The 144,179-nt window shown below is 42.9% G+C and overlaps 2 protein-coding genes across 3 annotated transcripts in view; one reads left to right on the plus strand and one right to left on the minus strand.

Annotated features, from left to right (window-relative positions):
• Positions 1-17,424: 17,424 nt before the first annotated feature.
• stt3b (STT3 oligosaccharyltransferase complex catalytic subunit B) lies at positions 17,425-78,734 on the plus strand. The gene is made up of 16 exons (XM_035382169.1): positions 17,425-17,922; positions 56,664-56,772; positions 58,803-59,090; positions 63,667-63,732; positions 65,375-65,474; positions 69,922-70,020; positions 70,237-70,383; positions 71,349-71,397; positions 71,623-71,777; positions 73,503-73,714; positions 74,561-74,748; positions 74,857-75,028; positions 76,056-76,229; positions 76,362-76,475; positions 77,961-78,173; positions 78,572-78,734. The coding sequence occupies exons 1-16, from the start codon at positions 17,663-17,665 to the stop codon at positions 78,650-78,652; spliced, it is 2,427 nt and encodes an 808-aa protein (XP_035238060.1). The 5' UTR covers positions 17,425-17,662; the 3' UTR covers positions 78,653-78,734.
• An 8,499-nt stretch (positions 78,735-87,233) lies between these two features.
• osbpl10b (oxysterol binding protein-like 10b) overlaps positions 87,234-144,179 on the minus strand; it is a 69,644-nt gene continuing 12,698 nt past the window's right edge. For both annotated transcript variants that reach the window (XM_035389419.1, XM_035389410.1), the window contains 11 exons: positions 141,975-142,150; positions 138,377-138,456; positions 132,846-133,055; positions 124,492-124,711; positions 122,027-122,184; positions 108,842-108,988; positions 101,587-102,073; positions 95,146-95,332; positions 94,221-94,403; positions 92,913-93,066; positions 87,234-92,073 (listed from right to left, as the gene is read on the minus strand). In XM_035389419.1, coding sequence (XP_035245310.1) covers positions 92,029-92,073; positions 92,913-93,066; positions 94,221-94,403; positions 95,146-95,332; positions 101,587-102,073; positions 108,842-108,988; positions 122,027-122,184; positions 124,492-124,711; positions 132,846-133,055; positions 138,377-138,456; positions 141,975-142,150 — 2,047 coding nt within the window. In that variant the 3' untranslated portion in view covers positions 87,234-92,028. The remainder of the gene's footprint in view (positions 92,074-92,912; positions 93,067-94,220; positions 94,404-95,145; positions 95,333-101,586; positions 102,074-108,841; positions 108,989-122,026; positions 122,185-124,491; positions 124,712-132,845; positions 133,056-138,376; positions 138,457-141,974; positions 142,151-144,179) is intronic.

Here is a 144,179-nt window from a genome sequence, read left to right on the forward strand (position 1 = left end):
GTTAATTTTTTTAATACAATAGTTACGTTATATATTCCAATTTAAATACTTCATAAGTTTTTAAATTGTTAAAGTTTTGATTCAGGATTTTTTCCTCGTAGAAATTAGCCTACTAAATTATAACTTGTTCTTACCTTCCTCAGCACAGCACAATCAAAATTATAAGATTTCACCCAGCACGTAACCAACAGCAACCAACACCTTAACAACGTTAACGGTAAATGTAAACAAACAAAAAAAAATTGACCACCACATGAATTATAAGAAAAAGCAGACCATTTACTGATGATATTGATTTGTCAGGTTAAGCATTTTTCAGGCTGCAGAATGTGTAAAAGACCGAAATACGCAAGCTTCAGTTAGTAAAAAACGGTCACTAGTCGATTTCGTGCCGTGGGTAGCCTACATAGGTTATGAGAGGCAAAATGCGCTTGTTTTGAAAAAAACAAAACAAAATTAATGGCATTTGAGCGTCATTCATGTAGTCCAGTTACCGTAAATTACTTTTTCTATTGTCTGACCATATTTCACGTGTTCAGCTCCTTAGAGGGCTCAAGTAAGCGGCTTAGTTGCATTATTTATCGTCATGTTCCAAACTTGCAAGCAGCAGAAATGCAAGAGAGAGCGCGGAAAGGCTGCGCTTCAGAGGTCAGTTACACAACATGTCCTGTACTGCTATATTAGCAGAATTTCTGCTCACGTCCCCACCCAAGTACTCCTGCTCACATTTTTTTTTCTTTTTTTTGGGGGGGGGGGGGTGATTAAAAGCCTGTCCTGATTCTTCTGTTCAGGGTGACATACTTCTGAAACTCCAGGGCATAGCTTGCACTTTGTTGCAAAAACCTGCCCTCCTTGGGAGTTGGGCTTCTGTGCTCTGGCCTCTCAGAGACTAGAAGGTCACTGGTTCTATTCTTGGTTTAGGCGTTCGATGCCAGTCCAAAAAATCATGCAACACCATGACTGAACTATAATATGGCAAATGACACTGACCTAGAAATTAAGTAAAGGTTATTCTTTGGTCAACTCTTCAGGCTGCACCTCTCCCCATCCCTCCCTACCTCCCTGTAAATGACTGTAAGCTTAGGGTTGTAACTAGGTAGCTGTTTTTTAGGTGACTTAGTTAATGTACCTGTCTTAACTACTGCTTGTATTTTTGCATAGACTGCGTTGTTGCTGTTCTCGTTTGTGTTAGTGTTAAACAAGTTGAACTATGCGGTTGTTCCCTGCACTTGGACCGGTACTTCTCTCTAGGGTTTTGTCATACTTGTTCCTGGTTATGGTTATACACTTTGTTATACGTCGCTCTGGATAAGAGCATCTGCCAAATGCCTGTAATGTAATTTATAGCTGCTTTAATTGTCCAACAGTTCTGTTTCATGCAAGACAGATAAATGTGCAGCAAACTATTATTACTTGTGAGTCATTCACATAAAATGGCAAAACAAATAATCTTGATTAAACTGAATAGGACAAGTTTCTGGTATTTCATGTGTTTGTATGTGTCACAGACTGTTGCCTAGTTTCTAACAGTGTATTATATATCTCACCCTTCTTGGGTATAAGTGAGCCCTGTGAAAAGTCAAAAGCATTGTTTAAAAGAGAACGTACCTGCATAATTAAGCTGAGGAATGTGCAGAATGAAATGTAGAGCATAGAGCGTAAAGACTTTAAGATATATTTCATTGCTTTGCAGATGAGCTGGAGTTATATTACTTGAAATGGCCGTCTCTAATAGATTAACTAATTTTGCATAGTTAGGAACCATTTCTTTAACCTTCACATACGTCTCTGTAATATCCGTTTTAATAACTCTAGAAAGATTTTGTTTTATTGCTCACATTGAAATGCATTTTCTCACAAAGCTGAGAATTTCAAGCTAGTGAGTTGTCAGTGACAGCGGTAGAGAGAAAGGTCATTTCACATTGCCTAAAACTGAACATGAATTATGTTTACTGTGTTAATGTTACATAAGCAAATGAGGATGATTTTGAGGATTATTTATAATTTGCTATTGTGGGTCAGCAGTGCTTGACTGGATCATTGGCTAACTTGCTAAACAAGTGTTTTATCGTTATTCAGCCTAGAAGTGGCTGTATTGCAGGTAGACTTTAGAGGGTTATTTTGGTGCAGAAAATAACAAATATCACCCCTTATATATTTTTGTTTGATTGTGGTATTTATGTACATTTACAAGAATGACTCTATTTATGCCAGTCACTGTGAAATATTTTGTAGGCTAAAAAAGGGAAATTAACTACAAACTCTTCATGCAAGCAATCTAGCCAGTGTGCCATCATGTAGCTTCCTTGATTGCTGCTCATTGTACCGTAAACACAAAAGTTAGCCACAATAACTTTATGTTGACCATTCCTTATGCTGAGCAAACTAGCTGACAATTTCCCCAAAGCCTGTTCCCCTGTCTTATGACAAGCCGTGTGGAAGACAAAGTTGGGAGTTTTTTGCTATACCCGCAGCATTACATTACATTACAGGCATTTAGCAGACGCTCTTATCCAGAGCGACGTACAACAAGTGCATTAGTTCAAGGTGCAGAGGTGCAAAAGAAACACACATCCTGTGAAACAGCAGTTTTTCCTTGTTTATTTAAATGCTCCAAAGAGGTCACATTCCCTATATGAATGAAACCTTTTCGAATCCCAGGTCTTTTTGTGACACTGAGCGATGTTTAGTGAATACATTACTTTATGGCATTATGGCAGCACCATCAGAGAATGTTCTGGTGTTCTCAAATACACCTACTCCTCAGGGTGACTTATCTACACAAACTGTGTATGCGCCTGAGTGCTTTAAAGTTTTTCCACATCATTGTCAATCACAGCTAATCCCACCCACAATTCTGTGCTACTGTGCCACAAAATATTTGAACATTGAAAACTGCCTGAAAATGAGTAGGTCATTGTGAGGTGGGAGATCTGTCTGTCAGAACACCAGCTTTAAATACCCCCATGATGTTGGCAGCCCATGCAATCACAAAGTAAAAATATTCTCAGTTGCGCCATTATGGTTTTTGAGATATTAAGCCTATTTTATGAGCTGTGATGTCACTTTTCACCTGAAATAACACTGAATAGCTTCAATGGTCATTGTGCCGGGTTTGTGCATGCTAATTTGTTAAAAGAAACCTTTGTTCTATTTTAATTTTTTATATGTAAAAGAAAACTTTTTTTATGAGTACCAACATTCTCCTCCCCAACATTGTCAAAATCTGGTCTTGTTTGTTTGTGCTTTATTTGTTGTTGTGATTGTTAGCATAAAGTGTTTTTTAGATAAAGTGTTTTGTTGGGAGTGATGTCATCATCCATGTGAAAAAACTGTAGTTTGTGTTGCTATGGTTTTGTGATAGTGAACATTATATTTTATGAGCTGTGATGTCACTTTCCACTGCAAGTAACTACATATTTCTTCAAAGCAGTCTCTGTAACCCAACCCTTATAAAAATGTAGCCTTACATATGTTCACACATGAATTAAACTGTTTCATGACAAATGACAACAGTATATTGTAAGTACTTCAGTGCATGTTGCCAAAGGTTTCTGTGTTGCATTTGCATGTTTATGCAAAGTTTGTAATTCCTGGATGTGGAACAGTTTGGGGACCACTATTCATGCCATAGCTCTGCTTCTGTATAAATGTAAGAAAATAGTTCTGAGTGAAACGTCGCTGAAGGGCTCAGTGTGCCTGAGTACAAATGATTTCCACATGGATCAGCTCTCTGAGTAACAGCCTTGGCTTAAATGTATTCCTGTCACAAAGTGATATGGGTTTGATTTCATGAGCTGGAGCCTGAAATCTGCTGTCTAGTGCTGGGTTTAGAGACATCTCCCTGAGAATGAGTAGCAGTACTACTGATGATGAGCTGTATGCGTTCTTCAGTGATTATAGAAATGTGCTCCTGGTCAATATAGTGTTTTGAGCCATGGCAACTGGAGAGAGAGTATTCCTGTTTCTGCCATTTAGTTTTCTGACAGACTCTAGTGCCAGGGGATGTCCTGAACTTCATTCTGTCAATTGGCCTATGCCCAATATGAATGCATGGGTCATAGATCCTGTTCAAACTTCTTGCTGGAATGACATGAGCAGGTGATGCCAGCGCACGTAAAAGACGGATTGAGACTTAAGCTAAAGCAGTCAAGCTCCACAAAGACACCCTGTGGTCGAGAGTACCATTACAGTTCAAATGCAGTGCAATTTGCCCTCCAAGAGCCAAACCTCTCAGCTTTGATTTAATTCCTATAAGTGGTTGATTCTTCAAAGTAGTGGGTCTGGTTTGTTTTATATTTTGACTTTTATAAATGAGTTAATGTTATATCTGATCATTTGAAATAATGTGCATTAATTTGCGTTAATTGCATGATGATTTTGCACTACACTGAACATGAAACTTAAATAATATACATGTTTTATCGTTATGCACTTTTATATAGGCTATCTCTTTCATGGATACCAAAAGCCCTAACCGCTGAGAAGGCAACTATACTAAACCTTTGGATGCATTGTGTAGCAACCACACTTGAATAATACAGAGCTGCAATTTTGCACCACACTCATTACACATCAGGAGTATGTGAAACAGGCAGGTTGTCACAAAAAGTTTAGTAAAGTTGGCTGATGGGAGGTGTTGTTCAGTGCTCATCAAACACGCTTCAAGCTTTGGACATCTCCATCATGCTCTCTAAAAAATGTTTTGTGATGCTCTGCCTTTGAGTGTTTTTTACCCCAGCTGAGGTGGAAGGGTGGTTTGTTTAGCAGTTGTACTGCAGGCGTTTTGAGCCCCACATTTATAAAGCCAGACAGAAAGCCAGGAGGAACTTTGCCTTCTTCTGGCCTACTGACAACAGCTGGTAGTGTCATTGTATATAACGACCTCCATGTTTTTAAGTCATTTTTGATAAGAACATCTGAAAGGTGACTGTAATGTAATGTTTCAGTTCAGTTTATAAATATCTTCAAAACATAGGCTACTCATGTTCACAGTGCAGCCACAGTTTTATTTTTATATATGAGACACATATGTCACTATACTAGCATTTTCAACAATGAAACAGTGTAATGATGCCACTATTCTTGACTTCTGATATCAAAATGTTTGCGTGAGGGTCCTCTCAAAATTGTGATCTTACAGTGCAATCAGGTCATGTGAAACTACACTATTTTTGTGAAGCTCTGTTGAATTCATGTGCGCTGATCCTCTCCGCATGTGTTTACTGTTGGAGGTCCAGGCCTTTACTGCTGTTTTTTTGTCTGAAATTCTTTCCTGCTTGTACAAAAAATATTTTTATTGTCTCATTGATTCCTTTGGATTTTCAGCTGTCCCAAGGGGCATTTCTTGAAGGCAGATGCCAATATGAAGTTGATTTAATTGGGGGTCTTTGCCCTTGTCTAGCAATATAGTAAATACCTGTCTAAGCTTTCCCCTAATAAGCATATTTGAATAATTGCTTCCATGAACAATACCTCCCTGTTGTTCAACAGAAAAAATGACAGCATTAGTCTTATCTATTAATACATTCCTATAAATTATTGCAGCCCTCACAAAATCACTTTGATGAAAATACAGCCATCTTTAATGGAAATTGAATACCAGCAGTGATCTATTCATTTCAGTCCATATCATTTCTGTATAATTGCCTTTTGAAATGAACCTTTTCACAAATGATATCACACTTGAGAGTAACACCTGGGACGAAAGTGGTCTTGTATGGAATTGTTTAAAAGCATAAAAAAATCATACCACAGTAGCGTTTCTCCTTTTTCCTTTTCTTTTGGGAATGGCCTGCTCTTCACTGTCTTTTCCACTGCTTCACAGCTCCACAAGAAGCTGTTTAACTGAGCCTATGCGGTCCTCCAATACTCAGTGACTGTCATGCACACAGCAACCCACACAGTTTACTGTAGGAGAGCTCGTGTAGATTGGAGAAGAGGTATAAACTGAAAAGCTGCTGAAACTGCCCCTGGTCCCAGCAACATGGAGAACTTTGCACCCAACACACTGCTCCCGGCTGTCTCATATCCGCCTCGCCACTGCCCTGAAACAAAAAGCTATTATTTATGTTTGTCACAGTGTTTCTATTGAGCTAATTAATTATTATTTTACTGTCGTTTGGAGCATTGTGGATTCAGTAGGGCAGAGAGGAGGAGAGTGGAGGAAAGTGGAGGAGACAGTACACAAGTTATTTCAATTATAAAAGATCAGAACTGAAAGTCCAGAATTGTAACGGGCTTCAAAATTACTTTTTATGCCTAATGAGAAGTTCTGCATATAGGCAATATTCTTGGCAGGATTGCTTTGTGAAATATCCTTCAACTATTTTAACTTGTGTAGTGCCTTCTCTAGTCCAAACCACACATTTTTGATTGGGTTTAAATTTAGATGGCCATTAAAAAATTGTCCTTTTCTGATAGGTAAACCATTTCTTGGCCAAATTTGAGGTGTACTGGGAACAATTGTTGTGTAGAAAGAGATCCATTTCTGGCAGGGGAATACCAGATTATTGTCTGAAGTGTCTTGGTACTTGCTGGGGTGTATGAGTCCATTGTCTTTAACAAGAGCTCCTGGACCAGTTGATGCAAAACAACCTTATAACATAAAAGATTCACCACCAAATATCACTGCTGCTACAGTGTCTTTAGCAACATAAACATCCTTCTTTCGACACCAAATGCACCACTGTTTTGTATTGTTAAAGGGCATATCTGTGGTCTCATCTGGCCAAAATAACAGTTCCAGTGCTGAGACGTGTGAATAATTTTGGAGGGCACAGGCTTTTGACTGGTGTTCTGTAAAGCATTTCTCACTCTCCGGCCACAGGCTTCAGAGTGCGACAGCCCCTACCATCGGAATTCTACCCTTTCTCTGCAATTTGCCATCATTACATTAATATAAATGGGAGCCAGAATGAAGGCTGTATTTCACCAGAACTTTACTTTCAACAATGCTGCCATAGTTTTGCAGTATTTGTCCTTGTAATGAAAGTGCAGAGTTGTAGAAAGGGAGCTTCAAAATTCTGAGCAGAGATGGAACTAGATTTTCTTCGTTTTTGGACATAGTGTGGTTTATGCTCACATTAACAATAGAATTTCTTCACAGCTCATGATATCCTTTTCTTAAGTGGTTAACATCAATTCAGCATTTTAAAATTCTGTAAATGCATGAAAAGGTACCTCAAACTCAGTTTCTAAACAGACACATATGGCAATTAACACCAAGTGATACTTTACCATTAAGGCTGATGATAACTCATTTGTTAAGCGTATCAAGGACATGAAGATTAGCCGCGGAGGGGGAAACCACCCCAAGGCTTGACAGTTCTCACTTCTCCACCTACATTACAAGACCAACTAGGAGATCCATCCCAGTGGTGTTCAAATTGAGACTCCCCCATCTACCCACCATCAATGAAACAGCCCCCTGAAGTCATGAATTAGGCTCAGAATATGTTTGGGTTGAGATAAGCCAGTGAAGTGTTTGGAATATCAGGGAATCAGCAATTCAATAGAGACCAGCAAGTTTTCAAGTTTTAAGGAACTGCAACTTGTTTCTAATGGGAATTACTGAATACATGAGCAGAGCCCAATCACAGTATGGATGTGTTTGATGGGCCGGAACCTGACTGAGACAATAGAAAGGACCTGGTAATGTGAGCACAGTGCGGTCCACTGCTCACATGCCTCCCATGTGAGCCAGAACAGCCCAGAATGTCAAAGACATGGAGAGTGCATCAATATCTATGGTAAAGGTGGAGAGCCCTGGTCCTGGAGCACTCTTATATGTTGCAGGACTTCATGCTGACTAATGCTCTTATTTATTTAACTAGGCCGGTCATTTGCATGATCTGACATTTCGGTTAGATCTGTTGGAAAGCTCTTCAATGCTGAATACTGTTCTTGCCTGACTATATGAAATATTTTACTGTGGTCTATGCAGTATGAGCGAACCCAGAGGACAAGAGTTTGAAAGGAATATGGCCTGTGATTTGGAAAGCAAAGCAGAAACACATATGAATTGATGATTGATGGGATTGATATAAATGAGTATGACAGGAAGTGGAGTTTGATCCTTCATCATTATGATATGTTTTCTTCCTCCAGTATAAATCCTGTTACAAATAGCTTCTTCAAATATTTGTAACATGATAATTCCAATAAAGTGATAATGATGACAAACTTATGTTTCATTAGTTCTAAACATAGTAAGAAACACAACAACGTGTAGAGATGAGCACAAGTCTAGTTAAGGTTGCCAGTGTAGATAGGATATAAGCCTGTAAGATAAATTGATAGAAACATTTCTATGGATATTCTGTCCACAGTTGTAAAGAGTGACTTGATCAATACAGGCACATACACATAAATGATAGCATTTTTATTTACAACAATATTAAAACTAAAGTTACATTTTCAGTTTAAACCCCTTCTCTTGTGTATGATTCACATGTGAATAGCCTACGTATTTCTTTGATCTTTTAATTTACACCTGTGCACTCTTGTTCTGTGAAGCAGAGCTGTAGTGTACAGCTTTAACTGGGCAAAAAAAGACCAGCCTTCAAGGACCAGGGTCCCTCCACCCCAGATTCATCAGTCCCCTTTCTCTGGGGAAGCATACATTTTACATATAATCCATTTACACATGGACACTTTTTTCCCTATATTCATTTTATATCACCTTTACGTCACCTTTGGCCTGCTTTGTGGCAGTTTAGCCCAGGTATACTGTGATGAATATTGACACAAATTCTTTGTAGAGAATATAAATAGAATTTGATTTTATCTGAGGATGTATATGCCTAATAGATGGGACCAATTAGAGACAGGGCTGTGAGATGGGAGTGAGTGAAGACAGGATTGACAGATAGGACAAAGAGAAGGGGCTGTGAGGATATCCTGAGGACAAATAGTCCTGTAACTCACTGCTGTGATGGAAACAATTTCTGTCAGCATCTCAGTGACCATAATTGCAGAGGTAATAAAAATGTTTCTTTTTATTTTCCATTCAATTGCCTTTGTGTCCCAAAACTATACCATAAACATTAGTAGCCTTGCAAATTTAGCACATCATGTTTGGAGTAGTAGTGTACATATTTTTGGAGATTTTTCGTACATCTTTCTGGAGATTTTTCAAGCAGATCTTACCATTCTATTTCCTTTGCTGGCTGCAAATTGGGTTTCACTTCATTTCATCTGTGAAGAAAGAATGAGGTCAGCAGAGTTTTACCTGTCTCTAGGCTAAATCGGGCAAAGTGCGGTTTTGAAAAGAAAATGAACTTAAACATCTTGCTGACTGTTTCAGAATTAAATTTCCTTGCAGTAATCTCAGTCACTCAATATTGCCTAGTATTTACAGATGGATAAGACCTTATCCTCCCTCAAACATATCTCTGTCATCGTAAATGTTTATGCAGCTCATGTGCTTGCAGAAAAGGCTGCACTCACAGCGTGAGAGGGGGAATGCATTAAACAGCCACAGTTTGACTCCAATTTTAAAGCACTCTGCCCATGACAAGTTCCTAGTCAGAATATTGAATAATTTCTCTCCACAGTTTGTTCAACAGCAGTGGAATTAGAAAACCCAAAACTAGGCATCTCTTTACCACAGATTGATGCACACAGCTCTGAAATGTTTCTGTGAAAATCAGTCTCTTTTTCCTGCTGCTGCAGACAGTGTGATATACCAGGGATATAGCAGGGTGTAAACTGAGAGGACCTGACAGCCCCTCCACTGAGCATTGCCGCTGGGTACTGAGAGAGAGAGAGATGTAGTCTGTGTTTGCATTTATATCTTCTTTGCTCATTGTTATTTATGATACAGAGGTATCATGTTTTGTTTGCTACCAATTATGTACTTCAAGACAGTTTGAGCATGTTTTTGTTCAGAAAGTGAAAAGTATGATTACACAAGTTCTTTTTTATTTATTTTTTTGGGGGGGGGGGATGTTGGTGGAGGTGATATTAATTTCATCTATGTCATCTATTTGGAAAGGTAATCACCAGGTCAAATAAATGATTATTATAGTGCTTTATTCAAAAAGCTGTCAGGGAACTACCTTAGACATGGCAAGTTCACTGAACATTGATGATTACAGCAGTTATATGGGAAGATTATTAGCAGTGGAAATGACAGAATACTGACCTTCAGTCGAGGAGAAAAGAAAGAAAATCCTTATCAAACGCAGTCAGATTCTCCTCTTGCAAAAACACACCCTGAGCTGATAAAAGCCCTGTCTGTTAGCAGCAGGAAATTGACATATTAAGATTATACTGTCCTTTGTATAGCAGGACTTTAGGACTTATTGTACTTTTAAACCATTACAATGAAAACACTCAATTTCATCTTCCACTGTATGATAATTCTTTTGCATCATGGTTTTGCAGATCATTTGAATTTGAATTCAAGAAGCAAAAATATGTGTTAAAGAAATATAAATATGCTAGTGGCAAGCAAATTCAACATGAACTTAGCAAGAAGTGGAGAGAGACATAGGGTTGCTTTTCATATTTTTTCTAGTATTTTTAGTTAGTTAGTTAAAGTTTATTGTCATTCCTTCTCCTTACAGGTTATGCAAAAAGCAGAACGTAATACAGTGTATATAATATATTCAATTCAACAAGGACTTCCTATGAGAGATGTCAGTTTTCTGGTGGAGAATGTTTTGAATCTCTTCTTCATTGCACTTAAACAAACTGGCCTCCCTTGAATGGGTCATACAATCACAAATTCCTTGAAGAGAATTTTTCTAACAAAATTATGTCATAAATCAGAAATTGTCACTGTTGTTTATACAGGCTATCAATTTTCAACTTTTGTTGCTTTAGATTTCTCTTTAGACTCCTTTACTTCTTGTTAGATAGAATTCTGGCCTTTGGTGTTGATTGTCTGGGTGGTGACTTTAAATGACATCCCACTTTTGGTGAATTAATGTCTATTTTTTTAACTTAGAGTTCCTCTGCTATATCACTTAAAAAGCTTTCAGGTGGGTTCTGACCCACAACAGCTTTAAGAACATTCTTTGCCTACATTTTTACATTCTCCACCTCTTCCTCAGTTCTTCTTTCCTTTTTCTCAGCAAGGACTTGATATTGTCCTTTCATTGTAACATTTCATCAGTGTAGAATGCATATCTACTAACTGTAAGATGTACCATTTAGAAATGCTACAGTTCCTGTGTATGTATTGCATCATTGTGAAAGCATGTTTGGATTGTTTAGTCTCTCCCTGTATCATCTTGTCCTGTTAGCTCCAGACATTATCCTCCCTGTCAGTTCTAGTCTCAAATGAATATAAAAAAAGACAATATCCAAAAGTCATCAAATAATTTCTGAAATTATCATGTTATTTTTTTATATATATATTTTAATTTTTAAACAGCATTAATGTAAAAATGTTAATAAATCACTAAAGGCTAATGAAATGATTGTTGAATAACGCAAGAACAAGCAGTGAAACTTTAAACCATTTATACATGAATAATGCCTCTGGGAGTGACATTTTTGTCCTCTATTGTAACACAATTAGCCTGTCACATGAGAGGACAGAGTTGTCACACCAGGAGGCATTATTCGTTTGAAGTCTGGTCATTTTGGAACCTGCTGTACATTTTCTCAGCCTGCTATTAGGATTATTGTGTTCAGATTAGGATGCTTTATCATAACATTTTATGTTAACAACATTATTTTTATATATGCTTTTTATGGGCATCAATCTAAAGAACAACAAAATGACGCCACTTTTTGGTTAAGTGAAAATTTGAACAATTTAAAGATTATAACTTACCAGCTCTGCATGCCATGTGGCCCTAGACAGTTTTCAATACTTCCAGGTTTAATGGAATCCAAAGTCGTGTCCAAATAACAGCCCATCTTTAATAATATTTGCATCATACCAGAGCACGTGTATTTTGTAGACAAAATATTCTTAAATGACACTTTTTCAAAAAGACATGAATTCACAACTAATCCAATGAATTGAATATGTAAATATCACATCACCTATCCATTGTATGGCAGAAATCCAGCTGTGCATGTATGCATGCATATGCAGCTTTTGTCGACATGGCAAGTTTAAAAACTATTGATCCAAACCTTGGGAGAAGAGGCTGTTTGGGATGTGTGGAATTTACTTTATTTCACTTCAATCTCTGTAGGAGGAACATTATGGGTTTGGTTTTGACTTAAATGATTTTCAACCTACAGCTATCATTTTACTTTCTTCTCAATCACAGTTTGACTATGCATACTAGTATTGCAAGGGAATAATAAGGATTTCACCACAGGGTGTAGTCTTTTGCTCTGTAAAGGTAGAATGTGGATGTGAAAGCTATTCATGTCTACTCAATACTTTACACAAGTCTTCGTATAGTGGCTATCGGCTGTCAGCAGCATCCGTTTTGAATGTGTAGCTGAGTTTTCCTGCCCTGTGGAGGCTGTGAAACAGTGACATTTGAAGGCTCAGGTTTTATATCACAACACACTCAAAGAGGGTACATTCACTAAGCTTTCCTAAAAGGGTCAGATCTAGGGTATTACAGTGGGATCAGATTTATTTCCTGGTGAGGTTTAGATGTGCATTTGGGCTTTAATCTCTGATCTTCGTGTGCCCAGATATACTTACTTGAAAATAGTTTTAAAGATTATTTTTTTAAGTATCATCTATTTTATTTTATAATATAAGGACATAAAAAATAGTAATATTTTGTCAATTATGTTAAATATTTTAGATATGATTAAAAATATTGCTGACGTGCAAACGGTCTTAGTATAGTGTATGGCAATGCATTAGTGTATATAGGTAAGTATATACAGACGGTTGACAAATTAAGTGTCATAGTAAGGTTTTGGGCCACCACGAGCCACCAGAACAACTACAGTGCACCTTGGCATAAATTCTGCAAGTCTCTGGAACTCTACTGGAGAGATGAAACACCTTTCTTCCTAAAGATATTCCCTCATTTGTTGTTTTGATGATGGTGGTGGAGAGCACTGTCTAACACATTGGTCCAAAATCTCTCATAGGTGTTCAATTAGGTTGAGATCTGGTGACTGAAGGCCACAGCATATGATTCACATCATTTTCATACTCATCAAACCATTCAGTGACCCATCGTGCTGTGGATGGGGACATCCATCATCCTGCAAGAGTCAACTCCCATCAGGATAGAAATGTTTCATCATAGGATAAATGATCACTCAGAATAACTTTATATTCATTTGCAGTGACCCTTCCCTCTAAGGGGACAAGTGGACCCAAACCATGCCAGGAAAATGCACCCCCACAGCATAACAGCGACCGGGCCCCCTCACTGTAGGGGCCAAGCATTCAGGCCTGTATCGTTCTCTTGGTGTACGCCACACATGCACTCACCCACTTGTCGAGAATATGATGAAGGATGACTGATATTACCGTATCACTTTTTTCACGTCTCTGTAGACCAGTGCCTATGGTTTTTGCACCACTGAACTCTCAAATGTGCATTCATCTTTGTAATGAGGGGTATATGCACTGCAACCATACTATAATATCCCTCTCTATGTAGTTGTTGACAAACTGTTCTTGCAGACACAGTGTGATCACATCCTGCATTGACATTTTCAGTCACCTGAGGAAGAGTTGCTCTTCTGTTTTTCCTTACGTATCACACTAATGCACAATCATCACGGTCATTGAATGTGTGCTTTCGACCACAATTTCCAACCCTATTTACTGATGTGTTTCCCATAGATCTAAATGTGGATGTCACTTTAGTCACTGTTCCTATTGAAACACTAGCCAGTTGAGCAGTCTTTTTGACTGAAGCTCCTGCCATCCGTGCCCCAATAATGAACCCTCTTTCAAAGTTACTTAGATCTCCCCCCTTGCCATCTTGATCCAAAATCGAGGTCAGCTGGGTCTGCTCAGCATTTTTATACATGCCACAGAGCATGATAGGATCTTTTTTTTTTTAATCCTTGCTTGGGCAAATGGACAAGCACACCAGATTTTTCCAGGGAACTAGATTTTTATTCTGGATCTAAGGAAATAATGCCTGGCCCAACAATAAGTTTGTTTTAGTAGTCTACCTTGCCAATGAATGGTGTTCTAACCCGCAGTCAAGCACTTGGACACATTTCTCATTTATGTACCAAGCACAATGTCACAAGTGCTCCCTCTGTCTCTCTTTGTCCTTATTTATAGAAACAGGAAATCAGGCAACAGTTTTAGACTGAGCTGCAAGAGAGGAGGACACTGATGTAGACTTGCAGAAAGAACTGCTGAAAGCAGACCAGGAAGATCTAAAAAAATATTTTGGGGGAGATGTTACTTTGATTTCATAAAAGTGTTCATACTTAATAGCCTGAGAGATTTGTTATAAGTGGAGGTTTAGGCTGAAGATAGGGAAACTGTCCATCATACCATCCACAATTTTTGTCAAAGAATACAAAGGAAACTCAAAAGCAAGCATAATCCTGTGAACACTGACCCTCCTGTATTCCTTGCCAGATTCTTGGTTTGAGGCTGATCCCTCAGATCCCTGCAGGAGAATGATATAGATCACATGCAGTTTAGTCTCATCTTCCCTTGATCAGAACACTGAGGACCAACTGGGATAATCCTTTGTGTTACAACACAATGCTATATAAATGCTCAAAAGGTTGCCTACTTTTGTTAAACTTTCTGACGATGGATTTTCTGTTTCTCTTCCTAAATGGGTAATGGGGTGAATGTCTCTGAAAATGCAGATGGACACAGCAAAATGACCTCTTATATCAGAACTGTACTTGATCAAATATCAAGGAGAAGATACTTGAGGTTTGTCTGAGATGTATGCACTGTCTGTAGCTTCTGCAGCTCACATCTGCATTTTCTGTAATGTCACAGAATGGCAAATGCATGCATAACAAATGCATGAATAAGAAAGATGGCAAAGAAGTGGGAGGCCCAAGGCACTCTTAATGGTAAAGTTAAAAGCCTTTATTTAAACATGGCAAGGAAGAATAAAAATGTGCTGGACCTACGTACTGTGGCCTCAGATGGCCTTCATCAGGGTTCCAAAAGCATAAGGAGCACAATGTTAAATATTCACTACCATCAAATGTGGTTCACAAATTAGCTGATGGAATAATGGGATAAAAAAAACATGTTTTTTCCCCACTTGTCACTTCCATTTTTATCCCATTGTTCCATCAGCTAATTTGTGAACCACACTTGACGGCAGTGAATATTTAACATTGTGCTCCTTATGCTTTTGGAACCTTGATGAAGGCCATGTGAGGCCGCAGCATGTAGGTCTAACACGTTTTTATTCTTCCTTGCCATGTTTAAATAAAGGCTTTTAACTTTACCATTAAGAGTGCCTTGGGCCTCCCACTTCTTTGCCATCTTTACCTTTTCACAATTTTGACTGGCAATCTAAATCTGTTTTGATACACTGGTATTTCCTCCTCTTTCCACACCTTTTTGGCTACTATTTTTGTCCTTGCAGCGCATCTTCTCTAGCTTTTGCATTTTTTTTACAAAAGAATATCAGGCCATTTTAGGCATGTCCCTTGATTTGAGGAGGTATATTTTAATCAACTGCCATGATTAATCCCTCTTCTGTTCCTTTGCACTGATTTTTTTAACATTATGTGACTACTGCTCCAGTCATTTATCCTGCGCATGTCATCCTCCCCATTCTTTTAATCACTCTTTCTTACCTACAACCTACTCTATCTGCTCTTTTAAATGCTCATCCCTGCTCTCTATACATTTTATATTTTACTCCCGTTCCCTTCAACAGAAAAAGAAAAATGGTAAAACTCACTAGCAATTTGGTGAGAATGACATTTTCATTAGTGGAAGGAAGCAAAGTTGATGTTGCTTCACCAGCGTGGAGAATGAGTTTCATGCCCTGACTTACCTTTCTACTACTGCTCAATCTGCATGGTGTTGGTGGAAGCAAAATGTATCCTTGGCCAAAACTATTAGCTGAAGCAATTTTGAGATTTAGCTCCAACATTAAAGTTGTACAAGGCCTGACTTTGGTGTGGCTTGAAAGTGCTTTTTATTCCATATCAGCTGTTACTGACTTACTGACAGACGGGTTATTTAACATGACATTAAAACATAAACATTCCTACCTCTAATCAGCCCCCACATCCCTCCACATTATCCTTTTGAAAATGTGGTGAGAACAGTCCTGGACTGACCAAATTTAAGAGCTGGTTTGTTAGGTGCCGTCCTTGAAGACTTCATTGCCAGGACAAACAAAAACCCTGCTCTTAGGAGGTGGCACACTGGACACCTAAATCAAGGCTAGTGTGAACATACGGAAAAAGTGAGGTTTTCTTTAAACACCCTGAACAGTGAGCTGTCAGAGATTAACTGGGTGTAAATTTGGGTGTGCACTGTTCTTCCTCCAATCCTCATGGTATAAGATGACAAGACACAATGACTGTAATCAGTCATTACAGTCATTGTGTAAAGGCAATCACAAAACCCAAGATCTTAGGCCACAAAAGCTTTTAGAAGACACATTGTGCCATCGGTTTCCTCCCACAGTCCAGAGATACATAGGCTCCACAACTCACTTGCAAAAGAGATGTCAATCTCAATGTGACTACCTTGGTTAAATAAAAACAGAAATTGTTGCACTGTAGATAGATTGCTAAAAAAAATGTCATAACTTTAGTCTTTAGTTCAAAGAGGTAATGCAACCATCCTACTTAATAAACTGACTGATGTGAATCCCCTCTATTATTTGTTGGCTAGTAGGCTACTGACTGACATAACTTCAGTATTTAAAGACTGCGTTTAATCAATGACTATGGCCAGGACTTACTCACAATTTGATGCATTTTAATTATATGTGTTCTTCTGTTCAATAATCAGAGTAAGTTTAGGTACGGTTGTATTTGGCTCTTTGGCAAAAAGTACACCAGCAGACCTGCTGCTGGCTCTGGCTACAAATTGTTTTTGGGGAAGAAATCATATTATGCATATGTACTAATGTTTCAAGGTACGTACTTAGGTGATTTGATTTAATATTTTAAAATCTAAATAATTTACATCTTAAATGAGAAAACCATGACCTACCTGGTCGTTCTTATCTGTCTCAGTTAACTTGTCCATTCCCCTTTCGGTCACAACCCCTTTGCAGTTGTTACGCCTTTTACTTGAATCGTTGGCCTACTGCAGTTCTTGACGCGGGATAGGCTGACATACAGTTCCCGTTTTCTTAAGAAAATATGATTGGTGGGTTTCGCATGCCTCTTTTCCGTCCGTTTCCTCCCATAACTTTTGTATTAGTCCATTGGTAAACTAAGTCCCCAGTCACAGCCGCGCTTTTCTTCGATTGGTTGGGATTAACAAGCGGTTTCCGCCCTCCCTGTTGTACCTGTCGCGTTGTGACAGGCTGAAAGCGCTTCCTGTTATCTCGCAGTTCCCCCTCACCTCTTTCCTTCCTAGCGATCACTCAGCTGCGTGCTGGAGTGCCTGCAACTGGCACTTATGCCACTCTACATGTGAACTAGTTTAAAGTAACTACCGGTGTAGTTATCAAGAGACTATAGAAGGAACAGAGCTGTTTTAAAGAAAGACTGACGAATTGCGGATTAGAGACTGAGAGAGAGCGTGGCCGGGGGGGTGGAGGGCTCTCTTTCCTGTCCAGATAAACCGCGGTTCACGCAGAATATGGCGGAGCAACATATAGTTAGCGACAGCAAGCTCAAAGCTTCCTCGAATACCGGGGGCTCGCTCTCTGGAAACAGCCGGTCGAGCTCCGCGAGTGGAGGAGGCGGAGGTGGAGGCCTTTCTGGTGGACTGACGCAGCCGGCAGGGTGGCAGTCCCTGCTGTCTTTCACAATACTCTTTCTGGCCTGGCTGGCAGGGTTTAGTTCGAGACTCTTCGCAGTTATTCGTTTCGAGAGCATCATCCACGAGTTTGACCCTTGGTAAGTAGCTAAATAATATTTCCTATTACCTTACCGTTGCATGGACGATCAGGAGCACATCACTTCGTTAGCTGTTCATTTTAGCGTACGAATGTCTTCCATTAACATAGCTAACGTTGGGTCGCTAAACTTGTGCTGTACGCCATTCAGTCAGTCTGAACTTTTATTCTACTAGGTAACTTTGTACACCCCCCTCCCGGCATGATATATTTCAGTAGTAATCTCCACAGCGACCTGCACACCATATTATTTAGGTGAAGCTAGTCTGGGAGTACAGCAGCTGTGCAGATGAAACGGGGGCAGTGCGGACTCATTCATTGATAAAGGACAACGGTGCATGTGGCACAGCGGTGCCTTTTGTGCTGCATTGATGCAACTGGAATTTTGGTTGCTAATGTTGGTATCTGGCCAGACAGCGCTAACCTAGAAAACACTGAGTCTGATTCCTATCCCCTTTTCAATACCTATTTTGTATCGGCTATTAAGTTAGCTGTAGCCTAAATGTATTTTTATTCATCTGTGAACTTCTGAACGCGAGGGCCGGTAAACTAGAAGATCTAATATAAAGAAGACCATTGTTTGGGATATATAGTTGACCCATTCATGTTAAATACCACGAACGTGTTGGAATTGTACCGGATCTTGCTCCAGTGATGTTTTAATCGCGACTAGAGGGATTCTTGTCCCCTCACTCAGCTTGCTGTGTAATCATATTCCGTGGGTTCATTCATCGGAGCTGTTACTCTCCTCTTTACTCTGTGTGCGGCTTTGCAAATGAGCATTGTACACTATACAGTTCTCCAGTTTCTCCAGTGCATTAGTATTCGCTTTCATCAGCTTCGTTATATAAACGGTAGCCTAATACTCAAGGAGGTCGGCTAAGGGAGGTTGATTAAATGAGGTTACACGGCTGCCATCACGATATAGGTGAGCGTGATGGTTGGCACAGTTGCTAATATTATTAGCCTTATGGTAGTAATGTCTCGTACTGTATTGCCCATGGTTACAATTTTTTCTTCAGTCAAACCAGAATGATTCAGGCTGTAGGTAATTCGTGTTATGTTTTTGGTAGCGTCAGAAACTCCAGCTGACGTCAGCCATTATAAAGGTATGAATTAGAAGGTTTAATTAAATATTCGACGAGGATTTATCTTATTCTCGTGATGCCATGAGGAATTTTCATTCACTGAACCTAAATTCCGTTGTATGTTTGGCCGATGTGCTGAACAATATTTTTCTTTAAAGGGTCCCATGGGAAAGCATACTTTACAGTGAAACTCGTAACAGTTTTTTTCCTTAGACCCCTGTGGAAGTAGCCTAGCTGTTCATGCATTCTGTTAGTCCACGCAATATTTAAGTATTCACAATGACATTACTATTAACCTTCAGGATGCACATTCTTAGAGGTGTGCGCATGTAAGAAAGAAAGAAAGAAAGAGACCGAGTTGGAATTCTCAGAGGTAACCAGTTTGTTTCTCCTCCCTCAAGTGCTGTTTATGAAAATACAATAATTGTCAGGTTGCAACCGAGTATCCAAGAAGGTGATTGAATAGCAGGGTAGAGTTGTGATTTCTTAAACATGCTAACAAGGAGGAAGCCTCATCAGTAAAAATGAGCTGCAACAGGCGGGTCGGATAAGGTCAGGGCCAGGCTGCCCTCTTATGTCGGTGTTATTTGTTTTTTCCTCTTGTCTGTATTTTTCCATCTCTCCAAAGTGATGTGTGGTGATAAGCAAGAGACCATATTGAAACTCCTGTGTTAGACTACAGATATTGTAGGAATGGTGGTGAATATGAATAGTGGCCGCATTTCAAAAGCAGGCCAGTGTTTGAAGACTTTTTGTAGTTTTTGTATTACCTTTTTGGCGCAGGTGATGAAGTCCAGCAGTGGAAATGTCATGCTTGCTTTCAGGGTGGACAACATCTTGTTTGGTATTTTCAGCTTCTTCAGTGATTGGGACCAAATTAGTACGTTCGGCACAGTTTACATCAGAAACACCTGCACTATGAATGCGAGTCAGGGACACCCACACTGCGCCTGTATGTCTTTTCAGAAACACCTGCTGTGTGCCTGTACTTCAGCAGTACCTGTGCTATCGCACGTTATGACAATGTTGACCTTTCTCAGAAGTGGCTTCCACCTAGCCACTCTCACAGAGACCAAATCTGATGTCCTGAGGAGATTGTTGATCTCAGGAAAATTTCTCCCACTTCACTTAATGAGCTCTGCAACTATTGGTGTTGTAGCTGGCCTCTTGATCAGCGATCTGGCAATTTACCTTCTTGTCCGATGCCTCGGCATGGTCAGACAAACTGATCCTGGTAGTGATGGGGTTGTGCCATTTTACCCCCTTTTTGTTACAATGGACAACACAATGCCTTGCCAACCTTTTTAGAACCTTCTCCAGCTGAGGTGCCTCTGCATTTATATCCAAGTTCAGTGGGCAGTTCCTTGGTCTTAATGCTAGTGTGACTGATGATTTGCTGCTGTTTCAGTTGAGGCTTCACAAAGTCACAGATATTTATTCCGTAATAATGCAATCAAATAAAAATGTATATAGACGGGTGACAAATTAAAGGAAAAACCTGAATGAGAAACATAAATACTGACACTTCCATGATACAGGTGCACTACTTGAACCGGAGCAATTATAATTTTTCTGGCTCTGTAGCATGTAGGCCTATAAATATTCTGAGCAGGCCCAGTTGACCTCAATTCTGGATCAAGATGGCAAGAGGAAGAAAATGTAAGTGTCTTTGAGAGAGTGTTCATTATTGGGGCATGGATGGCAGGAGCTTCAGTCACATAGGCTGCTCAACTGGCTGGTGTTTCAATCATCAGTAAATAGGGCCGGAAATTGTGGTCAAAAGCGGACATTCGATGACCGTGATGCTCGTGCATTTGTGCGATATATGTGAGGAAAAACAGAAGGGCAACTCTTCCTCAGGTTACTGAGAATGTTAATGCAGGACATGTCTGCAGCTCTTTTGGCATAGGCCTATATAGCGTTGTCAAGCAAAACTCCAGTTGGTAGTTCTGTTTGCATTGTTGTTAAGCAAAAACCTCTCGTTAATTCTTTGATTCTATGAAAACAATGGGCCTTATTCACAAAACTTTTCTTAAATTGTTCTTACTTTTGTTCTTAATGTTCTTTCGAAAAAACAATATGTGATTCATGACACAAGTGCAGACGTGTACTGTATGCATGTGTGTGTGTCTGCGTATGTGTGTGTTTTTGTGTGTGTATACTGTATATAATATATAAAATGTACCATATTTAAAGTATATAAAATAAAGAAGCAACAAAACATGTCAGTTAATTCTTCCATTCTTTCTTCTCCCCGTGTGCTCCAGTCAGAGATTGATTAGATTTTTGCATTCTGTTTTTGTTTTGCTCCAGGGCATAGTTCAGGTGTCCTTACTACTTACATTGATTTAAAATCTCTGCACAAACGTGTTTTCCTCTAATTGAGGCACAGTGATGTTTTATGAGGATGGATCAGTTTTTGTATTCACTTCGTGTGAGTTCTCCTCACTGCCTTCTAATTGAAATTGTACGGTGTCGCAAAGGTGCTGGATCACAGGTTACTATTGCTTCACGGTGCAACCAATTGAAACACTGGTAAAAAAATCTCATCTTAGTTTCTCTTGTTAATTTTGTATCCAATACAGCTTATTGTTCCAGGGTCTTACACAGACATACAAAATGGTTCTGTTTGGAACAAAGTACGGATCTATGTAGATTGACGTTTAAGGATTTCAGGAAGAAAGAATGTTTAACTGTAGTCAATAGACACTTTTCCTGTTAATTTGTATGGCTTTTGTTCCCTTGCTCTGATTCGTGGAACGATGTCACAAGTGTGCAAACTCCCAGTTGGTGTGGGCTCACAGTGCCAGGCTGCTCGGTGGCCGGATATGCCCTCTGAGGTCAGAGCCTCTGGCTCTGGACGTCTGGGGTCACATTATTATCTATTTGCCCAGCATCCTAGTGTAAAGTCTACACAGCATACGGCCTGTGTTTGGTCGCTCGTGACCACGTGGGCCAAAAGCTCATTCCACTTCTCCCCATGCGGTTAAAGCTGGAGTTACAGGGTGTCTTTTGGGACAAAGGAGGCGAGCTGAATTACCCTCAGATTTTACAGACTCAATAGTACATTACCTGTGTATGGAAGAGCACAGGTGGATTACAATGGCTGATGCAGAAATATCTTAAATTTAATATGTGGCGTGTAATTAAATACAGAAGAAAATTTGGTGCATATAATAAAATAAAGCCCAGAGCCCATGTCCTTCTTTAATTCTGAGCATGGCAGATAGTCAGTATTTACAACCCATGTGCCTTAAAAATGTAGCCTACATCAAAGCATCAGGTGTGGAATTGAAAAAAATTAATCTATATTTTCATGAGTTTGAATAAACATACACTACATTTTTTTGTATGATTGCCTAATTTGGTGTTGTTGATTCATTCATTAAAAAATTTTGTCACAAAAGTGCTCATTCATGTCTCATGCTCTTACTGTCAGATGCTGGGTAGATAAAACTGATGCTTAGCAAATCCCTTTTAATTTTAGCAGCTGCCATTGTTTTTACCGGCTTCTCTTTGCATTCAATGTATAGCCATCTCTTCAGCTAAGTAAATGTATGCGTAGGGGCTGAAACTACTGAATTTCCGTCCTGAAACCGTTAATGTAGCTGATGCCTGAAGCAGCTGCTGCTGGAAAAGAAGAGTTGTGTGGAATCTGAGGCTGGATTAGATGTATGATTAGCTCCACTGGAGTCCTCCCAGGTGCCCAAAGAGGCTTCGAGCCAACACCCTGCAAGTCCAGGGAGTCACGGGAGAAGTTCTGTATGAATTTCATGCACAGTTGTCTGAGCTGCAACAAAACCACACTCCCTGCCCGCTCGCACCCCTATATGAGTGCTTTGCTCGGTTTCTAGCTCAGTAAATAATGGATGTAAATCCTGCGGGGAGGCAGCGTAGTTGTTACCCTGCTTGTCACATTTTTAGGACCCCAGGACGGAGCTCCCTCTACTCCTGAATTGGCGATTGGTGGCGAATCCTCTCTCTGCCTCTCTCTCCTGTTTGTTTGAGGATTAATTATCCATATTTCAATGCGGACTACAGCAGTAGCCTAACGAGCATCCCCCTTAGGGGGTCTGGGGGGGAGGGGCTCACAGCGTGGTGATGCTGGGTGATGGAATCGAGAGACTTTTTATTAAAGTGATAAATTACATCACTGCCACTGCTATCCTCTCAGGGTTTAAATATCACCAACTGCAACTGAGACCAGGCCTTGGGGACGCAGGGTTTAGCACTGATTTACCTTTCAGAATTGAAGAGCAGGGGGTGGTTTTGGGTGTTTGAAGCCAGGAATGGGCCTCCTATGTAAATGTGTCTGCAAACACAACCGCAGACAGGAGAAGGATCCTGTTGGGAGGTGATTGGATTTAATAGCTGTTATTTTTTCTTTTCTGTCCCTCTGAAGATGGGGGGGGGGGGGGGGGGGGGGTGTGAATGAATGAGTTGTGCAAATAAAACAAAATCAGGAAGAAGAAAGCAAATGGTGTTTCAATTCAATTCAAAAAAATTCAGAAATGAACTTTGATCTCTAAAGTTCACACCACTTAACTCTCAGCTGGTGTGGTACAGAGAGGGATGTCTGGGCACCACACTCTTTAATCATGATGAATGCTCCTGTCGCTTGCATAACCGTTTAGCCTTGGGAGAAAAAAGGCATGGCCACGTCCATTTAAATTTCTCACCTGGCACTTGTTTGTACTGGTAGTATTAGATCACATTAGGACGTGACTACTTTTTGTTGTGAGGTCCGAAGAGAGAATGTTGTTGGAATGGAATGTTGTGATCTACTGCAATTGGTGTTGGTTTTTTGTAACTTTAACCTGAATTTCTCTTTTTGTGTATATGATGCTTGGCACCAAGGTGCTGTACAATGGCTTTATGTGTCTAATGAATGCTTCTGTTCACACACTGCGCCAGTCCACTGTGCTGAATGAGAAGCTTCCTTCCCAGCATTTGATTGAACAGCTGTGTGGTGGGGGGCATGGTATTCACTATAGCCATCTATGTTTGCAGTGGTAGTGTGGTGTGGTCACTACGGTGGGGAAGGAACTGGGCTTGTAAACAGATGTAGGGTTGATTCTCAGTGCGGTGTTGTTACAGTATCCATCAATAAGGCATGGAGAGTGTGCGTGTCCAGTTTGTAGTAGAACATGGGTCTGTAGACTGTGGTTCTGTGAATTATAGGCAAATTTGGAAACCACGTTTTTCCTTGGAGATTCCAGGGCCTGGACATCTGGTGTTGCATGTTCATGATAATGCATTATTTGCATTCTGCAGGGGAATGACTTTGTGACTTTCTGTCTGCCATGCATATAGGAACTTGTGCTGTAATGACACAGATAGGCTAAAAATTCAGGGTCGATAAGATTAGTCTGTCGTACCACCCTAGCACTGGCCACACTTCTCAAACACATAACCATGAGACTTGAGCTATTCACATACCATAAAGCATGTTTTGCCAGAAAAGCAGGTAGGATGACTTGGCTAGATGACTGTGGAGAATGTCAGCTGATCATTTAGTAGCCAGGCAAGAATAAAGGTGTTGCTGTGACTTGTAGTCAGGGATGCTATGAAAAACTGCAAACTTGTGCAGCGATCTGAATATTGAAATATTGCTATTATCAGAATCATCTGAATATTGGTGGTGCAGAACATTATTGTGTTTTATTGAAACAAATGAGTGGGTGGCACATTCTGTCACTCTGCCCTGCTGTAGATAATCAACTGTCAGTGTGTCGGAGGGCACAGGGGACACAGTGACTGAAATTATTCAGATGTAGTCTAAATAATGAGCAGCACATGCATCTTAAAAATTCTCTGCAAAATCCAGTACAGGCCATTTAACATTCACGTATGCATTTGTGTGTTGATAATTCTCTTGGTCTATGCTTTCATTCAGGAGTTAAGTATGAAAAGTAAAATGCATGCAATTAAAAGGAAGATTCATTTGATTTCATGTGACAAATTTCATGCTTTGAATAGGCAGTTAAGTTGATGATTTAGTTTGGTTAGTTTGGTTTAGCACTGGTGTTGGGGAAGTGAGGGTCAAGTAAAATATGTTTAATTTCTGAATCCAGTGGTTTTAACAGCTAACACACTTGTTGAATGTCCAGCACTCTGAATGCAGAACATAAGTGCAAAGATATCAATTATCAACCTCAAAAAATATCAATATCAGTTAAATTGCTGAATTTGTTGATATGCAGAGCAACCTGTAGGATCAACCTTTATCAAAATGTACAACTCACAGTTAGATTAAAATGAAAAGATTTATTAAGTTGCAACAAATACTGAATGTCTAATCTAAAGATGAAGATTAAGCTACATTAAAAAAACAATGTTACAGTCACAAAGGAAATTAATGAAATAAAATACCATATTTCATTAAACGGAAGTTTACTTCTGCCTTTAACAACAGAGGTGATATTTGTGTCAAGATCAGATCAAATAACAGTTAAATCCAGCCAGTAGTAATCTCCACCTTCAGGAGAAATATTTTCCATGTTTCAAAACCAAATTGCACCACATTGGTTTCTGCTGGACTCTGGACCTGCACCAAAAATGTAGATTTCAACTATCAGCCCTCAACAACCCTTATGTGTAGAGGTAAGGGTGAGCTTAGGTAAACAGTGTCCTTGTTTTGTGTTCATACAGTTCAGCTTCCATCACTTGACCATGTCAGTCACTACCTTACTGACCAATCAGAAGAGAACAATACAGAACTTGGTAAATGTAACCTACCTGGTAAATGTGTTCATGCCTTTAGTCTGCTATGAGCGGTAGGACTGATTCATATTTCTAATTCTACATGCACATCACAAACACAGCGTTTTGTTATGCTGACAAAACACTGCTGCTGAAATATTTAAAGGTGCAATGTGTAAGTTTGTTAGAACACTTTTGTTCATATTTGGTTCAATTTCCTTCACATCCTGACAGATATCAATAAATTAAAACTCTGAGAAAAAAATCAGATCTCTCTGACTTTCCCAGGCTTTGAAATCAGCCGCTCCGAATTTCACAGCACCATAACAACTAGCCTAATCAGGACAGCCCTCTGCATGGAGGCTTCCCTATTTACCTGTCAATCATCTTGCATTTAAAACCTTTAAATATATTTTTACTCTGAATTTGATATCAAGACATACAGATAATGAAAGCAAAGACATTTTTTGAGTAAAATCAGATGAAATCCAATACATTAGCTTATAGCCTAGTCATGAAATAAACTGATGTGACTGGTGGCAAGCTGGCTAGACTCTAAATGACGCCAACCTCCAGTGCTACCCTAAAACTATATTTTTATTCTGAATTTGGCATTAAAATTTACAGATTATGAAAGCCAAGTTATCAGTCTACTAAAATAAGATGAAACCCTTAAACAGCCAAAAATGAACATAAATGAAATATTTGACGTGATCATTGTTTTATATAAAATTCGCTTCCCTGGTAAATGTGCTATGCCAGCCCAGTACACTTCCTGGTAAATGTGTTATGTCTTTACGTTCCCTAATAAATATATGCCCCCCTTGCTTAATGTGCACTGGCCTTTCAGTCCTCTGACTGATGGACCACAATAATTTTTTTCTGTATGCCTCTCCCCTGCTTTATCACAGTAAATGAGATGGGAATTTAATGCACACATAAGGAAAATTCATGCACAGTGGGTTGTGTGGGTTAAAGTAAAGGTAGTTGAAATGAGAAAAACATTGCTCTCAACAGTTAAACCACCGAAAAGAACATGTTGTGTTCAGTGTATCAAGCTCAAGTTGTCAAACTGGTTGCAGCTGAGCAGGTTGTCACGGAAATAAACACAGATTTTAAGAGAAGCAACAAGCAGCCTGTTTTACTGGGTCTGTATGAAATAAAAATAAAAAGCAAAATAAAACTGGGCTTTTCAAGGAATCTCAACAGTTTGGATGAATCCCATTGTGTCTGCCACTCTAGATTTGGAGATTGAGGGGGAAGGATATTTTAGTGTCTGTGTGGGTTAGAAATTCCGGCAAGCTCTAATTTGCCGGAATAAATTGTGGACCTCTTATTCTCCTCTTTAGAATGTGAGCCTGCGTTGGAGGCTTAAACCTGTCTTGCAGAGAAGAGGCTGAAAGTGGCCTTCTTCCAAAGTGGAAGTGAGATGTCGATGGTGTGAGGGGTGCAGGTGCTCTTCCCTAAACGAACTGCACCTCCATTGGTCAGCTTGTCTTGTTTGCTGAGCTTCTGCAAAAAGTGTGGAGATTGAATTGCATCTGCACTCCTCTGAGGGAACATCTGAAACCCAGTGGGTTTGTGTTGGACATCACCCTTGTGGTTTTAGAAATCTTCTTTGTATTTGGCCTCAGCCCCACTGAGGAATCAAGGCTGCAAGCCCAGTTATGGTCACTTTGTTTCCTTTCCTTTTGTCAACTAAGGGGGTTTGTCAGCCAGAAGGTTTTGTGACACATCAGAGTCTCCAGAAGGATAGGTTTCTAAATCATTTAAACTTTTTGTAATGAAATTCAGAATATGAATTAGGCAAAGTCCACTGAAAGCCTGAACCTTTGAAGCAAAAGACCCCCCCCCCCCCCCATTTTACATTGAGGTACACAATCTTGACCACCTTTCACTGGCAACACATTTCTGGACACACTGTATCCTTCCTTGGTACTGTGACCCTTTGTTACTTGATTTATTGGAGTATGTGTGTGCTTGTGTGTACATGGATTCTGGTGTGTGCAGTGTGCATGTATGTGCTCTGAGCCTGAGGAATAGCCTATGTGTTCCTGTCCTTCACTTTAAGCACTTTAACCCCCCCCCCCCACCATAGTACAGCAGTGTGTTTCAGAGGCATGTTCTTCAGTGCAGGAGCAGAGCGCCATGTGACTATCCCAGTTGCTTCCAACTGTCAAATTAAACTGCTAGTTTCTCCCCAACAGCGCAGTGAAATCCATGTAATTCGAGCTTCTGCGTTTGTTCGCTTTTTTGTTTTATTGCCGTGGTCATGCTTCACTTGCTGTGTGATTGACACCCTTAAGACTATGCCTTACCATCTGCTGGAGAACATCCTGTGTGAACCGGGGAGGGGAGGCGAGGGCCGGTAATGATTGACAGCGCTACATGTGTGTTTGGACGTAGCAGCTCAGTGTATAGAGTCCTGGGTTCCACCATGCTTGCTGTAGCAGCACAACTTCACACTGGCCCTGATCATTGATAGTGATGCTGTTCTGTACTAGTTTGTTTAAATCCGGGGTCACTTTCTATGCGTAGTTTTTACATAATTCATACAGAGATTGTTTAGCTGGAGACACTGGGGTAAAATATTATTCTCAAGGGCGAAGAGAGAAAAACACTGCAAGCCCTCCGATCCTGAAGTAAATATAACCACAGACCTGAGAGACTTGTGGTGTGTGTGTATACACAGACGCACACTCACTGGAAGTGCAGTTCGCCTTCAGTGGAGGGGCCTGTGTTGGGCAACTCCTGACCTTTATTCAGTGTTAACCTTGACTGGGTGATGTGAAGAGAAGCCAGGCCACTAGTCGTTCTGCACCAGAGCTCGCATCATATTGCCTCTCAAATGCCAACAGCTGTTTGTATTCCTTTGTGTTTTTAAGTTCATTGGTTGATGCTCTCCTCAAAGGCCGCAGCTGAGCTTTAAAGTGTTTTTTATTTGTTCTGATGAATAGTTAATGTATTATTATTATTATTATGATTTTACTTCATGCTCTGAACTGTAATTGGATAGGACTTCTTAACCAGATTGGGTGTTTAGTTGGTCAGCAATAAGAGGGATTGTGCTGATTGGGTGCTTAAGTGGTTAGTAATAGGAGGGATTGTGCTGATTGTGTGGTTAGGTGCTTTGTCTGTGCTTGGCCTGGATGCTAATTTTCCTACATCCTGGCCATTTTCACCTACCTAATGCTTTATGCCCCTGAGTCTTGGGCGGGGAGTTCTCTCTCCGGAGCTGGGTCTGCTTCTTAATTCTGGTTCTGGGGCTACTTTTGCGTGTGGTCACACAGGAGAGTACAGCAGAGCCCAGAGCTGTTGGGTTGCGAGAGGTTGCACATATTGCCAGGTGGACCATGACTGTCTCTTCAGAGACCAACATTATGTACTAGCCTAAATGTAATCGTTTCTTTCAGCCGTTAATGGTTTCCTCTCCTGGGCAGATGCTGGACACGGAGGTTGGACATGCAAATAGTCTTCCAACATTCCCAGTGCAGCCATTGCAGATTTGCTTTGTACTCAAATATTGTTTGGTATCTCTGAGAAGATCTAGCCATTTAGCAATGTGCCCATTAAACCTCTCAGCTAAAAAACTTTGACTTTATGTGACGATATGAAGCACAACATTAGGCCTTGACTTGAGCACCCTGGTCCTTTAGACTTCAAAGACACTTATTTTGCACAATAAGTCATACAGAACATTCCACCGATCAGAATGATATTTGAATGTAATTTTCCAGATCATTTACATACCATGACCTTGCAGTACATTTTATTAGAACTAATTAACATTTATAGCCAGTTTTGGTTTGCTTCAGTTCTACATTGTGTGCCCAAAGTGAAATGACTTTTTTGGTTGTCTGCCTCAGGGTTTCGGGTTTAATTGAGATTAGTCATGGTGCCCCTGCTTGTCCCCTGTGGAGATCAGGGCTCCATTGGCCAGAGCCCCTCCAGCTCTCGGCTCTGTCGCATGGCAGGTTCACATTTTTTTTCTTTATCTTCGTCACCGTTTTCAGACTTCCTCTTATTTCCTCTGCTGCTGACGGCTCATTAGCCCCTTGTTTCTCTAAAGCACCAGATCCGTTTTGTGCTGCCCAACTCACCCTCTCACGTTCTGTCCCCCATCGCTGCTCCGTTTCCTGTTGCCGCTCTGTCCCCTGTTGCTTCTCTGTACCCCTGCTCTGTTCCCCCGCCACTGCTCTGTCCCCTGTTGCTGCTGTGTAGACGCACGCTCACTGTTGTGCTGGCATTGTGAGCCAGAGCCATAGACCCATAGCGGGGTTTGTGGAGCTTGTTTGTGGGGTTTATTGGTGTTGGGTTATAACAGCAGCGCAGCGTTAGTTATCCGCTCCGGCTGGGTCAGGCTTCTGGAGGGGGTCAGAGTAGCACCCGCCTCACTGGCGTATGGTGATGTGTACTGGCTCCCTTCAGCCAGACTTGCCTCATTAGACCCTGCATTTCCTTCTGCTTTCCTGTTCTACGGCTGCTTTGCTTCTTAATTATTCTACTTGCCCAAACCAAAAGCATCCATGAGGATATCCAGTGAACAAGCTGAAGTTGAAAGTTGGCCACAGTGGCCTCTGACATGGACATGGTGTTATTTTTGTAGGTAGTTTTAGCACTTTATTTTGCATTGATTTTCCAGGCTGATGCAGTGAATGTGATTGGACAGCAGGGTCTATTGCTCTCTTAAGGCTGTTTTGTCAGCTGTTGTAATTAGGGGCTGATTATTTTCAGTGCATCTTGTTGTAGCGGTTGCCATACAAGGTGTTATGTTCATGATGATGGCCATCATTATCTTCACCTAGGGAATGACAAGACAGGATTGTTAAAATGCATGAAATAATAGCAATCTAAAATTGGGAAATATGTTGAGCGCATCAGCAACATCACACTTTTTGAAGTGCATTTAATGAAATTTTTAAACTTGTTAAATGTCAAGTAGGCCAATTAGCTTCCAAAGAAGAGATGCTGCTTATTTGTGCCTTTGTAGGCCTTTGTGTGTCAGAGTTCTGCAATTAACCTCCGGGTTAGATATGCAATGTGGCTTTAAGTAATTGGCTGTGGAACTGACATTTATCTGAGGAGATGGTTTTCTGTATTGTTATTGTGCCGGGTATTGTTCTTTATCCTTTTTAAGGTTGAAGAGAGCTCAGATACGCTTCGCTTTCCTCTGCCCCTGAAGTCCAGGTTTCGCTTGATCATGTAGCCTGTGCTAAGGCTAGGTTCAGGTACCATGGCATCTAAATAATTAAATGATGCCTGCAGGCCTTTTGCTTCCCTGTTCTTATTAATACGCTACAAAAGAGTAATGGAAACAAGAGTGCTGTCACTACAGTATATCCGTTAACTGTTTTTTAATTTCTCCACACTTAGCCTATTCAGTAAAAAAGTTTAGGCTATATAGAGCAATGCAATTGATTTTCAGGCTAACTTCTTTTAACAACCTCCATTAGGCCAAATGTCATTACTGCTAGCTGCACTGGCATTAGAATGCAACCACTAACTCCACTCTTATGAGACCATTGCAACCACGAACTCCACTCAGATGAGACCACTGAAACCACTAACTCCATACATATGAGACCACTGAAACCACTATCTCCATGGGTGTGAGCTCTACTACTCCCATTTTACTAGACAACTACCTGTGAGGTCTGGTTTACACTTGTCTCTTTCTACAACATGAAGTGCCTTCTGAAGGTTTTCAACTCCATTGATTTTTTCTAATTTCCTGTGTTGCAAAGTCACAATGAAATGTATTTAAATGTAACTTTCTCTGCTCCTACATAACCAACTCTCTATGATGTCAAAATTAAATAAGGCATTGAGATATCTTCAGAATTATATTAAGAAAATGGCCAGAATATAAAATGGGTAGTATTCAATTATTGATAGTATTCGAGTATTCATAGCCCCTTTGTATTAGCAGTCTAAATTGGGCCAGGTGTATTAAATTTTCTTGAGATCATCCTATGTATGTTAATCAGGTCCATCTATGTTGATTTCAAATCCACCTGTGTTGAAATGAGCGATTGCAGAGTAAATTTAACTAAACCTGTGATGTCTCACTACTGAAACTGCAGATCAATTCAGGTAAGTTGTCATGAAAACCAAGAAACTGCCTGTGGAACTTCAAGATGAAATTTTTAAGAGGCAAGAAGCTTTAGAAGGTTATAAAAAGACTAGCAAAGCTTTGATCCCATATTCGATATATCAAAATCAGATTTGTCTTTTGAAGGCACCTGCATCAGATCAAAGTGTAAACAGGGCCTCTCCACTCCACTTGTATTAAAGCTGCTGCTAACTCTGAAAATATTATGGCACTACTGCTGATCAACACCAGTGACGCTAACTGTTGCCTGTGTGCCCATGCAAACATGATGCAGAGTGCCCCCCCTACACACACACACACACACACACATGTGCACTCAAAGACATGCATGTTAGGTGCACTCCTGCAGGTGCCCTTGACCAAGGCACTGGCCTCAGAACTGGAGTTGGTCCCCGAGCGCTGCACTGTGGCTGCCCACTGCTCCTAAGTAACTAGGATGGGTCAAAATGCAGAGGACAAATTACCCCACGGGGTTCAATAAAGTATATCTTTATCTTTATCTTATCTTCACGATTACACTCAAATGCTAACACACAGGCTAACAGTTAGGATGGGTTTATTTTCAGGACACACATCGGCTTTACTTCCTTGGATGAAGGTTTTCAGAATGCAGCAGCTCACAGAGAAGGCAATAAAGAGACTGTGTTTTTCGAAAGGGTATCAGCTCTTTAACGTTACCATGGTAATGTAACCCCTATGAATGGCGTTAGCGTGCGTGAGGTTCGCTGTGCCAGCTCGTCTCACTGGCTTTGCACCGAGCTGGTTTTGTTCTCTGGGAGGGTGCTGAGGAGAGGAGAGCACTGCACCTCTGCAGCTATGTACATCTCTCTCTCTTTCTTAGTTCTCTCTTTCTCTCTCCTGCTGTATTTATCCTTCTTCCCCTCATCCTCTTCCCCTTCATGCCATCCTCCTTATCTTCCTCATCTCTCCCCTTTTTCCCGCTTGCAACTTATTTTATCCCTCCCTCTTCCACTCCCATATTCTTCTCTTCCTCCCTCTACCCCTCTGTCTTTTTACAGCTGCTGTACTTTGTGTTCTGATTAGAGTGACATGGACGGGGTTTGGTGTACTGGAGCAGACCAGACCAGACCCCGCACTGCCCTCCTCTCCAGTCTGGTAGACAGTGTGAGCACCAGCCACCCATGGGAAGGGAACTGCTGGAGTTTATCGGGGAGTGGGGGGGAGGAGGAGAGAGAAAAGAGGGATGGCAGTGTGGAGCTATAGCCAGGAGGCAAGCTTGTGTTTAACTTCTTTTGTGTCTGTTGCGGATTTTCTGTTTTATTTTAAATCTGCTTCTGAGCTAAGTGAGGTTTATAAGTTGTCAATGCATTAATTCACTTGCAGCCACTGAGGATCTGTCAAGATCACAAGCTGCTTTTGTTTGTTTGTGTGCAGAAGTGTGGGTATCTAAGCACAGACATGTACTGTGGGAAATTTGGGCAATGCAGGGTTTGCTGCAGGAAAATACCGTGGGAGTGATGGGGTGGGGTTGATTGGTTTGGCTGCAACTGAGAGGGGCGGGGCCAGTTTTCATGTACGTGACAAAGTACAGCTAACTGCCAGAATAAAGGAAACGTGAGGAAATGAGGGATTCAAAGCGTACTGAAAGCAGGTGGTTTGTAGGTCTTGTTTCTGCGTTCATTAAGAAATTAACAGACCATCATGCTCAGGGTCATGTACAAAAATGCCAGGCAGGCTCAGCTGCCAATTATTTTGGGTACCATGGCTAGAAGAGCCCTCAGTAACTGTGAAAGAGGGCTGGGTGTTAGGGCACATTTGACCGGAGCTTCAGTGATGAAGACTGCTCAACGTTCTGATGTTACGCAAGGAACAGTGTCTAAGGTGATTTTGGCATGGGAGTGTGAGGGAAAGACGTCACCTAGGGACAACAGTCCATGCAACCATGCTTTTGTTTGAGATGCCAGGCAAAAAGTGACTCAATCTATTGACTGCAAACCTCAAGGTACGGTGTGAACAGGCATCAAGGCTCATTAAGAACAGCCCGTTGAGCACTTCAGTGATAGTCTTGAGATTATTATAGGCTACTGCGGCTGGTTAGTCATTCCACTACATTACAGGTATTTAGCAGACTCTTTTATCCAGAGCAACTTACACAACTTTTACATTGCATCCATTTATACAGCTGGATATATACTGAAGCAATACAGGTGATCCTACCCAGAAATCAAACCGGTGACCTTTAGGTTACAAGACCAGTTCCTTACCCATTATACTACGCTGCCACCCTGTATTCTACACCGTGGTTAATGTTGTAATAAATCTCCTTGAACAATCGTCCCCATGGCAGATCTAGGATCAGCATCTCTCACATATCCTCCACATTTATGTAATGCTGATTCTAGGTGTAGATGACTCTTAGGAACACTTGCTCCTCAGACTCGACCATCAGTTTCAATGTTGTTTTTTCTTGTGATCATTAAATCAGATTTGAGCATTTATTATTATCACACCTGTTTTCCTGCTCTGCCCCACTGTGCCTTAATTGGCACAGTCTGGAAAAAACCTGTGAAGCTTGAATGTGGATTTCGTACTGTGTGAGAAGCTTATTCCCTCCTTTTTTATTTCCTTTGCCATTATGAAGCCTGTTGTAACAGGAGTTGGTCAAGCCTCACCTTCCCCAAGCTGATTAGAATGCTGAGGGCAATCTTTTGTGTGGTTTCTTGCTCATCTAAGGAAATGTGAGATGATGGTAGTTTGCTTCATGTTGGATAGAGACGTGGTTGGTTATTATAATCATCTCACGCTTTTTTCTGTAAGTATCGCTTTAATCTTTCCATCTTGAAGGACGTCCGTAGGACACAACATCAGACACGTGCAGGCAGAGCAAAGATTGTGTAGTGAGCAACTGTGAAGGAGAACCACACTCGTTTCACAGGGCTCCGTTGTCTCGGTGACAGAGTGTGAATTCAAGTGTGAACCTCCTCCTTTGTTATAATGTTTTGAGTATCCACGCACATTACCTGAAGTAAACAAACCAGGCTGTGAGGCAGGCGAAGACAGAAAATCTAATGGCAATGTGGTGGCAGCCTGCTAGATCATCCAACACCCTCATTTAAATGTTAATGTCAGTTTCCAAGATTGTGATTGACAGACTGGTAAAGTGGAAACTTTTACATGAGTGAAATGTGTTAAAGGTACGTCCATACTTGCATTCCTGATGGAAAAACGTAGATACCGTAAAGCATTTATACTTTTTTCTAGTCCCAGATGGGGCAGATATGCAAGCAGTGCACTAATTCATCTCGTGTTCTCTTACTGTGCTGTGAGGGCCTACAATCTGGCTAATTATTTTAGGTTCTTTATTTCAAATTTATTTCTGTCCAGTGTTCATGTTATGGCAATTTTCACTGTTTTGTTGAATGAACTCATTTTTGCATTTTCACATTTTGAAATTGCGTCAGCTGCCATGCTTTTTTTCATTTTTACCGGTTTACCAGTTGGCTCTCAGGCAGCATTGTTATTTAGAGCGCTGAGTTTCATTGATGTGTTATTGGGTCTGGCACACCAGATGTTCATTACAATGTGGATCACTGAGGCTTCAACAGTAAGGTATCAATTCCTCTGATATGGAAACAAATACAGATTGGCTGAGGTTAGATTGCTGACTTGAAAATACACCCAACCAATCAGAAAAGCCCAATAGAATAGTTTTGCTACAGACTCTACACAGACCTGGTGCACTATTTGTGAAAACGGTGCGTCCTGAGCACCCCTGTTGTTGCATCACAAATGAGATGGATTTTTGGCTGTCCAATCCACCCCTTTAAGCCATCTGTTCAGCTGCAGTGTGCCCAGTGCCCCCTGGTGGTGATTGACAGCGGTGCTCTGCCCCCCTACTGGCAGTGGCCTGTAGTTTCTGGCCCTTACTGTACCCCATTAACCCTGTGTGGCCCTGAGACCCAGGATGCGGTGCTTTAACCAGTACTCAGCGCACTGAGAAAGAGACATGAGGAAACAAGGGTCATGAAAGTCTTCCTTTTAAAATGTATATCATTGAACAGACAAGAATTTTCTCATCAAAAAGTTGAACACATTTGCATAAAAGTCTCCTTCCCCCATCTTTCTGTGACAGTTGAACCTCTTAATATATCAACCAACAACACATAGCACTGCTCTGATAAATATTTAACTAGATTTTTTGTTGTCTTTCAATAATTACTGAAAAGCCTGCCTACTTGTTGTTCGTTACACAGTAAGATTCACTGAGCCCTATCCATAATAAACTTGAATACACTCAGTCTGAAAATACATAGCCAGCAGTACTCTGTTTGCATATCTGCTTAGTATTCATAGTGAAATTTAATCCGTCTGCCAATTAAAATGCTCAAAGTTGGTGAGGGAAGAGTCACTTTGATATGGTAGTTCCAGGAGAGAGAAGAACCCTCAGTCTTGTTGGGAGAACTCAATTTCTCAATGAGCCATTTTATTTTAGGTTAATTTTCTGTGGGATTAAATTGCTTTGGAATCCTCGGACAACATCAGATGGCAGACACAGCGTTCATTGTGCTTTCCCTTGTTGCCGTTGGGCTGAAGAGACCCAAGTGAAGATTAACGGGATTGATTTTCACTAAAAAGGTTCAAGTCATTTTAGTAGGAGGTAGAACATGGCAATACCCACATGAACTGTCCCAAGGGAGCAATCGAATAAATTTAATCTCTTCCCAGTCAATTAAAATAGTGCCACTGAGGTGCTAAATCCTGTGTTGCAGTCTACGATACTGCAGGGGTTCGTATGTGACCACTGGACACTGGCTGCACATTGTCAAAGAAATGTCTTCCAATAAATAATTGTTTTAATGGGTTGCCAAACTGAAATGCAGGCTTTCAATAGAAATATGAGCCTACCTGCTTTTATGATGCAGGTAGTACGCGGGATGTGCATTTGGCTCATATTTGCTTGTTTGTTAGTGGGGCCAGTTGTTAATGGTTGATTGTTAAAATAATGGTACTTGATCATTAAATTTGGTCCGTATGCAATTAAGGCATTTTGAATAATGCAACAGAGAGTGTCACAGAGGATGTATGAGCGGCCCTAATGTAGCCTAATGGCCCGTTAGCTTTGCTATCTGAAAAAATATTCTAAAAATAACCATGCTGAAAAATGTCATTTTTATTCCTTATTTAAAACCAGGGAATTCAGGTGTATTTTTAAAGTTACATTTTCCGAAAATTAATGAAATTAATGAAAACTGGCTAATTTTTCTACTTCTTGCCTGCCTTGTCATTTGAATTTGTGAGCGTGTGGAACCTGTGAAGACGGAGCCACCTTTAGCTCATTGCTCCTTTCTTGTGTGCACTTTGCTTTTATGTGAGTGGGCATAGCTCCATGCTGCCTTATGAAAATGGCTGCTCAACATGAAAATACTGCATTTACATTTTGCTTGTTTTTTTCATAAAGGGTCCAGATGGGACTTATTTAAATCCTGGCAAGACTTTCCTTTATATCGCAGCAGCCCTGTGGCCCAGTTCCTCCCCACACAACAAGCTGCCGGGACCATAAGAGCCATAGCACGCAATTTCCTCTTTATTTATTTAATGATAAAGACGCTGACAGACAGTCCCCGCGGCGCTCGAGCTGCAGTGCCAGGCTTTGGCCAGCCTTTGAGCTCAGCTGTGGAAAATCGCGCTTCTCCACGCGCAGCGTCACGCAGCCCTCCGCTTGGCTGTCGCCTCTCCGGCAGCGCCGTGTTCAGTTGCCTCGTTGTTGCATCACGGCAAGACCGACCGAAATGAAGCGCTTGGATTATGCTGCTGTTTGCGGAGCCCGGGGGAGCCGTGTCCCGTCCTGCTCCCTTATCCTAAATGATTAATTCGGCTTTATGTGGGCGCCGTTCAGCAGGTGAAACCGGAGAGGCGGACTGACACCGGATCACGCTGTGTTTACAGCGCTGTGTCGTTCAGCTGTCCTGCTGGGTCTTTGTTTTCATCATTTCCCGGCCTGTGGTTTTCAGGTACGGCTTTTGCTGAAAACGTTGAGGACGGTTTGGGAGCTGGCACAGTGATGGCTCTGGGAGCAGAAGGCATGTGGCAGAGCTTCCTGGCAGCGTATTTATAACTGAATCCTGCGGTCTGCTGTCCATCAGGAACCGCTATATTGATTTGCACAAGAACACCCAATTCCATAAGTACACACAACCTCCCAGTTGAGCAAGCAGTACAGACGGGGTCAGGTGCTGCAGACCTGCCTCACAGGCTGAGCAGCTCCACTCTTCTATTCCACTAAATCTTCTGAGTGGGTCCCGTCCAGTAATATGTGAATATGCTGGAAAATAGCCTTGAGTGATCAGAACTGTTGCAGTAATTCTGTTCCTGTGATTAATATGCGCAAGCTTTCCCCTTGAGTGGAGTGTTATATCATTGCATAGCTTGGTCGTCATAGTATTACGTTAATCCCCCACAATGATTTAAGAGAATTGTAAGCCTTCGCTGCAGTGTTATTACTTGCTGTGAAGAAATTATTCTGTAACAATTAAAACGTGTCTCAGTAAATTGTTCTGTTCTCTCCTACAGTCTTAAGGTCTCTTGTGCTCATTGATCTGATATGTTGGGTTCCCTGAGCATTGGCTTAGCACCGGGCAACCGTCTCCATGGCAGATGGTAGCCATCAATCTCGTTCTCTTGATTTGAGTGAAGCCATATTTCCCCCTTTGTATGTGATTGGCTGCAAGGCACTGCATTTGTGAATTGACCTGAGCCTGTCATCCTGTTGTTCTTAGGAATCTATAAGAACCAATTAGATCAATTTGAGTGCAGGAAGTAGATCTCTGCTGACTGCTAATTGCTGAGAATCACTGTGCAAGTTTGTCCACGGTTAATGATTCCCAGTTTGGGAGGGGGTTTCGTTGATGAAGAAATTCTTTCAAGTAACAATGTTTTCATGGAACCAGTCTGAATGCAAAAATGACAAACAACACACATCTGAAGCTTCAGACAGGCTCAGTCAAGTGCTCAGAGTATTTTGAAGGGATTTCCATAGCATTTAGACAGGTTTAAATCTAACAAATAATTAAATGTATAGCTTCATAGAGAAAGGCTGTGCTTAGCTCTGTGTGTTCTCTGTGAGAAACCGCATCATAAAGCATCACCACTTTTGTAATGCTTGTTACTGTAAAATCCATTGAATTACACAAAAATCATTTTTTTAAATAAACTGGTAGTGTGGCTTTATCAGATGTTATCATTGTATATCCAGCGGATTTACTGCACGGTCAATGAGACCTGTTTGTGCCGCTCACGGACGCTCACAGTAACATTTTACTGAAATAGTCATAAATATATTTGTTACTATTGTTGACTGCACTACTTTGAAGAAATTGAGTTCTTGAATGCAATGCAACATTGTATTTCCCTACAGCATGGTTTGCAAGCAGCAGTTCTAAGATGTGCAAGATGTGATTTGCATCCCTGGAAATATGAAGTTAATTCCAGTCATCTTTTTAAAAAATCCAGGATGTTGCATTTGGTTTAGGCTGTGTCCGTCAATCTGTTTGCTTCAAAGGGGTCAGTTAACAGTGTTTTTCTTTACAGGAAGAAATTGAATCAACAGTATTCTGATTGCAGCTGAATTGTTTGGTTTTGTTTTTTGTGGTATATCCTGATCCTGATCCTGAGTTCGGATTTGATGTTTAGGCTTGTGCTAAGATGACTATGTTATTTTTGGAACCTTTTTAAAAGCTTTGTTTTCTTTGTCCGTAGATCCTTGGTTGACATACTACCTCAGAAAATATTACCTAATGTCATGTCTGTATAGGCCTCTATACCACATCTATTCTTCACAAGTGATTAATGCTGTCTTCCTCCCTTTTTTCAATATCTCCAGTACCTTGCAAGCTTTCTTTCGCTTTAAACGTCAGTTACTGGAGCAGTTGTAGACATATTATGGATTTAGTCAGTCTGGGCTTTCCTTTCCCATCCTGAATGCAGTCACTGGGCGAGGGAGGTAGCCTAATTCTGTTTAACATTCATCAGAATACAGAAATGATGTCCACATTTGGGCCTTTTTAATTGGAGAGATTAGAAGACAAATGATTGGTTGAATTATAGCAAAATGGTTTGATGAAAATTAAATTGAACATGTGATGTAGACTGATTTATTATATTTATTTATTTATTTATATATTTATTTTATATAATATTTAAAATGTAAAATAGGCAGCCATTTGGCAGGAATAGGCATCATGCTGTGTATATCATACTTTGGGTAAATTAAAGCATTTGAAGTGTCTGCGTATGGCACTCTGGCTGGACGCAGGTGTGACGGATGTTGACCAGCGTGACTTTAAATCGTATTCGAAGTCTGACTGTCCTGGGCCAAAAACAGTGCTTCAGCTAATTTGCCATGATCTATATTCTGAGTCAGGCTTTTTGTTTTTTTGTGGATACAGCAGCACTCATAGTTCATTTTCTATCCCAGTTTTTACACTGTTGTTCATTAATATTTCTTATTGCTGCTTTATCCAATTCAATGTGCAAATACGGCAATGTGCTCATGCAGCATTTTTGTTTCTTACTATTGGGGATCTTTCAGGCTTTTCCAGTCCCAATAGTCACCTGGCCCATATTTGAACCTACATGAGTTGTAGGCTATATGATCAGAAATGAGCTGCAACCATTACCATCTTGTCTTTATGTATGCTTATGTTTTTCTTGTTGGGACCTGATGCTTAGACTCCGTAATTGCTGCTTGCAGCAATCTTTTTTTAATTCTTATTTGACCTCTTTTGGTCACTGTACCCAAATTTGGAAGTGAGGACAAGCATTCTCTCCTCTAAAACACATAATTTCAGGTGCCATCTTCTTTTCAGTCTACTGGTTATACTTGCACAGACATTGAGTCATAGGAAGACACCTCCTGAGTAGATTATACAGGCGATGTAGAGAGGGTCGACGGTGTGCGATTAGATAAAGACATCCTGCTGACTGAAATCTCCCCATCCCTGGTGATGAAACAGCCAATTATATGGCGCCCTGTGGGGTTGCCAACCCCAGCTGACTTTGAAATGGTTTTTGGATTAGACACTAAATCCTGGGGCCTATCCAGACACTAGAACAGTGCCCTAGCAGGATGGCCTACCCATCAGCCCCCAGACCAGATTTCTTCAAACTAAAAGCAGCCTTCACATTTTAATAGTTATTCCACTGTCCTACTTTCTGAATGGATATGGATCTTGGGATGGAATAGGTGATGTGGGAGGTTCGATAGATCTTCAGGAAGCATACTTACCAAAACAATGCACTCCTAAATCCTAATGCCTCCACAGCTGTTATGGAAAAGACAGGAATGCTCTTTCCTGCTTTGTGCCACCGGCTGTCATGCCTCCTGGAGCGAAAGCAGAATTTTAGAATTTGCGTGTGTGCGTTTGTGCATGTTGGGGGTCATTATGTCTATATGACGAAATTTGCTAACTGAAGGGCTGGGACGAAATGAAGGAACAAGAGCAAGAGCTTTGTGCTCCATTCCTACTTTCCTTAAGGCCAGCTGTGCACCCCTCCCTGTGGCACCATTCTATTCCCCCTCCCCATGCACACACACTCCAACACCCCCCCACTGTACTGCACCACACTGAAAGAAGTGGTTATGGCGATGTAGGGTGAAGGGACTCCACCTCAGCCCCAGCCCCTGATCAGGGTCTGTTCAGACCAGAGGCCCAGGATTGGTCTCCTAGCGCGTGCCAGCGGAAATAACGATTTTTGGGCTTCTCGGCACAAATAACGACGTCATAAACCTGTTACCTCGAAGGACTGCGCTGTAATGTTTGAAGAAGAAACTCTGATGGAGTTTTGCTGTATGGAAACTGGGGAACTATCATCCACACTGCATATTATTTCTAGTTATTTTGAGAATATGAGGAATAATTTCATACATCAAAATGCCTAGGATGATTCTTGAATCGTGATGATTTTGCATTCTCACCTTGATGCTGTAATCTAACTAATTCTGCAGTGCAACTTTTACAAAGATTACATCTTCTGCATCATGAACTGGAGACTTCTGTCCAATCTTGCATTTTCCCTGTATCCATTGCACGAGAGGCCGATCAGGAAGTGATACGATTGGCCTCCAATCTCGCCCATTGAAAATAGCAGCGTCCCATCGTCCATTTATATACTGTCAATGGCCCACCCACACCCATTGTCTTTTCCTGTGCACGTAGCGCACCTCACTTTTCCTACAACATGCTAATACAGGCTGTGTTCTTGGTTCTCAGACTGCGGAAATCGGGTGACTCATTTCCCCTCGTTCTCAGGAAGGCGTCTCAGGAGACAGAACGACGCGTTTGTTTCCTCAATCCAGACGTCACGTTGGGTCAGAACAGCGTAGCTGGGAGGGTCCAATCCACGTACTTTATGCTCTTCCATCTGTTCAGCTGAACACTGCATGAAAGCCAAGAAATGCACGGAGATCCATTCAGCATCTTAGAGCATTATTTAATGTCCCAATGCCTGTCTTCACAAGGCGAGATAAAACAACTTGTCTTTAGATTTGATACTTGTCTCTGTAACGGGCGATCAGGAGCATTATTGGTACTGTCGATGCCGTTTCTCTGTCGTGGTGAGTTTATGGTTAATCCCTTAAACGACTGCAGTCACGTGTCTTCATTTGCCTTTTCCTTATTGAACTTGTCCTCTAGATTTTGTTGAAAGTTAGTCTTTACCTTCCTTCCCTGCTATACTTTCATTTGCCTGGTTTCTCTCGTTATGTGTAAACGCAATTTTAACTGCACAACTTTAATGCAATAAATGCAGTAAAGTAAATTTCTTCATATTCGTCCAACATATGATGCATTCCTCCAACTGAAGGTGCATCAGTTTTTCCCCAATAATTTTTTTCAGCCTTGGTGCTACGCACCCAAAGACTCCTTAACAGATGCAGCATGCTGGGTGGCATATTGGATTTGTCGGATGGTGCAGCAGGCTGTCTGCAATTAAAATTTGTGTTCAGATTTTTGTTTGCTCTGTATATTCAAGACTTAAAACAAAATGATCACAAGGAGAGGATGATTTAACTTAACATGCTGCCTTTATTGGATAAAAATAAGCTGTTTAACCTATGCCTCATTATAATTAAGACTCCACAATTGCTTACAGATAATTTTTAACGATGTTACAAACCTGACAGATTTTTTTTAGAACATTCAATAAAAATATATGATATAATTCATTTACATTAGATTCAATTACAGTTCCAGAGAGTTGTTGGGGTCATATATTTCTGAAGCATTGCTATTGGAGGTAAAAAATAGGGACACACCTGGCAGCACATTTACCAAGGTTTTATGTACCACGTGCGTTATTGTTAATGATCCTCTAACCTTTGCAGAATGTTAGCAGATACCGATCATTGGCCGATATATCTGTGAATCTCTTGCTCCTGGTTTGGTTTAATGCTCTTTCAGTGTAAATGTGTGCCGTCTATTCAGAGCAGCTTCAGTTCATGGCTCAGTGTGGAAGGGAGGAGGGGGTCCAGTTTCACAATGCACACATCTGTTATGCGCCGCACCATTTTATGGGGGGGGGGGGTTTAAGTAGATGGATTCGGCTAACAAACAGAATCATTCTTATCTCACTTCCAAATTGCGCAAATAAGAAAGGTGTCGCCGTGGGAGACCGGCGCATAAACCCAGCCAGCCGGCGCTTTGTAATGACCCAGCCGGCGGCGGCGCTTTGTAATGACCCAGCCAGCGGCGGCGCTTTGTAATGACCCAGCCGGCCGGTGGCGGAGCGGCTCGCGGCGCTGTGACTCTCGGCGCGCTGGCGGTAAGGGAAAAGCATCGCGCCGACTCACCCAGCCGCCGCGCGGCGGTCTGTTGGAAAAACATTCCCGGGAATGTGACAAAAGCGCCATCGCGTTTAACACACGGCCGGTGGAACTTTTCAGCAGGCCTGACGCCGCTGGGGCACGGTGGCTGGGCCTGACGCCGCTGGGGCACGGTGGCTGGGCCGCCCCGCTGGGGCACGGTGGCTGGGCCGCGCCGCTGGGGCACGGTGGCTGGGCCGCGCCGCTGGGGCACGGTGGCTGGGCCGCGCCGCTGGGGCACGGTGGCTGGGCCGCCCCGCTGGGGCACGGTGGCTGGGCCGCACCGCTGGGGCACGGTGGCTGGGCCGCCCCGCTGGGGCACGGTGGCTGGGCCGCCCCGCTGGGGCACGGTGGCTGGGCCGCGCCGCTGGGGCACGGTGGCTGGGGCACGGTGGCTGGGCCGCACCGCTGGGGCACGGTGGCTGGGGCACGGTGGCTGGGCCGCGCCGCTGGGGCACGGTGGCTGGGCCGCGCCGCTGGGGCACGGTGGCTGGGCCGCACCGCTGGGGCACGGTGGCTGGGGCACGGTGGCTGGGCCGCACCGCTGGGGCACGGTGGCTGGGCCGCACCGCTGGAGGCGGGAGAGAGACGTTCCCCCCCCCATTCTCTGTGATTGGCTGTGGGGATTACTGAGCTGTAAGCTTATTCCCGCTGTCCATATCTATGATCATTTATCCTGATGTCATTATCATTATTTTTGCACGGACAGAGACAAATGGAATGCTGTCGTGGGCTAGCCAAGGGGGGGAGGGGAAGTCATGCCTAAATCCTCCCTAGAGCCCTAGGAAGACATACTAGCAGTCACATGGTGTAATGACCCATGAATTATCAGGCTTCGCATGAGAAGACATGACATGTAAAAGCATTCATTTTGTTTACTTGAAGAGAAATTATCCAGATAAATCAGATCTGGTGGCAGATTTCCTTAATATGTAAAGTGCAAGCTTCTGTTCATGTCTTTCTGATTGGGACGGATGATAGTTTTTGGTCATAGGTTGATATTCTGAACCTGATTACATCATGTGGACCAGATCCAATCAGATGTGCGCGAGGGGGTGTATGCTTCTGCCCAACGTTGTGGCTGTACTAGGATGCCTTTGGCTGACTTTTCTGTCTGAAACATAATTTGGAATGTATGGCAAAAGGATTCACAGTTTTCAGGATATCAGTTTTTTTATAGGCAATAGAGACAAAAATGTGTTTTGAAATCTGACTCTAGGCCTATACAGTGATTGATTTCTGCTGATGACACTGATTGGCCAGTGTCAGTCAGCTTGTTTCCCTGTTCTAAATCGGCCTCTGGTTAGAGGGAGGTCAGTAGTGCAGATTTGAGTATTCCTGTTTCGTACATATCCTACATCTTAAAATTTTGCAGTTACGATATTCAGTCTCTTTTACCATCACAGGCTCTCAGTGTTGAATTTGTTTTGCTTGTTGCCTGTTAACATTAAGCCGACTGAATACAAATTCTGTTGCATTCGTTTCTGAAGCCAAAGGAATTGTGTAGGGAAGGAAAGTGCATCAAATATTTTCTTTTCTCAGTGATTACTGTGTTCAGTTTAAATTACTGTCATTGTAAACATTTGAATAGAAAGTTTTGGAATTCAGCTGTATTTTAAATCTTTGTCCTTACATCCTGTCCACAGGATGATTGCGATCATGGGTCACCTCAGGTTTACCTGCAAGGTTCTCCAGATTCCTAACACGTTTTTTCCATCGCAACCCCGTAGAGCTAGCTGGCCTTGGGTAACGAACATATTCCTCTATTGGTCGGGCATTTGTTATTCGAAGTCCGCCGTGCTCTGTGTCTGTGTGAACTTTACCAGGGCTAGAACAACAAAATGGGTGGGAAACTATACGGTGCTGCTATATGGTGTACCCAAAACCCAGTGACATCATCTAGCAGAAAATGTGTTTTTGGCCTTTCTCCCGAGAAAGCGAAGCAAGCCCTATAGCAATCTCCATAGAGTGTGAAATTGAGTTTTATTGAACGGACACTGGGGTTGTGGGGATGAAGTGGAGGAGGTGAAGAGACCAACCCCGTGGCATGTCCCGCAGTCAGGGGGAGGAGGGGGGGGAGAGAATCACGCTGCCTCCTGCTCTGTCCTACAGCCACTGCATGTGGGGTAAACACACTCACTGATCTGAGAACAGACGCAGTGCTCCTGATGCGCATGCACTTTGGACTGTCCTCTTCCATTCGCTGTGAATTCACTTATTTAGGCTCTTTTCTTCCACTGACACAGACCTGCTCCTGAGGGAGGTGCCTATTCAGCACACCTGCTGTGATAAAAGTGATGGTTTAGTATAGACCTGCTCTGATAAAGGTGATAGCTTAGTATAGACCTGCTCTGATAAAGGTGCTGGTTTAATACAGACCTGCTCTGATAAAGGTGATAGTTTAGTATAGACCTGCTCTGGTAAAGGTGATAGTTTAGTATAGACCTGCTCTGGTAAAGGTGATAGTTTAGTATAGACCTGCTCTGATAAAGGTGATAGTTTAGTATAGACCTGCTCTGATAAAGGTGATAGTTTAGTATAGACCTGCTCTGATAAAGGTGCTGGTTTAATACAGACCTGCTCTGATAAAGGTGATAGTTTAGTATAGACCTGCTCTGGTAAAGGTGATAGTTTAGTATGGACCTGCTCTGATAAAGGTGATAGTTTAGTATAGACCTGCTCTGATAAAGGTGATAGTTTAATACAGACCTGCTCTGATAAAGGTGATAGTTTAGTATAGACCTGCTCTGGTAAAGGTGATAGTTTAGTATAGACCTGCTCTGATAAAGGTGCTGGTTTAATACAGACCTGCTCTGATAAAGGTGATAGTTTAGTATAGACCTGCTCTGATAAAGGTGATAGTTTAGTATAGACCTGCTCTGATAAAGGTGATAGTTTAGTATAGACCTGCTCTGATAAAGGTGATAGTTTAGTATAGACCTGCTCTGATAAAGGTGCTGGTTTAATACAGACCTGCTCTGATAAAGGTGATAGTTTAGTATAGACCTGCTGTGATAAAGGTGATAGTTTAGTATAGACCTGCTGTGATAAAGGTGATAGTTTAATATAGACCTGCTCTGATAAAGGTGATAGTTTAGTATAGACCTGCTCTGGTAAAGGTGATAGTTTAGTATAGACCTGCTGTGATAAAGGTGATAGTTTAGTATAGACCTGCTGTGATAAAGGTGATAGTTTAATATAGACCTGCTCTGATAAAGGTGATAGTTTAGTACAGACCTGCTCTGATAAAGGTGATAGTTTAATACAGACCTGCTCTGGTAAAGGTGATAGTTTAGTACAGACCTGCTCTGGTAAAGGTGATAGTTTAGTACAGACCTGCTCTGGTAAAGGTGATAGTTTAGTACAGACCTGCTCTGGTAAAGGTGCTGGTTTAATACAGACCTGCTCTGGTAAAGGTGATAGTTTAGTACAGACCTGCTCTGATAAAGGTTCTGGTTTAATACAGACCTGCTCTAATAAAGGTGCTGGTTTAATACAGACCTGCTCTGGTAAAGGTGATAGTTTAGTATAGACCTGCTCTGGTAAAGGTGATAGTTTAATACAGACCTGCTCTGGTAAAGGTTCTTTTTTAATACTGACCTGCTCTGGTGGTGTTGGCTGCATGTCCCCCTCTTTGTTTACCATTCAAATAAAAGCTCTCTGGATGCCGATGCCTAATTCGCCATTGTTGTGGAGGATTGGACTTGCTTTCTTCTCAGTCCAGTTTAAACATATGCACACACACACACATAGGCTACACCTGCCGTTTGTTTGTCTTGTGAATAACTTGTGATAGAGAGAGATCGATATGCAGTTTAATGTAGTGGCACAAATGAAAAAGGAACTTCGAGACTAATTTATTAACAGCATTCCTGCAAATTGAGCATGACTGATGAAATGGCATGGACCTGCCATGTAAACGGCAACATCAGTCACCCCTTAACCCTGTTCCCTGCTTTATGACGGCCTCCTCTGGGCATGTGTACACTCCCGCAAGGCGTTCTGACAATTTGGAGAAAGACAGTGCGGAGGGCTGTAGATCAATGGCAATAGACAACTGTATAAATCCTCACCTGATCTTGTGGAACTTTAATAGCTTTGGCCCTCTGCCGCAGTATGTACACACACACGCACACACACACACACACACACACATACCCGTCCATTCCAGTTTTATATTGGGTCTGTGAATGGGAGGAAATTGAATTGTTTTTCTTTGTCATATTTGCGATGAATGTGCGGACAGGGCTCGTTCATCTGAACGGAGGCGAGCTGTAATCCTGGGAGTGTGGATGAAAGAGCGGCTGGGCTCTGAATTAGAATCCATCAGAAACATGCCAGAAATGACCTATTGCCTTCCCGTCCTGAGCCGCTCACTTGTGACCCGCCCAATACCCCCCGCCCCGCCTCCCCCCCCCCGAGCAGTGCTGCCCCGACTCCACAGCTTCTTAATCAAGTGCAGTCTCATTCCAGCGCTTCACTGTGTGCCTCAGCGAGGCCGGCGTCCCACACTGCAGTGCTGCACCCTGTGACCGGCCGCATGGAGGGGCGTGGCAGCGGGACACAGGCTGAGTTATCTATTTTGTCGTGAAATCGTTTAGTTACCCCGTGTTTATACCACAGCATTCCCGTGGCTCTCTCTCTGGAAGTCGTTCATTATCAATGCATGGAGGCGACCCACGTAATTCATACTGCGCCCTGCCAAACTGCTTACAGTAATTGTCCTTGACCCTCTGGCTTGGCCAGCAAGTTCTCGTTTAGGTCACGGGGCATATCTCTTTGGTCGTGGTGTCATGTGGTGTACAGCAGCAGTGCAAGGTAATTAGGCCTGTATGGAAAAGGTGCTAGGAGTCATTAATGTTATTCTGTGTTTGTGCAAATAAATGCTAAATAGAAAAAATAAAACTAGTTAAAACACATTTTTATTGCTTGCATTTAACGGTGTATTTCACATGGTCCTGTAAATGCCTGCTTTAAAGTTGGCTGGTGCATCATTCCTAGTGCACTCCACGAGAGAGCACCAATTCTACCTAATTAACTTGTTTGTTTCTCATACAACCTAGATAATTAACTGCTTTAGCGAATCATTGTGATCCAGTCTTTTTGTGTTTTTGGCATTTAAAAAAGAATCTGTAACATTGTTGGCTGTATTGAAATATTAGCTATATATAGAAATATTGGCATTAGAAATGTGTTTTAAGTTTCCCACTGGAAAAAGGATAAGTTGCAGATACCTCCCACTGATGATGACTGTAACATTAATGAGGAGAAATGTTTTGTTTTATTCTATGGTGTTATGCCTGGCAGCTTTGAGTACTTTACTCATACTGTGCTTCACTGATAAAGCCTTTTACCTTGTTAATCTGACTATGCTTTCTGTGATGAATTACCTGCTAATTTTTAACTTTGTCCTTTCATTTCGCTTTTAGATATTTAGGTTTTAAAAACATAGCTACTGTTACACCAACACAAGATTAAACAAAAAGGGACACATTTATTCCTCGCCCCTCCCCTGGCATATTGGGTGCATTTGAGCTGTCGCTTTGCTCGGCCCGATGTGAACCGGCTCGAGCCTTCGCTCTGCGCTGCGGGTGCCGCCGTGTTCAGCGCAGAGGGGCATCATTAACACCGGGACCGCGTCCAGGCCTCTGCTCCGTCTCTTCCCCTGTTCCTTTGTACCTGCGGTAAGAGAGAGCTGATCAGAGGCGGGGCCAGAGACGCAGGCGCGCAGTGGGAAGCGCAGCGCCAGCGCGGTCCCACAACCCCCCGGGCCAGAGCGCGGCCCCAGGCTTCTGCACAGAGAGAGCAAGCGGTGCCCAGACTCAGCACTCAGAGCGGCATCGCAGGAGTATTATATGTACATTACAGCAGCATCGCAGGAGTATATATGTACATTACTGCAGCATCGCAGGAGTATTATATGTACATTACAGCAGCATCGCAGGAGTATATATGTACATTACTGCAGCATCGCAGGAGTATTATATGTACATTACTGCAGCATCGCAGGAGTATTATATATACATTACAGCAGCATCGCAGGAGTATTAGCCTATATGTACATTACAGCAGCATCGCAGGAGTATTATATGTACATTACTGCAGCATCGCAGGAGTATTATATGTACATTACAGCAGCATCGCAGGAGTATTAGCCTATATGTACATTACAGCAACATCGCAGGAGTATATAAGTACATTACTGCAGCATCGCAGGAGTATTATATGTGCATTACAGCAGCATCGCAGGAGTATTATGTGCGTTACAGCAGCATCGCAGGAGTATTATATGTGCGTTACAGCAGCATCGCAGGAGTATGTGCATTACAGCAGCATCGCAGGAGTATATAAGTACATTACTGCAGCATCGCAGGAGTATTATATGTGCATTACAGCAGCATCGCAGGAGTATTATATGTACATTACAGCAGCATCGCAGGACTATTATATGTGCATTACAGCAGCATCGCAGGAGTATTATATGTGCATTACAGCAGCATCGCAGGAGTATTATATGTGCATTACAGCAGCATCGCAGGAGTATTATATGTGCGTTACAGCAGCATCGCAGGAGTTTTATATGTACATTACAGCAGCATCGCACAAGAGCTGCATGCATATTGCAGCAGTGATGCTGAAATGTTGCGTTAGCATTATTGCTAGCTAGCTGGATCTGTCTTTGTTTGGTGTCAGCCCATTGGAGGGGTTTTCCCAGCCCTGTCGTGTGGGTGAGATGATCGCTGGCCCTTCTGCGCCAGGGACTGTGCTGTTAACATTACAAATACAACACAGCTGCAGTTACTGCACTGTTAATATTACAAATACAGCACAGCTGCAGTTACTGCACTGTTAATATTAGGAATACAGCACAGCTGCAGTTACTGCACTGTTAATATTAGGAATACAGCACAGCTGCAGTTACTGTGCTGTTAACATTGGGAATACAGCACAGCTGCAGTTACTGCACTGTTAACATTGGGAATACAGCACAGCTGCAGTTACTGTGCTGTTAATATTACAAATACAGCACAGCTGCAGTTACTGCACTGTTAATATTACAAATACAGCACAGCTGCAGTTACTGCACTGTTAATATTAGGAATACAGCACAGCTGCAGTTACTGCACTGTTAATATTAGGAATACAGCACAGCTGCAGTTACTGTGCTGTTAACATTGGGAATACAGCACAGCTGCAGTTACTGCACTGTTAACATTGGGAATACAGCACAGCTGCAGTTACTGTGCTGTTAATATTACAAATACAGCACAGCTGCAGTTACTGCACTGTTAACATTGGGAATACAGCACAGCTGCAGTTACTGCACTGTTAATATTAGGAATACAGCACAGCTGCAGTTACTGTGCTGTTAACATTGGGAATACAGCACAGCTGCAGTTACTGTGCTGTTAACATTGGGAATAGGGCACAGCTGCAGTTACTGTGCTGTTAACATTGGGAATAGGGCACAGCTGCAGTTACTGTGCTGTTAACATTGGGAATAGGGCACAGCTGCAGTTACTGTGCTGTTAACATTGGGAATAGGGCACAGCTTCAGTGACTGTGCTGTTAACATTGAGAATACAGCACAGCTGCAGTTACTGCACTGTTGACATTGAGAATACAGCACAGTTGTTATTGCTTTGTGCAGTGGTACTGCTTCTTATGCAGGTGTCTAATACATTCACACTACTTCAAAACAAAAGATCCTGTCTGCTAATAAAGGCGTGAGCAATAGCTCATTCGTGTAGGAATATATGCTAGCACCTTGCTCCCCGTTCTCTATTGGTTTCTCTCTCCCACTCTCTGTCCCCGCTTCGATCTCCCCATTTCAGTCTTTTATTCCTCCCCGTCCCCATCCCCATCCCCCTCCCCCTCCTGTTTCTCTAATTCAATTTCCTTCCTTGCCTCCTTTCTCTTTCCCTACCCTTTAATTATCATTGTCTGACTAGAGGTTAATCTTGAAATTACATCTTTGCTGTCTGTTTTTCTGTTAAATTCATGCAAGCGCACATTCTCTCTCGGCTCGCAGCAGTAGAAAAGCCCAGTTTGATGTTTTTGTGTCCTCTAGGTAATGTCAGTGTAGGCTGGAGGGACACTGAGGTAGCCGAGTCTGCTGCAGTTGCACACAATGCACATGGTGATTGCTGTGCTGTGCTCATGATTATGACTGCGCTGTGCTGTGGACATGATGATGACTGTGATGTGCACATGGTGATGACTGAGCTGCAGTGCTCATGGTGATGACTGAGCTGTGCACATGGTGATGACTGCACTGTGCTGTGCGCATGGTGATGACTGTGCTGTCCTGTGCACATGATAATGACTGTGCTGTGCACATGGTGATGTCTGCACTGTGCTGTGCTCATAGTGATGACTGTGCTGTGCACATGGTGATGACTACACTGTGCTGTGCTCATGGTGATGACTGTGCTGTGCTGTGCTCATGGTGATGTCTGCACTGTGCTGTGCTCATAGTGATGACTGTGCTGTGCTCATGGTGATGACTGTGCTGTGCTCTGCTCATGGTGATTACTGCACTGTGCTGTGCTCATGGTGATTACTGCACTGTGCTGTGCTCATAGTGATGACTGTGCTGTGCTCATGGTGATGACTGCACTGTGCTGTGCTCATGGTGATGACTGCTGTGCTGTGCTCATGGTGATGTCTGCACTGTGCTGTGCTCATAGTGATGACTGTGCTGTGCTCATGGTGATGACTGTGCTGTGCTCATGGTGATTACTGCACTGTGCTGTGCTCATGGTGATGACTGTGCTGTGCTCTGCTCATGGTGATTACTGCACTGTGCTGTGCTCATGGTGATGACTGTGCTGTGCTCTGCTCATGGTGATTACTGCACTGTGCTGTGCTCATGGTGATTACTGCACTGTGCTGTGCTCATGGTGATTACTGCCCTCTGCTGTGCATATGGTGATGACTGTGCTGTGGTGTGCTCATGGTGATTACTGCACTGTGCTGTGCTCATGGTGATTACTGCACTGTGCTGTGGACGTGGTGATGACTGTGCTGTGCTGTGCTGTGGACGTGGTGATGACGGTAGATGGGCTGTATTTCTGCAGTTAGCAGTAGATGCTGTGGAGTTTGGCATGTGCGTCCTGCCGATGTCCAAATGTGAAATGTCTGGACAAAGCCATGTGACGTGTGCCTGCTGAACAAGATGTGTTTTCTCTGGTGGGGGTGGTGGGAGCAGGGTCGTTTTTGAAAGCGCTCTGTGGAGGCCGCTCACCTACACCAGGAGCAAGCTCTCGTCTTTCAGAATTTCAGTCTGAGTGAGCAGCTGGAAAATGGAGGAGTGTAAAGCAGCCCTGCACCAGGGCTGAAGTTTCAGCTCCTCAGGGCCGTTATTTTAACAGCTTTCCTTTGAAAAGTGAAGCTACGTGAAGCTAGTTCCAGCCCTGAGTACTGTTTACTGGGTACCGTTGTGTAACCGTGAGGTCGTGAGAAGTGGATCCTTCTGCATGCGTATGTGTGTGTCTGGCTGTGGAAGTGTTCTCAGTGGCTTCCTTTTATTTCGTCCGAACGGTCTTCCATGTTTGGGGAAGTACACCTTGATCCATGTAAGAGACAGGCTGCACTGTGCCAATGTCACCCTGGCCTCTGCGTGACATGACCTCTATATTCTCTCTCAAGGTAGTATCTGGAAGTGTTCTTATTCCTGCTGCGCTGGCTCGGCTGATTGGCCACTCGCTTTGGCGCTGAGGGGTCCATATTATTAGGGACAAGTTTAATGTCAGGGGCCCCTGGTGTGTGATGAAGCCACACAAGACTCATTCTGAATGGGAAATGGAGCAGCTTGGATAAACAAGCCTGCTGCTTTCCTATTCTCTCTATCTCTCTCTCTCTTTTTCTCTCTCTCTTCTCTCTGTGTCCTTGTAATATCAGGTCTCATCCATAGTGGAGTTCCATGTTTGACGTTATTCTGAGGTTGTGGCTCGTGTGCGTGTGAGTGAGTGAGTGAGTGTGTGTGTGTGTGAGTGAGTGAGAGTGCGATGTTGTCAGTAGCTCTGTGTATGCTGCAATTTGCTCTCACTGTGCACAGTTTATGGTTGTTGATTTTAACTCCTATTTTAATACTTAATGTGAATTTGATTGTTTTCCCTCAGCAGGCTGCTCAAAGCCTTTGAGAAAGACATATCTTGTTGGTGGTGTGTAAAGATATGAAATATAAAAATATAATGCATTTCAGCCTTTGTTCATTTGTTCCTCTTCAGGAAAGTGGCACTATTGTATGTTCTTAGTGAAAGACGTAGAAGCTAAATTGTGAGAGGGCATAAAACAAAGGAACTAATTATATTTATCTGAGGCATCCACTCAAGACTGAAGAGCACTTACGAACTAAAATAATGGGAGAGGAAAAAAACAGACATTGATCTATGAAAGCAAACCTACCTTTAAACGCGTGTGTATTTGCTGTATTTAGTACCAAGCAATGGGTCCATCTGAAACAATTACAGGGCATATTGCGCAGAGTGCTCTCTAACACTCAAATGAAAAAAGCAGCGATAAGTCTTTTTTATATTGAGTGGGGGGGCTGAGGTGGGGACGGTTGGGGGTTCGGGGGGGGGAGCTGAGGTGGGTTACGGTTGGGGGTCCAGGGTGGGCTGAGGTGGGGGTGGTTGGGGGTCCAGGGTGGGCTGAGGTGGGTGCGGTTGGGGGTCCAGGGTGGGCTGAGGTGGGGGTGGATGGGGGTCCAGGGTGGGCTGAGGTGGGGGTGGTTGGGGGTCCGGTGTGGGCTGAGGTGGGGGCGGTTGGGGGTCCAGGGTGGGCTGAGGTGGGGGCGGTTGGGGATCAGGGGGGGCTGAGGTGGGGGTGGTTGGGGTTCCTGATGTCTCAGAGCTGTGTGCCAGCTGTTCAAAGGCACCTGTGGCCACTCTGAACAGCGTGTCCTGCTGCATTATTTATCTGCTCCTATATTATTCACTGTGTCCAAGGTGTCTTTGAAACCTCACGTGCGTATATCTGCCCAGGATCCGCTCATATAGCTGGGTGTTTACTGCTGTTTATGTTGAGACTCTTTAGCCTGAGGGTACAACTGCAGTGATGCAGGAGAGTAACCAAGCCTGCAACTTGTGGGTCGGTGCTGAAGCTGAGTGATGGGCATTTAGCAAACCAAACACTTTGCCTTTGGTTAATTTTCCAGAGGGACGTCTGAGTGTAGTGCATTATATGTCCCTGTTGAACAGAGGTTAGCATTAAATAGTGTTAAATAGGTATTGAAACAGGCAGTATAGATGGCGTTCCATAGGCATTAACACAGACAGTGTAGGTGGTTTCAGGTTGTTTTGGATGTGGCCTTGGAGCACTGTTTAATATCCTTAAATGACTTTAGTGTTTTAAAAATAGCAGCCTCCTGGATGGGGGTCAGAGTGGGAGTCTCAGGCTTCCTGTCTGGGCCCTTGCCCTTGGACTAACCCTGTGGCGCCTCTCTCTGTTCATTCATCTCCACACAGGCTGCTCACCTGGTCTGTGTGTGCTGTTGGCAGCAGTGTGTGTGTGTGTGTGTGCGTGTGTGCGCGTGTGTGTGTGCGTGTGCGCATACTAGGCTATGTTAAGAGTGTGCCGAGTGAACATTTACATCATTTCTGATTTCTGCATGGATTGGAGGTGTGGGTCTGAAATGGTGTTTGGCGTACCGCATACTGTGCAGTCTGTAATTATTTGGACAGTGATACAGTTTTTGTTGTTTTAGCTCTGTACTCCAGTATATTGGATTTGAAATTGAGAAAAAATTAATATGAGGTTAAAGTGCAGGCTGTCAGCTTTAATTTGAGGGTATTTACACCCATATTTGAATTACAGCTCTTGTAGGAATTACAACCCTTTTTTATACATAGTCCTCCATATTCATTGTTTCATTTCAGATCCAATGTGCTGGAGTACAGAGCCAAAACAACAGAAATTGTGACATTGTCTGAATACCTACAGACAGCACTGTATTTTACCCATTATTGGAGAGTGTTGTGCTTCTGCCTACCCATTTGGAATTGTCATCTCAGGCAGGGGCGGGATCCAGCACCTGCCAGTTGGCTTGCGAAGGCACGGCTTGGCCTCGATTGCCACAGTAATTCACACCGACTACTGCTGCCACTTCAGCATTCATATGCATGGTCGGGCCTGCCAGTGCCCACTTGACCTTTCAGTAGCTCGTCTCATGTCATCGAAGAAGGTGGAAGACCACTTCCATTGGATGATCAGGACTTTACTAAGCTTTTACACCATCCTTAAAAGCTGCTTCACCACCATTGCCCATGGGCACTATGTTAATCAGGAATTCAATTCAATTTTATTTGTATAGCTTTTTACAGAGATCTGTCACAAGGATGCTTTACAGAGTAGCAAGGCAAGAAACGAAGGAAAGAGAAAACATGCCACTGCAACTAAACCATTATCATAATATTCATTTTCATCTTTGCCCATCAGAAAGATAAATAGAGAGAGGAGAGAAAATCTCTTTCCTGAATGTTTTTGTTTCAGAGTTTAGGGTGTTCTTTACTTAGTCTGATTAAGGGGTTTGGGTTCTTACGTGTAGTCATGTAGCTGTGGAAACAAGTAAGATAGTTTTATTTTTCTGACTCTTTTTGGAAATTGCAAATTATAGGACTGTTGTAGGAAAGGCATTTGGGCAGCTATGAGCTTCCTCCTGGCAGCTTCAGCACTGACACTGAAAGCAGGTACATTGATGAAAATAAAGTAGATTTAAGTCTGGTTACAAATTGTGTGTGACGGTGTGCTTAGGGAAAGGATCGGAAAATCGAAAAGATTCTGGTCTTTGTTTCCAAGCACTTTATTACAGAGTGAGTCTCTATCTCTCTGTTTCCGTCTCTGTCTCTTTCTATCTGTTTCACTGCCTCTCTTTCTCTCTCCCCCTCTCCCTCTCTCTCTTTCTCTCCCCCCCCCTTCCTCTCTCTTTCCCTCCCTCTCTCTCTCTCTCTGCAGTGGCCGAGCTCTCACTGTGAGGCACTTAATCTGTAGGCTCTTACCGGTTTCCTTCTCTTCCATAGGTTCAACTACAGATCAACACATCACCTCACTACCAATGGCTTTTACGAGTTCCTCAACTGGTTTGACGAGAGGGCATGGTACCCCCTGGGCAGGATCGTGGGGGGGACTGTAAGTACACCCACACTCTACACACCCAATCTATACCCCAAAACTACCACCTCTGCTGTTTCAAATGCTATCTCAATGCCATCTTTTCACCTTTAACTTTATCTTTTAGCTTTATCGGCAGTAGCAAACTTCATGTGGTAATTTCAGTGAAGGTTACCTGCATAATAATCCCAAGTATTGATTAAACCTCTTGGTCCAAAAAATTAAGGGTACAGTACACCTTGATGAAGGGCAGGCTGATGTTAGCGTTAGGACTAATCAATTTCATTTCCTGTCTTTTGAGGCTTTCGGCAAATGCAAACATCTCGCTTTTGGTTGGTTTGTGATTGTGTCCATGGGCAGTATGGAAAACAAACCACTTCCTGGTATATGCTGCAATGCTTCATACTAAACGCATTCATTAGTCCGCAGAGCTGTTATTAACTGCTACAGTGACTGGTAAATTTCTTGTTTCTGAAAGAGTGAAATGAAGGCTGTGGTGGTGGGAAAAGGAGGCAGAAGCCTCACCTTTAAACCCACCATTCCTTCCCAGACCAGCTTCCCATTATTTTCCTCGATTAGCCAGCCACCAAGCATTACTTATCTGAATTTCTGAATTGCCAATAGGTACAGGGGCTGTGTGACTCTTCTCAGTGTTATTTTGTTAGTAGCATTATCTTTCCTCACAGAAAGCCTTCAGTGCTTACACTCTGCCCCCCCCCCCCCCCCCCCCCCATGCGCAGTAGCCTACATGCTGAGATACAGAATTCTGCCCCGCAGCTCTCTTATCACCACCGCATTTGTTTTCAGTGATTAAAGCAGTAATTATTTTAGGATGGGGGATGACAGGAGGGAATATTGTTTCTCTTTTGTGGTGAATAAGGACATGGCCGTCGCTCAGAGTGGGCGCAGTGGGCAGATCTGCCACAGAGGGGGTTTGGTGTTTGGCAAATCCAGCGGAATGTGAAAACAGACACGCGTGTCCTTAGCCGATTAGTTGAGTGGCAGTTCCTCCTCGCCTAAGCAGAACAGGATATGGACACTGTTGCTGTCTGATCTCTGGATCCTCAGCCTTCTTTAAGGTGCTGTTCTGGGCTGGAGTGAGCCCAGGGAGCATGTGTGCTTGTCCACTCTGAATTTCCTGTTTGCTTTGCATTCTCATAGAACTTTCTGTAAAACCACTCCTGCTAGGAGTGTACTTCAACTCAGTTCTTTAATACTCATTTTTGTCTTTTTTTAAAGATAAATTTAACATATTTACTCATTTGATATGTGTCTTAATGATGGTAATTTACAGAGAAACTCAAAAGTTGTTTTTTAGGAAGCTTTGGAGTCGTATTGAGGTTGCTTTGGCCATTTCGACAGATGCCATAATGCCTTCTAAGTAAAAATTATGTCTGAGCTATTTAACCTTTGAACGTGGATTGTATTTATGGTAACAGCATAAAATACTTTACTGCCTTAAAAAAATTAAGCAATTTCTCCAAATCCATAGAACAGTTAGCCTGTACCAAATGACTGTAAATGGAGAGCAAGTGTGATTGTAATTTAAATGAGAAAATAAAATGAATGAATAAGAACTACTGCTCTGTCATTTTATTTTTTTTATTGAAGTATCGATCAGCTATACATACAAGCATACAAGCTGCTTTGGAGCTACTTTAAGTGTAGCGTCTTGCATTAGACTCAGATCCCCTATACCAGCCTTAGTAAAGCCAGCAAGTCGTCAGAAATCTCTATTGAAAATGTTCTTCATCAAATACAATGGCTGTTTGGGCCAGTCAAAAAATATACACACAAAATAAAAACAGAAAGTGAAGTATCCCTTTAATATCGCTCTCAACAGTTCCTTCTGTAATGTACTGAAGTACCCAGTTTTACCGTTAGGCTGCAAAGACGTGCAAGCCATGGACAAGCGTCTCCTCTCATTCAACTTTTTCAGCATTTCCTCTTCTGTCATGGATTGAAAATCATTTAATGTCATTTATCAGTTTTTTTCCTTGTCTGTTTCTCACCGTGTCCCTCTTGCGCTCTCTGCCTGTGCGGTTCAGGTGTACCCCGGGCTGATGGTCACAGCGGGGCTGATCCACTATGTGCTGAACCTGCTGCACGTGACCGTGCACATCCGGGACGTGTGCGTCTTCCTGGCGCCTGTGTTCAGCGGCCTGACCTCCATCTCCACCTTCCTGCTCACGCGGGAGCTCTGGAACCAGGGGGCGGGGCTCCTGGCCGCCTGCTTCATCGCCATCGTCCCCGGTTACATCTCCCGCTCCGTCGCCGGCTCGTTTGACAACGAGGGCATCGCTATATTCGCTCTCCAGTTCACATACTACCTGTGGGTGAGTGCTGCTGCCTCTCTACCTACCTTCCCACCTGTGAGTGAGAACCTGTGTACCTGTACCTCTCTACCTGTGAGGGAGAACCTGTGTACCTGTACCTCTCTACCTGTGAGGGAGAACCTGTGTACCTGTACCTCTCTACCTGTGAGTGAGAACCTGTGTACCTGTACCTCTCTACCTGTGAGGGAGAACCTGTGTACCTGTACCTCTCTACCTGTGAGGGAGAACCTGTGTACCTGTACCTCTCTACCTGTGAGTGAGAACCTGTGTACCTGTACCTCTCTACCTGTGAGTGAGAACCTGTGTATCTGCATATCTCTACCTGTGAGTGAGAACCTGTGTACCTGTACCTCTCTACCTGTGAGTGAGAACCTGTGTACCTGTACCTCTCTACCTGTGAGTGAGAACCTGTGTACCTGTACCTCTCTACCTGTGAGTGAGAACCTGTGTACCTGCACCTCTCTACCTGTGAGTGAGAACCGGTGTACCTGTACCTCTCTACCTGTGAGTGAGAACCTGTGTACCTGTACCTCTCTACCTGTGAGGGAGAACCTGTGTACCTGTACCTCTCTACCTGTGAGTGAGAACCTGTGTACCTGTACCTCTCCACCTGTGAGGGAGAACCTGTGTACCTGTACCTCTCTACCTGTGAGTGAGAACCTGTGTACCTGTACCTCTCTACCTGTGAGTGAGAACCTGTGTACCTGCACCTCTCTACCTGTGAGTGAGAACCTGTGTACCTGTACCTCTCTACCTGTGAGTGAGAACCGGTGTACCTGTACCTCTCTACCTGTGAGTGAGAACCTGTGTATCTGCATATCTCTACCTGTGAGTGAGAACCTGTGTACCTGTACCTCTCTACCTGTGAGTGAGAACCTGTGTACCTGCACCTCTCTACCTGTGAGTGAGAACCTGTATACCTGCATATCTCTACCTTTGGGTCAGTGCTGCTCACTCACTACCTACCCCTCCACCTGTGAGTGAGTACCTGTATACCTGCACCTTTTTACCTGTGAGGGAGTACATATGCACCTTCATCTCTCCTCTTGTGAGTACATAGGGAGCACCGTAATGTTTTGGACCAAGTCATACTCATATATATATATATATATTTGATTTGTCTCTGTACTCCACAATTTTAGTCAAACAATTAGCTAAAAGTCAAATTGTTTCATTGTTTAATTTGAGACTTAATCTTGTGAGGATGTTATTTTTTTTTGCTTTATGCTTAGCGTGTAGTAGTATTGACTTGAGTTTCTGCCAAGGATAGCGTGGTTTTAAACGTTCTGAATGTAATGTGTACACATTGAATACTGGCTCTCTGTTATGCTGGAGAATCCGTGCAGTCTGTGTTGCTCCCCTGCACTGTAACCGTAGCACTATTTTGTTATCATGGGGGTATTTTTCTCCCAATTTCATTCTTAGGTTTCAAAATGTGGCGTGCTTACAGCGCTTAAAGCGAGTGACGCCCTGCTTTCCCCGGGAAGCCCACGCGCTGTCATCCAGCACACGGCTCTGGAACGCGGCTGCTCCACTGGCTACCGGCAGCCATTTGCAGCCCATCACCATAGCGATGGGAAATTTCAATACGCAATTAAAATGATGAAATCAGAGGGCGTGGGATGATATTGTTCACCCGCTGTCAAGTTTGTCACTGCAAGCTGGGAAAACTAGCCTGCAACCAAGCCTGTGGAATGCCTCTGGAAGTGCCTTTCCCTGCTTGAGCGAACACATCCAGGGATTCAGTAATTGCATTTTCTCCCCCATGCCCAGTTGAGAATCAGTGGACACACATCTGTGTGTTTGGCTTTCTGCAGGAAAAGGAGGGTACGCGTAGAGGAGGGTACACATTATTATGGCCCTGTAGAGTGGGACAAAGCGGTATGAACAGCGCCTGTTCATTGACTGTTCCTCAAGATGCTGTTTGCTTGAGGTTTGCTGGATTGTGCTGCTGTCGAATGTCCCAGTTGGAGATCCTGGGAGCAGGAAGTAAACATGCCCATTGTGCTGATTGGGTCTGGTGCAGGTGGGTGTGCTTTGTCAGCTGAACAGACATTCTGCATCGGCTAAATGCAGATGTGAAGCTCACGTTACACAATTTGCATTAAAACAACGCACGCGAACAAGTAATGGGGAAAAACAGCCGCTGTGCACTTTGAGAAAGAGAACCCAAAATGTCCTCCAATGACTTAGACAAATATCGGTTTTGAAGGGATGTAAGGGCGGATTCATTTGTAAAATGACTTCCCTTTATCTAGTTAAAATGCATGTAATGGAATAATGGAATGGCAAAACCTCATTAAGAAGAATGAAAGGGGTGGGTTTTTTTTTGAACATCTGCAGGGACTAAATGGAGTTTGAGTCTGCAGGTGTAATTAATTAAAGCCCCGAGGGCTCGCGCTGCCTCCAGTTCTGCTGCTGCCAACATTCTGTCGGGCGGCCCAGGAGACCTGTCTGCATCACTGCCACAAACAGGCTAATTCCAGCGCTAATCGCAGACGGCGCACGCTCCTCGCAGCCTGCAGGAAAATGTTCAATCGTGTATTTTCTTTGGTTACCATAATTCTTCTGTGTCTTTAATTAATTATTGCACCCCTGGGGGGGGGGGGGGGTGGAGTATTTTTTTAAACCGCTCTTTGCTAGCTGAATTCGGAGTAACTGAAGTAGGAGGGGCCTACTGCTGGAGTAGGAGGAGCTTATTTCTGGAGTGTACCTGACTTCACTTGTACTCTTTATTTTCAGGGTTCTCTGTCGTTATTTTTTATAGTGTTGTTTATTGTCCTGCATTGTCCCCTATATCCCCTTCCCTTTTTTGTAGCAGTTTTTCTATAGAGAAAGTGACACTCGACTTGTGGTTTGAGTGGTCAGCCAATAAAAATGCAACTTGACTCTGTATCATGCAACATTGATGTGACTCCCGACCTTGCGACCTCTGACCCTCCCCTCTCAAACAATAAAAGGAATCCCATTTCAGGGAACATCCCTCATGTTGCACTGCTGTGTCCAGTAGGGAAGTATTGGGGATGGAGCATTTAGATGCTGTCCCCACTTGAGTCTGTTTGAGTCCCTCCCAAAGCAAACTGTGCTGTAAATATGCATGCGCTGTAAAAACAGTGAACATCGTTTACAGCACGTTTTTATGGTGCCTGCTAGCTGTGTGTTAGCCTGCTGATTGGCTAGCGCCTGCCTGGCAGTGCAGGCAACTGCTCGGGACGTGAGAATGGTTTTCGGAGTTAAATTAGCCCTTTTGGCTGTTTTTGTTGGGCACTTAAGATGCAGTTGGAGAATCTTTGCCTTGTTATTTTACTACAGTTTGCCCTTATTTTCACGGCTCTTATATCCACTTTGCAATTTGCCGAGCCAACCGCGTGTTAAGGCATTCCAGATAAGATTGAAGTAAATAAGTAAGTGATGTGCCCCGAGATGGTGCTTTTCTAGGATTAGGCCGTGCTGGTGTGCAGAGGAGAGCGTGCAGCCTAAATGAGCTGGAAAAATGCTACATTCCCAGAGGGCCAAAACACCTGAAACACTGAAGCATCGACTTGCATCTTATTATTATTAACCATGTGCAGTGTGTGGGAGTTATCATTTGTCTGTTCTTGGCCAGTGTCCCTTCATGTACCATGACTAAGTCCTTACTAGAAAGAGCCTTATTAGAAGCCTCTTTAAAAGATTTGCTCTGGCAAAATAATTTATTTCTGCCAGTCCATCTTTTAGAGACTTGCGTGAAAGGTATCGGTGTTTTGCATGAAAGGTGCAGGTGTTCCTCATATTCCCCTCCTTCGGTCTCCTAATGAGTCAGAGGCGCTTAATCTCCGTCTCTCACCTCTTCTTAATCTATAATTGAATCCCGTCTCTCCCGAGAGACCTGCCCTTTTTAGCATGATGGCTTTTGCCCTCTCCTCCGCTTCCCCTGCTGCAGGGCGGGTGCTGGAACGCGCTTGGAGGCGCGGTGAAGGGCTGTAATGAGCCGGCGGCGTGGTAGCGCCGCGCAGCGCCGCGCTCTGTCTGAGGGTGAAAGGCAGGGTTCTGTGTGCCACGCGCGCAGATAGACAGAGAGCAGGCAGGCCGGCTGCCGTGCCAGGCTTCTGCTTATCTGGCTGGCTGCCGTGGTTCTGAGATCTGTTCCACAGGCCTACATCTCTCTACGTTTACACTTTTCTCCCCCCTGTTCTCTCCCCTTTCCCTGTGCCTCGCTTATAGTGTCATGGCTCTGTCATTAATTGAACATTGCCCACCCCACCACCTCCTCTCCATCCGCACAAACAATGTGACCTTGAGGGGTGTGTCGCTTTTGTGCGACAGGCATGAGCAAACAAAAGGAGCGTCTGTCCAGAAATATTCTTCCTTTCTTTCTGTGCTTTTGATGCAGATTGCATTTCCTCACCTCTTGGGAGATTTAGCTCTAATTAGAAAATGTAGTTAAAGGGTAGTGGACAAATGCTCTAATAGCCATTGCCTAAGTAACAACTCCATTTTACTTATCTCTTTATTTGAAAGGATGCTCCTGCATTTTGGGTTATTGGCTCGGTTCTGTGCCGCGCTCTGATGGTAATTATCCTGTGTTCCCTCTCAGGTGAAGGCCGTGAAGACCGGCTCGGTCTTCTGGACGATCGGCTGCTGCCTGTCTTACTTCTACATGGTGAGTTTCAGTCTCCGTGCTACAGCAGCGCTGCTGGGACTTCGCTCACACATCGCTTTGGCGATGAGCAGCACCGGTGTGCAGAAATGGCCCCATAAAAAAGATGGATGAACTGACACAAACTTCATTCTGTTCTGCTCCCCCGTTTTGTGTGCAAGGTGGCAGATTCTTAGGTGCAGCTGGCTGATTTGCCTCACTGTTAAACTTGGTATGATTGAGAATATGATTTTGTTTGCCAAACATGAGCTGTAGTTAGTGGCAACTCCTGTTTGGCTTGTGCTGAAATTTTAACGGGACAAAGTTTACCGAGTGTGCTTGGAGCAAATTCTGTGCAAGGAAAGGGAAGCACGTATTCTACCAGTCATACTGATAACTGATACCTCATTTCCGACTAAAAGAACATGTGAAAGTAAATAAATATACACACAGTCACACACATCTGCTGCATACACGTTCCAGGGGGAGAGAGCAGCGCTATGACTGGGACTGTTTTAGGACTGAGGAGATTTCCAGTCAATGGCTCCTTAATAATTAACCCTACCGCCCTGCTTTATCGGACTTATTGAGATGTGTGGCGCACGGTGGGCTATTCTTCTGTGAAATATGCCGGCTCTGCCCAGGCACTGAGCGTGCTGTTTGAGCCACTGAAATGAGCAGCAGCTACTGAAGGCCTCCTGGTGGTCGCTGTGTGAACTGCAGGTGCACAGCTGCCCTTGCAGTCCTGCCTCTCCGTATACAGCAGCAGATCATGAAGAGTGCTCTTTAGCACCGATTCAACAGGCAGTAATGTGTGCCTCTCCCAGGTTACATGTGACATCCAAGGTTAATAAAAGAGTGTTTAGTTTTATACAACAGTCTCCGGAGACTAACTATTCAGGAATAACGTGCCTAACAAGTGCCAGTTGACAAGGGATAAATGTTCTGGCAAGTATGAACCTAGAGTTGGGAAAAATAAAATGAATTTATGAGCTTGTGAATATGTGGCACTGGGATGCTCCAAACATATTTTTAAATCCAGTGACGGAGTCAGCAGGGCAGGCTTAAAATATACAGGGAGAGATTATGCTTTTTGTTGAATTGAATAATAGGAGGTTTTGGGGGGAACACACTGAAAAGCCTATTGATGTAGAGGCTGTGAATTGGGGGGGTAAGTGAGTAGGCAACTTCAGCAGTCTCGATTTCTTGAAGTGCTTCCTTGCCACAGAACCATGGAGTCAATTTCCCCGCTGGAAAGCGAGTGTGAATTGGAGCCATTTCTGGGGTTGTGGTTCAGTTACAAAGAAGATAATTTGCAAAGCCACTCCGGGCTTTGCAGATAAAACCAGCCTAGCAAAATAAGGAGAAATGCCTTTTTGTTGTTGTTTTTTTATCTTTTCATGCTTCACATTTTGAGGTTTTCTTTGAAATGAACTGACAAACAATTGCTTCTCTTTTCACCGATTAGACATGACCAGCCTTGTAAGCCCTGGATCATATAGCTGGAGTGACTGAAGTATTGTTATGTTGTATAAACATTGTCCCGTGTACATGAGGACGAGATTTTTCCAGTTCTGTTAAACTGTGGTAGGTGTCGGCGGCTGTGGTTGGCCTATATTCAGCGGCAGCTGCTCAGGCTGACCTGTGTGCGTCGTCTCTGTTGTAGGTGTCAGCATGGGGAGGCTACGTCTTCATCATCAACCTCATCCCCCTCCACGTCTTTGTGCTTCTGCTCATGCAGCGCTACAGCAGGAGAGTCTACATCGGTGAGTGTGTTCGCGTATGTGCATGTGTGTAAGTGCACGTGTGCGTGCGTGTAAGTGCACGTGTGTGTGCGTGTATGTGTGCGTGTGTGTGCGTGTGTGTACATGTATGTGTGAACTGCGTCTGTAGACATTGACTTATTGGTTTTCCACAGAAGCGCTGTCTCTCCCTGTCCCTCCTCTCTGGTGTTTCTCCGGTGCTCTGTAAGTGTGATTGAGTGAGCTCTGTTCTGCTCTGAGGGACGGTAATGAGCAGGTTTAAGAAGGTGCAGCGTTGCATAATAGCAAGGAGCGGGGAAGTCCATGTGTGTCCTCGCTCGCAGCACGTTTGAGGGAAATGTAAAAACTGAAGTACAGAACTATAAATAGTTAGTAATAAAAGTCTCCCTCTATGAGCCCCCTTAAATGCCTGTCATTAGTTGAGCTGCTTTTTCATCCCTGTTAGCTGCAGCTGCACAGAATGAATCTCTCCCATCAGTAGCCCTGATGCTTGTGGTAATGAAAGCCCAGAGACTGGAAGGGGGCCATTTCTCCTGCTCGAAATATTTGCCAGTTCAGCTTCTCAATGAAGTAATAGACCATGGTTTCTACAATGGGTCTTTAAATGGATGGCATAACGATGAAGAGTAAAACATTTTGAATTAGCTGCCCGGTGTTTGTTCAGTCCTGCTCGCTTTAAAGGGATGGGGGTGGTACAGAGCTCTGCAGTGTTAATTCCATTTAGGGTTTTATTAGATACTGAATTTCATTTAACTTGTGCTGAAGGAGCAGTCGGAGAAGGCTGCTTGATTAATGCATCATATTAGGGCCTCCCGGCCCTGTTCTAGAGAAACCCCGTACCGTAGCCCTGCTCTCCACCTCCCTGCCCAGGCCATCAATCACTGGACGCCGCCCACCAGCTTGAGCACACTAATTGATTAGATTCAATGTGATCGGGGGCTTGGGTTGGAGCCCGGCAGTTTGTGACCACCTTCTACCTCATAGTAACGGTGGTCACAGAGTAGCTCAAACTGTGCTGGGTTTGCATCCCCTTACTGTGCTGGGGTTGAATCCCCTTACTGTGCTGGGTTTGCATCCCCTTACTGTGCTGGGTTTGAATCCCCTTACTGTGTTGGATTTGAATCCTCTTACTGTGCTGGGTCTGAATCCCCTTACTGTGCTGGGTTTGGCCCTCCTACCGTGTTGGGTTTGAATCCTCTGTTGATGTGACTTGGAGTCTAATGGTAGAAATGAGTTTGAATACATGCAGAATACAGGAATGGTATTTTAGCCTGAACTGGAATGAGGACATTGACCGACCTGCTTAGACAAGTATTTAAAATGCCCTTCATCGTACACAAAAGATGTCTAGGCTATTCAAAATCATACTCTAAAACTGAAATGGTAAAAAAAAAAGCAAAGTACAGACAGCAAAGTATCCTGTAAATCTGCTGGTAAAATTGACAGTGCAAGTACAGAAGTGAATATTAATATGCAGGTCAGAAGAGCAAGGAAACACATCTAGGCCTTAAGATTGCCTCATGGCATTTCCTTGAACCAGGAAAGGGTCGTTCTGTGAATTGAGGGTGGGGAAAGGGGCCAGATATATTCTGTCTTTTTAGTTCTTATTGCTAAGCACCTAGCAGCTACATTCTGTACCAGCTGGAGACTTTTCAAGGCTGTATTAGTGCAGCCAGACAGCAAGGCATTACAGCTGCCCAGCCGAGAGGTTATAAAAGCACAAACCATTTCTTTGGCACGATGGAGTGGGGGATATCTACCTCAATTTAGGTTTATTTATCAGGGCCTGGAAGGAGAGATCCGAGGTCATACCAGGGTTTTAACAACTGCGTCAGGTGTGACAGTGAAGCCATCTAAATTTAAAGGAAAATAAGAATTCATCTCAGCGGAGGACTACCAATATGGGTAACCAATTTTGGGAATTCAGGCCTATGTCTTTTAGACAGGCCTCTATTTTATCAAGCTGGACATCTAACAGTGGTGCTGTAGTTCAGTCAGGCACTTATTCACTACCAGTGAGGTGTGGCTCATGGTCTTTACATTTTTTTAAACTAGACACAAACACACACACACACACATATAGATGCTCATGCTAACCAATATGTATGCATGTATAAGTTTTTACAAATCAGATCTCACTGTTCTGATCTAATATGTCTCCCAGGGTTCTATCTGTACTCAGCCAAAATTTAATAAACCAATAACTGAGCTTTGTGCAAGAATTTGGTTCCCCTCTGAATCTGATTTGGTGAGAGTAAGTGGACTTCTGCAGTGGATCATGTGGGTTGCGAACTGACATTACTGAAACTTACTCATTTACTGAAGCTTGTTCATTAACCGCAACTTCTGATTACTTCAATTATTGTAGCTTCTTTAATTACTGAAGCTTCTTCAGTTAACATTCAGTTCATACCTACACAAACAGGAGAATGGGCACCATATAATGGCACCTTGTCACACATAGTTGTGGGGATAATAGTGTTTTTCTTACCATTTCACAACTCATTTTTCCCATCTTTTCTTCTTCAGACCTTTCAGACTGTATTAGGTGCTGTGCTGCGTTCAGTAAGTCTCATGACATCCCAGACAGGTTGTAGTGAAACAGAATCACACTGAATGAAAATTCAACAGAAGTGCATCCAGTATTCATTCACATATAGCCTTTTTAACAAAGAATTCTATGCAGCATGAGAGGCCGGTGAGGTCCCTTATGACAGATTTTTCACATTTATGTTATGTATTTTTGGCCGATGCTCTTGTCCGTCATAAACCAACTGGACTAATACGACTCATAACATTAAAGGCACCACGGCAGAATAATTGGTAATAATGAATTGAATTTATATAGTCATATATTTTTATATCATCTCCAAGCGTTTTACGGTGAGTTGGGGAGCTTGACCCATCCAGCACTAATGTGTAGCCCCCATCTGGGTGGTGCGCAGCAGCCATTTTGTCCCCGACTGCTCGCTACATATCAGCTCTGCAGCAGAGGGAGGTATTATTGAGGCAGTTAAACTGGAAGATCATTATGTGGCACGATGAGGGAACCAGGGTGAGGATGATAAGTATGTAATGTGCAGGCTAAGGCTAAGTACGTAATATGCAGGACTAAGAAAATGACATAAACCTCAATGGAGATGGGTAAGTATGACTGAAGCAGGAAGCAGAGGAGAGAAAAATAATTATTAGGGAGTTCAGGTATGTAGATGAGCAGCGCAGGAGAAATAGAGGTGCCTGTGTGCAATAAGGAAAACCCTGGAAGAATAAGGCTATAGCAGCATAGCTAGATGAGCTAGAATTAAAGGGTCAGCAGTCATGACGGGAAGCCCTGAGACAAGAACATGTCTGGATCAACTTAACGCAGAGATAACATGCATGATCTAGAAACAGCACCGACAGCTCAAGTTTACCTGGGATTGGCTTACCTCAGCCACCCAACCCTGTTCCTGAACCGTAGGATTGGCTAGAAAAGTAAGCTGAGATTTAAATATAGTCTGCACTCAGAACATGGACTGGCAGATTGTTCCATGGGACAGAAACACATCAGGAGAAGGCTCTGCAACCTGTATATCCATGCAGAGGCCAATAAGTGAAGCTGGTAGTCTTTCAGATGATATCCTATCCCATGAGTCATTGGGGGAACTGTCGAGGGGATGTGGAGAATGGGAAAAGTAGGCGAGGGGCTGAATGAGCTCTTAGTCCTGAGGAGACACAGACAGGACTTCAGAGATGGGTCTATGGCACATTACTGTGCCAGATGTGCAGGGGGCTCTCAGTAATGGCGTCAGATCAAACCCAGTGACAGAGAGTGTGCTGTGCCATGCCCCCAGCCCCCACCCCCCCTCACTACAGACCGCCTGGCACAGCCCCCCCGCCCTTCTGCACTTTTCAGGCTCCTGCCTGTGCGTCTTTCAGATGCCCTGTGTTTAAAGCATCCCACTAATTAGTCCCCACGCCCCTCCTTTCTGCAGGAGCTCTTTATTTGGCAGTGCCCCCATTGGCTGCTAGTTCAGCTGCAGCAGGCGAGTTCATCAAGTGCAGAAAGGCCCTGGAGTTTCACAGTGGATCAAAGTGTGGAACTTTATCTGTTCTTTATTTCCTGTGTTCCTTCAGATGTGCTCTGATCCCCCCTCTGAAAGCAGAGAGGATGCAGCTTGGCATGTTTAGTGCAGAGGGTTAGGGTAGGTCTGTAGGTTAGGGTTTGGGTTTCAGGTTAGGGTGTGCACTGGTAACTTCAGGCCCTTGACAAGTTACACAGGGCCAAGGAAGATTGTGCTACACATGAATGACCTCATCTGTTTTTATCCCAATGTGTGTAGTTTGTAATATTTGATTTCAATTTAAATTCCCCATTCTTTCTGTTCTGTTTTTCATTTTGGAAGTACGAGTTGGTTAAACAATATAAGGACCTTTAACTCTCCCTCATTCCGCCCCTTTCTTTCTCCAGCCTACAGCACTTTCTACATCGTGGGCCTGGTACTCTCCATGCAGATCCCTTTTGTGGGCTTCCAGCCAATCAGAACCAGCGAACACATGGCAGCAGCAGGTACAGTTGCTCTGAAGTTTATCCTGTTTATGGAGTTAAACTGAGCTTCTCCACAACAGCAGTTGCCCTTTGGGCATTTCAGCTTTAATGTTCAATGTGTATATTCAATGTGTAATCTGCCTCCACTTTCAAAATCCTCCCAAGTGGCTGAGTAAATCTGTACTGTAACAGTTGTGTGTTTAGTAAAATGGCTGCCTAACTGTTGCCTCTGTACAGGTGTGTTTGCCCTGCTCCAGGCCTATGCTTTCCTGCAGTACCTGAAGGACCGGCTCACCAGGCAGGAGTTTCAGACCCTCTTCTTCCTTGGAGTGTCGCTGGCTGCTGGCGTAGTCTTCCTCACCGTCATATACCTGACTTACACAGGTCAGTCCGCACCTTCTCACATAAAAGTATAGTTATCTCTTCCGTACTATGCCTGGTAAAGCCTTACTGTCCTGGCGTGGCCTGGCCAGTAGGTCTCCATGGCAGGTGAAGGATGGACAGCGCGTCCCTGGACTGCAGTCTCTCGCTACTGTCGCAGTGCTCTCACACCAGCCCCCGGTTCTCCGTCTCAGCCAACCTCTCGCCGGCAAGGTGCTGAAGCTCATTAGCGAATGCAGCCATGTTCTGCTGCAGCTTTGAAGCTGGTTTCATGAGCGCTGAAAGTCTTTGATGTAACCGTGCTCAGATTTACACGTGGGGCACCAGGGAGAGCCCAGATTCAGACCACAGCAGCTCCCAGCTCTCTCTGTCTGCCTGTGTTCCGGAGAGCCTATCTATCACCCTGGACCTGCCAGGACAGTGTTATTTTCTGAAGGCTGGAGTGAGACGCTGTTCTTCCTTCATGCGTAGAATAACTCTGTAGTCATTAATCACTCCATACCAACAGTGCTTTAGTGTGATGGGCCTGAAACCTCATTAATGGATTCTAAGTGCTTTTTCTTTAACCTTTTTTCATGCTGCCTAGATAAGCCCAGTGAGGGAAAATGTTCATTTCCAGAAATGTATTACTTTAGCTTAAAGAGGTGAATGGAAAATAACACGCCAAAATGCATTGAGCTGGACAAAAGGACTGTGAAAGAGCATTGAGTTGTGTTTCAGCAGTGTATCGGTTTATTTTTGTGGGCATGTATACATCTGCATATTAATGCAGTTACTGCACTTGTAACCAGGGGTTTGCATGTTCAGATCCTAGGTGGCACAGTACCTTTTTGCCCTTTAACTGATAACAGTTTCTAACCTTGTAACAATGTGTAACAATGCAGTAATGGGTGTACTATGCACCTGATGAGTGTTAACGGTTAACAGTGCTCTAACTGTGTGCTCATGCTGCTTTGTGTTTTATGTAGGTTACATCGCCCCCTGGAGTGGCCGGTTCTACTCGCTGTGGGACACTGGGTAAGACTGCATCTAGTTAATGCTCACTAAAATTCTGTAGCACAGAGATCTTCATCCAGGGGCTCATGTGGATGTAGAGGGAATTTGAGATAAAGCTGAGTAGTCCTGGAATATATTGGAAATTTGTTTACCTTGTGTTTTTATCTGTATAATGTATTTGAAATGTGGGAACTCAGTTCCTCAGAGGTTCCTTTTTAATATTATCTCTGCCTCTCCGTGCCCTAGATACGCCAAGATCCACATTCCCATCATTGCCTCGGTGTCGGAGCACCAGCCCACCACCTGGGTCTCTTTTTTCTTTGACCTCCACATCCTCGTCTGCACCTTCCCAGCAGGCCTCTGGTTCTGCATCAAGAACGTCAACGACGAGCGCGTTTTCGGTGAGCGATCCATCACGGGGTCACGGCTAAGGGCAGCGGGGGTGCGGCTGTGGGAAGACCGCTCCAGCACTTGGGGACAACTTCAGTAAAGGCCATTTTAGTCCACGATAAAGCAGTTAAACTGCCTCACCGACATTAAATTACTCTAAAAACCCCTTAAAGGCACTTTACAGGTGTGATTCTGTCTGTTTTAGTGCAGTTGCTGCTCTTCGCTTTAATGGAGATTTCAGGTAATGGCTGCTTAGCACTGTTTGGTTAGTGCAGCTTTGCTGTGTTATTTTCCCTTTATCTGGAGTGCAGTCATTGTTGTGGTTGAATTTGCGCTCAAAGGTTGTGGTGAATGATCTGTCATTAGATGTGTATTTGAAATGCAAGGCGGAATCTACCTTTTGTCCGCTTCTAAGTAAATGGGCTGGTAGTAATTTACCGTGCGGATGTTGGTGAAAAGCTTTTAAAGAACAATTTATATGTTTTTGTATCTCGGCGTGCTACATAGCGATAGCGGCGTAACCCCTTCTGTTTTATCGACTCTTGTGAAGAGAAATAGTTGCACGTTTTCATTCCTCACCCGTCTAAATCAGGAGGAATGTCTGGTCATTCATCAGTATTTAATTAACCCAGCAGCACATCACAGGCCTGATTCGGCTTCTGCCCACGTCTTTGTAATAGGGAGGCGAAGCGGCCTTTGTCCACACTGTGTGTGGGTACGGTGTAGCAGAGAAAGTCACTAAGTCAGTAAGATGATTTCAAAGGATGACCTCATTTCACATTTGGGGTGTCCTTGGTCTCCATTCATAAATATATTTCGTTAAATTTTTGAAAGGCGTGCTTGCCTAACCAGGCTGTATGTACATATAAAAAGACATACAAAGCTGTGTGGTTTTAGTGTAATGGTTCATTTATCAAACTTGAAGTGGATAAGGCCCTCGGAGTGCTGGGTTTGTCTCTAGCAGGGCGTTTCTGACTGCTCTGGGTCTTTATTGACTGTACAATAATGATGCCATTATTACTGGGTCCTGTTGAGTACGTGTCCCTGCTTTATACAACTGAGGTGAGGAAGTAAGGACATTCTCCGGACCCTGCAAGCAGATTTAAGGGCAGTTAAATGACTTTATTGAGAAGTAAAAACCATGTCAGCAGAGTACTCTCACATCAAAGTGCAATTCAGCAGGTCACCTTCCATTAATCCAAAATAAATGTTTCGGAGAACGTCCGCGCCAGATGGAACGAGGTAAACTTCTGCACGCCGTTAATGAGAGAACTCATTAACTGACACCCTTGAAGGGTTTTTGTGTCACTGCCTGTTTTGGGCATAATGATGACATTGTGGGGGGAAAGTTTGTTTTGTTCAATAGCAATAAAAAGGGTCCTGTCACACGGGAGTGGGATGATAGCGGCTCTGGCTTTGTTTCAGGAGGCCAGCGAGCCGTTCAGTGACTCTCCTTCATCACAAGTGCATTAGAGTAGTCCTTCAGGATGATGGGTTTTCTCAAGGTTCAGTGCTCCCTGACACCCTAAGCTGAGCAGGACAGTGGTCTGTCATTGTTCCTGCTGTCGTATTAATAATGGCAGAATGAGGCCTAACGAACGGCATAAAGTTCTTTCTGAACCCGAGGGGTGATCCAGGGTCAGCCTACCCAGCCCTGGTGCTGCCCGTGCGAATGGCGGATTCTGATCCAGGATCAGTGCTTTGCAGCGCTAACCTCCCCTGTGCTCCCCCCGCAGTGGCGCTGTACGCCATCAGCGCGGTCTACTTCGCGGGCGTGATGGTGCGGCTCATGCTGACGCTGACGCCCGTCGTGTGCATGCTGTCGGCCATCGCCTTCTCCAACGTCTTCCAGCACTACCTGGGCGACGACCAGAAGAGGGAGAACCCGCCCGCTGAGGACAGCAGCGACGAGGACGACAAGAGGAACTCTGGAAACCTCTACGATAAGGTGAGGGGTTAGGCGTGGTTGCTATGACAGGGTGAGGGGTTAGGCGTGGTCACTATGAGAGAGTGAGAGGTTAGGCGTGGTCACTATGAAAGAGTGAGAGGTTAGGCATGGTTACTATGATGGGGTGAGGGGTTAAGTGTGGTCACTATGAGAGAGTGAGAGGTTAGGCGTGGTCACTATGAGAGAGTGAGAGGTTAGGCATGGTTACTATGATGGGGTGAGGGGTTAGGCGTGGTCACTATGAGAGAGTGAGAGGTTAGGCGTGGTCACTATGAGAGAGTGAGAGGTTAGGCGTGGTCACTAAGAGAGAGTGAGAGGTTAGGCATGGTTACTATGATGGGGTGAGGGGTTAGGCGTGGTCACTATGACAGGGTGAGGGGTTAGGCGTGGTCACTATGAGAGAGTGAGAGGTTAGGCGTGGTCACTATGAGAGAGTGAGAGGTTAGGCATGGTTACTATGATGGTGTGAGGGGTTAAGTGTGGTCACTATGAGAGAGTGAGAGGTTAGGCATGGTTACTATGATGGTGTGAGGGGTTAAGTGTGGTCACTATGAGAGAGTGAGAGGTTAGGCATGGTTACTATGATGGGGTGAGGGGTTAAGTGTGGTCACTATGAGAGTGAGAGGTTAGGCATGGTTGCTACGACAGGGTAAAGGGATGGGTGTGGTCATTATGACCTAGCAGGCATACAAGTGTGCAACTTCAGTACTGTATTTCTTTTTCTCTTTCATACATGTCTTAGTATCCCCCCGCCCGCCCCTTTTCCGAAGTCCAGCCTCGGTGCATGCTCATACACCCCTAACCCCCTCCAGTGTTGCTTAAAGCAGGGTGTGTCTCCCCCTGCAGGCGGGGAAGGTTCGGAAGCACGTTTCTGAGCAGGAGAAGACAGAGGAGGGTCTGGGGCCCAACATTAAGAGCATCGTCACCATGCTGATGCTCATGCTGCTCATGATGTTCGCTGTGCACTGCACCTGGGTCACCAGCAACGCCTACTCCAGCCCCAGCGTAGTGCTGGCCTCCTACAACCACGATGGGTAAGAGACATAAATACATGCATACACACACACACACACGCACACACCTTCCCTTTTTTGTCAGGGTGTGTGTTATGGAGCTGATTGTGTGTGGTTGCTCTTCTCCAGAACACGCAACATCCTTGATGACTTCCGCGAGGCGTACTACTGGCTCCGGCAGAACACAGGCGAGCACGCGCGTGTCATGTCCTGGTGGGACTACGGCTATCAGATTGCCGGCATGGCCAACAGGACAACACTGGTGGACAACAACACCTGGAACAACAGCCACATCGCACTGGTGAGACACATGGGCACCAGAAACTCCTCATTTCAAACGCAAATTTGTCCTTTAAACACTGCACCTGCTCTTTTAAACTTTACAGTCAAACTTTACAGTTTTTAAACTTTACTGTGCTAGAGGAAATTCAGATAGAAGGAGGAGAGCTAAAGAGGGTCAGGGGAGCCATGATAGACTTTGAAGAGGTGGGTCTTCAGTCTGCATCAGAAGGGCAGGGTTTCTGACTGCAGTGGGAACCTCATTTTACCACCAGGTGGCCAGAACAGATGCTGTGGGACACATTGACCTGCCTAGAAGTTGCAGAGGGCCCTTTAGTTGCCCAGTTGGCTAGCACCAATTTTTGGAATTTGACACAGGCCAGTGGAGGAAGATGAGCAGGGCAGTGCCATGGCTGAGCCTCATTGCTCTACAGATGAGCTTCAGCAGACTGGATGAGAACACTGAAGCATCTCCTTTAACCACCATGTGCTTTTATGTTTAACAAATCTAAAATCTATGCTCTGTAGTGTCAGGAGAGTAGCCTGGCTCTAGCTGAGGGGAAAGCCCTCTCTGCTCTCGTAATATCTGCTGTGTCCAGCAGACTGTAAAACATCATTTTTTTTATTCCAGCATTAAGCTGAGCTCGCCTGCTGCCATGACTGTCTGCAGTGTGAAAACCGCATAATGCCGGGCTTGCTTCCCCGAAGCCCTGTACCTTTGACATTTGCTAAAATGCCAGTAACATTTACCCTGAGATTAAAACAGCTCGGCGAAAGGTTTAAGCAATATGAGCTGGCTGCCATGGCTCCTGGCAGCTATTCTGGCCCTGATGTGCACAGTGGGGCTGTGAAACTAGTTTTCATTTACACAATTCACTGGAGACTCTTACCTGTAAAAAAAAAAAAAATAATAAATAATAATTTTCTGAAGGTTTGGATTAGAGTAGAACAACTCTGATTTGTTTATTATTTTGACAAAGTATTTACTGTTCCAGGGGCTGCTGTTTACTAAGCTCACAGGGTACGTTTCTTCTCCCTGTCTCTCTCAGGTGGGTAAGGCCATGTCGTCCAATGAGAGCGCAGCCTATGAGATCATGAAGAGCCTGGACGTGGACTATGTGCTTATTATCTTCGGGGGGGTGATTGGTTACTCCGGCGACGACATTAACAAGTTCCTGTGGATGGTGCGGATAGCAGAGGGGGAGCACCCCAAGGACATCCGAGTGAGAAGCCCCGCCCTCTTATACATTGCGGCTTTTACCCCTGGGCAGTGCAGGGATTTGCTGGCATACACCACGCTTAGCAATCAGTGGGCTTGGAGTTAATCCGTGTGTCTTCTGCCTCTCTGCTTCCAGGAAAGCGACTACTTCACTCCACAGGGAGAGTTTAGAGTGGACAAGGCCGGCTCCCCGACTCTGCTCAACTGCCTCATGTATAAGATGTCCTACTACCGCTTTGGTGAAATGCAGGTGAGCTCCTGCCCCTGTCCCGTTGGCAGCTTGCCACTGTACCACACTTATCATCTTCTGTTACAGCAAATCTGCTGGCTGTGCTCACACAGGCCCTGCTCTGCAGGAGCTGCTCTGCAGGGTTCATCTCCCTGACATTGTAACAGAGCTGTACCTGTGGTAGAAGCTGGCTGCTGTTTAAGCTCCAGGGTGTGGCGGCTCTTGTAGACTCATGACATGCAGGCAATTATGGCCATTAATATGGACTTAGTCCACCTTTTGCTGCTACAACAACCTCCACTCTTCTGGGAAGGCTTTATACTAGATGTTGGAGCGTTGCTGCAGGGATTTGCTTCCATTCAGCCGGAAGGGCATTGGTGATTGGGCGATTAGGCCTGGCTCTCAGTTGGTCTCCAGTCGATCCCAAAGGTGTTGGATTGGGTTGAGGTCAGGGCTTTGTGCAGGCCAGTCAAGTTCTTCCACACTGATCTCGACAAAACTGTTTTTATATGGACCTCGCTGTGTGCCTGGGGGCATTGTCATGCTGAAACAGGAAAGGGCTTTCCCCCAAACTGTTGTCACAAAGTTGGAAGCACAGAATCGTCTAGAATGGATGGTAGATCTCCAGGAACTAAAGTATCTAGCTCATGAAAAACAGCCCCAGACCAAGGGGTGTCCACATACTTTTGGTCATGTAGTGTATGTACTGCATGTCTATAGGAAGCATTAAAGACTGGGCCTTTTAATCACATGGATTTACAGTGAAGTTGGAGACTGCAGTAACCTCAATATTCCATCACACTGTTAATGTTACAAAGAAAGTTAATGCTAATGACTGGAGTGATTGGTTCTGAATCTATATTCTGAACATAGTTTGGTTTGGTTTTGTGGCAGTGCTTTGGGCGGCAGTAAAGGTTGTAGTGCAGGTGTTTTTCAGGGATATTCCTGTAGTAATTGTTTGAATGGATTTTTAAATGTCAATTGAAATGAGAGCTGGATGTAGCACTGAAAGTGTGTAAGTTCATAAAAATGCTCTTAGGCTTTGGTCTGTATGTCTTATTTTTATTTGTTTTGTTTTATACTAATGAAGTTATTTGAATTTTTTTATAAAGGTTGTAGGCAGAAAGTGTGTATGGATGATATCCTATTCTGATCTCCATCACTCTGCTCTCTTTTGCATTGTATTTTTAAAAATTGAACAAAATTCTGTTTTTAAGAAACCATGGAAGTGTACATTATGTTTAACTGGGAGCCTAATTAATAATACTGGATGTTTCATTTTTAAATGTCTTCCAGTTAATAGGCTACATAATCCAGAAATAAAATGGCTCCAGATAGAAAGGGTATGAGCTTAGCCATTGTTTTTGCCCTCCCTCAATAATACTGTTGATTGTGATGATTTGGCTCAGGATAATTGAATGTCATAATCATGGCAGCCCTAGAGATGGGTGTACTCCATGCACATTCTCCTGTGCACTGATGCCCTCCCCCAACCGTTCCTCATAGCTGGACTTCCGGACGCCGCCCGGATTCGATCGGACCCGAAACGCGGAGATTGGGAACAAGGACATCCATTTCCGGCACCTGGAGGAGGCCTTCACCTCCGAGCACTGGCTGGTGCGCATCTACAAGGTGAAGAAGCTGGAGAACCGCCTGGCCCTGGACCACAAGCCCCGCGTCTCCAACATCGTCCCCAAACACAAGTACACCTCCAAAAAGGTACGGCGTCCTTCTCCCTCTCCATCCCCATCTCTCGGTCCCCATCTCCTCCCTCGCTCTCTCTCCTCCTCCCATGTCCCCTCAGGGACTGTTCAGGAGGCACTGAGTAATACGTCAAGCGTCGCTTTTTGAAGTTGACTGAGGATGTAATTGAGTGCTGCTGAAAATGGAGGCTGAATTAGCATATTTCCGTTCATTTGTAAAATTGAAAGGTATTATCAGCACTGCCTTCAGGTCGGGTCTTCGCTTCAGCGGCGTGTTTTTAATAACGGTCATTTCCTTTTGCTCTCTAATGTTTTCGCGAGAGACGATTTAAATGAGTGTTTTAGTGTAAATTCAGAAGATGGTGAATGTCCTGGAAGAGAATGTCATTTTTTTCTCTCTTTTTCTCAATTCAGACTGCGAAGAGGAAGCGTGGATATATTAAGAATAAACTGGTCCTAAAGAAAGGAAAGAAGCTCAACAAGAAGTCCGTTTAATTGTTAACAAAGACGGGGGAAGTTGAAATGCAAAAAAAAAAAAAAAAAAAAAACTGAGGGGGAGGGGGGACAGAAAGGAAAATGCAACGAGAAAAATTTGAAGAATAAATCAAACACCAATTAAGAACAAACCGCCTACATTTAGATTGTCAGGAAAGCCCCCTGATGGTCTTTGCCTTGGTCATGTGACCTGTGGTCTTTTGACGGCCCCAGTAAGGACGGGGCAGCCGTGTCCTGTTCTGCTCCTCAGCCAGCTCCCCGTGTGGGGTGGGTGGGGGAGCTCTCTAGGTTTTAAGGCCTTTGTCTTGCTCTTTACTGTTTTTGTACTTGAATGTTGGCAAGGCAAGAACACTGCTCCACCGAGAGCTGGCAGCAGGTATTTTTGTGGTACATATATTATCATCCTGTAACAACTCGGCACTGAGGGGGAAATGTGATGATGTGGTGAGCCAGGGAGTCATGACACCAAAGAAGCCCTCTGCTCCAGGTCTGTGATACATGATGACTTGTTACCTTTAAAAGAAAAAAAAAGAAAAAAAAGAATGGGGAAGGGGGTGGGTTTGGGGGGGGGGGGGGGGGGGGCAGTGAAATGAATGGGAGGGTCTCTGCTCGAAGGGGCTTATTGCTCCTGAAGTTTGTACAGACTATATGGAGGATGACTTCCGAACACGCAGAACTGTTCTGTATTCCTGGGTTATTTTAGACTGGTTTGTATTCACAACAAACATATTGTTTCAAAACTTTAAAAAAAATCCAATGTGTAAATATGATATGTAAAGGAATTGCCTAAAAGGATTCTTTAATATATCTTGGATTATTGTGGTGATTTAAAGTGTTTTTTCTTTTTTTATATAAGAACCGATGATTTGAAGAAATTGTTGAATGCAATAATTTTTATTGGGCAAGATGTGTAAAGGTCATAGATTCATGAAGAATATGATTTTATTTTGGGGTTGTTTTTTTTTTTGCCTCATCACGTTCTCTGCTGCTTGATAAAAATTAAAGATTAAATCATATTTGGAGTAATATGACACGACAGATTAAGTAATATGAGAGATGATGGTTATGACAGATATATATATAAGATTAATGTTTATGAATCACTAGCCATTTGTCAGATCCTGGAATATGACAAGTCTGTTGGTTTTTGAATGAGAGGTTATGGAGTATTATAAACTGTGGATTACGGAGTGTCACATTATGGAATATGACAGATTGTGGGTTAGAGGTGTCCCTCCATGAAGACGCTGTTCTTACACGTGCATCAGAGATTTGAGACTCATTACCAGGAGCTGATCCTCACAGCTGATCTGTCCGTATCACACTGATCTTTCTCAGTCTTTCCCTTTGATCCCTGTCTTTCTCTTTCCTCTGCGAGACCCACAGCAGTCTGCAGAGATCCTGTGTGTATTTTTGTGTACGTGTTTATGTACGTTTGTGTGCGTGTGCATGTGCCTGTGTGCACGCAGGTGTGTGCGCATGTGCATGCATGCAAGTGCACGCTTGTCTGTGTATGTGCGTGTGTATATTCACACATTTATGTGCGTGCCTGCCTGTGTGCGTGCTTTTTCTTTTTTCTCCTTTATTTTTTAAAGGTGACCAGGTAACAATCCATAACTGCGCACTGAACAGGACTTTTCATCACAACCATTTGTTTGATATGATCAGTGTTACTTTGCTGGTGTAATTTGTTTGAGATTTTAGTGAAAAGGTGTTTTTTTATGGGTGCTATACCATGAGGCCCATGACACTATCAGAACAGGCAGCCCATCCCAGAATGTCATATCCATGTGCTCCATGTATTTATAATCAGGGTCCTCAGCTCTGTCAGCCTGGTATTCTACAGGTAATGGTTTTATTTCATAACTCTTTAATAAAACCACATTGATTGTTCAGCGACACATTGAGCAACATCAGAAACCTGCATAAGCTGTGCTGTGGATCCCTGATTTATGTGAATGACGAGGAGGCAAGTGGGAGACACTCCTATCTCAAAATGCCATTTTTACATGCCGTTTTCCCAACCCAGTGTGTTTATCTCATAACTACAGAAAAGGATGGAAGTCATACATTGTGTGATTAAAAGGATAAATGAAATGGTTTTAGGTTCCACCACACGAAGAAGAGGTGGAAGGTATATAATTCTTTTATGTTCAGCCCTCTGTCCTTCCTCTCTGCACATCGACATGAACGGATCCTCTTCCTCATCAAAACAGGAGACTACAAGATCCCACTTTCTCTGCCCTGCTCCCTGTGCGTTTCCCAGGAGCCGTTTCCATCTCCTGCTCCCCACACAGCCGAGTTCCCTTTCTACATCCCTGACTCCTGCCGAAAGAAACGCGTTGAGTTAATGAAAGAAAAGCGCGGTTTTAAGTGTCCTCCGTTCTCATGCCGCTGCGAACGCAGCTGTAAGCCGCCCACAAGCCAGCTGGCTGCGGCAGAGAAAGGCTGTTAGGGTGTTTTTGGAGAGATGCCATATGTCTCCTGCACGTCAGGAATGAAAAAATCTCACTGAAAAGAGAAAGAATAATGAACATATCACCTGCCAAATGTTTATTTTGTGTGTGTGTGTGTGTGTGTGTGTGTGTGTGGATATTTAATGTTGGGATTGGGTTTGAACTGCTTACACTAAAGGCCAATTTGCCATGTGTCTGTGGCGTTCCACTGGTTATATCTCATATAAAACAATGGTAGGACATGCACTGTAGGGTAGCCGATGGGATATTTTGCTTTCTGTTTTTATTCATTGAAGGGATAAAACTGCAAGGGCCTCATTTGAACGGACTCTTTGGCTCTGGTCCTGATTTTGAAGATCTAGGTATGTGGAACGGAAGTGACAGGGCCATAACCAGTTGTGTTTACATCCATAAAATCTGAGGAAAGATACTTGCCTTTTAGGTAGCTGTTAAAAACAAACACCAGGTGGCAGTATTGCCTGTCAAATAGTTTTTTTCTATGGAAGAACAATATTGCTATTAGATTTCTCTCTGTCAATACTAGCAAATATCGCATAATATGAGAAAGTTATTGTGGGGTGGCGCTGACATCGTGGCAGGCGTTCGACAGTAAATTCTGATTTATTGTATGCTTTTAAGATGCGTTCGCTTGTATGCTGGAAGGATCCTTGAAGCTAACCCTAACCCTAACCCTAACCCTCACCCTCACCCTAACCCTAGCCCTAACCTTAACCCCAACCGTAGCTCTCACCCTAACCTTAACCCTTCCCCTAACCCTAACCCTAGCCCTAACCCTAACCTTAGCCCTAGCCCTAGCCCTAGCCCTAGCCCTAACCCTAACCCTAACCCTAGCCCTAACCCTTAACCCTAGCCCTGGCCCTGGCCCTGGCCCTGGCCCTAACCCTAACTTTAGAAATAATAATATAACAAATCAATAACTTAGGTTTAATAAACCGTTTTAAATGGTCAATATAGAACAAACCCCCTGCCCGCTCACCCTCCAAGTCCTTAGACTGTAGTATGGAGATTGAACATGTGAGTATAATGCCCAGTCAGGCATTGAGAATGACCAGCGCAATCTCGCAGTAATCATTCGCTGTTTACTCGGCCCATGTTCATCCTCCCGTCAAATGGTTAATTAAACTATAAAAGATAACAGTCTACAAAAAATTATAACTTTATAAATAATATAACAAAGCAATAATTTAATCTTTATAAACCGTTTTTAATAGTCAATATAGAACAAACCCCCTGCCCGCTCGCCCCCCAAGTCCTTAGAATGTAGTATGGAGATTGAACATGTGAGTATAATGCCCAGTCAGGCATTGAGAATGACCAGCGCAATCTCGCAGTAATCATTCGCTGTTTACTCGGCCCATGTTCATCCTCCCGTTAAATGAATAATTAAACCATGATATTTAACAAAGTATTTATCAGTAATTCAGCAAATCAATATAAACTATTTATAAAATCTATTTTATAAAGTTAATAGAAATAAACATCTTCACCCGCTCGCCCTCCAACTACTTAAACTGTAGCATGGAGGTTGAACGGGTGAGTACAATGCCCAATCAGGCATTTAGAGTGACCAGCGCAATCTCGCTGCTCATTCTCTGTTTACTCTCCCTATGTTCATCCTCCCGTTAAATGGTTAATCAAACCATAATATTTAACGGAGTCATAAAATTATATACATGGTAGCATAGAGGTTGACTGGTGAAGTGCAGTGTCCAGTCGGGTGTCTTATCGTCCGGTCTGCCGCTCGTCCGTTCGTCCTTCCGTTCGTGCCGTTGAGTCGGTTTGTCTGGTCGCATGCTCGGCCATTCACCCGTCCAATTGCCCGCCTGTTCGGTCGATCGGTTGTTTGTGCTTTCGGCCGTTCACCTACCTCCATTCGATTGCTCGGCTGTTCGATTGTCCGTTCATTCGTTCGTCGGTCCGGGCTTTTGAGAGCGTTCGTCTGGTTGCCATGACCATGCGTTCGTGCAATCGCCCGGCCGCTCGTTCCTTCGATCGGTCTTTCGCCGGCTCGTGCGTTCGTTGGGGGAACTATGTGGACATCTGGAACGTGGCCGACACAATCTCGCGGCTCATGGTTCCTATTGTGCTCACCATAATCACCCTCTCGTCAAAACAAAATCGTGTACATGGTAGCATGGATGTGGACTGGTCGAGTATGTTGTCCAGGGACAACGGAAAGTAACTGCGCAATCTCGCTGTGAAAGACTCCTCTTTTGCTCACTAGAACATACTACCGTTAAATTAGCAAACCTTCATCCCGGATTATAGGGAAGTCCGAAGTCCGAAGTCCGAAGTCCGAAGTCCTAAGTCCTAAGTCCTAAGTCCGAAGTCCGAAGTCCTAAGTCCTAAGTCCTAAGTCCTAAGTCCGAAGTCCTAAGTCCTAAGTCCTAAGTCCTAAGTCCTAAGTCCTAAGTCCTAAGTCCTAAGTCCTAAGTCCTAAGTCCTAAGTCCTAAGTCCTAAGTCCTAAGTCCTAAGTCCTAAGTCCTAAGTCCTAAGTCCTAAGTCCTAAGTCCTAAGTCCTAAGTCCTAAGTCCTAAGTCCTAAGTCCTAAGTCCTAAGTCCTAAGTCCTAAGTCCTAAGTCCTAAGTCCTAAGTCCTAAGTCCTAAGTCCTAAGTCCTAAGTCCTAAGTCCCCCCTAGAAAACATTATCAAGCCAAGCATAAAACACAAATTGCAGAATACCTGCAGTGATACAAACTTGGTGTTAATGCCACTGTCACAGAATGTCACTTTTCTGTGATCCTCCTACCATGGTTGAACCATACCCTTGTGATTGCAATATAATGCCTCACACAAGGGTGCATTCACCTGATATGTGACTGGGATGTTGTGGAAATGCCTCTGAATTGTACACACTAGGCCTATATAAGTCATTTACAAAAATGTTTTTGGGAAATGATCTTAAAATTGTTTATTTTTATGTCTGAGCTTACGCTTTATTTATAAAAATAACTGCGCTTACATTGTTTTTAAGAGGCATATCTGTGTTATGCACCTGTGATATACAAGTTTGAAATGAAGGTGCTTTACCATTACCCCTTCTCATGAATGCAGCCAATAACAGCCATTTTCCTCTAAATAAGACTGCATTTCAACATTGCTCGCAATCTTCATGCCTAAAATTGATGATCAAATGAATGTTATTCTGACAGCGTGAACACAACCCACTTCGGGGATTCGCGTGCAGCCTTCAAACGTGGAGTAGCTCCACATAACCAGCAGGTGGTTGACTTGCGTCTAGTATAAACTTTGCATAGCAATACGATCATATCCATGTCAAAGTGGAATTTTTATAAATGCTTGGTCAGTTTTCTGCATAAACCACTATTTAAGATACAATTTGATTGTAAGACCGTTTTATAAACGAGGCCCCTGGATGTGTGCTTTTTTATTTATTTTTACACAGACAGTCAAGGATAAGACTCTATCCTGTATGGGCAGTGGCTGGCATCTCATCCCAGGTAACCCAAGCACCACCAGTGGATGCAGCTTCTGCAGAGCAGCACACATTGTTTTAAATAAAGGAAAGGATATCTATACAGCAACTGTATTAAAGGTGGATTTCTGTATATGTGGAAACCTGTTATTCTCTTTAAAAAAGGTTGTCTGAGGCTTATAGGGCTGTTCTTGTGTCAACATATGTATAAAACAAATGTTTTTACAAAAAAAGGCCAGCCGGATTGATTTCCATGGCATATTTATTAAAACAAAAATTGTAAATCTGTTCACCCCCTCATAAAAACAAAAAAATCTAAGTGTTGCATAGATTATACACAGGTGGACAAGAGTTTGGTTCAAGCTCTTTGAATACATTGCAGTGCTGTACTCCTAATGTGTTACATACACAGATTCAGGACACTGCATTTGCTGCTGCATTTGTGGGTACCCAGGTGTTCCCACACGGACCAGCTGACCCTGTTTCAGGGGGATTCATGGCTGAGGAATAAAGATTTGAGTTTACAAAGCTCAGATTCACCCCTTTGTTTGGCTGTTTATACACACAGCCTTCAATACCCCACCTTGACATCACACAAAGTGCATCCAAGTCCAAATAAGGTAAGACAAACACTCCGCCTATCACTAAAGCTTGCTGATCAACCTAGAAAAACTGCCATGTGGAACGCTACAAGATTTCTGGATAAAATAATCTGCTAAATGAATAATGTAATAAAGTAAAAGAAAATGCATGAATAGAAAATTCTAAAATGTAATACGGTTTTTTGATAAAACTTGTGAAATGGATGCTACAGCCCATTCTAATAAAGTCAGGCAGACCAGATAACGGGACTTAATGTCATTCAGGGCCACGAGACCATGTGAAGGGATGATAGCTATTACAATTATACCTATTGTATGTGGATTAGCTTGGATTTTGGGTTTGAATTGAAGGAACTGTCAAGATGATACAGAACAGTGATTCTGTGTAGGACGCATACAAAAAAAGGTTCCACAAATGGACTTACCTCTGATAAAGTGATATTAATATGCCCCCCCCCCCACCTAACAAATTAAGACATGGGTGTCAGAATCCAGTCTTGGGGGGCCACACTGCTGGATTTTGGTATTTCAGAATTTCAGTGTTTCAGAACCAGTGATTGTAAGTCATTGACTGTTGATTAAGAGGAAACCACAAACAGATGCAAGCACAATAGCACTCTAGGACTGCACATTCATACCCCTGAATTTAAAAAGTGTGTAGAGTAGACCAGCCATTCTCACACATGATACAGGTCCCAAAGTTGGCATGTGCTGATATTTGTTGCTGGCATTCTCTTGATCAATCGAAGTCTTTCCTTAAACAAGGCAGGTTTGGCTTATTTGCTTTGCCCTTTCCCACAAATAATTTGTTTTCTGTATATGTATGTATGTGTTGGTCGGGGGAGACCCTTGGTCTCCCCCGACCAACCACGCAGTCTATGTACTGTGATGGGGGGAGCCATTGTAACTAACCCCTAACCCCTAACCTGGTTAGCATCTATACAATGCTACTTGTATTTCTCTAGAAAACATTTTTATCAATACCTCAAGCCAAGCATAAAACACAAATTGCAGAATAACTGCAGTGATACAAACTTGGTGTTAATGCCACTGTCACAGAATGTCACTTTTCTGTGATCCTCCTACCATGGTTGAACCATACCCTTGTGATTGTAATATAATGCCTCACACAAGGGTGCATTCACCTGATATGTGACTGGGATGTGTGGAAATGCCTCTGAATTGTACACACGAGGCCTATATAAGGACGGCTGCATATTGACAGGCCTCTGTGCATCAAGTCATTTACAAAAATGTTTTTGGGAAATGATCTTAAAATTATGTTTATTTTTATGTCTGAGCTTACGATTTATTTATAAAAAGAAATAAAAATAACTGCGCTTACATTGTTTTTAAAAGGCATATCTGTGTTATGCACCTGTGATATACAAGTTTGAAATGAAGGTGCTTTACCATTACCCCTTATCATGAATGCAGCCAATAACAGCCATTTTCCTCTAAATAAGGCTGCATTTCAACATTGCTCGCAATCTTCATGCCTAAAATTGATGATCAAATGAATGTTATTCTGACAGCGTGAACACAACCCACTTCGGGGATTCGCGTGCAGCCTTCAAACGTGGAGTAGCTCCACATAACCAGCAGGTGGTTGACTTGCGTCTAGTATAAACTTTGCATAGCAATACGATCATATCCATGTCAAAGTGGAATTTTTATAAATGCTTGGTCACGGTTTTCTGCATAAACCACTATTTAAGATACAATTTGATTGTAAGACCGTTTTATAAACGAGGCCCCTGGATGTGTGCTTTTTTATTTATTTTTACACAGACAGTCAAGGATAAGACTCTGTCCTGTATGGGCAGTGGCTGGCATCTCATCCCAGGTAACCCAAGCACCACCAGTGGATGCAGCTTCTGCAGAGCAGCACACATTGTTTTAAATAAAGGAAAGGATATCTATACAGCAACTGTATTAAAGGTGGATTTCTGTATATGTGGAAACCTGTTATTCTCTTTAAAAAAGGTTGTCTGAGGCTTATAGGGCTGTTCTTGTGTCAACATATGTATAAAACAAATGTTTTTACAAAAAAAGGCCAGCCGGATTGATTTCCATGGCATATTTATTAAAACAAAAATTGTAAATCTGTTCACCCCCTCATAAAAACAAAAAAATCTAAGTGTTGCATAGATTATACACAGGTGGACAAGAGTTTGGTTCAAGCTCTTTGAATACATTGCAGTGCTGTACTCCTAATGTGTTACATACACAGATTCAGGACACTGCATTTGCTGCTGCATTTGTGGGTACCCAGGTGTTCCCACACGGACCAGCTGACCCTGTTTCAGGGGAATTCATGGCTGAGGAATAAAGATTTGAGTTTACAAAGCTCAGATTCACCCCTTTGTTTGGCTGTTTATACACACAGCCTTCAATACCCCACCTTGACATCACACAAAGTGCATCCAAGTCCAAATAAGGTAAGACAAACACTCCGCCTATCACTAAAGCTTGCTGATCAACCTAGAAAAACTGCCATGTGGAACGCTACAAGATTTCTGGATAAAATAATCTGCTAAATGAATAATGTAATAAAGTAAAAGAAAATGCATGAATAGAAAATTCTAAAATGTAATACGGTTTTTTGATAAAACTTGTGAAATGGATGCTACAGCCCATTCTAATAAAGTCAGGCAGACCAGATAACGGGACTTAATGTCATTCAGGGCCACGAGACCATGTGAAGGGATGATAGCTATTACAATTATACCTATTGTATGTGGATTAGCTTGGATTTTGGGTTTGAATTGAATGAACTGTCAAGATGATACAGAACAGTGATTCTGTGTAGGACGCATACAAAAAAAGGTTCCACAAATGGACTTACCTCTAATAAAGTGACATTAATATGCCCCCCCCCCACCTAACAAATTAAGACATGGGTGTCAGAATCCAGTCTTGGGGGGCCACACTGCTGGATTTTGGTATTTCAGAATTTCAGTGTTTCAGAACCAGTGATTTTAAGTCATTGACTGCTGATTAGGAGGAAACCACAAACAGATGCAAGCACAATAGCACTCTAGGACTGCACATTCATACCCCTGAATTTAAAAAGTGTGTAGAGCAGACCAGCCATTCTCACACATGATACAGGTCCCAAAGTTGGCATGTGCTGATATTTGTTGCTGGCATTCTCTTGATCAATCGAGTCTTTCCTTAAACAAGGCAGGTTTGGCTTATTTGCTTTGCCCTTTCCCACAAATAATTTGTTTTCTGTGACCAGGTTTCCACACTTTCAGCGATTAGGACCCCACAGATTTCACATCAGTCTATTATTTCATTAAAAATGTGACCTCTTTTTTCATGTAGCACATTACAGAAAACTAAAACATTAGTGAATGTGAGGCATTGGTAGCAGGCACAGCTAGTCCTGACATATAATGAGACATCAGGAGGGTAAATCATCTCTCAAACAATGCCTAATTACATACAATTAACAGCTTATGTTTGAAGAACAGCAGCATACACTGCATAGACTATAGCTACTTCAGAAATAGGGTAAGAGGTTATGAAAGGGTAAGGGTGATAAGGGTTGGGGTTAGGGTTACACACTTAAGAAGTAGGGGTAAGAGGTTATGAAAAACAAAATGGAAAAAGCATGCTTCAGTGCATGTTTATCCAACCCCTTCGCAAGATCCTTCACACCACCGACTTTAAGAAAATACTGAAGATTTCACAGCTGCACAGTTGAGTGCCAGGTTAATCTGGAATCCCTGTTGTTATGGTAGAGAACATCCTACTAAGGTAGCACATTGCCCAGTCCCCCGAACATTGTGAGCTGCTTCACTGTTTCTCTTTAAATTACAGTAGTGTATAACACGCCCAGTTAAATCCAAGGGGGAAAAACACTATAAACTGTCCATCTTTCTTGTGTTTATAAACACTGAGAATATAAGCAATTATGCAATATTACAATAAAAACATTACAATTACACAAGGTGATATTTGCCTATGTTTGTCTAACTGTATGATTATCTCATTGGGGACTGAAATTCAAATGCAACTGCCAAACTGCTGTCATTGGGAAAGGACTGGTATGTCACCTCAGAGCGTGCCACCTCCCATAAATCATTACACATTTCCTCATACATCACACATATAATACTTTTGTCAAATATTGTAAAATATTCCAAAATACTGAAAAATATATAATCTGACAGCCATTAATAAAATCCTTTCCAGGGTGGAACATGGTGATTATGATTATGAAGTTTGAGTATTATCACTACTATGCTAGTAATTCATAAAACTCTGCCAGAAGAGCTTGATTTCTTCTGAACACTAAAACTAATTGAGGTTTGTAAGTTTTATATATCACATGAGTCATACCACAATAGTGAGCACTCGCATGTGAGAATCTTTGTACTGACTCTCCTAAACTGAAGTCAATTAGAATAATTATTATGTAGAAAGGAAAATAACCTATGCTCCCCAGACTGCAGGATATTTTCCTCATCATTTAATTTTTGCTCATTAGTTTGCCACTGCAGTACTCTTGGGGAGGAGGCTGTCTCACAAACTGTGCCCTGTACTCAACACACCAATGTGCTGTAAGACAGTGAGTCAGAGAGAATTTAAAGTTTGAACAGGCTGAACCCAAATGGAGGACAAGCATACATTGTCGTCCTTGAAAAGGGCCTCTTAACAGTATTAGGAGAATCACTGTGTCATAGCCAGTGCCGTATAAAATTAGGACATGTTTGTATGTTGGGACCTCTACATCTTTCTCAGTGTTTCAGCAATTAATACTTTTTTCCAGACTCGCAGACCACCTGGTGAACCTAGCAGCATGTGATTGTTATAACACGAAGTGCAATGATTACATTCTTAAAGGATTATACTGTGCATACCATCCACTTGAGCAGCACGGGTGGCAGGTTTAGTGAACCGACTCCCTCTGGAGACTCAGAAGACCACAAATTCCAGACCTTTAACCCCATCTGCTCAGGGCATACTGATTCAGAGAACATAGGAGTGAGTTTCCCAGCGTCCACATTCTAATTCAGTATCCTCTTCCTAGTTTAATAAATGCATGAATATTAAAAAAAGAAAAAAATGTTTTTAAGGGACGTGAAATGACATTCAGTCATCTGGAACCCAAATGGGTGTAGAGTTCCTGTAGCTGAGGGCTTGTGGCTGAACTGTCCAGAGTGAAAAGGGTATGCAGAACTATCAAAGCAAATGGAGGGAGAGGAGTCTCATAAGCATTTTTCCTTATTTTTAATTAGGGTTCGTTCTGGGGTTCTAAGCACGGTGAGAAAAAAGTTGATGGCTATGGGATCAAATTGTGGAGCTCTTATGAGACTGAACTAAAGGTATATTTGTGTTACCTCTACACTTTATTCAATGTAAGTACCTGTCCATCTGTTAGATTGATTGCAGCTGGGCAGCAGTAGCATTGTGTATAGACGATGGATTTGCAGTTCTGTGACTCACCTAAACTGAATAAAGCTGACAGCTGCTGTGAAATGTGACTAAAGCAGGAAAATACTCTCTTTGGGAATGTGCTCTGGTTAAAAAAAAAATAAAAATAAAATGTAAAAAGTTCACAGATGGGTCTGCCTGAAAAAGTGCTGAAGACAGTTAGGACAGTTACGTCAAACACAAGCAGGTGTGTTCTACTTCCAGTCGAACTACACCTGTCCACAAACAACCTGACTGAGCATCCCTTATAAACACTGCACAGGAGAAGCCAAACCAGACCTCCCTGGATTGGGCCACTGGGCCCTCTGGCAAGCATGGCAAGACATCACTGGCCAGTTTATTTAAGGACCACAGTAATGAGGTGAGATAGTACTTAAAACACATTTGGATGTAGCTAGTTTCACCTTAACAGTATGTGTCTGACAGGTTTTGGCAATACAGTTTCAGAGATGATAATTTAGGCACATATGAAATGCAAGGTACGCAGAAATGTAAGGTAACTATTGATATGGACTTATGGCCTGTTAGACCAAAAGAGATGCCAATGCAGATCCACGGTCCCCAATTTCAGCACACAAACAGAATTGGCCTGTATGAGTGTGCCCCCATTTTCATAAACAGCTCACAATACTAAATTAAAACCATCTTACATGTTTAAATTCATGATAAAACACAATATATAATTAATTCATTTCCCTGTACTTGTGGTGACAGCACTGATTTATACTTTGGTACAGTATTCCTGTGGTTTATATAGTAACCAGAACAGGCAATGTTATTGGAGGAAAAATACTTGCCGGGTTGGGAGTTTCCTATATAGCCTGTCATTCCTGGTGGACTGTGGAATGATTGCAGTGTGTAGTGGATGTAATTTCTATGTTCCCTTTACCTGAAGTGAACATCAGTTTCAACTTTATGGGGGCACTTAAGGGCAGATTTGAGCCAAGAAGTCCTACAGCTGAAGATGATAACCATATCTTTGCGATCTCTTTTGAGGTCTTTAAAAGAATGTGAGCAGTGTGTGAACAGCAATATGTGAACAATACTGAAAACGCCAGTGGCAATTTACTTCATACAGTATATGTGCAAAACAGGTCTTTGTAAAAGTTAAAAATATAAATGTTACACATACATACATATTATGTATATATACTTATGTGTATTTCAGTCCTAATTTTCTCCAAGGTGGAAGAGGTACTTGCACCAGGAGCAGGTGTACAAATATGGCCCTGGTGGAGGGGATTCTGGAAACTTTCCACCCCTGTAAGTGGTCAGTCCTGCTTCCACTCCTGGGTTTGAACACCAGATGCTGGCTGGGGTCACTTGGCTTCAGTGTCCCAAATGAAACAGGCAACACTCTTTCCTTGGTCCCGCCTCTACGGCCCAGTGATGGCTGGCTGACACCAGTTCCTGTGTCAATGTGTTTTCCACAGGGGGCTGTGGTACACCCAGCCTTCGCCCTGCAAACCACACACAAGAATATTGCTTTACTCACAGTATACGCACAATAACCAGTTTAACATATTCACAATAATCACGGTAATATACTCACTGTATGCTCACTACAATAAGCAACATAGTCACAATAATGCTTTTTCACAAAAGAATATTATAACATAATCACTGTATACTCAATACAATAACTAGCATTATATAGTGTATACTCACTATAACTGCAGCATTATAATCAATGCAAATGCACTGTAAATGTATTATAATCAGTGAAACAATTGGACTGTACACACATTATAATCACTAACATTAGACTCCCACTGTAAACTCACTATATTTACTGGAAAATTATGCTAAAAGCTAGAGAGCCATCATTCTACTTGCCATCCTGATTGTGAAACAAAGTCAGTTAGTTGATGGGTTATGTTGATATTTTAGCTATATTAATTTGCTCCTGAGATGGTTGTAATGATGGTACCTCAGCGTAGATATATAGCGTTTAAAAAGTGCTTTCATACCCAATTGACGATGCGAAGCACCATATGGGTCTTCTGGAAGTAAAGGTAATTAGACAGTAGTGTCCTTTCATGCCACACTGGCTGTGGCGGCTACAATATATATCAAAATGCTGTCATCTTTATGGCATATTTTTTCCCAGGTGGGACACTGCTGTTGTACTCTAATTAACCTGAATTGATTCAGCAAATACTCAGTTGTGCGAATGGATTATATGTACACAACGTAAGCTGTATGAGTCGCCCTGGATAAGAGCATCTGCTAAAGGCCTAAAATGCAAACGTAATGAGGGGAGCAGAGTGCTCCACGGTGACAGAGGACGCCGCCTCACCTCTTTGATGAAGTATCTGGGTTTCCAGGGCGTGTTGCTGGCGGCTCTCTGCCTCTCCTCGCTGCGCTGACGCTCCTCCAGGAGGTGTTTGTGTTTGGTGGCTGTGTCCACGTTCCCCTCTTTCAGCGCCTCCGTCACTGGGTGCCACAGCCGCCTGAGATGCACCGCACCATCGTTACCTCCCTCTTCACCTCGTTACATCACCTCACCATACGCACAGCGCCACCTCACAGCACAGTATCTACTATTTCAACCTGCCTGCATGCTGTTGGGTACAAAGTAATTTACAAAGAACAGTACAATCCCTATCTCCCAAATCCCAAACTACCGTCCCCTAACCACTGTCGCGTGTTCACACACATCCAAAGTGTAATGCCTTCAAACACATGTGCAGACATTCAAGGGTGAAACCTTTACCCGGTGCACTAAGGAACTGTGAAACAGGCTGAACTTGTGACTTTTGTGTAAAACCAGCAAAAAGTGTAGTTGGCTTGGAAACTGATCTCCTTTTAGCAATTAGAGACTCCAGAACAAAGGACTTACAAGGCAGCCATTCAATCATCCCATTGCATTGAGAGAGCTGGCAGCATTATAATGAAAATCTCTGTTTTTATTGCACTCACACTGGGACAACGAAAGCCTCACTGCCAGTCACTCTCATTCCTAATAAGGAGGCAGTTTGAGTCCTACAGGAAGTGAGTATGAACATACTGGCGTGAGGGGAGAAGCCCATGACACTGCCCACATCTACACTTAATTTAGCATGCTATTTATAGTTAGTTTGTACTTAAAGAGCATAATCAGCTGCAGTCAGTGGATATGAAATCCTCTAGAGTTTTGAGGTCTGAAGTGCAACAAAATGACCATCTGTAAACCTGTTTCTTTATTACTCATATTAAGTGTGTTGTGCTTGTGGATGAAATGTTCTGCTGAACAAGATTAATAGATTAATATAATGGCACACACAGTTCCGAAACGAAGTAATGTGCCAACAGAAAACCTTTCAGTGGAAACCACCACTCCATGGGGAGGCTAATTCCTGCTTAGAGGCTTGCCTCTGCATTGTGATGTCTTAACAACACATTAGCAATGTTACATAGCTGCTCGCCCAGTTCCCTCCCTCCCCTGATAGCAGGACCATCGCTGAAGGCACCAAATGACCAACAGAATAAATAAGGGGTTCCCATTGATTCAAAGGAACAACATAACACGCACAAGCACACAAACGCGCACACGCACACACACACACACACACACACACACTCGCATACACACACACACACACACACATTCAGGCCCCTTGCTCACCGAGACTCCATCAGACCCTGCCTCTCCACTGGCCGGATCTTCTTCTTGATGATTGGCAGTTTGGAAGTGTCAATCACTTTGGTCTCGCCACTGCTGTAGGTGAACTCCAGTGTCCCATTCCACTCCCCCTGTGCTTTGCACACAATGGTATTGGTGGGGTTGTGTTTGACTTCTGCTGTCACCCTGGGGTCAGAGAGACACTGGAGTCACTTTAGAGACTCAATGGCAATCCAAAAACATTTAAGATCAGTTTCCAAGTCATTTAGGGAAAAAGCAAGAAGTGTTAACCAACAAAGAATAAGAGAAACACAACACTTCGGGAACTGTAGAACACAAATTTTGTAAATAAAGTTTTCTTTCAATATTAAAAATAGTATGACAAAGCAATCTTTTTTCTCAATGTGAAATAGCGTATTTGCCTTTAAGGTAAGACAACTGCATTGTTTGAAAGGCACTCTGCTTGCTCGTCATGTACGCACGCTCACTCTGTTCTGTTTCTTACATGACCCTATAAAAAGCGTGCACACGATAAAAGGCTATTCTTCATTACAATCAAAGATCTCTCTACTGTTCTAACTTTGTGGATTGTGTTCTTTGAGTAACCCCTGTCCTTGCATTTCCCTAGACTACTTGAACCAAAATCCATTGGAGGGCTTTTCAATCAATAAAAGCAATTTACACGTTCCCTATATCTAATGGGTATTCCAGAACATGTCGTGACCAGCAGCTGACAGACAGTCCTGGATGTGCTGGCTAAATAAACACCTGTAGTTCTGAGACAGGTAACTGGCTGCGTGATGACAATGACCATGGATCAGTTGACCTGTCAACTCCCTGCTGTAACACATGGCTGCCCACTCGACATCTATGACCTATGTCTACACTCACTCACATGCACACATACACGTTATACTCAGGCTGGTACCTGTGCACTTTCCCTCCGTAGAAGGGCTTGGTGTGGAATGTGACGGTGGCGGAGTAGCCACTCTTGGCACAGTTGATGGAGACTTTACCCCCCAGCTCCACCCAGGGCACAGTGAGGATGGAGCGGGCGTAGGCACAGGGCAGCGTGAAGACGTACTCCTCATCATGCTCCAGAAGGCATAGGACCCCTGTGCAGCAGGGGGCAGAAGTCAATGCATGTATGCATTACTGTATATGCAGCAAGCTAGTATTTGACAACAAACAACAACCGTCCCATGACCAACCAGTAGATCCCACTCCGCAGTTTTGGTATTCAGGTATTTGCACATTGAGTCTGATGAAAAATAATGTTATAAAATCAAATCCAAATTTTACAAGATGAAGCTATTCACACCAACTGGATTCATTTTTGGTTATCTTCTACAAATAAAATTTCATGACACTAAAAAAGATAAGTATGGGGCTCTATGTTTTCGGCTCATGGTGTGTGGTGAGTTGTCACACTGGCCAATTGGCATTTTCGTCATGGAATTTGATGCACTTCAGCCTGTTTGGCAATTTGCTGAATTGCCATTGCACCAGAGTGGGAGGACACTGAAGATCAAGCAGCGCACAACAATTTTGGTGTCAGCATAGTCTGCAAGTCACATATGCCACCCGCCTGCTCAGGCCAGGTCTATTGTACAAGTTGCAGCCCAGCATATGGCGAGTTGCTAATTTTCGTACTTCCCCAAGTAATGTGCAGGATCATAACCTATTCAAAAGCCAATAAACCGTGGATCATATGCAGTCCAGTTTGACCCAAGCAGGAAAATGCATACTTTGCATATATTGTTCAATGTCTTTTTCTTTATTCTAATGTTAATTCTTGTGTTTATTTCTCTTTTGAATTGTTCATGGTTGTTCTTACACTGCATTGCAGTCCCAAGGGAACTGTATACTGTATTTTTATTACACTTGTTTGATGACAATAAATGCAACCTGAATTTGAATCTTTCCGTTTTAATTATGTGATTGCAAGTAAAATGTCACATGCAAGCTATGTGTATTAACTGTATTAGTTACGCCCTTCCAAGCTAATTTAACATTGTCTGTTTTTCGTGGTTGGCTTGAGGTGCCATACATTAGATTCTTCAACTCTGCACTACAGTTGTCACTCCTTTGTTTGATATTCAAACCTGTCTGAAAATTCTGAATTTTTTCAACTTGTAATCCTGTTGCTCCTCCCAGTTGCACTCATGGTAGCGCTCAATATCAAGGAAACCGAAAAACAACAAGCCATGTTATTGTTTTGTCAGGAGGGTTTACCTTTAGGTAGCCTAAATATAAAGTTCATGCGTGGGTCATGCTACCTACATAGCCTGTTGGTACATTCTGAATGGAGCAGCCAAGAAAAACTGTAACTCCACCATAGCTCAGGAGTGTCATTTGGAAATACTACGGGTTCTATGCCATTGGTGACAAAATAATAACCAAGCCTGTTTTCCCTCCAAAGGAGATCAGCCAGTTTAGTTTAGTTTGAGTACGCCATGTCATTGTTGGGAATTAATGATGAAGTCTTTTCTTTCATTTGGGCAACAGCTGGCCTACCAAGTCATTTTATCGCTGTGAACAGCATCAATGCTATGATCTTCCCGGATTTTATTTTGTATAATAAAACCTATATATACTGGTGTCATTATTTCTTGGTAATAGCATAACATATTTAAGCTATTTATCTACATGTTTAATGGGAAATTAACAGTGCCATAATAATTATACAGTATATCTAGGCAACATTTTATAGAAATTTTGACAGAAGAAAAATTAAAACAAATTCAGTTTCCTCTTGGGAAAGGCTGCTTCTAATGAGCTATCCTCATCTTCCTTTGCGGTGGTAGACTATAGAAGAGGTCATTTAATTGGCTATGACTGAATCCAGCTGCAACACACCCACCGATAATAAATTCAGCCTAATCCAGCCAATTCCCCACCTGCGCTGCCCACTTTGACTGTGCATTCCTTGCCTCTGGTCACGAAAATACATAAATTCAATAGCCACACCCATCCGGATAATAGAGCCCACTGAATCAACTACTACAAGCAGTCATGATTAAGTGCTTCGACTGAATACACAAGGAAAAAGAAATAAAAACTGAAGTAAGTGCATATCATTTTGGAGAGAGGAAAGTATGGTGAGTTCTACCAGCTCGTTCAGGAACAGTCTGAAGGTCTTCCAGAGATGCTACATTCTCACATAAAAAACAATGCACCAATCTGCAAGCTCAACCTTAATTGCTGTATTTACCAATGCCTTAGTTCCCCAGCTCTAATAATCTTGCCATACTTGCCTACTCTTTCAGCTCCTAATCAGCAAGCAAAAAATAAAAAATAAAAATAAAAAAATTAAAAGAACAAAATCTAACCAGATCCAAATAAAATAATGACATTAAATACATTTCACATTTTGTGTACAAGTAATCATAGAGTAGCCAGAGGGATACTTTCATAATGTATGAATAAACTGGACAGAAAACAGCTTCAGTGTGCACAGCCTTCATTGTGCGTCAAACAGCCTCTCTCACCATGGACTGGAACCCATAACCCCACAGCTGTAAAGATACCCAGCAGTTTCATGTAGTTATGGTGAATTTGTATGTTAGCTCATGCCACAGCCTGAACAAAACAGGTCAGCTGCTTCACTGCCACAGACACTTTTCCCACAATCCCCCTTTCTTTTTTCATTACACACAAACATTCAAACTGCTAGTTACTGACTGGATGGTCAAAGACTTGAACTTTGCAACCCGGGTATGTGGGTGTGGAACTCAGAATGGGGATTTTGGGCTTTGGAGCATGGCATCCCACTCCCCCTGGCAGTATGGCCCGGTTTCTTAGCTTATGTAAGTGACAGCTGTCCCACTGTAAAGTGCCAAGCCCAGTCAACCAGATGTGATAGCGCAGCTGTTTTCTGGGGTTGGGAGCCAGGTTTGGGGCATTTCAGCGTCCTCTAGCCCCTGCAGCAGAAGGCGCCTGCACACTGCATGCCCTGCAGGAGTCATGTGACCGCACCATGTGAGGATGCAGCAGCAGCAGTGAGGAGCCCTGCATGCCACTGCACTGCACCCGCATCATAAAAACAAAAAACTATTTTAAAATCATTACCATAAAAAATATTTGTGGCCGCTGTGACTGCTAGGATTGTACCTTTTACTTGCCTGCTTTTTCCTCTAGCTGACAGAAATCTACTGAATACTTTTTTTAAACTAAACTGAACATGAATAATAGGATGCTCACAATGAATCTCCAGAAAACTAATTTGAGACAAAATCTAATTTGACAGATAACAACAGTCTACAGTGTGTAGGTGGATTGCTTCCATAAGCTTCCTTAGTCAAGTGACTTTTCCCTCTCCTCCTCCCCCATGTGACTAGTGTGGGAAGGATAGAATAGGGAAATGAGAGGGAAGAGTGCATAGTGACAGTGGATAATCTCACAACCCTGTAATACTCTAGGTGCAAATAAGGGATTACTGGCCATAAGTCATGTGATCTGCAGCCTGGAAAGACAGAACCATGTGACTCTTCATGCCTCCTCAATGTTGAAGTTCTACCAGCCTAACGGATTTGAACAGAAGGAGCCTGATTACATTCCAGTGAACATCTGTAGGTCTGGGACATGATTATAATGACATCACAGCCTTGGCAGTCCCCTAGGAAAACACAACTAATTCAGTCTCAGCAACAGTCATTTCATCTTGGGTTTCCTTCATTAATTACATGTGAGGGTTTACACAGCAATAGAACATCACTGACAAATGTAAACTAACTAATTTCAACAGGGATGTGAACAATCTACAGCTGTAAAATGGTAGCTAGTTCCAGATTAAGAGTTGTACTTCTGTTTGCTTGAGGGAAGCAAAAACAGCAACCGCTGCAAGTTTCCATCTCTGTTCGTGCACGGATCACGAATTAATCACAAATCAGTTCTATCAAAACAAGTTTTCCATAAAAATCTTTCCGAGCCCTTTTCTGTTTAATATGAGCAACAGATACAGAGCTGTGAAGACACAAATGTACACACATGCATACACACACACACAGAGCCATCTTGCAACATTGCTACCAAACTCCTAAACTGATGTGGCATTCCTACCTTAGCTTATTCAATTTGGGAAACTTCCTGCTGCAAATTAAGTAATTATGTGCTTTATTGACATGGAAGTAGTTATATCACATGACTGGCATTAGGCTGACCTGCACTTGCTTTCACAAAGTTCTGAATTTAAACTGGGTCTTCAGGGCATATCTGAAAAAGCATAAATTCCCCTTATATACAAATGGTTTGCATTTACACATGAGTGGTGGCATGCTCATTGCAGCATCCGAAAGGTTACAGAAACAGGAATAATGTTTTACTGAATATCCTAAGCACAGAACACCCATTACTATTTGGCTAAGTTATAAACACATACGCAACAAAAGGCTGAAAAACACTTTGCCTGGGATTCAAGTATATTCATCAAACTTTGGATCCAGAGTAACAGACAGTATGAACTAGTTGGTCTTGTTATCAAAGGTTGCAGGTTCAATCACTGGGATAGTACTACAGTTGTACTTCTGAAGGAGGAACTTCAGCAAACTCCCAGCCTTATAGAAGGACATGGTATGAAGAGAGGCTGAATCATATCAGTCTGTTATGTTCCAGCTCATTTAATCAATATCAATAATGTTTTTACAGCAAAATGACCTTTTGTCACACACAGAGAGCTTATTGCTTCTTGTTGTGTAAATAGGATTCAAGAAAAGAGAGTTCTGTGTAAAAAAAAAACAAGCCAAACAAATCTGATGACAAGGTCCCGTCAACACGGCACAGGTCTCCACGACAACCAGCACCTGCTGTGGCCAAGTGGACAAGGCTTCCATTTTAGTGCTGTGGACAGGACCACATATTAAACACTCAACAGCAGTTCAATGTGAGGACACGTATAGTAACGAGCAATATTTCGCTTTGACTGCTGTTCTGATAAACCTGGAAACGTGACTGCTAAGACTCCTTAACGACAACGGTAAACTCAGGAGCACTTGCCGTGTGAGCTTAGCTAGCGTGCTCATTAGCACAGCAGGAATCACCCAAGGGTGAATATGATCAGGCTCGCCGGTAATAATTCTGCCCTAATTACAGTTCAGGCTCTAATTGGACGCTGCGTGAAGCTCTCATCGGCTACTGTTGCCACCACCCTGATGCCAGGTTTGTTAAAACTCTGGCCAAATGTGCCATGAGTGCCAAACAGCAGAACTGTGAATACCTCTTTCCATGCATTCATGTCTGTGGGGGACTCACTGCCAGTGTGCGCCATCTGAACACAGAAACAATGATGCCACTGCTGTGAGGGGCCAATAAAAATGCTTTTTATATAAGCAGGCTGCTGAAAATAAAGATGCAGTTTTATAATAGTTTATAAAATATAAAATAGCTTTATATAACTTGGGTGAGGTGTAAAAATGTGAGCATTGTCCCCTGGAAAACGATGATAGCTGAACTCAGTTGATTAATAATGCTTAAATCCCTGTGTTTTCTGCTTTAAAAATAAATAAATAAATAAATAAATACATTTTTTAAAATTGCATTCATAAATCCCACAGAATTGACTAAATGGCTTTCTCTCAGCCAGACGGGGGAAAAACAATGGTCCTATTCTTGCTACATAAAGGGGTCAAATTCATTGCACTGCATTGAACACCAGACATAGTGCTAAAAAAAACAGTTTTATCACAGATTTGATGAGGTGGACTTTTCAGGCAATCCCCTGCTTAATTACATGATGTGGGCAGCCCGCTAAGAAGATCTGGGGAGGCAGCAATAACTTGACAAACTAAAAGGTAAAATTGCTGAGGAGGAAGAGAAGGCTATGCTTCTTTTTATAATTTGCTGATCTGCACTGTGGATTAAGAGCTAAACATAATTTATGAGGCCAACACATCTTAGTGCTGTGACTCACAGTCTGAGACAGTCATCCATGAAGATCCTTACGCCTGCGATTCGGCCACTTCGGCACCACTCTAGTTAAAGCGTTCCTCCCAGAGAGTGACTCAGTGCACAGCCAGCTCTGCTCAACACTGACGTGTACGGTGGGTTATTAGTAAAAGTATAAAAGATGCAGAACCCTTCTCCTTATGAAGATACAGTCATTCTGCAGTCTGTCATACTGTGGCCAGGTAATGAGAGGTTTGGTGAGATTAAGACTAAACATTGATTCATCCACCCATACTGCAGTTTAAGTTCCATACGGCAGCAGTTCACGCGTCTGCCAAAATAAATGGGTCATATTTGACAGGGAAAATAGATGAGGTTCTTATCCAACTGCCGCCCTCCCAGCACCCCCACACCGCTGACTAATGATGGAAACGGCCTTCCCTTAATGCACCCCCCATTCCCTAAAGGACCAGAATGTGTGACTCACCCTCCCCCACCATGGACACTCCGATGGACATGCCCATGAACTTGCTCTTGGTCCAGACGTGGGCGTTGACGCACATGCGGCGCTCCTGGCACTCGCAGTAGAAGCCGGAGACGGGCGGGTGGTGGGACACCTGCTCGGCCACGAAGCGCACGCGGTAGCAGCCGGGCGTGTCCGCGCCGCAGCGCTCCGCCTGGGCGGGGTCCCGGAGGGCGGGGCCAGAGTTAGTCCTCGCGGGCCGCACCCTGTCACAAGGCACCTCCCAGGAGCAGTGGAAGCTCTCCCCCAGGATGGGGTTGTAGGGCTTCTTGGCCACGGCGCCTTTGCGGCCCTCGTGGAAGGAGGTCAGGTAGTACTCCACGAAGCGCACAATCCGCTCCTCCGCCGTCACCGCCGCCGTGATGGACAGGAACATGTCCGGGTGTGCCATGAAGTTCGCGTACATCTCCAGCAGGGAGCGCTTCTCCAGGATGAAAGTAGGCAGCACTACCTGGAGTTGGGGAGGGGCACGGAGGTGGAAATGGAAAGGAGGAGGAGAGGAGCAGAGCAGGGAGAAGGAGAAAGGATGAAGCCAGGAACCGATAACCATGATTTTGGAATTGAGCCCTTTCATGTGCAGACTTCAATATAAATTGCATGTACACAAGTTTTTAAAAGCTATGCACAATCAAAGGACCATGTTTGCACCAGTGCCGTAGGAAGCCCTTGTAATATTTAGTCCAATGCTTGCGTAGTTCAGCCAAGAACTACACATCCAGATTTGACACAAAATGCATTAAAACACACTTTATCACAATATCCAGAGACATATGAGGTCATTAAGCATTAATAAATGGACTGTGGATGCTGCAGATGGGTTGATAAAATGATGCAACTCATCCATAAAAAGGTAACAAACTGAAATGATATAATAATACTGAGGGTAAACCAATCTAGCCAACTCACCTCTAGCTAAGAGTGTGTCTGTGTCTGTGTGTGCATTTGTGCGTGCATATGGACGTGTGTGTAAAAGAGAGAGGGAAAGAGACTCATGCTGTCACTGTTAACATACTTCCCTGCATCATAGCATATAGCTCTGAATTGAGGTACTGCATCCATCAAACTCATACACGCACTCTGCATCAGTACTGACCTCATTTCTGCTTGATGTAAGAACATTCTGTCATTAGGGAGTGGCCAATCACGCTGTGCGATTACTGTGCATCAGGTTTTATTCAACAGCACAGCGCTTATTTGTGATGCGTGCCCACACTCTCCCAAAGCATTTAAATATTCATTTCCACTCATCAGTGACACTTGTGTGGCTAAGTGCTCGGCTAAGCCAGCTCTGATCCCTAAAGTAGCATCAATCACACCAAGCACAAGCACATACCACCGTGCTGTCCAGGTTTGGTGGGGCAAAAAAAACCAACTAATCTCTGAAAAGACAGATGAGATGGGTGAACTCTTCCAGGTATCCATGGTAACCCGTCACTGATCAAAGTCAGCCATGCAGCTAGCATGCATACTCATATGGGTCATGGGGGGGAGGGGGGGGAGGCAATACCATGGAACAGCATGGAGCACCAACTAAAGAAGAGAAATCTGTCACACAGCCAATGCACATCAGACAAGCCTGTTAGAGATCACACATCTGTGTCCTGTCACAGTGAAATCCCAGGTCTCTCAAACAGTGGTTAATACATGCAGCCATCAATTCAATTTAACATACAAGGAACTTGACATTTTCTCTCACACATGGCCAGATAATTCATACAATTTGACAATTTCATACAAATACAATGTGCTACCTCGAAAGCACTGAAAACAACAGAAAATATGATAAATGAAATGTGCATGCAATGAATCAGTGTAAATTATTGAGCAAATGAAGACACCTGATCAAAGGCAAACCAACACAGACTATCACACTGCACACAACTTCAAGTCTGATGCCCCTGCCTGAGATGCACTTCATTTCCCTCATCTCACATATGTGCTATGAAAACCTGTCCTGTAAGACAAGATCAGGATTCACTACAGCAGCCACAGATAAGTGACTTAGCCCTTAAGGAATTGGAAAATTCTGGAGAGGAATCTGTCCGAATGACAGATTTGTGGAGAAACTTACTGGTGTAATTCCGTTAAACTCCCGTGTTAGCCCTGACGCAACTAACTGAAGAGAGCAGGCCTGCCCTGGAGCTCACTACATGACAAACCCTCCCCCCCTCTGTTAAAATGAAGAGAGAATGGGGAGGAGGGGGGAGAGGTCCATGCACAGCAGGGGGGCCAGTGGGGGCCACAGGATGTAACAGACATAATGACGGTATCATATCTAAAGCAGTCCTGCCGGCTCCACAGAGTGGACACAGCATATTATCACATTTATTTACGGTTTTAATTTCCCAGCTGAAAAACCTAATTGAAGTGCTCTATCATCAGGATGCAACCTGACAGACACAGTGAGCAAACTCAGGGGAAAATGATGTTTTCAGCAGGCCATCTGTGGATACAGCGCACACAGCCAGAAACAGGACCCATAGATGCTTTAAGGTCTTTCACTGGACACTGGTCATAAATAAATAAACACAGCTGCTGCCAGACTAGCTGAATGACAACTGTGACCTAAAAACCCCAAATAAAAGCGCTAGCAGTGCCCTTCAGGCCGGTCCATCTGATGCTCTGAGCTTGCGCGTCCTGGAGCAGCACGGAGCAGTGAATGGAGTGTGAGGGTTCTGAGTAGGATTCTACGACATGTTGTCAATCACTGATGTGTATGATCCAAGCACAATACTCTTTCTGAATAAAAAACTACAATTTGTCGGCAAGATGTTTGGCACGCTCTGTTTGGCAGCTGACTTTCGGCTACATGCGATTCCCCCCCCCCCCCACACACAGGTGGAGGTTTTATCCCTGCCAGGGCACTTTCTCTTCTGGAGTCCCTTCTCTGTCTGTTACTCTCGCGGCTTTCTACCTGTTTGAACAAAGCAAAAAATATGAAAGGACGGTGGACTGTCCTGCTCCCTGAAAAAAACTACAACTGGTTAACATCATCGAGTTACTGATAAAAGATAGTAGCACAATTTTTCTTTGTATTCATTAAGCATGACTGTTCAGTAGGCATGACTGTCACATCTCTAGGCTGAAAAATGAAACAATGGCTTGTCGCAGGGGCAGTACCCTCAAAGGTATCCTTCAGGTTAGCTTTCTAAGGTAAAAATATGACCCAGTGTGGGAAAATCTCCAGCAATAGTACCACATCTCACTGTGTAAATGAAGAAACTGTGTAACAAACTGTAACCTACCTGTGAGGTCGGGATGATTCAGTTAATTTCCCCCCTTTTAAAAAAACTAGCATATTTAAAATTGCAGTTACATTTGCTTGTAATTCATAGAACAGACATCCTGGAAAAAGGTACCTGCTGAACACATAACAGACATACAGAATACTGTATGAATATATAAGTATCAATCAGGATATACTGCACTTAACAATGTCCTCTCTGCTACCAGGAGATTCCTTCGTGTGTCTGCTCTTCTGATCCATAGCTATAGCATAAACAAAATGCTTGAAAAAGTTTTTTTTTTCCGTCTGAGGTGTTTTCATTAAAAGATGAAATCTAAGGCAGATCAATAAAAGCCAGCTCCCTTTATCTGCAAACATCAACATGAGACCTCAGGATCAATTTCTGCTGCACACTGTCAGCCACATGCACAATTTCTCAACAGCTACAAGAAGCTTCTTATACCAGGAAATCTTACGTGTTTGTATAACAGGAAATATTCATTCATACCACTCATAAACTCAACCTTTCATACTAAAGGATTAGTAATATGTCCCAGAGTGAATCTGAACCACCACAGATCGACTTCCTTTAAATATTCGCAATTCCATATTTCATTAGGATTCACTTTTATCTCTTGCTTTACAGTTTCTTCTGCAAAGGAATACTTCCATATCCATAATTAGTCTGCAGTTCTCTTACATGACTAAAACGGTCTTGATAAAAAAATAAACTTGGACTTGGGGATTTGACTCCATCACCCTCTGAGCCTAGAGCAATAGTACCCAGTGACCCAACCATCACTCAGGGGGTACAGGGGTTAAACCCACGACCCACAGATATCCAGCGCAATGCTTTAGCCCCAACACTATGCTGCTGCAACTAAGATTCAACCATAATCAGCACTTAATGTGGTTGACCATGGTGGGTGCCCTCACAGAGAGCTTCAATGAAAAAAGCCAAATGAGAGAAAGATTCCCCCTCCATGAAACCTGAGTCCAACTGGGGTTTGTGTCCAGCAGCTGATCTACGATCCTCTCCCAATCGCTCTCTCACTATGATTTCTTCTGCTATAAAGCAAATCCTACTTTAAACAAACTATCCCCAAATCACATTATTATAATGTTGGTTTTCTTGTACAGTAAGCAACTTTCTGTTAGCAGCAGACTTCATTAGTTCCAAAAGTGGCCACAAGAGGGAAACAAGGCATATCAAAGTGACCTGTGAGGGCCTGTGATCTCGGACAGAGTTTCTTACAAGTCTGTGAGAGATGAAATCCATAGTGTCACAGTATTAACACCATGCAGGCTGTTCTGAGATTGACCCTGAAATGCTGGGCACTGATGATCACCCTTAAGAAAGAGAATCTCATCACAACGTAGAACAATAAGGCAGACTCTCCCATCAAAGTGATGTAGGATCAATATTATTCTTTGATTCCCCAGAGAATCCTTTATTTAGACACAACACAAGCAAATTGGGACTTACATTGTAAAGTAACATCAATAGCAGTCCACTCATAAATACTGTAATACATAGTTAATTGATCACATCTAATTTATATCAAAAATATAATAGAAAGACTAAATGAAATCAAACACAGCCCTTTCATTAATGGCTTATATTATCTAGAGGTAGTTATATAAATTGATGGTCTCCATTTCTCCCAGCTTTCCTTAAACTCACAGAGGCACATTGATTTTTACACTGTTCAATGATTAAAAAAATGCATCTTTCGGACATTACATCACAATCATTTAGCAGATGCTTTCATCAAGAGTAATTTACAGAAGTGGAGAACATCAGTCTCAGGAACACAACAGTGAAGTACCAAGAAGGCAAAGAAAGCCCATATATAATCAGTAAGTGTAGTTAATCAAAAGAAACCAACAATTTGTTTGTAAACAAAACTATATACCACTATACAGATAACCTATCTTTACATAGTGATACCTACTGTACACATGACCCCAAAAGGAAATCCTAAAAGAAAAAGAACCGCTAAAGAGAGTCAGTCTGCTTCAGAGGATGTGTAGGGTTTCTGCTGCACTGAAGCTCGTTCCACTACTGGAGGCCATAACCAACACTGACCTGGAAGTGCAGCCATGAAGGGGGGAGGTGCCCTGAGGAAGCAGAATGGAGAGGCCTGACTGGGGTGGAGGGTTTGATGATCTTTTGAAAATATAATAGAGTGGGCTCTCTCATGGCCCAATAGGCTGGCAAGGTTTTGAATTTGATGCATGTTCATATAGGTAGCCATCGAAGGCAGAGGAGAAGAGGGTACACTGCTTCCAGAGTTCAATGTTTTACACAGCTTCCTGTTTGAAGATGATGCTTTAGAAAGGAGAGAGGAAGAGCGTGCGTGTCAGTGTTTTTCAGCATGCACGTGTTAGCGTGTGCGCACATTGCCTGGGTGCAGAAGCCCCACTCTGCCCCAGCTCTGCCTCCTGCCATGAAACTCACAAACATTCCAGATGATTACATCACTCTTCCATACAGAGACTCCCAAAGGCATACAATGCTCCAGATGCACCTGCGAACAGCCTGCCTGCTGATGTCAGTCATTGTGTGAATGCAATGAACACATTCCCGCTGCCATAGAGAGAGCAGGATACACATGCAAGGAATACTGAGAATGGAACTTCAGCATGATTTTTTATGCCTTTCCTTTTCTTTCCAGTTTTGGAATGCCCAACTGTATTTATCAGTGTTCACTGCTGCAAACTCTGCTGTAGTTTCAGTAGCAGTTCAAAGCTTTTCTCCATATTGAGAAAAAAATTCTACAGAGGAAAAGAAAAAAGGAAAGAATGAATGAGTGGAAAGAGAGCAGGAGAGAGAGGCAGACAGTAAAAGGGTGGGCAATTCAAAAAGTTGAGGGAGGAAGGGAGTGAGGGAGATAGGGAAGGAGACAGGAAGTGCAGTTGAGAGAGGGGGAGGAGCTTGATTGCCTGACCTCAGGCCCGGTGAAAAGAGGCCAGCTCTGTACCATGTTCCATATATCAAACATACTTTCCACCGCTTGGATCCCTCACCAGCAAGGTCCACATGCTCAAATCTGTCACTGGATATTCACGCCCCAACCTGCTGAACCTGAGAAGAACCAGGCTTAACACTGACCATCTCACACCCTCACAATCTCAAAACGATTCTCAGAATCCCAGCTCCGGATCTTGAGTCTCTCCACCCTGACTTCCACACCATCCCCCACCTCCCCAAGCGCTGACAGGAAGGCTGGATGGGCCTCAACCCGCTCCCGCAGGGGAGATGAATGAAGCTGTCCGCTGCTGAGAATGAGCTCTGAGGAGCAGCTCACAACCTCAGCTACTGCAGTGCTGTTCACATGCACAGCCAGCTCTGACTGAGCGTTCACCCTCGGCAGCCCTGTTGTTTCACTGAGCTGTGCTGGATTCCAGCATTCTCTGTGTGACCCAGACACGCCATTGACAAACCCTTCCTTCCTCTGTTTCTGAAAACAGTACTGGGCTTCCCGTACATACAATTCATGTTTCAATCGCTTGCTTCACTGTTTTGGGTTCACTTCACACAAGCTGAAACAGGCAAAAGAACTATGCAGATTAAATCCATTTGCAGCATGCTTTGTTCTTAAGTTCGAGCAACAGACTCAAGCAAACAGTATTTTTATCGGACTTAAGTTACACCAGACGTTTGATTGTTGTCAAGAATATTCTGTAAAAAACCCAAAAACAACAAGTAAAACTTAATATTCTAAAAAATTTAGAAAAAGCTGTAATGTGGCTAGGTCTGAAAATTTTGCCTCTTTTGAAGATCTAAGTTACAATAAAAAATAAAGACCAGTCTACTTAGAGTACAAATGTGGCTCATGCATCACTTATGTTACTAGGCTAGGACATGTGACCCAGTCACATCCATGTCAGGGTTCATATTCATGCCCTACGTTGGGAGGGTTAATGGTAGGGTTCATACCCGGTCATATTCATGCCCTACGCTGGGAGGATTAATGTTAGGGTTCATACCCGGGTCAGATCCATGCCCAGTTTGAGTTGAGACAGGAGGTGCAGGATGACACTCCGCTGGTCCTCCATCACGCCCAGCTCCTCCTCTTCATTCTCCTCTGTGTCAGTGGCCTCCTCACTGGGGTGGATGGCCTCCAGGCTGGGGGGCTGTAGCAACAAAATGACAAATCACAGGAGACACTTCACTTGGCCATCCACACGTAGCCCTGTAGCTCTATATGTATGCATTCAGGAGTGGACATCCCATCTGTAAGCCTGATAAAAGTCCAGTAAAGCACAGGTCAGTGTAACAACTGACGTTTTCGAGGCAGCCAAGCACTCCTGGTTCATAACATGTACACTTACACAGATAATGCTTACTTTTTAAGGTCAGCTAGTAAGTTATCAGGAACAAATAGGCCAGCGAGATATAACTAACCTTGTCACTACATTTACGAAATGCTATTAAACTAGGAAACTGCTCACTTAAGCCTTGCAGCAAACACAGAGTACTACAGCGAGCAAACAACACGTACCCTTAGGCTGAAATTCAGATTAATTAATTTTTTATTTCAGAGAACATCAGCAGGTGCCCCTACAATCTGCGCATAAACCCTGCCAAACTCACTCGATGGCAAACAGGTAGAGCCGTGCCACATCCCTACGGCACTCTAACTGGGTTACAGCAGATAATGCATTTGATTCATCCTGCAGCAACTCAGGCAACAATGCTCCTGATGCATAATGCAGGGGGAAAAATCAGCAAACACTGGAGCTAAAGCCTGTGGGCCACAAATAAAAAGCCTTTCTCCTTTCTTCCCTTTCTCTTCTCTTTCACTTCTCTTCCTTGGTGGGTTATTTTTCCCTTCCCCTCAACACGTGGGCTGTCCTATAAAGGGTGAGCAAGAGCTCCGCATTAAGATCCTACAGGAGCTTTTTATTCAATCATTTTCCTAAAGGCATAATGTAGAACAACCTTTTACATCAGAAACTCCAAGGCGCGTCAGATCGGTCAAAACCACAAACCAAAAATAGCATTTAAAAAAACACTGGCCTGATTCTCAGCCCTGACTGCAGTCAAACTAACAGATGTTTGAGTAAAAAAGTAAGGTTCCTTCCAGTCTGCCCTCCCTGGATTTGTTTCCTTCCCTCTCTCCCTCCCTCTCCCCACTCACAGCTCATACAGTAGCTGAGGGAGACTTCTCTCTGCTGCCAAATTTGCTGGATGGGACAGCCTTTCTTTCACCTGAATATTTCAGTGTTAGACACTGCTCTCAATCCCTTTCCCTCCCCCTTGCACACACACACACACACACACACACACACATGCAGACGTACAGGCGCGCACACACACACAGACACACACGCACTCACAGACTAACACACTCTGTGCCACCCAATGTATTTGTAGTATTGGGTGCAAAGCTTGCTATAAATAAAGAGAAAGATAAAAGTTTGTTATGATTCAAAGTCACCAACTGATAAATTGATGATTTTTTTGAAGAATCATACTAAAGAATGTGATGGCATGAATCATACTAATCTGAGGTGTAATTTACCATAATTTCTAGTTCTTTCTTCTACACTAATATACTCCACTCATTATTTAACTGCTCACAACCTGTCATCAAAAACAGAATTAAGTTGGTTGTGGGTGAAAACCAAGGCACTACAGTACTCTAATTTCACTGGCACCCTTAACAGAAAGAAACTATTTCCCCTGTACAGCCAAGACATTGGCTGTACAGGGGAAATTGTTCATTTAAGTATCATTATGATCCCCTTGACTCAAAACACATATAAAACAGCAATAACACAAGAAAAGACAGGACTCTGCTCTCCAAGGTTTCATGCTGGCCTACAACAATAATTTCACATCTATGCTAACGGGTCAGTAACCATATAAAATTCTAATCTGAAAATTACAATCATAAGAACAAAGATTTTTTTTCAGTTGCTGAAAAACAAACATACATTTCCGCAGTTACTGAAACCGATAAAATCGCTTACAGTGCCACACCTTAATAAACATCCTAATGACCTTCATCAAGAAGTGGGACAGTGGCAGCGTTCCCATATATAACTTTGCCACAGCTCAAACTGGCTCAGACTTGGGGGGAGTAGTCTTACAAGAAACTCCCAACATTCCATTCATAGATGAATAAAACTCACAATGGAGGGTAACACACTGTACACACTCACACACTGCCGCACACACACACACATAAACACAGGGCATGAATGAACATACAAGCAGACACTCATGTACAACATATACACACACATTGCAAATGCACAAACACCACACAATTCTTACATTCTTTATAAAACTGTGGTCCAAAATGGAAGGAAGACCCCCCCCCCTCCCCACCCCCCACCCAAACAAGCGCTTATCACCCTCTCCAGCCTCTGCTGGGCCCTCTCAGGAAGTTTTCGATAAGTGCTCTCATCTAATCCCTGTTTCCCCTCCCCCACCCCATGCTCTCTCAGCCCCACACCCCCTGACCTCCTCACAACGGCATTCACCCCCCCCCCCCCCAAGAAGTTCCATGCACCTGACGTACCCCAACAAACTCCTTCCGCCTCCACAATCCTCCCCCCATATCTGCAGTCCAAACCTTCCCTCTCCCGATTCCCTCAGCCTCCCCCGTTCACCTCTCAGACCCCCGCACTCACGCTGTTCGCTGGGCCATGGACAGGCTTTCTCTCTATCCAGCTGGACCTCATGACCAGCGGCCGCCCAAGATGCTGAGCTGGAACAAGCGACTGTCTGACTGTGGCAGCAGCTCTGAGCTACTGAAGAGAGAGAGTGAGGTAGGAAGGGACAGAGGGAGAGAGAGAGAGCGACAGAGGGGGAGAGAGACAGAGAGATAGAGTGAAAGAGAGAGAAAAAGCTGCTGCCTGCTTTACTTCCAGTGGGAAAATTCTGAGTTATGCTGACAATCCCCTCTCTCTCCCCATCAGCGCCCCCTCCCTCCTTTCTGGTCACATGATGTGGTAGATCAGCTGGTTTAATTACTAGCAGGCAGGAAAAATGCAGATACCACTCTCTCTATATACGGACCTGGAGGAGTGGTTTCACTCTCTCTCTCACCGCTCCTCCTCACAAACCTGGTCCCTCTCTTTGTGACCCTCAGCCTTTCCCAGCTGTGTCTCTGTTCTGACTCTCTCCACCTCTCACCTCTCCTCCTCCTGCTCCCCTACTCCACTCATCCCATTTCCTTCTCTTCCTTGGTACCTTTTCAGCTTTCTTTTGCTCCCTTACTCCTCCGTCCCCTCTCTCTCTCTTTCTCTCCCTCCCCCCTCTCTCTGTTGCAGCTACAGTACATGTAGGGGTGTGTGGGCGGATGGCTTCTTTGGGGGAAGGTCTACTAATCTTCTCACTTCAAAGGGTATCTGCGTGTGCTCCTTGACAGAGCTGGGAAACGTCAGCACCCGCCCTCCCCTTCACCCATCTTCAACGTCACTTAAAGTGTCTCCAAAAGTCAGGACTGAATCACAGTGTGAAAGTGTGTAAAAGGGTTCTCGCTCTCTCTTTCACACCCACAGACATACACACACACACAAGCATCTCTTTGAAATTCATATTTTTAGCATCCACGGCTCTAACAGTCAGTCTCATATCCCCCCCCCCCCCCCCAACGAGTCACTAACCCGACCTCGCTCACCAGGACAGCCTCAACCAGGTGATCGCAGCCTCAACAACACCCCACAACTTGATACATGTAAGACTTATTTACTTTTACTCTGGCTACATGATCACAGCGCCTTTCATCCCATTATTGATGAGAAATAATCCCAGTAAACCCATTCAGTGATGTTTATGATTATCAATAATCCCAATAAACCAAATCCTTAATGTGTATACTTATGATTATCATTCATTCCAGTCAACCTGATAAGTTGGTTATTCTTATTATTCCACAGTAACATACATTGACAGTCCAGCATTAACTACAATTATTCCACAAAGAAACATTTAAAATATACCTGTGATATGCCATGCCCAGAAACTCACTGCACAAGATGTGATGGCTGCCAGCTGCTGCACAGTGAAAAGTGTGTGTTTATCGGGCCTTTGGTGTGTTAATGCACTATAGTAGAGATGTGCTGTAGTACAGGATTGCTGGGACATTGCTACAAGGCTATTTAATACAAGGCACTTAGGAGCAGGTCTACAGGCTAATTATGATTGTGGGAGTTGGCAATGCTCCTCTTCTAAATATAGACAGTCCACATGCCTGGTGCCAACAGGAATGAATGCTGGCATGCTCTGGTGAGGTTCTATCCAGTAGGCCTCATGAAACTGTAAAAGCCCTTTTCTGTTTGCCATCTTTACACAGCAATTTATCCAAGCTCTTTGTCACGATGAATACTGATGCTGTTGGTTTATGAGGGTGCGTCACAATGAACTGCGATGCCATTGGTTTGTGCTGGAGAGCCCCCCCAGGGCACCACCTGAGTCCTGTATACCTGTGTTTATGAGTGACCTACTTAGAGCAACTCCTGCTTGAGTGGCGCGACACACGTCTGTATCAGAGATGCAACAGCACAGCATTTCCCCAGGGCTGGATCCTTCTTGATCGGTTTTGTATACATTTAATAATAAGGTAGTTTTTTTTAATTATATTACTTACTTACTTTAACTTTGAATTAATCAGGCCAACTATGAAGTAATTTCATAGTTCAGTTCTGCTCTTCATGGTTCTATTCTCTCTAACTTTAAAAAACCAACTGGAGACAGTAGTCTATCTACTCGCCAACTGAAGGGCAATGCATGTGAGCACTTGTGTATGCAATGCATGCATATATCTGCGTGTGTGTGGGTGTGTGTGTGTGCACGCATGGCTCTGGCTCAGATGCTGCAGGATTAAGGGTGGTGTTTAGATTCCATATTCATCCCCTTTTTATCAGACTATGAAATGCCAACCAAAATGACGCACAGCGCTGAGAATCCAGAACATTCTGTACAGCTGGACAGAGCAAGGGATTAAAATAAGGTGTCACAAACAGCCATCCTTTAGGCTCAGTCCCACACTCTAACCCCTGCTCCACAATACTGCTCTCTCTCCTGAAATATTACAGCTGAGTAGAGAGGAGGGGAACAAAGGATCAAGTACACTCAATGACTACTTGTAGTTTCAAGAGGATGTAGATTCTGATCACGCAGAATTCCCAAGACTGCTGATTAAAACATCACAGCTGATGATCACAACAAAGAAGATGATAATCACAAATATTATTAATGAGCCAAGCTGTCAGCCTGATAAAAATAATCTGTAATCTAATGGTATGTTATATTAAAAAATATAATTATGATATATTATATTCAGAATGATAAATGCATATTAGCTAGAAAATTAAGATTGCTTTAAAAAACACAAAGCCCATATTAACAGTGGAACTATTAAATACAAAATAGAAATGTAGAAGCTGGTAGACTTGGGGGTGGGTGAGGGTGGAGGTATAGAGCTGGTGATAAGAGAGTTGCTACACAGCTGACACACTAGTCTTTTTTGGGCTGAAAAAGGTTCAGCATAATGTCAGAAGCCCCAGTCACCAAACCTACAGGCCGGCCCACACCAATGAGTCACTGGCTGAGGACCCACCCACCCACACCAATGATGTCACAAGAAGGTGCATGGAATGAGCAAGGTGCATGAAATGTTCCCCATCCTAAGATACAGTTCCACAATGAGTTCAGCAGTCCGCTCCAGAGATATGGGACCATGACAAGCCTCAAGGCCTTTTCATTTATCATCAGTCATAGACAGGTAACACTAAACGTCATTCATTAGTGTGGCCCACACTAATGTCAGAAACTGGCACACTGCAACCCCACTCCCCAGACATTGTTGGTGCTTTCTCTCACTTGTACGAATCCCTAACACTACTGTTACAAACCCACATCCTTCACACACACTCCTTGCTTGAATCTGACCAAAACCAACTGTAACTAAGGACATATGAAGTATCTGAGGAGAATCATGTAGTATCTGAGCCCTTCTCTGCTGAAACCTAGCCTAGAGTGATCATGCTGGTTTAAACTGTGTTTTCAACATTTTTATCTGGCCGACCAGCTATTCACCAGCTGATCCGTCTATATAACTAGCTAGTCAAACAATGGACCACCAGCTTACTTTACCAGCTTAACCAGCTTTAACCATCTTTTTCCAGCGTTGACCAGCCACAGAAAAGCTATGACCAGCTAGAAGTGTCGAAAATGCAGCTTAAAAGATCTTAAACCATCTTAGAATCCCAGCTGGCTTTAGCCGGAAGTTTCAGCAGGGTTAGCATCTGTAAATCTGCTGTGGATACAAAAGCTTCATTCATGAATCAACTGTAGACTGAACTGAAGGTATCCACACAGAGGAAAAATAAAAATAAGTCAAGCACAGCCTGAAGGCTTTATCTGATTTTCCCAACAGGCAGGAGAATCGCAGCTCTGTGTTTATGCACCTCATAAAAATCCAGAGGGAGGAGCTAGCTCCTTGTCCTAAATCGGGTTCCACATGAATGATCCCACAGCAAACATCTGGAGAGTACGGCTCAGACAGGGCTGTATTATATAAGCCTTTTACTTTAATTAGTTATTCTTTTTTCAGTCAAGCTTACAAAGGCAACCGTTCCTACAGCTGTATTTCTCTTGATCTGATGGTGATGTACTGTGGCCCATCAAAGTATAGTATTCACACACAGAAGGAACGAAACCAATTATTTAGCCCCTTCCTCAACTTCTGAACATGACCTTCTGTGAATGGGTTGAGTGACTGGACAAGAAAATATATGCAACAAAATTTTGAATTGCAGTATGCCTTGAAATGCATTTCACATTTGTCGCTGAAAACTTGCAAAACTTATGTACAATATGAATTACGTGTTTAACTTAACGTTTCCATACAATGCCAGCTTACTGTATTTAAATGATTTTTCATACATTCACTCAAAGAATCCTTGCACCATCCTTTTTGTCACTGGTGTAAACAGAATTTTATTTCTTAGTTAAATCTGCACAGACAAGCAAAATTAATTATTGCATAATTTGGGTATTTGCATAGAATTGTCAAATCCCAAACCTTTTGCCATTGATTCCATTGTAAAGAGATGGCATATTAGCATAAACAAATATCACATACTTAGGATATTTTCACACAATTATGTCCAATTACGCAAGGCCAATTATGTCCAATTATACATTCAATATGCTAACAACCAGGTGCCATTGTATTTAGGAGAGTGTTTAATCTATGATTCATTCAGCACCGGAGAAAAGGGTGTCTAGTCATGAAATTCCTGATTTAATAAAGAACTTGACCCATGAGACACAGTCTCACTCTCAAACTTGCAGGCAATGTTCTTTGTACCGTACGTCACCAGTCCTAGTTTTTCTGATTTATGGTGCCCTCTCATGGTTTATAGGCACATTGCACAAACCACAAATACAGAAACCACCGCATCCATGACCACACGACTCTGGCATGCTGAGGTCTCCTCCTAAAACCAGGATTCTTCTGGAAGTAGTGTAGGTCAGCCAGTAGGAAGAAGTATCCATGGTAACAATAAAGTCATTACCACCCTAATGCACTACTTAACTGAAGGATCCTCTTATTCAGACAAATCTACTACTGGGTATTGTTACAAAATAAATAAAATAAAAAGGCATGCCTGAAAAAAGGCTACACAAACCACAATAGCATTATCCTTTGGAGAAAGATATAGGCATAGTACATGCTGTACCTGATTTATACCAATTGACACACACTGCCTATTTAAGGGACAGTTCACAGAGTTACACATAATTTAGTTAGTTACATATATTTTGAGTTTTAATGCATGCTTATGATCGAAGGCTTTGTATGTGCTGAAGGATATTGTAATTTCTGACAATGTGCCAGCTTTTCAATGACATTCGGTGGTTTTTGGGTATAAATAAAATACACTTCAGGTAGCTACAGAACAGCTTGTACCATCAATGTTACGTTTACAGAGCCTTCCCAACTCTCATTGAAAAATGTGAAGAATTTTTCAAAAATTGGTTCAAGATAGGGTGATGTTGCCTTGAGTCAAATCCCCACTAAAACTGTAGACAGTGCAGCCCTCTAGAAGCAGGACTGACTATCCCAGCAGGCAGTGAAGCCCTACAGGATGGATTGAGAATCCCAAAAGGCACCTCAGCACTATAAAATGTGCTGTGTATACCAGAAGATACTACGGCCCTCTAGGACCAGAATTTAATATCCTAACTGGCATTGCAGCTATCCAAGATCAGCATTGAACAGCCCCTGCAGACTACCTGGAGTTATCACTAGAAACTGTGAGTCCTTGTGTCCAGTGTACATAATTATGCAGCGATAGCTATAGCACTGTTTAGATCTACAAGAGGGTGTGTGATTTTATTTTTTAACAGTACAGCCATCAGGTCAATACATACATGCACTGTCAGCACTGAATATATGAGCTATATTAGATTATAATAAATATTCCTAAAGCTGCAGTTCTGCAGTGTTCATGGGTGCTGAAGAACTGGTACCAGAACTCAAAACAGCACACACCATAGCAAGCATTATACTGAATTAATGCAATTGTTTATTTTAGTTTGTTTCTCAATATGGTAAATGTGAAAATTCAATTACAGTTAGGTCACAGTCTTAACTTAATTCAATCAAATTTGAACATGTGTTGCAGAAAAAGACAAAAGAAATCCCCACAGCAGTTTCTCCCACTGCAAAATAGAAGAGAGCTGAACCGGCGATACAGAACAAACACAATACTGCCTCAAGCTTCAGAAAATAGGTCCTCCGGTGCAACTTAACTGAATCACTGCCATCATTAAGGAAACATCCCCACATTGCCAGAACAATTCAAATGCTAATAACGCTACAAAAATCAGGTTCAATAAAAGCAGCCAAAAAAAGTGAATGAATGTGAACCACTGTGCCATTCCTAAAATCCAAGTCACAAAATTGGCTGAAGAGAAGCAATCAGGGATACTGGCAAAAAACAAAAAACTTCTTTACAAAAATAGAGACATTAAATGGGCAGTGTAGAGGTAATTATAAGAGTAGACTGATTCGATGTAATTAGTCCATTCCCAATTACAATATTATGCAATTTATCATCTCTCACTGCAGACAATAGCACAGCAGGGAAAAATAACAGTCTTCTAGTCAGACTCTCATAACGGGCAAATTTTGTGCATGAGCCTTGGCAAGTAAAAAGCTTTTTATACTCAGTAGGGGACAGGGACAGAGTTGCTGTATAAAAACAATATTTTCCTTAAATTAAATATAATTTCAAAAAAAGAAGCCAAGAGAATTTATTCTCTAAGTATATCAACAAAACATACCTCCATCTTGAAGGATTTAAAATACATCTAGACTGCACTCCAATAACAAATCAAATGTCATTTCACAACAGAAATTTTAAATATACAGTACGTAGTAACATAATTTTGTCATACCTCTATCCCAGTTAATGTATTTTTTATTCAGACAGACTAAAAATGAAACCATAAACAAAGAATGCTTATACAGTACTTAATAAAACTGAAACACGAATAGTAAAGAAAATCTATTGAAAACCAAGTATATAAACAGCCCTTGCCCAGTAACCCTGTGATTTGGGCAAGTTTTGATTGTGTAAATGTAGATCATAGCTACACTGAAAACCATATACAATGCCCCCCAAACACTAACCTGAAGTCAGCTACATTGTGCCACATGGTGATACCTTCCTGAGAAAACAGAGTATTGTACAGTTTATGCTCACTAAAGCCTTTGGGTAGGGGCTTTTTTTTTTAAGAAAAAAAAAATACTCCTGCATATTCAACTGAGGAAATAATCAATAATTCAATATTGTAATTTCTCTGTCTGCAAACATCAGGCTGTGCTCAGTGAGAGTAAGTTCATGGGCCTTGCTGGAGAAGGCGCAGTCTGAGTTTGTCCATAAAACTGATGTACCACACAGATTTCTTGGCTTCATTCATAAACCTTGTCTGCTTCATTAGCTACACCGAATGCAAACTTCACTTTGTCTCTGAGGAAGCCACTGTCTTCCAGATTATGAACGTGTTTTTACTTTTTTTACCAAGCCCACAGCAAATCCCAAGGACATGTCCTCTAAGCATTCAGTCAGCTTCCATATACCAAGAGATTCACCTCTTCTGTGAAATTCGAGAACAATTCCATTTTTTCCTATAGTACCAAAGAGTGAACAGCACAACATTACTTTTTCCTCTGGAACCAGGAGTACTGAGATTGCAGCAGGAACACTGAGATCTGATCAGTCTCTCTAACCTTTTACTACCATAGAACCTTAATTGACCTATATTGGTCAATTAAGAACCTAAATCTATATTGGTAGCCGTGAACAATAACTTTAATCTTCTCCTAATTCTGTTGCCGTGTTCTACTGAGGTTAAAACCCTCTGGTTCTCCCAGCTTGGGCACAGGCAGGACTTTAATAAGTAGTCTTCGACCAAAACTTGAATGAGCCCCCACAGCGTCGCACCACACTGACACCGCGGGGTTCCGATGTGGGCCACACTCCGAAAATCAAACTGGAGTGGAGGAAGGAGAACACATACTATAGAAAGTTTTCATTCCTGAAGTTTCCGAAATGCAACCATGACTCACTCTCAATCCTATGCTGCGTTGCACGGCTACTACAGAGCCAGAGAGCTCAACAAAAACCCATCCAATTAGACTATTTATTTTTGGTTTCTACTCTGAGAAAAAGAAAATTCAAAAAAAGGAGAGAAATGAAAAAAAAAGACTGTGACAGAAAAATCACATCCCCACAGCCTGTCTGGTGACAAGCCAGGCATCTCTAGTGACTGCACATACTGTATAGGCGGTGTTAGTACATACAGACTGCATTCACAGCAGTGCTAAATCTGTGTGAGACGTCGTCAGTCGATGACTCAGCCTCCCGATCGTATTTGTCCTCATCGCTCTATTCATTCCTCCTCAATGCCACAGCAGGGAACAGGGAAATGTGCTCCATAGAAAGACTTGGCACATACCTGCATTTGGTCCCAGGTTCGATTCCCTGCTGGTAAATCATAGAGCTGCAGGAAACTCTTTTGTCAGAAATACTGCTGCTTGATTATGTGTAAATGTGAAATGATACTAGTGCTGGCATTACATGTTCAATGCGTGAAAACACACTAGCTTGTTATTACAGTGCATAACCTTGCAACTTTTTTACTCGCGTGTGTAAGTACGTGTGAAAACAACACTAGTATGTGTGTAAATGTGAGAATAATTGGGTGTGTAAATATATGTGTCATGGAAACAGGTTTAACATGCTACAGGGCTTGAGTGTGACACAGCAGCACAGACAACATGCTACAGAGCAGAGAGAGATGACAGGCAAAGATGAGTGAAATGTGAAATATATACATGACCTGAATGGACAGGATGTACAAATGTGTGCTAAGACTTCCAGTTGCTTTTGTGTTCACAATAAGTAATAGTTTCAGGTTTGTCAAAGAATAGAATGATCTGGAGACTAACCAGACTAACCTAGACTAACCACCACCACGCTGTATATTTCACTCTAAATCCCCCCCCCCTTTTTTCATGACACTTGTTACATGTTGCCCCATCCCAGCACTTTTTGGTAATTTGTATTTGTCCTAATACTGTAGCTTATTCTTCTGCCTAGTTGGCTTTGCAGAGGTTAGGTCTGAATAGTGTTCACTGTGTGAACTAAACTGTGTTCTTGGCTAGAATTAGCTGTACAAAATAAGTATTGTACCTTACTGAACCTGTGTTTAGCAGTTGTCTATGACCATGAAATGCACTTTTGTACATTACATTACATTACATCGCTTTGGATAAAAGCATCTGCCAAATAAATGTAATGTAAATGTAATGAGATACATCTCCTCATGTCTATAAACAGCATATTTACTAAGCCGTGTGGCACACAGAGCGCACACCTCAAGTCTAAAACCCCTGAACTGAGAGACATTTCCTGTCTGTAGACAAGTCTGTCCTGAAACACTCGTCTTTTAAAGCACTGCTGCATGGCTGCATCAATCAATGTAATCAATCAATAAATGAACCCTCACTCAGTTTAAATCTAACACTATCTCCACCGGCTTGAGTGACCTTAAATAGTATTTTCCAACCAACAGAGACGGTGGCCAGGCTGCCTGGCACAGACAATACAGTGAGAGTACTGAGAGTGAAATATGGAGCCTAGTAACACTGTAAACCCCTCTGTTTCACATCCCAAAACACCCTCCTAATCACAATGTCCTCTGGGCAAGACAAGGGAAACACAAACATAAAGTGTTTGAGAACCACTTCACTGGAGTAAGTGGTCATTTACTATTTATTTTTTAGGTACCACATGGTACCATCACAATTGCTGGATACCAGGTACAATAACAGATCTTGGGGCTGCCAGGGGACATTACCAAGTCAAAGCATACCGGCTCTTTACGCAATGCTATAGTACACATGCATAAAATGATCACAAGATAAATAACATACAGTCATCTGATCCGTCAAGGACAATCATTCCGTTTCCATAAATAAAACCTCCCTGGTGTGAATCACATTCAAATTCAAGGCACTCCTCAAACAGGTGCACAAATAGAAGAGCAAATGAATTAATTTACAGGCACATTTCTTAATCAGGCCTTTAAAAGTCCAACCATAATATCCTGATTAGAAACAGATTAAAAACAAGTATTACATAAACAATTTCTACCTGCAATTAAAATATCGTGCATGTTTTAGGGGTTACATTAATCTTGATACTGATGGGAAGCTGGTATGAGCCTTCAGGGATGTTTAAAAAGATGCTCCTCCTAAGCAGGCAGTTTAGTGCCTGGGCTGTGTGCGCTGCATTACAGCACACCCCCAGCAAGTAACAATAAGGAGCCATAAGCCACTTGTACTAATGCCTATAATGAGCCATCGCAGTTCATGCTGAGCTCGGGTCCCTGAAAGCCCTACTGAAGACAAACAAACAGCATATATAATGTTATCATTATTACATTATATAAGAATTATCCTCCCCATAATCCTCCACTGTTGAAACAGGAAGTGATAAGTCTCATAGATGATGACAGAAAATGAAAGGCATATTCAAGATTGCACTGATTTAACTGCAAGAAGACTCTGGGTGGATAAGTTCACCAGAGCAGAGCTGTTGTCACTCTCCAGACTGAATAACAGGAAATAAGCTTACATCAGTGCTGGGGGTCAGGTCCTTGTCTCTCAGGGCCGGGGAGGGCTCAGATGAAAGGGACACGCTGGTGCCAGCCTGGGGCATGGAGGGGCTCGGCCCCCCGTTGTTCAGCTGCTCTGCAGAGGGAGACGTGGGCACAGGCCAGCCAGGGACAGCATCTGAAACATACAACGCAGGGTCAGATTCAACACCGACAGTCACCTGCAGGGCCCCACAGGTCCAGTGAACAAACAGCTATCTAACCAAACGCCTGTTTAACATCCTGAATGCAGGTTACAGGTTTGAATAGAAAGCTGGTCACTGGCACTGTATGTTTAAGCAAGTTACATACAGTGCTGTGAAAAAGTATTTGCCCCATTCCAGATTTCCTCTATTATTGCATATTTGTGGTTTCAGATCTTTAGACAACATGTAATATCAGACAAAGGGAAACTGAGTAAACATAAAACAGATGATAAATGTTTTATTTAATTTATTTAATGGAAAAGGGTATCAAAAACCCACATCACCCATGTGAAAAAGTAATTGCCCCCTTAGTTAATCAATCAATTAATTAATTAATTAACGAATTAACCATTTAACTGATAATTAGATTGAGCTGATTGAACACAGCCAGGCAGCCAACCCTATTGAATATAAATCTCACTCACATTGAACCTTACCATCAGAGTGAAGTAGTCACTACAAAGTTTCTACAAGCACACTATGCCACAATCAAAGGATCCCAGAACAGACAAGAAAAAGGTTGCTGAAATATATAAGTCTGAAAAGGGTTACAAAGCCATTTCTAAGGCTCTGGGACTCCACTGAAACCACAGTGAGAGCCATTATCTCCGAATGAAGAGCACTTTGAACAGAGGTGCATCTTCCCAAGATTGGCCGGCCTGCCAAAATGACTCCAAGGGCACAGTGACAACTCATCCAGGAAGTCACAAAATATTCTAAAAGAACATTCAAATAACTGCAGGCCTCTCTAACCTCAGCTCAGGTCAGTGGGAGAATAGCAAGGCAAAATCCACCGCTAACCAAGAGAAGCATCAATGCTCATGTCACATTTGCAAGAAACATCTGGATAATCCCCTGGCCTTTTGGGATACAGTTCTGTGGACAGATGAGTCAAAAGTGGAACATTTTGATGACACAGTCCCCACTATGTATGGCTTAAAGCTAATACAGCATTTCATAGTAAGAACATGATATCAATAGTCAAACATGGTGGTGATAGTGTGGTTTATGATCCAAAACACAAAAGGAATGATCCAAACACAAAAGGAAGAATCTCAATGACCGAGAAGAAACTAAATAAAAGTTTTGGAGTGGCCTAGTCCTGACTTTAACCCAAAAGAGATGCACTCACACACTATAAATATATCCCATGAAAACAAGGGAAAATTAAAGTATGAAAAATGTCCTGCTAGTAAGTGTATAAAATGAAACTAAGTCTTACCCATTTGGGAAATTTTCTTGGGAACAGAAATGCAATATTCTTCACGTTAGACTCCAAACTTGAATCCAATTATACCAATTCAAGATACACTACACCTTCTCCCTGTATATGATGTTTTTGGTGAAGTTTCAGAAAAATCCACACTGTGAATCAGTGTGTCAGTGTGGGTGTGTGTACATGCGTGTGTGTGAATCTATGTGAATGAAGGTGACCTGAATCTTGTTAAAGTTAATTCACACAGCATGTCTCCCTCCGATAGGCAAGAACAGAGCCCACAATGCATCTTACTTTGACAGAATGCTTTAATAACACAGCTCTGGCTCACATCACTCCCACTGTCCAATGTCCTCCCTCCCCACCCAATGCCTAACAACACCCTTTTCATAAACTCAGGAAGTACAACCAGAATTATACAGGTTCGAATCACAGAGAGACATCATTTATGGCAAACTTGCCTTTCCTCAGTAAAGTTTGCAGCTCTCTAAATTAACAATATATATGTATGATAAATAGGTGTTCCTGTTGTCTGATATCACACACACATCAAACATTGTGGAGGGCTTTTTGATACAGTGGGCTGTAAACCTGCACAACATGCCATTAATTCATATGTGACAGAGGATGCTGCTGGTGGACAGTGTAATACAAGCCTTCATTTCAACAATTCAATTTATTTAGTTTTCACTTGCCTTTGAAAAGAATGGTACATACCAGGAATAAGTGAGAATAATCGAGAGTAAAGACGTGTGTTATCACCATCCTGCTACTGCAGACAAGAGCCAAGCTTGCATAGTTTGAAGCTGGAAGAAGCATACAGTCCACAGGTGGCCAATCTACCAGTGGGGGGCTCACAGTGCAATGAAACTCGGACCCCTAACAAACTGAACCCTCCAATACTTTGGCCAATTCATTCGGCAATTGTGTGACACCCTCTGGTGCCACCAGCCAGTGGTTATTTAACCAAATGCGGCACCTTCCCCTCTATTTAGTGTAATAATAAATATGTTGCAGGACTCACCAGAGACCAGGCTGCGCCCATGGGCGTGGCTGTGCTGCGTAACCTGCCCCACGTTCTGCTGTAGGATGTTGAGACATTCTCCCAAGCAGCTGAGGGTGGCGGCGGAGGTGGCTTTGAGCAGCAGCAGGTCCTGGTCCAGAGAGGACAGCGGCCCGCGGGTGGGCAGAGACTCTATGGAGTGGACCAGCGTCTTCTGCTGACCCTCAGCCTGTGATATGACCTGCGCGAACACAACAGGGTAGGGCCTGGGTCATTCACACTGGGCTATTTTTACACACACACATCATCACACACACTAACACCAGACAAACTACACTCACACGTAATCACTCAATCACAAAACATACTGTATACACAACATCATATACATTATCTTGCACCCAGCCATTAACCTACATAATTACCCATAATGCTCTCTCAAACATTATGCAATCAAAACATTCATTCAAATAATCACTCCCCCAACAAATAGATATCTACTCCCCCAACAAACAGATATCTAACTAACCACTTACAGAACCAAATAGTGTATTACACCCATAAATACTCAGACATACAAACACACCTTAACATTACATTGACACAAAAATCACTCACTCACAGACACATCTAGTGATCACAGAAAGGAACAGTGAGTTACTGCCTTGTCTCACCCACACCCTCGTGGCATTGTGGGTGTAACGACCTCATTCTCTATGAGAAAATCTTAGTAATCATATTTATAATAACACTACAGGGCTAATGCTGGTGAGGATTATAACTCAAACTCCATTAAGAGCAGGAAAAGCCAAAGAATCGGCTGCTCGACCAAAGTAAAATCATTGGTGCTAATTTAGCTTAATGTAGTTTAGCTTTGGATCAATCAAGGGTCAAAGTGGTGCACAAGCTTAAGGACTGAAGGACTGCGATCAAATCTGCTTTTATGGGTCCCTGTAGGAAACTCCAGCTGCTCAGGAGCTGAGGAAAAGACACATCCACTAAATCAGGCCATTAAGGATTAGGATGTAATGAATAGCCGGACACCTCCATATTGTACTGAAGCGCCGACGTGCCTCCCCTGAGGAAGAGGAATAAAACCAATACGGCTAAATTCTGCTAAAGAAGCACTACCAGCAGGCCCTCCTGAGAATCAGCACACGGCCAGCGAAGGCAGCATCCTTTCAGCACAGCCTTTTCACACCTGTCCACCAGCAGCACCCTCAAGTCTGAACTGCCACGAAATGAAGCGGAATTAAATAGTCTCATCTTCAGAATGTCAGTGAAATTCTGGCACCATCAAGAGGCTGAGATTTCTATGACCCCAGAGCTTTCCTGGCTGTCCAGGAGGAAATCAATTTCAATTCACACCTTTTATACACGCTATTTTACTTCAAGGCAAAAAGAAAGACTCCTTGCATGATCTCCTTACATTTCCAGCATCTAAATAGGTCTACAGCTGTGATGCACAGGTTCAGCACTGCATGACATATCCACTCTCTCAAGGAGGGGAGGTTAACCATCATGACACACACGTGTAATGCGCGCATGCACACACGCATGCACACAGAGCCATAATGGCCACTTGAAAAACGGCCAAAAGACTCACACTCAGTTCTTGAAGTATTTAATGTCAGGAATATAAATAATTATGAACTTTGCTTAATTTGATTTAATGCGAGGCTGTGGCAAAGTAGTGTAAAGATCTGCCTTTGTGAGAGAGATTTTATTCCCAGACATGACAGTGTCTTTATATGGTTAAGAAAGGCACCTAATATAAATTGCATGGCAAAAACATCCAGCTAAGTGCTGATAATGAGTAAAATTTCTGGCTCCGTAGGTCAGGACAATGAATCAGAGCACCAACTCAGACTATACAGAACAATAATAAACCAGCGGACTGACACAGACTGTACAGAGCGATATTTCAGCATCTGTGGGCCCGACTCTGACATCACTCCTTCTGCGACAGATATATCCCAAACACAAACAGAGCCCTGTATATATTTAAACATACCCATAAGGAACACACAGAAAAGTGCTTGTCTATTTATTTTTCTTTCATTTTTTTATTCTTTGGGGGGGCACTTCCTACCATGGTAATTGTCAAAATAAGTTCCCATATATAACTATGATAAAAGAAAGTTTGGAAAGAGAAGACTCTTTCACAGTGCTGAAACTCTGTGGCTCTGCTTTGTGACTCAGCCAGTGATGCAGACTCAGAGAAGCAAAGCAGGTCTCATAAGCCACCACAAAGAGAGCGTCTGAGGGCTTTGAGAAGACAAATCACTTCTGCTTAAAGGGACTGATAAAGCTCCCTGATAACCACATTTTCCCCTAGCACCACCTCCACCTGCTGTAATGTAACACTTCTGTTTGAAATGTTACATCTCCCACGTCATACTTACTCATCCAGGCTAAATAAAAATCTCAAATGAAGGTAATCGTGAAGCATTAGAATAACAGACGGGAGAGAGGAAGCTGTTGGGAAACCGTATCAGTCTGCCCTTTCTCCCGTGTGTGCTACATATTACACGCCACACAGTAAATGTATCCAGTTTCACCGGCTACAGGCAACTGTGAAATGACACTGTTCACAGGAGATTACTTCCTAACACAGACAGGCCAGCAATCTGAACTGGGCTATGGATTCAAATTCTGTGCGTTGGGCACAGCACTGCATCAACACTTTTAGGAAGAAACCACATGATGAATATTACCAGGCTTGAATATTGCTAATTAATATAAGTAACCGAAATGGCTAGAGCTGAAACTCATTTAATGTACAGTACACACCTGTGCTCGGGGTGAATATCAGTAATGTACACACCTGTGCTCATGGTCAATATCAGTAATATACACACCTGTGCTCAAGGTGATTACCAGTAATGTACACACCTGTGCTCAGGGTGAATACCAGTAATGTACACACCTGTGACAGCCCAGGATTCCAGGGACTAGATCATTATGGGATAGGGAAGACACATTTCCCCCTTTCAAAATGACAAAATTGACTCATTCATCATCATTGGTTCAGACATCATAAGGAGCTTGCTTAAAAACAGTCATCACTGATCAGATTTGGTGAAGCTACATTAGTGGGACCCCAATCAACCAGACAGACTAGTGTCTCAAACATATATTTCTGTCCCTCTCTCCCCCTCTTCGGTCTCTTACTTTTCCTTCTTCCCTACTCCTCCCTCTCTGGCCGTGTATGACCACTGCCCTTTGCCTTTATGCCAATCAGTCTCACAGGGATGCTAGGATACCCATGAGTGACACACAGGCTGTCTAATTTACATACACTTTACACACAGGCCCCTGCCGGCCAGACATTGGAACTCTCTCATTAGAAATGCTCCCCCTTCCTGCAGTACGTGTGCCCGTCATTGTTGCGGCTGACTTTCAAGAGGGTACAGCATCCGATGCATTATTCATTTTCATTATTTCTAAAGTTGAAGTTTTCTGATTCTCTATGGTTAAACCACGCTGACCACCAAAATCTATCTGCCTGATTCATTGATTTGGTTTGCCTGGTCAGAGCTGTCTGGGGATTTCTGTAATGAAAGTGACATTAGAGGTAAACATTCAAAGCACTGGCTCACTGAGAGGAGAGAGAGAGATGAGTAGTGAAAGGGTGAAATGAAGTCACAATTTCACAATTAAGAGGGCACAAGACACCATTGGAAAGGCCTTCCGATATGACCAACTATTCCAAATTTAATGAAAAGAATATATAATTGATATATAAATGAAGAGATAACATATTAGCTTTCATTCACAGGCTCGCACCCATATAGCAGAACTGTTCCAGATGTAACCCCTAGTGGGTGGTAATTGAAGGCGATTCCCAGTGTTAGGCTGGAGAGGCAATGAAGGTGTAAGATGCTTCACTGGTGTATGACCCTGTTGGCACAGAATGACACCTCTTCCATTTTATGCTGCTGAGGACTCAGCTAAGGTAACACAGGAAAGAGTGCTCATAGCAAAAACGTATTCTCTCCTTAAACTCTCACTCCAATTCCCTGTGGTCTTGCTTTTTCTTTCATTTTCACTCATTATTGCTCTGTCCCTCTCTCCCTGTCCCTCCCTCTCCCGCTCGTGCTCCAACACTCCATTCTCCGTTAGAGTAGGATGTAAGTCTGTCTTTCGGAAACTGACTTAGCTCTTTAGTGCAGCTGTACCCTGCACTGAAGAAATAGATATTGGCATGTTAAAAAAAAGAACTTTCTGCACTAGAGGAAGGGTTTCTTCTCGGGCTGTCGGAAGATCAAATATGCATCACAATCTTGATTTTCTGAAATTACATATTTTGACAGCCCTGATTTCTTCAAATGAAGAAACATAATTTATTAGATGAGTCACTGCCCCAAAGTTAGTTTCCACAGTACAGAAACAAGAGAGGTTTAATAAGCCGACTGAAACTACAGTGTGATACAAATCAGTAGACTGATTGCCCTCAGGTTCTGAAAAATATGGTGGACACAAAGAGAACTGCATATATTCACACATGAAATAGTACGAGTCATTTAAAAGTATAGCTCAGTATGATCTTTCGAAAAAGCTGCCAAGAAAATGTCATAGAGCCATTTCCATGTTTAAAAAATACAGTTGGATCTCACTTTCAAGAGGACTGCCAAATATCGCTGAACTGCGAAAGATACCCATGAAAGATGTGAAAGATGTGTTTGAGTGTGTGTGTGCATTATTTTTGCTCATTTAAAATACCAACACTTATCTCTGCCAGCCAGAAAGGGAAAGTGTCAGTTTCCAGGATTTGTGGAAAGAAAGGGTATTCAAGAGGCACTGGCAAAGCAGCTTTAACCCCTTTGCCCTAACCGAAATGGCAGCGGTTACAAAGGCAGCCCACTGCTTGGGCTGCATATATATGATAGAGCCATGGTGTTTCATCTTCTCTGAACATACTGAATGATGATTAACATCACCAGTTTGTCTCCACCATGTGACCTGCAGGGATCTAAACTTGTATTTCTATGGTTATCCTCAAGGGGCTTCTGATAGGCACTTCAACAACATAGTCAAGTAACTAATCATATGACCGAGTTTCTAATTAAGACATTTATAAATAAATAAAAAAAACAATTAGTTGATCTAATATGGGGAGAGTCAGGAAGGAAAGTGAACATGGATTGAAGTTTAAATGCTGTGAGAAGATTGTCTTTGAGGTAGTGGTCCTCACTCCTGGTCCTGGAGAGCCGCATGGTCCGTTGTCTTTCATTGTTACTCAGCACTTGAGTAGCGCAGCAAATGATCAGTTAAAGCAGCTGATTACAGTTAATTCAGGTCACCTGGTTTTTTAGGTTTGAATCAGTCACTGATTTTACAGGGGAAAAAAACTAGCAGGCTCTGTAGCTCTACAGGACCAGGATTTAGTATCACGGCAGTAAAAAGAAAAAAGGCATCACATAAAGCAGGCCCAGCACTAAGCCCAGCACTAAGACCCCTGATCCTATGTAAGGTCTTGATTGACCATGAATAGTTAATTAGTTGAATCATTAATGTATTTTTTTACTTAACCTTCCTGCACAAGTTGAATGTTGTATAACTGCTCTCATTTGGTCATTTCCCATAACTTCTAACAATATCTAACATGCCCCTGTACAACAATTAAAAATACTGTAGCATGTCCATGATAGTAAGTAATCAAACGATATTTAACACGCAAGTGACTCATATAAATCATTGGCTGCGCTTAATTAGTGGCAACTGCTTCATCAACTTAGATTACTGAGGTGACGCAAATGGGATGACTGTTTGAGAAGCGGTTTGACAAAGAGGCTATTGCGACCTCTAGCTGATGGAGGACTGAAGTGGCATGCAAGAAAAAAGGGGACACAAACTGGTGGCCCAACTGATGATGCATCCAGAAATTATAATTTATGAACATAAATTACTTCTTATTTCACAGATGAAGTTAAAGTCTTTGTATGGTACTGTGAGATGGAGATCTTTACACATGTAAGGTGTGTAATCCACTGAAAATCCTGGAATCTCACCTCGGATCCCTGGGTTTCACTTATAAAGATCATTTAACAGGATTTTGGCTTTCCATGCTCAGTGCTGTGAGGGGTAACCTATGCTGGCTCTGTAGAGAACAACTCAACCTCTGCACTGCCTCCACCTCACATGACCTGCTGTCCTATTTCATCTTCAATGCTGTCCCACTTTGATCTTCCGTTCTGTGACATCATCTCTGGTTACCTGTGTTGGCTCCATTTATACAGGCACTGATGGATCAAAGCCAGTACTCCCACCCATTTCACTGCACTGACAGGATAGAATGTGAAGACTGGTCCATGGCCAGCCCCCAGGTGGACCATTTTTTTAAAACCACTCCTCCATTGTGCCTTCACCCCCACCACTTCTCAACCTCCCTCCTGCTCAAGTCCTGATTCCTTCTTCCATGGGGCAAATATTCCTCATTCTACTCCAGTGGTTCTCAAACTCGGTCCTGGGGGACCCCTGTGTATGCTGGTTTTCATTCCAACCTCAACAGCAATCCCAGAATTTTAACAAGCTGTTAACTTTTCTTAATTAGGTGCTTTTCATGTTTTAGAGCTGGGGTCACCAGTCTTATCCAGAAAGGGTTCTACTGATTCTACTAATCAAGGTGCTTAGCAATGACTCTAGTGATTGATTAGTAGTATCAGGTGTGTGCACCCACACTGGCCCTTTCTGGAACTCCAGCTCTAAAACATGAAAAGCACCTCATTAAGAAAAATTAACAGTTTGTTAAAATTCTGGGATTGCTGTTGAGGTTGGAATGAAAACCAGCATACACAGGGGTCCCCCAGGACCGAGTTTGGGAACCACTGTTCTACTCCACTGAGTTACAAACACACAGAGTGAGAGTAATAAACCCAGCAGAGGAGGCCCACTCTAGCCACCCACACCACAACCCAATAACAATAACAAACCACTTCCAGAATTTAAAGAAATGCATATTTTAGGCATTTTTCTGTGATTGAAGAGATACAAGAAAAAGTATTTGACTTAATTTAGTTAACAACTGCACGGTAATTTTGGCATAGTTTTCTCAGCTTGAACCTTTAGAAAAAAGCATTCTTCTTTCCCAAATAACCATTAAATACTGAAAAACAAGCAAATCCTCATCAATTATTTTAAATATTGACCGATAGAACAATAAGTATATGGGGTATATTGCCTGAAAACAAGCTGGATCATCATTCAGGTACATTCCTCAGATATATACAACATATGAAAAAGCATACATTCCACATCATTTTATACAAATAATGCCACAGGTGAACACATGGTCAACTGGAAAAAAAACATAGTGTATGACTGCTGATGAAAGACTCAGTTATGAAGTCAAGGGCATCTCTTCCCAGAAGCCTTAAAGAACATGAAACTACTGTCTTATTTTCCCTGTGCCTGGACTGTGCTCTGGCATAATCCATTCTGATAAATTATTCAATCGAACACACACACACAAGATATTTAGAAACGCTGCAAAAAAAAATGTATGCATCAGCATTTTGACATGCTGTAGCACTCAATTTTAACAGTTTGGCTAGTTACATATTTAACTGCCTCTTCTCTCTCCATGTTCACACCTCAAACAAATTTTACATTTCCACAGTTTCACAAAAAACCAGTATGTCCAGAGCTAAAAGCATTCAGAATGGCAAATTTTAAGAAACTTCAAAGCAGTCAAATGAATGAAATCAATGAAAAGCCACAGTGTACTCGCAAATATCAAAACCTTGGATGAATGGCTTGATGAGTATTCAAGTGATGCAAAAATACTATGCATAAATACTAAAATGTACAATTGAATGTTGCCTATAATTTCATGTTAGTCTGAGTCATGCAAAGTGAATTCAGTATGTCCTTATGCTTTAAGCTAAAATCAAGATCCAGAAAATGTAACCCCATTGTGATAAGTACTGCCACAATAATATCCTCACAACAGTTTCCAGGCAACAAACTGACCTCATCATATCACCGCAATATTAATGTAAAATCATTCTAACTTCATGAAAACGTTTGCTGTGGGCTGGAATGTTGCATTAAGTGCTCCAACATTGTAGTCAGGTCTTTACAGAAAAACCACAATGTAGAACACAGCTAAAAGCTTTCCTTAGTTTCTAATGAACAAACGCAATGTGCGGCATAGCTAAAAGCTAAAATCGGTCTATAAAACAAATACAATGTAGCGTATACAGTAGCTAAAAGGTATTACCAGTCTTTACTGAACAAGCACACTGAAGCACACAGCTACAAGTTACAGTGAGCTACAGTCATAAAACACAATTCAGACAGTGCAAGCCACAATGAAAAGCCAGATGTGGACAGCAGGGTGAACAGCAGTACATTTGAGAGGCGCACCCTACCTCTTTGACTTCCAGCAGCCTCCCGGAGTACTGGTTCTTGGCACGGCGGGCGGCGGCAGGGGACTTGTGATGAGTGATGGTGACAATAGCGCTGGGTGCGCCGGTATGGGACGGGTGTCTCTGGGAGCCGGGGGAGGAGGAGGAGGTGGGCAGGGGGTGTGGGAGCAGGGAGAAGCTGCGGGTCCGACTGGAGGAGGCGCAGGAGGAACCCTGGAAGAGATGGCAGCAGCAGCAGGAGTGAGGAGAGGAGGAGGGGGAGCGGTCGACCTGTTCTCTTTCCCCGCCCGGAGCAGAACCGGAATGTTCCGCCACCCCTCTACTGCGTTCCGCTGTCATGCACAAGGGCATCTTCTGCCTCACAGGAACTGATCGACCCAGGGAGGGAGGGGGAGGGATAAGGGGGAGGGGCAGTGTGCCAGAGCTGCTGCACTAGGCTATAAAGTATGCCTCTCACATTTTTGTTCATAGACGCAATGAACTTTACACTATAAGCCTTGCCCATTAAAAATACCATCTCCAATATTCTGCAGCAGTGCCTGAAAATAACTAAAGCAGAAGTCCCTGAGAGACCTAACGTGGACCTCCAAAACTTCCGAGACTTCAGTGAGATTCAAAGCCTCAAACTCTACTGTAGCGATTCAATTCTTCTAAAATTCCTTTCAAATCTCCATCTACAATAGTCTCAATTAATTTCCTGTTCTAGAGTTTGCGACTTGTTCAGCCAGTCTGAATATAAATGTACTGTATATTTTAATCAAGGTGATATTTTTCCATTGTATCCTAAATTTTACACAGGTGTTTTAAAGTTTTCTTACTGCCTCACAGCTGAACTTCCTTCACCTTCAAAGGCTCTCAGTCATGCAGTGAGCTCATTTCAAACCCAAATCATTCTTAATACACCAGAGAAAAGGCGAGGAAAAGTATAAGAGAAACAAAAAGTGCTTAGATAACAGCCCATCTAACAGGCCTCAGACTGAAACATGAGAGCTGCAGCATAACATCCAGAACTGCGGCTCAAGGTGATGCCGGTCAGTTCTGCCTTCTGAAGCAACGCAATTTCATCCACTGTTCTCTCTCACTAAAAAGCTCCAATCGGCTTTATAAGGCTGACCCGTTGCCTAGTGAGCACCCAATATTTTACTAAATCAACAATGGCTCACAGAGCCAAAATAGCACAAGCAGAATGTTAAATAGTTGTGGGACAGCATAAGCAACATCACCAGGTGAATTCAGATAGAGCTGCGATAGGCAGGAAGCAGACTCGGTGATAAGGGGAAAGCAGGAGCTTGCTGATTTTAGATAAGAGGAAAGCCGTATCCCTCTATCACTCTCCCCAGGGTGATTAGCTGAGGCTAATCTGACCACTGGGCAGTTTCATCACTGTGACATGCTGTCCATAATAGCAGCCTTCCTTCTCCCTCAGATCCCGTATCAGCTGATCATAAATAAACACTGGAAGGAGGGGAGGAGAGGGGGTGACTGCTCACTGCTGCAGTCTGATGCGCTGATGCTGTAGATAACGCTTCACAGAACCCTCTTTTTTCATATTAAATCTTCCTGTGACCCGGACACATAAAACATGATATGCCACTGAAAATGTATTAGGATCCAGAAGAAATAAGAGCACACCTTGCACACCTTGCACACCTAATACCTCGTTGAATAGAGCAGAGCCTATATAGCTTTTGTCTAAAATCTAAGACATCATACACACGAGAGAAAGGGCCTTCACATTAAATCCAAAGGAGACAGCGGCAGTGAATTTTAAGGAGAGAACACTGTAGAAGCCCTGGCTCACGATTACAGCATTCAGTTATGCTGATAGAGCATCGAACATATGAACACACTCCAGCCTTTACAGACAGGCAACAGATTAAAGGGGCTGAATACAGGCAAAGAGCCAGAGGATTAGGACTGCCAATAAACAATGAGATTAACAGTCTGTATTCAATCTGCCACCCACACACTAGGGAGGAAGGTATGAAATCCAATTTCCCACAGCAAATTAGCATGGTACTTAAATGAAACCAGGGTGACCACTCTTTGGGGCAAATTCATGGTTCTATCGGTGAAGGGGAGCCTTAGAGGGGGGTGGGTTGGGGCGAGTGAGTGGGAGAGTCTGAGTGAGAAAACGACTGCACCAAAATGTAATATATTACATCATTCATTTGAGCTGTAGAGACTATTATGCAGGGGGAGTTAGCGGCTGTCTCCAACATTATTAATGTGTCCTGTTCATGTACTTTATCAATATATATTACCCACTTTGAAAATCAACACAAATTATCCAGCATTTATACAGACAGGTCATGAAGCTGTGCAAGAGCACAATAGAAAAGCCTCCCTGCTGGGAATGGAATCTGGAGCCTCCTGGTTATAAGTCCACTACTGTTCACAAAAACAAACTGTCAGATGGATAAGAGGAAAGGAAGTACAGCATAGAGGTCAAGGGTGAGCTGCAGCAGTCCAGCCAATGATTAACCAGGCAGATAGAAGGCCTAAACCTGCCAGAGTGTACAGTAAGAAAGACCTCCGAGAAGAACAGTGAATATCCTCAGCGTTTCCACCCTCCACTCCGTGTGAAAGCTCACACACACACACACACACACACAGATAATCAAATGACATCTCTGTGAGGACACTGTTTGTTTCCAAGGCAACAGCAATGATACCCAACATGTGCCAAGCTGTGCCCGCATCAGAGAATTTCTGGTCCTGTGCAAATTCCTTTCTTCTTCATGAGAAGGGCCATATCTGTCCTGTGTGGAAACAGCTTCTGCTTGTGCCTTTAAATCCCGCCAAATCTGTTGGGACCACAAGCTCCATTCACTCCCTGCCTCACGGGCTTACTCGAAATGAGGCATCACAAAGCTGATCCCATAAGTCTCTGCTCTTGCATCATGTAGCAGGCGAGTTCACATTTGGGCCACCTGGAGTAGGAAGAGGGTGCAGATTTGAGTGAGATACAGTACATGTGGTTTTTTGGGAATATGCCTCCAGATGGTGATCTCCGTAAGTGACAGCATTTGCTCCTCCACCTACCCCAAGTTCACACGCCAGCAGTATGAGTTCAGGAGAGGCGACTGGACATCACAGGACTGTATTTATGCCTTTGCCCTATATAATCTCAGTAGCTCCCTAGAGTCATATGCTCCACTTTGTTATTTAAGTAGGATACTGTAAAACTTGGGCTTAAAATGCAAGGAAGCCACATTATTTGGAGACTGGCATCTACTGGTGTTTCTCACCAAAGTGGGTAGGCTGCACCTCATTATAAAATTACCGGCATTGAAATTGCCTGTATGTATTTTTTCCATAGTCAAGAAAAACTACATTTGAAACTGGATTATTAATATGATAAAAGCCAACATATCACTACCCTATCAAACAAAAACATATTAGTCATGTTCAATACCCAAATCATTCAAAGCATTCACAAAGCTGAGCAAGGTGCAAGGTCAACTTTGATGTGCTGTTTTCTCTGACAGCCTGTGTTCCAGCAGCTCATGGTATGGCCACTACAACAGAAACTGGTTTTTAAGAAATATTGGCATGCGATAGATAGCTGTCATTCAGATTCCCACACACCCTTAAGACACTAGCCAATGAACTGTAACCTCCCAGATGGCTGAGCCCTTAGGAAATACACATTCACACATGCTCACTGATTCACTCACTCACTCAGACACTGGCACACATTAACTGTAAGGATTCTGAAGTATGTACAGGTACACGTCAGACCCCTCTGCTTTCTAAAAACACAACACTCCACATACACATCAAAGTAACACCATAGCTAGGTTAGCACATGACTGCAGTGAGAATCCAGGGCAAAGTTTCAGTACAACAGCACTGAAGGGCGAACTGTACTTGATTTTATTTGCTGTCTGTGTGTGTTAGAAAAAAAACCACTTAAATAGCAGGCTCACTGCATGATTGACATTCACCGTTAAGTGGAGTAGAGTGATATGATCTGCGTTCATCTTCAAAAGCCTGTCAGAGGAGAGAGGCCATCCAAGGACAAGTGCCTGTCTGAGATGTGAGCAAAGCCAATGAGTGAAAATGCAAATAAGACACCAGGGCACCTGAACATGAAGCAATGGTGAAGCCAACACAGAACAACAAAGCCCCCTGGGAAATATTAACTTCTACAGGGAAATTGACAACAACAAAAAGATCCTGTCAAACCAAAAAAAGGATACCAGAAACCCCCAATATAGTGTAAACACTTTCCAGTAAGAGCTGAACTATCTACAGGAGGGCACAAACAATCCACATCAGACAGTAGGGCCCCCTGTAGGCCTGAATGCACAGTCAGTTTCCTGGGGTCAGATGGTCTACCAGATGCCAGAGACCATGGAGGCCAGATAAAGTTGTTTCATACCACTAGCACATAGTGTTTATTTAAAACAGTATTCCTGTATGGTGACCATTGGCACAAAGGACATGCAACCACGATCACTAGAGTCATAGCAGGAGATGAGAGAGAAACGCAAAGAGAGAGAGAGGCACTGATAGAAGACAGAGGAATGGAAACAACAGAGAACTGAGCAGAAACTCAGGGTGGATCTCATGAGCCGTCATCAGGAGGAATTGAATGGCACTTTTCTGCTGGAGTGCAATATCCTATTAGAACCTCCTGGGATCAAAGAAGAGGCTAGAAATAGGGGATTACACCTACATTAGCTACAAGCCTGTCAGACACATTCCCTCATCTCACAATGGTTAGGCATGGTTATACTTCATTAATGAATGACATTATGAATGCAGCATGTCATGAGACTTGTGTGTCACAAACACTCCCCTTTCCCGCCTCTCTCCTTGATGCTCTAAAATAAACTACAGCTGAATCAGCACAACGCAAGCACCAAAGCAGAGAGTGGTTTGGCACTGTGATGTGTCAGACCAGGCATGCTCAGAAAGACTTCTGTAACCAACCCTCCTCCTAGGTTTCTGCCAGAACCTGGTCACCCAGGTGCACATATGCAATCGATTTTGGTTACCATAAATTTTTTTGTTTGGGTTTCTCTCTCTCAGCTCACTCAACAGTCATATCACTGAAGACCATCTTCCAAAGCAGCACTGGTGATCCACTCAATAAAAATATTGGAAGGGGCAAGTGAGTAAATTGTGTCCTTGGTTTTGGCCTCACATATGTTTGATAAAGCTAACCCAACCAATTTATTTTGAATCTTTAAGCTGTAAAGCACACAGTATCTGATGAAAGTTCAGAACCGAAACACATGCAAAATTTCAGATAGTTCCAGATTTCCAAAAGCAGACAAAGAGACACTGATGTCTTACTGGTTGATTTTGATATCAGCTTTGACTTCTTCAACTAATTCTGGGATTTCCAGATCACAACTGAAAAGACTGAAAGATTTGGTCTTTCATCCTCCCTCTCACATCAGTAAAGAAGAGCTAAGAACCGCACCCCTATCCCCAGGTATACGTATTGGGTGAGATATGAGAGAGAGGCAAAGTGTTATTGTAGTTAACAGAAAATATCAGTCGTCACGGCAACAGTATACCTTCGCACTGCTGTCTGAGTGGCGCCGGACACAGGCCTGGAGTTGGCTCATCCAGTACTGCTGCTCCCTGGCATCCGCTGCTGCAAAGAAACCAACACACAGCAGAATGTCATGACACTGTCAGCAGGAAGTCACCATAATCCCATAAACAGGAAATCAAACAAAAATATTATGGTAACTGACGGAGTCTTAATACATGCATTTCCCTAAGCCCACCCCCAGATTTGCTTGGTATTTCTGAGGTGACCATGTTGGAATATAAACCCGCCACTATGACCCTATAGGGTTTATGGGACCATATGACCTTTCAGAGTCAATGGCCCTTTTCACACAAGCAGTCTTACCTGGCAATGTTTCAGAACTTTAACCTTTAGGGGTCATGTGTGAATGAGAGTTAGTATTCCGGGAAAAGTTGCCCTGGCAATTTGCCAACTCAAGACCAAGGGACATTTCTGGAAATGTTCAGTTTAAAAATTTGTTTGAACAAAGTCATAACATTACCACATCAAGCATGAAAAATTCATATTTTTTCACTAAAACATCTAGCAAGCTGTTGTTTCTAACTAGCTGCTGCAAAAAATAATAAAAGGCACATGTAGGTCAACGACAAATAAATTATAGCCTACCTTACTAACTAGCAATGAAGTACACACTATCACTGTCACACATCCATGTCACAATGTTATAAAAAGTCTCTAAAGGTCTGCAAGTGTGCTTGCACATTACAATGTAGCAGGATGCTAGCTGTTATGAATCTTTTGTCTTCATTAGCAGGTATTTAGCAAACATCACCATGTAAACCAGAGTGAACAAAATTGCACCTCTCCGCGCTTGTTCAGACAACAATTATCCTACAGGCACTGTCATGTGTGCATACTGCCAACCTGGTAAAATGGAAGTTAATCCCGAGGTGTGAGATGAAAATAAGCCGCCAAATTGCAGGAAGTTAACATGCCAATGGTCAGTGTTCTATGTGTGAGAGTGGCTAATAAGATTACAGAGCCAGACTGAACCCACTGTTATCGGCAAACAAACACTGGATAGTGTGACTCACTTTATCTGCATTTTATTAGTGTAGACCGCTTACTAGTTTCTGGCAGCTGTGCTGAGACAAGTAGACTGGAGATTAGTCATACATGATATAAGTACTGCATACAAGTACTGTATACATCATGTACTTATATTTAGTATAGAATAGTAAATATATGCATGTGTAGTGTATATACTCACTTTATTAGGTACACCTGTTCAACTGCTCGTTAACGCAAATATCTAATCAGCCAATCACGTGGCAGCAACTCAATGCATTTAGGCATGTAGACATGGTCAAGTCGGTCTGCTGAAGTTCAAACCAAGCATTAGAATGGGGAAGAAAGGTGATTTACGTGAGTTTGAACGTGGCATGGTTGTTGGTGCCAGACGGGCTGGTTTGAGTATTTCAGAAACTGCTGATCTACTGGGATTTTTACGCACAACCATCTCTATGGTTTACAGAGAATGGTCAGAAAAAGAGAAAATATCCAGCGAGCTGCAGTTCTCTGGGTGAAAATGCCTTGTTGATGGCAGAGGTCAGAGGTGAATGGCCAGACTGGTTCGAGCTGATAGAAAGGCAACAGTAACTCAAATAACCACTCGTATAACCGAGGTATGCAGAAGAGCATCTCTGAACGCACTACATGTTGAACCTTGAAGCAGATGGGCTACAGCAGCAGAAGACCATCACGGTACTAGCAAGGTGTACCTAATAAAGTGTCCGGTGAGTATATATATATATATATATATATATACATATATCCTGGTGTTTTGAATACTAACTGGCTGTTTCTACACATTTGCACTGGGCCCCTCAGAATCCACCTATGTGGAAAAACAGGAAAAGAGAAAATGAAAAAGCTTCCATTAGCATGAGGTGGCAGCGGGGGGGAGGCAGTGAGGGTTGAGAAAATGGCTATCAAAGAAAATGACTGCAAAAATAAACCCCCTCCAATATGAGGCACATCCACCTCACCTACCAGATCTGACCCTGGAGACAGGAATTGAGAAGCATCAAAGTGCTTGAGACAGCCAATCAGACAAGAGCAACAGGTGACCCCTGATGACAAGAGCATGTGGAGAAAGCAAGCCTTCTGTCAGATTTTTTCCCTTTTTTCCTACATTCTGAGATTGGTTTATTCTTAAACTATTTTATTTGCAGATAAGACTTCAGAGAAATCTGAGTCTGAAGGTTTGGACTTGTAATAGATATGTCAATGGAGACATGTCATAAAATGCAGCGCAGAATTTAACAATAAGCATGAAAATGATTTTTAAATTCATGGATGTAAGAGAAGGCAGAATTATAATGCATTTCAAATAATTTCCTTTTCTCAGTTTGTATTTAAAACTGATAAAAGTTTGAAATGCTTTATAACTGCCTTCTCTTATAACCTAGCTAGATATTAAGGCTGTTCATTTTCTCCTTTTTCATCAGAGCTGCTGTACTGGGAAGCATTTATTGCTAAACCTTGAACTTTTCAAAAAAAAGGGATGAAGAGCTGTTTCCATGACAACCCCACCAGGCGAGAACTTAAAATGAGGACAGCAACTTCTTACTATTGTTTCACATGTGATTACCTCTCTGAATTGTAGAGAAGTGTACAGAGGCTGATTCCAAAGAGCCTCTTAGAGGAGTGCACAGTGACTGGAACTTGCCATAGCCACTGGCTCACCGGTTAACACAAAACATTCCCAGAACACCGTAAACAAGGCCCGTCAAAGTCACACTTAAACATTCTAGGGCACGTTGTGTGCAAACATATTGGCAACACACCCTGATAAATATCAAAGTGGATACATGTCAAATACATTTTAGGAATGTTCCAAGTTTTTACATGACAGATTCTAAAAACATTTCTAATCATACTGATACATACATTTATTACAATGTAATAAAATGAACACAAATGACTACCCACAATTCAAGTTTATTTTTATCCTGAATAACAAACTGAATAGCATTCTAAGGCCATTCCTGCATTTTTCCTTGAGGCTTAAAGTTAAAGTTCATGGGACATCCAGAAAACTGGTCAAATGTATGTTGTGGGAACATTTACCCAAATGTTCACAATTCTCTGGGAATGACCAAAATTATTAGCAGGGTAAGGCTAGTGAGTTAAGATTTGAGAATCTGTTACCAGCTTAACACATGACTTGCAGCATCCTCCCAAGTTTTAGAGGGATTATTTGTGTATCCTCCTCAGGGACTGACCTGTCAGTTCTCAACTGCTTTCATGCCCTTTACACGCTGCCAGCAACATCTGAACTGTGACACCACAGTCATAAAATGCCCTTACCACAGCGACCTGACCGTCCCCACCACCATCACAGTGGGGCAGACGAGAGACAGAGCTAGATACCAGCAGAGGAAAAGAAAACTGAATTTCAGCAAGAGCAAACTGCAGAAACAAGGAGTACGAGAGGTAGAAGGCATGTAAAGAAGATTGGGGGGAGGCGTGGGCAGCTCTGTGGCACAGGGGGGCAGTTTGGGGCAGGGAGATGAAGGGAAGGCAGGGACACAGCAGTGCTGTGTTCTGTGTGGGAAGAACAGAACATCTCCTACCCCGCAGCTTGTAGAGATCTCCATTGGCTGAGTACACAGTGAACATATGGGGTGCCTCGTCGCACTGGGCAACCGACGCTCCAATTAGGGGCAGAGACCCCCGGGGCTTCTGACCCCTACAGGGCTCACTGACGAAGTACTGCAGCTGCCCCACCTCTGGGTCCAGAACAAAATACCTGCAGTGAGGAAGAGAGGGAGGGAGAAGAAGAGAGGGAGAGAGAAGAAGAGATGGAGAGAGAAGTCAGTTCTTCAGTCTATGAGGACGAAGTAAAAGCTCATCTAGCCGTGGCACCAGGCTGCAGTGAAGAGTGCAATTATTAACTGGGAGTTCAATGTCAGTCACTGTCACACATTCAGAGCCCAGGGTATTTTTTCATTTTTTAATGCTTTTTTCCCCACTTTGTATTTATCAGCATTCCTTGCCACAAACCTCAACTATCGATTTGGGAGATTGCAGACAAGCATGTGCTTTTGTCCAAAGTTTGTGATGTGTGTCATCACTTCTTATCACACAGCCAGCAAGCTGCCACCCCTTACAGTGTGCTTGTGCTTATATATGTGTGTGTGTGTGTGTGTGTACGAGTGTGGGCATTTGTGTGCATGTGTGTATATGTGTGTGTGTGTGCTGGTTTGTGAATACAGAACAATTCTGTGACACACCTATGATATTCTTGTGACGGCCTATCACAACAATTTAGAATTTTTATAGAATACCTCTGCTTGTAAAATAGTTCATCTCTGTTTCAGGTATTGCTCAGAATGTAGAAGAAAGTCCATCTCTTCCAACTTGCACCTTCTCTCTCTCCTTGTTTCAGACTCTCACCTCATGTCCCGCCTTCTCTACTCTCACTATCTGCCATCACCCCCAACACCCCCCCCCCTTCACTATCGGCTACATATTCTAATGGCTTAAACATGCCTACAGAATTGCAAGCATTGCAAGCTCTAAAATATATGGATAGAACCAACCCACTGAAAACACCGCAATGCATTCACAGAAACCCATTTTGACTAATCTCTACACAATGATACCTGGTGAATTACAGTTCACAGAATGAGCTGTATATAAAGTGGTGTACAGGAATCCCACCCACTCCCAGGCCAAGTTGGCATCTCTTTCGCAGAAGTGGCAGGTCTGCCCTGGCCTATTGCTGTGCCCACGCACTTGTATCCTGAACAGCCCAGGTGTCCATACAACCACAAGATGTCAGCTCTGCATGGCGACAGGACACACACACAGATCAGAATAGCAAAACAGCCAAAACACACAGGAGTGCAAACACACTGTATCAATACACATGCACGTACACACACCCTTATGGAGCTCTTAAAGAAAAAAAACGTAACATTTGCATCTATTATAACCTTCCTGCTAATGCATTTGTGGAGAGATGTGAGGAAAGGGTTTTGAAAATGTATCAAGGTAACACTAATCCCAGAAAGAGAAGTGCCCTTGAGATAATTCAAATTTACTGTTTGCATTTCTTGTCATATTTATTTTGCTGAAAGCTCATATCTATCCGTATCAATGACTCGTATATCTGCAAATTTAAGCTAGGAGCATAACAACAAGCTATTTTGAAGGTGACACTGTTTTCAAAAAGAAAGAGACCTATTAAAAAACCATCTATTTGCTTGAATACACAGAAAAAGCACTGAGACACTTCCTAATGACATTAAGGGCCTCTCTATTGGAGGAAACATGCATCAGCACATTCTCTGTCACATGCAGAGAGCTGGCAAGGATGACCATACTGTACTCAGGAAAAGAGATAGGAGGAGAGAGTAAAATAGAAAGAGAGTTGAGAGTGAGACTGAAAGATAGGAGAGTAAGACTGAAAGAGAAAAGAGAGGTAAGAATACAGGAGAGAGGAACAGGGAGAGAGGGTGAGAAAGACAGAGGAGGAGCTAAGGCAAGCATTTCATAAGGTGATGTTACACCTGTCTCTGTTGACACACATAAGAAGCAAGAGGCAAAGTCCACGCAAGGCATGAGTGTGAAAAGTGAACAAAACCCTGGTCTATGTCACTTTGTTATTAATGTGGATGTGTAGCATGTTCTGTGCATTAATTCCATTTAGAGTACAGCAGACACCAGGGGAAGCTGGCAGGGTCGCCCCAGCCTGGACAGGCAGCCAAGCTGTAATCCTCATTCCCAGGACTTTTTCAAAACCTTTCAGCTGTATGCCAAACAGCATGTCATGA

The sequence above is a fragment of the Anguilla anguilla genome, chromosome 1 (genome assembly GCF_013347855.1).
Source record: "Anguilla anguilla isolate fAngAng1 chromosome 1, fAngAng1.pri, whole genome shotgun sequence".
NCBI lineage: Eukaryota > Metazoa > Chordata > Actinopteri > Anguilliformes > Anguillidae > Anguilla > Anguilla anguilla.

Coding starts and splice junctions, on each gene's coding strand:
- stt3b (XM_035382169.1), top strand. CDS start 17,663: ATGGCGGAGCAACATATAGTTAGCGACAGCAAGCTCAAAGCTTCCTCG. Junction 63,733..65,374: donor GCCTGTCTTACTTCTACATG/GTGAGTTTCAGT, acceptor TCTCTGTTGTAG/GTGTCAGCATGGGGAGGCTA. Junction 73,715..74,560: donor CTGGAAACCTCTACGATAAG/GTGAGGGGTTAG, acceptor CTCCCCCTGCAG/GCGGGGAAGGTTCGGAAGCA.